The sequence below is a fragment of the Diceros bicornis genome, chromosome 24, assembly GCF_020826845.1.
Source record: "Diceros bicornis minor isolate mBicDic1 chromosome 24, mDicBic1.mat.cur, whole genome shotgun sequence".
NCBI lineage: Eukaryota > Metazoa > Chordata > Mammalia > Perissodactyla > Rhinocerotidae > Diceros > Diceros bicornis.
Genome location: NC_080763.1, coordinates 49,417,511 through 49,555,120, shown reverse-complemented (window position 1 = coordinate 49,555,120; position 137,610 = coordinate 49,417,511). Strand labels below are relative to the sequence as shown.

Genomic DNA, 137,610 nt, shown 5'->3' with positions numbered 1-137,610 from the left:
TGCTCGCGCTTTGCTCCCTGCCCAAGCCCGGCCGGCCGGGAAGCGCCAAGACAGGCTCCCTGGGCTCAGCAGCGCCCACCCCCGCCGGCAGCCACCTGGCCTGGTGCACCCCACCCCCCTGCGGACCAAGCCCGGCGGCCTCGCCTTCATCGCCCCCCCTAATCCCCGCCCCGAGCCAGCCAAGTCACCCATCTGGGGCCAGCCGGTCCCACCCCCGGCGTGCCAGGGATCCATGCCTGCGGTGGCCAGGAGGTGGGGCCGGCTGGCCCGCGGGCCCGCCCGTAGCGCCCGGCCTCACCAGGAATGCGCGCGGGGCCGGGGGCGGGCGCTGGAGCGATGCCGGGCGCCGGGCCCGCCGCGACACGCTCGGGGACGCCGCGCACAAAGGCGCATTCTGCCGCCGCCCCGCTCCGCCGGGTCCGGCCAGGGGGCCCCGTCCAGAAGCCCCCGCCCCCCCTGCCCCGGCAGTTGGTGGAGGGTTGAGGTCCCGTCCTCCTGCCCCACCCCCACCGCACCCCGCCTCCCACGCGGGCCACCTGCCCGGCGGCGCGCAGGCGCAGGCTTGTACGACGGCGACGCAGGAATCCGTGGCCGCCGCCCGCGCCCCGGCCGCTGAGCCGGGATGGGGTGCGCGGCCGCCTGGAAGGCCTGAGACTCTCCCTGGGCCTCGCCACATTGTGTCTTCGACATTGGGAGGAGGCTTTGCTCAGGAGTGCCTTTCTGCACCTCAGGGACCACGCTGTGACCCCTCCTCCAGGAAGCGGCCCGGCCTGCTCTCGTCCTCACGAGGCTTCTTCCTCCTCGCCTTTGTGTGCCGCCCCCAGGACCTGGCCTGGCCCCGCCCCTCTCCCATGTCCCCAGAGGGAGGCGCCCCATTGGGAAAGGACACCCCAGGTCTCAGGCAGTTGCGTGGCCAGACAGGGGTTGGGAAGGACTGACGGGCGGGGGAGTGTGCCCCACGTCAGGTGGGCAGGAGAGCAGCCCCCAGAGCCGTGTCTGAGAGCAGCCGCAGAGCCCCGGGACGGCGCTCGAAGGCTCCCCGAGGGCCAGGCGGCTGCGACTCAGAGCCCGCTTCCTCCCCGTCCTTCTTGAGTCCCTTCTCCTCGGCTGCGTGGGGCCACGCAGCTGAGGATGGAGCAAGTCCCGGTCGCAGAGCAGCTCTAAGCCCCACTGGCCTCTGGGGAGTTGGGGTGGGGGGCTAATTGCTGTAATTTCCATCTCGCAGATGAGAAAACCCAGGGGCGGAGCTGGCTGAGGTGGGGAGCAGAGCCGAGGCATCCCCTGGGTCCTCCTGCCTCTCAGAAGCTCCCATGAGACCCTCTGCCACCCCTCCCGCTGGGGACTTTGAGACTCTGCCCCCCAGAGCAGGCTCAGAGAGTGGCCCCTTGCCCCAGGGTCAGGGGTGCTCAGTGGCGCTTGAATACGGGGTAAGTGACCCAGTACACTGAGTGAGTGGGCACCTGTCGCGGCTGAGAGGCTATGGGGAGGGGGGCAGGAAACAAGCGCATTTAGGGGTACTTTGGATCTGCTGCGGCGCTGCAGCCAGCGCTGGCTCATTTGCAATCAAGGGTGAGGCCCAGGACATCCTGGGGTCCCTCCTGATGCCAGGTGGCCCAACGCCCTGACCAGCACCACGCCCCCCAGGGGTCTTAGGAAGGGTCAGCCGTGGTGAGGGGGCATGGGGGTGGACAGTAAGCAGGGCAAGGCCAGCTGGCAGAGAGGAGTCAGAGAGCAGCTGGGTCTTCAGACCCCCAGGCGGGTTGAGGGAGGGGAGGGGCTGGTGTTGCAGAGTCACAGGTTGGAGGTGGGGAGCAGACCTGGCCCTCCACCCAGCTAGCAGGAGGGGAGTCAGGCACTCGGGGGCACCCTGGGAGCTGGGTGGAGCGGGGGTGTGAGACTTGCCCCCGCCTGGGCCCCTGCTCCGGGCCTCCCCTGTGGCCTGGCTGGCAAGGCCTGGGCGTGCCCAGCTCCCTGGAGTTGGCAGGGATCAAAGGGCGGAAAGCCATCCCCCGCCCTCGCCCACTGAGACAGGAATCCGTGGCCCCGGGGGACGGAATCCACAGCCACATTCCGGGTGCCCTGGTTGCCACAAGGCAAGGGTGTGGCAGGGCTGGAGTGCTAGGATTGGCACCATGGAGCGTGGGAACCACGACGCTGCCAGTGTCTGGCCCCGCCTGTGGCCTTTACCCCTTCTGCGCGCCCTTGAGGGCCTCAGCGGAGCCAAAGGGGACTCCCCCAGGGGAAGTGCAGCCCTGACCCCCAACGTGCACTCTGGGCTGGCAGCCTGCCCAATCTGGGCTGACAGGGGCTGCGGAAGGGAGAGAGTATCGGTAGGCCGTCCCTGGTAGGGGTCGCGCTGAGCGACAGGATCCTGGCACTCAGATGTGCTCACACACGTGCACACACGCCTGTGGCAACTTGCTCTCCGGCGGGAAGGCAGCCTAGCCTTGCCCGGCCTGGCGGCGGCCCCAGAAGCTCCCAGGAGGGCCTGTCCCCTGCTGGCTGGAGCAGGGCTGAACTGCCCTGCAGACCCCCACCCCATGGGGGCAAGGCCACAGGCCTGCTGAGACAGTAGCCTTCAGAGGCACCCTGTGCTGGGTAGGGGTGGAGCCCTGCTCACCCTGGGCAGAGACCAGCCAGGCATGGGGTGAGCCAGGGCCCAGCGCTCTGTCCAGCAGTGGGCCCCGCCCAGCTATGGTAATGCCTTCCCACCCCCACTCTACAGGTGGGGAAACTGAGGCCCAGAGAGGTCAGGTGACTTTCCCAAAGTCACACAGCAAGGTGGAGGCAGCACAGCCGATTCGAGGTGGACTTGGAGAAACCTTGGAGACCCAGACCTTACACTCCCGAGAGCCAGGGTGGGTGGCAGCCCATTCTCTGGCCTGTTTCCTCACCTGGGAAGTGGGCTCACAGTGACCACTTGGCAGAGTTCTCAAGAAGCCCAGAAGGCCCCAGCCAGCTGTCAGTCTCTTCCGCCCCTAGTCCCCACTCCCAGCCCCAGATAAGGGTAGCTGACTCACCCTAATCCTGCATCTGGAGCAGGGTGCCCCCTGGTGGCCACCAGGGGTGAAGCCTGCCCTCTGTCCTTGGGTGACAGCACAGCCTTGACCAAGTGGGTGAGAAATGACCTGAAGAGGGAGAGAAGGGAGAGGGCAGGGCCCGGGGGAAGGCGCTGTGAGGCCACAGGGCAGAGGCGCTGCTGGGCTGGAGCCGCGTCCTTGGGGCTGGTCCATGCACGGAGGGCCTGGGGAGGCTGTGAACGTCGGGTTGGGAGCTTGGAGGGGATCCTGTGGGCAGCTGAAGGCCATTAGGGCCAACAGAACTGTCCCCTGGAGGATGACTGCGGGGGAAGCAGGGACTGTGGCAGGGTCCATATGTGAGAGGCCCCCGGCAGGCCCCAGGGGAGCTCAGATGTGGGGCGTGGTCACTCTGAGGCCTCTGGGCCGCCAGGCTGGGGGAAGGGGAGGTCCGCCCCTGAGGTCTTTGGGAGATGTGACACCCACCCCCCTTCAGACCCGAGTGCCAGGTCACCTCGGGAAGCCTCGCCCCACTTCTCCACCCTGGGGGACCCCAGTCAGTGCTTGTTGGAGACGTGAGTGAATGAATGGGGCTCTGATGAGTGAATGAACGAGGAGACTCACGTGGGGCTCCCAGCCCATCTCGGCTTTCCCTTTGCCCCAGCTGGGGGTCCAGCCACAGGCACTGAGGAATCTGGGGCAGGAGGGACGAGGCTGGAGGTGGGCAGGGCTGAGGGCTGGGCTAGGGTTCAGGCTGGGCAGGGGGCAACTCCTGTCTGGTTTCTGGACACAGGGCAAAGGGACAAGTCTTGGCTTATAGCCTCGTGGTCCCTGCTCCTCTGCTGCCACCACTGTGAGGGAGTGGGGTGCGGGGCTGGGGTGGGGGGGCTGAGGGACAGGGCAGGCACAGGAGGGGTCTGGGAAGCAGCCTTGGGCCCTGCTTGAGGAGGGGCACCCAGCTCTCCCATGCGCCCCAGGGCATCCCCAGCGTCCCCAGGGAGGGGGGTCCGTGCACCCTAGGACTTCTGGTTCCAGCTGTGCCAGTCCCCTGCAGGTCCCCCCCTCCCCAGCATGTCTGCCCAGCAGGGCTCTTCCTCCCTGAGACCAGTCAATCTGTGGCTTTTGCTGCGTGTCCCCCTCCCGCCATCAGGGCTGGGGGCTTCCTGCGGATGGCTGCCGTGGCTGGGCCCCCTTCCTGGGCTCTCTGGTCACCTGGGACCCCTTGGCCTGCAAGGTGAGCTGGGCTGAACATCTGTGCTGGGGGCGCAGGCCGGCCCTCCCCGGGAGGTGGGCTCCCTGCACTCCCCCCAGGCACCCAGAGGCAAAGTGTTCCTTGGTGAGGGGGCACCAGGGAGGGGGAGGCGGGCTGGGCAAACCTGGGGGAGGCCAACGTCCTCAGGGGCTGGCGTCTGAGACCCCTACCTGTTTACACAACTCCCCACCTGAGAAGCGGGACTGGCAAAAGTACACAAGTGTGCATGCACAGACACACACACACTCCTGTGGGCACACACACATACCGTGAGCACACACACGCTATGAGCACACACACAAGCACACACACACACTATGAGCACACACACACTCCTGTGGGCACATGTACACTGTGAGCACACACACTCCTGTGAGCACACACACACACTATGAGCACACACACACTCCTGTGGGCACACACACATGAGCACATGCACACACTATGAGCACACACACACTCCTGTGGGCACACACACACGAGCACATGCACAAAATGTGAGCACACACACCCACTCCTGTGGGTGCACACACACTGAGCACACACACTCCTTTGGGCACATACACACACTCCCGTGGGCACATGTACACTGTGAGCACACACACACGAGCACACGCACACACTATGAGCACACACACACTCCTGTGGGCACACACACACGAGCACATGCTCAAACTGTGAGCGCACACACACACTCCTGTGGGTGCACACACACTGAGCACACACACTCCTTTGGGCACACACACTATGAGTGCACACACACACTCCCGTGGGCACATGTACACTGTGAGCACACACTCCTGTGAGCACACACACACGAGCACACACACACACTATGAGCACACACACACTCCTGTGGGCACACGCACACGAGCACATGCACAAACTATGAGCGCACACACACTCCTGTAGGCGCACACACACTGAGCACACACACTCCTTTGGGCACACACACAATATGAGCACACATACACACTCCCGTGGACACATGTACACTGTGAGCACACACACACGAGCACACGCACACACTATGAGCACACACACACACTATGAGCATACACACACTCCTGTGGGCACACACACTGAGCACACACTCCTGTGAGCGCACACACATGAGCACACGCACACACTATGAGTGCACACACACACACTAAGCATGCACACTCCTGTGAGCACAGACACGTGCCCACTTGCATGAGCACACCTTCACACCAGCACACCTTCACACATGAAGGCACACAGGGCACACACTTACACGACACACACGCACTCACAGGCATGCACGTGTGTAAGTGCAGCCCCGAGGGAGGGGTTGGAGAGGTGGGCTCTATGGTGCGGTGTCCTCCGGCCTCAGTTTCCCTCCCGTGGTCGTTGTAACAAGCGCCCCCTGACTGAGCGTTTCCCAGACACTGCTCCAGACGCGCCCAGATAGCAACCGAATCCTCAGGAACCATCCTATGATGAAGTAACGGCCTTTGCACAGATGGGGAGACTGAGGCACGGACCATTTGGTAATGTGTCCCAGCTGCGGGAATTCAGGGGCAGGGCGCTGAGGCGGTTGTCGCGCGGCTGTGGGGTGAGGGGGCCCGGCCCAGAGGGTGGCCCTGGCGCACACCTGGGCGGGGGAGGGCTGGGCCGGCTCCGCGGGGAGGAGGTCGGTGCGCGCCCGCCCAGTCGGCGAGCCCGGCCTCCTCTCGCCTCCCTGGCTGGGGCCGGCCCAGGGCGGCGGGGTCGCCGGCTCCCCTGGGAATTCCAGGCGCGTGTGTCAGCGCTGGGCTTCCACCTCCCTAGCACGCTCCGGCCCAAATGGCGGTTGGCGCGGAGAGCTGCATTCCGGAGGGGGCAGGGGCGGCCCCGGGCCTAGGGCGGGGTTGGGGACTCGCCCCTGCACCCCCAGAGAGGCCCTTGCGGGAGCCTGTCTCCCCTCAACCCCCTCCCAGTCTCCGCGCCCCGAGGGCTCGCCCTGTCTCCGGGGCGAGGGCGGGGGAGGGCTCCGACTGGGGAAAGGGGCGTCCGGGAAGTGCCAGCCTGCGCCAGGAATCCTTACCACCTTGGGGGCAGGCCCTGCCCTGCCGGACAGATAGATGAGGGCCTGGGGCTCAGTGACCAACCCCAAGGTCACGAACGACCGCCTGTTTCTGTGTAACGCCCTAGTGGGTGGGGGGGCGGCATCTGGGGCTTGGGTGCGAATCCCAGTTGTGCCTCGATTTTCGCATCTGGAAAATGGGAACAATAGCGGTACCTACCTCACAGGATTACCGTGCAAATAAAAGAGAAGCCGGTGAACGTCGTTTTGTGCTGGGGACAGGGTCCTGCCTGGGAACACAGCCGCAGGCCCTCTCTGGCGCGCGGGCGTGCGGGGACGCCAGGACACCCTGTGCGGGCCGAGCCCTCCAGGGCCAGGCCTGAGATCGGAGTCGCGGGCCGGGGGCCGGCTCGCCCCGGCCGCCCTGGCTCGTTCGGGGGGTGCCTGAAGCCCCCTCCGGGCCGCACAGACGAGGTCTCCCCGCCCGCCCCAGGCCCGCCCGGGCGCTGCTTTGCCAGCGGCCTCAACAGGCCCCGGCGCGCCCGGGCCGCCGCGGGATGAGGGTGGGGGCGCGCCGCCGCCAGGCTGCCCCGACTGCCCCGAGCCTGCCCCGGCGGGCGGGGGCTGGGGCCGCGACGGGGGCGGGCCAGGAGGCTCCGGGACGGGGAGGTGGTGGCGGGGGAAACAAGGAGTCTCCAGGCCGAGGCAGGAGGATAGGAGGGTCTCGGGCAGGAGCGGGGGTGGGGAGTGGAGGGGGTAGGGAGGTGGGGGGGACGGGCCCGGCAGGAAGAGACGAGAAGCTCCGGCCGGGGCTGGAGGTGGGGGGGACCCGGGGACTCCGGGTCTAGATGCGGTGGGGGGAGGAAGAGAGGGAGCAGGGAATCTCCGGATCCGCAGTGGGGAAGGGGGCTCCGGGACCGCAGAGACCGCCGAACCCTCCTCTCCCGCGGGCGGACGCCGCGCCCCTCCCCGCACACCGCAGCGCCCCATGCCTGCTCGCCTGGGCGCAGCACGCCCATTTCCCTGCCGGGGAAACCAAGGCTCCAGGTCCGCAGTGCTCTGGAGCGGGGAGGGGATTTGTGGGCGAGGGAGCCGTCCCAGCGCACGAGGTGCCGAGGGTCCCCCCCCCCCCCCGATGAGGGCCTGGGAGAACGCTGGCAGCACTACGGGGAGAAGCGAGCCCTGAGTGTTCGCTGAGCCGGGGGTCTTGGAGCACCATCTCACCTTCCTCTGCTCTTCACCGTCCCCTCCCAGGCAGAGGTGCTAGGCTGAGACAGGGAGGCCCCCGCGCTCGCCCAGCCGGCCCGGAGCGAGCCCTGGAGGGAGGCCCGGCGGGAGCAGCGCCAGCCGCGGCCACTAGGTGGCAGGGCAGCGCCGGGACTGGCGGCCGCTGGGAGTAGGGGAGCTGAGCAGACCTGCCCTGCCGCTTCCCGGGAGCAGCCTGGTGGGATCACAAATGGGGACCAGGGCCCCTGACACCTCGCCTCATCTTGGAGTCCCGGTGCAAGAGGGGGACAGGGAGGCGGCTATTTTGGGGCATTAAGTGGAAAAAACTTGAGATCCTCCAGCTCTGCCTCAGTGAGGTGACCCTAAGCAACTTGGTCAGGCTCTCCGTGCCTTCGTTGCCCCTATGAAAATGGAGGGCCAGGAGAGGAGAATTCCCAGGCCGCTGGTCCTCCTTGTCCGGGGGAAAACAGGCTGTGGTGAAGCCGGGCCTCTCTGGACGGGAGAAGGGCTGACCCTGGCTGAGCTGGAGGGGAAGGTGGGCCCTGGGCTCAGCTGGGGGAGTGGCTGAGAGGGTCATTTGGAACCAGAGGCCCCTGACCTGAGCCTGGGGGCCATGTGGGTCAGGGCCCAGCCATGGGCGCCTGGGGCTGGGCAGTTGGGGTGGCGCATCTCCCATGGGGGCTTGGCCACTCCCAGATGCGGGCTCCACTGAGTGTGCTCAGACCTGCCCCGTCCCCAGCAGCTCTGACCAGGATGGCCTGGCTCGCCTGGTTGTGCCCCTGTCCCAGTCCCTGGGGCTTGGCAGGAGTGTGGGCCAGTCTCCCCACAGACAGGCACTTGGTCCCTGGGAGGGATGGGGATGGGGGGAGGCCTAGGGTGCGGTTGCTGAGGGCTCTGCATGTCCCTGTGCCAAGGGGAGCCGGGCTTAGAAGGAGCCGGAGAAGGGGCCTTCGGGGACAGACCTCCAGTGCGTGGGGCCAGCTTGAGCTGCCTTCCTGCCCACCGGGGAAACTGAGGCTGAGAGGCCCGCCTGGTCCTGGCCGGGCATCCTCCACCGCTGTGTGGTTCTGGGGCACTTCAGTCGCTTTGGAGAAGGGACCCCAGGAGACTTTCAGCCTGAGGGCGACTGGGGGAGTCTCTGAATCAAGAAAATTTCCGAATCTTTAATCCATTTTGAGTTATTTTTTGTGTATGGTGTAAGATAATGGTCTACTTTCATTCTTTTGCATCTGGCTGTCCAGTTTTCCCAACACCGTTTGTTGACGAGACTTTCCTTTCTCCATCATATGTTCTTGGCTCCCTTGTCGAAAACTAGCTGTCCATAGATGTGTGGGTTTATTTCTGGGCTCTCGATTCTGTTCCCTTGTCGAAAACTAGCTGTCCATAGATGTGTAGGTTTATTTCTGGGCTCTCGATTCTGTTCCGTTGATCTGTGTGTCTGTTTTGTGCCAGTACCATGCTGTTTTGGTTACTATGGCTTTGTAGTATATTTTGAAGTCAGGGATCGTGATGCCTCCAGCTTTGTTCTTTTTCTCAGGATTCCTTTGGCTATTTGCGGTGTTTTGTTGTTCCATGTAAATTTTAGGATTCTTTGTTCTATTTCTATGAAAAATGTTGTTGGGACTTTGATAGGGATTGCATGTAAGTCCTGAAACCATGAAACTTCTAGAAGAAAACACAGGCAGTACGCTCTTCAACATCAGTCTTAGCAACATATTGTTAAGCACCATGTCTGACCGGGCAAGAGAAACAATAGAAAAAATAAACAAATGGGACTACATCAAACTAAAAAGCTTCTGCACAGCAAAGGAAACCATCAACAAAACGAAAAGACAATCTAACAATGGGGAGAAGATATTTGCAAACCATGTATCTGATAAGGGGTTAATCTCCAAAGTATATAAAGAACTCATACATCTCAACAGCAAAAAAACTAAAAACCCAATTTTAAAATGGGCAAAAGACCTGAACAGACATTTCTCCAAAGAAGATATACAGATGGCCAACAGCCACGTGAAAAGATGTTCAACATCATTAACTATCAGGGAAATGCAAGTCCAAACTACAATATCACTTCACAGCTGTCAGAATGGCTATAATTAACAAGACAGGGAACAACATGTGTTGGAGAGGATGTGGAGAGAAGGGAACTCTCATACACTGCTGGTGGGAGTGCAAACTGGTGCAGCCACTATGGAAAACAGTATGGAGATTCCTCAAAAAATCAAGGATAGAACTACCATATGATCCAGCTATTCCACTGCTGGGTATTTATCCAAAGAACATGAAAACACCAATGCGTACAGATACCTGCACCCTGGTGTTCATTGCAGCGTTATTCACGATAGCCAAGACTTGGAAGCAACCTAAGTGCCCATCAAGGGACGAATGGATAAAGAAGATGTGGTATATATACACAATGGAATACTACTCAGCCATAAGAAACGATGAAATCCAGCCATTTGTGACAACATGGATGGACATTGAGGGTATTATGCAAAGTGAAATAAGTCAGAGGGAGAAGGTCAAATACCGTATGATCTCACTCATACGTAGAAGATAAAAACAACAACAAACAAACACAGAGAGACAGAGGTTGGATTGGTGGTCACCAGAGGGGAAGTGGGGAGGGAGGAGGGCAAAAGGGATGACTAGGCACATGTGTGTGGTGATGGGTTGTAATTAGTATTTGGGTGGTGAACATGACGTAGTCTATGCAGAAATAGAAGTATAATGATGTACATCTGAAATTTATACAATGTTATAAACCAGTGTTAGCACAATAAAAGAAAAGAGAAAAGATTTCCAGTAGTCGGGGAGACTGGCTCCTTAGTGGTTGGGTGTCTGGGGCGGGTGGGGGAGCCCAGTCCACAGCAGTGCCCCCCATCAAAGCGCAGCTGCAGTGCCAGCCTGAGGGCACTGCATCCAGAGTGGCCTCTCCCTCCAGTGGGCACTGCCGGCCTCCAGTCCGGGGCCCTCCCCCTCCCCAGATGCCCGCCCTCCCAGGGCCCAGCTCCGTGGAGGGAGGAGCAGGTCGGCCTGCACTCCCCTTGTCCAGCCGTCCAGCTGAGGCGTTGCCTGGAGTCCCGCCCTCTCTTGGAAGAAGCACAAGGTTGTCTAGTGGAGTGAGTGGGCTTTCCAGCTCCCGCTGCCAGCAGCAACGTCCCTCCTCTGTATGTGGGCACGGAACTGGGGGGCAGTGGAGAGGGGAAGGGCTGGGGGGTCCGGGTCCTGGACAGCGGCTAGTGCCAGCCCTGCTCTCCTCTCCTGCGGGCATTCTGGGGCTAGTCCAGGGCCAGGTGGGGACACGGGTGAGGGCAAGTGAGGCCCAGAGCATGGCGCGGTGTGGCAGCTGGGGTGATGCAGAGCATGAGAGGAGAGGCAGGCCTGTGTCCCCAGGAAGCCCCCAGCCTGCCCCTGGCCCCTCTGGGCCCTGCTGCCAGGGGAGGGCAGCGTGAGACACAGACGTCAGGTGACCCCAGACCTGGACTGAAACGGATGCTGGACCTCTGGAAGCCACCAGGTGTGGCTGCCCCAAGACCGTGGTTTAATAAGTGTGATCAGGGACAGATGGCGCCTGGGCCCAAGCCCAGCCTCAGGACCCGGCCCCTGGGCATCGTGTCACAGGGCAGGGTGGACACTGTCACGTCCTCCCCATCCTGAGGAACAAACCACCGCTTGATGGCAGAAAAAGTCATCACAGGCCCCTGTGTGGGGTGAAATGATGTTTATTATGGGGTAACTTAAACAGATGTGTCCAAACCCAGAATCCACGCTCCCTTCTGTGCCCAAGGCCTGCCCACCTGGCCCTCACCTGTCTACCTCACTCCCACCCCATGTCCCAGCCGTCAAGGCCTCTACCTTTCCTAAGCTCTTCCCTTCACTCACCCCGCAGGGCCTGGCGTCACGTCACCCTTGGAGGACCCTTTTCTGAGTCTGGGCGGTGAAGGGTTAACTCAGCAGGCCTGGGTGTCCACACCCTGCGCAGTCCAAAGAAAGGTTTGGTCCTTGCCTGGCTCCTAGGAGGCAACCTCTGAGCCCCTGGAGCCCAAGACCCCTGGCCAGAGCACATCGGGGGCCCTTGGGTCGTGGTGGGCAGAGAGCAGCAATCTGTGGCAGCCCAGGGATCCGGCCATCTGGTTTCTCTCCTTTGGTTTCCCACTTGCCAGGGCACAGGGCTTGGAAGCAGCACCCTCAGTTGGAGTCAGCCCCCCAAGATAAGAAGGTGGGGTTTGTAGGGAAGAGGTAAAGGGTGGAGTGGATGGATAAAGAGGGGGGTGGATGGGTGGATGGATAGATGGATGGATGAATGGAGGGAGGGCAGGAGAGAGGAATGGATGGATGGATGGATAGATGGATAAATGGATAGAGGGGTGGATAAATGGATAGAGAGGTGGGTAGATGGATAGAAGGAGGGAGGAAGGAATAGAGGGATGAATGGATGGGTGGATAGAGGGATGGATGGAAAGATGCATGAAAGAGCAAGTACAGTAAGTTGTTAACTGTAGAATGTAAGTGGTGGGTATATGAGGTTTCAGTGTACAATTCTTTTAACTGTGCCGTGTTTGGAAATCTAATCCAATGTTGGGGAAGTTGTTATAGGCAAGCACTGTGGCACGTACACACACACACACACACAGCTAAATAACTCATGAGCTGAAGAAGAGATCATAATAGAAACTTTAAAATACCTAGAAGTGAGTGACAATGAAAACGCTGCATAGCTGGACTTGTGGGGGCAGCAAAAGGGGTGCTCCAGGGAGATGGCTGCAGACACTTCCACTGGAAGAGAAGGCGGCCGAGTCCCATCTTAGGACGTTAGGCGCTGGCAGGGGTGGGGGAGGGACTGAGTGCAGGGGCTGGAGGGAATTTGGAGGGATGGGAAAGTTATCGGATGCATTTGTGGAAAGGCACCACTGTACACCCGAAGGGGCGACTGCACTGTGGGTGGGCTCTCCCTGACTTTAGTAAGTCAAGTAGAAAAAGGATGTTGGGGACGAAACCAGAATAAGCCCAAAGAAAGTTGGAAAACAGATAAAAATAAGATTGGAGCCCAATGAAATAAAACAAAAGTGCAGTAGAGAAGGTCAGTGAAGGCAACAGAGAGTTCTCCAAAAAAATTAACCAACCAATGAAACAGACCAACTTCTAGAAATAATAAAGAAAAAAAGGAAAGAAAAAACACAAATAAGATGAATCAAAGAGAAGATATAATTGCAGATTTAAAAGATAAAGAGAAGCCACAGATGGATGGATAGGAATATATATCAAATCATCTATCAGATAAGGGACTTGTATTCAGAATATGTAAAGAACTCGCAGAACTCAACAATAAAGAAGCAAATAACCCAATTTAAAAGTGGGCCAAAGATCTAAACACAGCACCGAGGAAGGTACCGCCCGGATGATGGCGAATAAGCGAGTGAAGAGATGCTCCCCATCATCCATCATTAGGCAAATGCAAATTAAAGCCACAGTGCGGCACCACTGCACACCCACTAGAATGGCTGAAAATAATTAAATGAATAAAATGGCGATACCATGTGCTGTCGACGATGTGAAGCATAAGGACTTCTAGTGGATCGCTGGTGAGAAGGCCACGGGGTGCAGCCGCTGCAGAGAAGAATTTGGTCGTTTCTCACCATCTGCTGACCTAAGAATTCCACTCCTTGGTATTTACTCAAGAGAAATGAAGATGGACGTTCGTGCAGAAGCCTTTACGTGAATCTATATAGCAGCTTTCTTTATAATCACCAAAACTGGAAAAAACCGGGTGTTCTTCAGCTGGGGAAAGATAGCAAACGGGCGTCCTTTGGGAAGTGGGAGACCATTCAGCCATACGAAGGACAGAGCTGTCGTGCGCACAGCGTGGACGAATCTCAAACACCTTTTCTGTGCGAAAGACACTGGATCCAAAAGGCTGTATAACTCCGTTTATATGATGCTCTGGAAAAGGCAAACCCGGAGATAGGGACAACAGATGAGTGGTTGCCCAGGGTTGGGGTGGGGGAGTATTGATCACAAAGGGGCAGCACGAGGGAATCTAGGGGCAATGGTGCTGGTCTGCCTCAGGACTGTGGTGGTGGGTACGCAACTGTGTGCCTTTGTCAAAACCATAGAACTGAACGTCACAGAGTGAGTTTTACTGTGTGTAAATTTAAAAGTTTGAAAATGCAAAAAAATCAATTCCAAAAAAGAGATAGTAAGAAAGTACTGTACGCAAGTGTATGTCAACATGTCTAAAAACGTAGATGAAATAGACAAATTATCAGAAAAATAGAGCAGGCCAGAAGAAATAAAAAGCTTAAGTAGTCCCATGACTAGCAAATCAATTGGAGCAACATTTAAAAGTCTTCCCACGCAGACCCTTGCGGCTGGAAGGACTCGGTTTGCAAGTGAAGACATGGAGGACGGTGCCCCAAAGCCAGAGCAGGGCCAGCTCTCCTGACCGTGTTTGACAGGCGGCGCTCGGCTCCACAGGTGGAGGGGAGCCCAGGAGAGCCGCGCCCCCGGGCCGGAGCTGGAACCCCTGGCTGCAGCTGGGGATGGAAGCCTGTCCACTGCCCCCCACGCTGGGGGTTCTGAGGCTCAGCCTGGGACCACAGACGGTTTGATCCCAGCCTGCTGTGACATCTGAAAGTGAGACAGGACCCTGAGGGGGCAGAAGGTGACAACCGCACTCAGACTTCTAGAATGGCCCCGTCGCCCGTCACTTCTCCCCACAGGAAAACCTCAGGGTGGACAACAGCACAGGAACCAGCGAGGGTCCCACGGCTCAGGGGGTGGCCCACAACCACCAACAATAAAGGAAGTTTGCAGTGGAGCCAGGGCGCCTTTCTGCAGAGTACGGTCCGGATATTAACTTCCCAGGCAGCGCTGGTGGTCTAGGGGTTAATATCCACTACAGATTCACTGTAGTCGCTATCAAGACCCCAACCACGTTTGTTGCAGAAACAGAAAAATCCATCCTCAAATTCATACGCAGTCTCCAGGGACCATGAATAGCCGAGGGAATGAACCCTCCTGGTTCCGGAGTGGGTGCCTCCCCATCGCCCTCCAGCCCAGCCAGCAGAGACCAAGGGAGAGGAAGCAAGGGGCGGGGGCAGGGCTGTGTGGGGGAAGGAAGCCAGACGGGGGAACAGAGACTGGGGGAGGCTTGACGCCAGGGTCCTGGCTCCCTACAGCCCCTGCTCATCCTCCCAGCCCTGCCTCTCCATCCCGAGGGACAGAAGGGCGGCTCTGCCCCGGGGGTCCCACCAGCACTGCTGAGCACATTGCAGATGCTGTCTCTCCACCTGGGGCCCGAGGGAGCCAAGCCCAGAGAAGCCAGGCAGCCTACCTGGGGTCACACAGCAGGAGGGTGGGCCCCAGGAATCCTGCGCACTGCCCGTGCTCCTCCTGGAGCCCCATGCCTGGGTTCCTGCGTGTGTGTCTGTGGGTGAATGTGTGCATGTGTATCTGTGCTTGCGCACATGTGTGTGAATGTTTATTTGTGTGTGTGTGTAAGTGTGAGTGTCGGTGTGTAAAGACCAGCCAGCCTTGATCTTGAGGGCGGTGAGGGGTGGTGGGAGGCGTGAGTGAGAATTGCGGCCGGTCCGAGTGGGTGTGGGGTTTGCCCTCTGCCCCAGAAGGAAGCCTCAGCCCAGAGCAGGTGAGGGGCAGAGGGTGTGGAGTCTGCAATTGCGGGGCAGGAAGTGGAAGCAGCTCCTGCCTCGAGGCCGGGATTTTCTGTGAGGCGGGAGGAGTGTCGTCTGCTTCCCAGAGGAGCCCGTCAGATCGGAGTGATGGAGATGGTTCCACACGCATACACACACACACATACACACACATGCATGCGCACACACATTCCCCCGGTCCTCCAGCTCCTGCCTGGACTCTCCCCAGCCCTGTGCACAACCTCTTCAGTCAGTCAGCCGCACCTCCACTTGCCTCTGGTCTGGCCCCATCTCACCATGGGTAGGTGACTGGGCAATGGCCTTGCTTGGCCTCTGAGGCCCTGGGACCCTCCAGACCCTCAGCCCCCAGAGTCTGCTCTGGGCACCCCTCCATGCCTCTCTGTGTCCCCCAGGTGTGCCGTGTACTTGGCAATGCCCAACTTCCCTGCCGCCTCCTCTCCCACCCGTATCCAGTGGGCCCATGCCCCAACCCCCTCCACCTTGCCTCTTCTCTGTATCCTGGCCCTGGGGTCTCAGGCCTGAACACTGCCCCAGCCTCCCCTCTGCCCTCTGGCCTCTGCCCTCACCCCGATACCCGCAGAGCAGCATGTGACGTGAGCTCACCAGCCTCGGAGACAGGCTGCACGGTCCCAGCCTCACACTCCCTGTCCCCTCTGCCCTGATGATGCCCTTCCCTGCTCAGCTGGCTCAGCTCAGGCCCAGGTCACTCCAGGATTGTGACCACACTCTCAGGGTGGTGCCACCTGCTGTGAGGGGCCCATCCTCCAGCTGTGGGCCCCTGGAGGGCCGAGTCCTCCCCACCCCCCAAACCTGCCCAGGGCAGTGCACACAGCAGGCGGACAGTAAGTGCGCACTTGGTTGAACTGATGGCCAGACCCAGCGGGGTTGTCTACTTCCCCCAGCCTGGCTGCCTCGGGCCCCACCCTGGGTGTTACCCAAACTGCTGGGAGCTGAGGTTGGCTGGAGCCCCAACACTCTGCCCCTCTGGTTGCAGAGGAAACCAGATTGTTTCCGGAGGAGCCGTGGGCTCAGACGTCTGCCCAGGTGTTTTTCTATGTAGGGCTGCTGTCTCCCTGGCGTCTGTCTGGGGTGGTGTCGTGGGTGGGGTGGGGAGGGGAACTTCACAGCAGCAGGCATGACAGCCCTATGGTGGTAGCAGAGGGTTACAGGTGGGGGGAGGACACAGGGTCCCAGACCCTGCTGGGTGGCTGAAGACTTGGTGGCACACTCCTGCCCCTGTGGAGCCCCAGTGCTGCGTCTCCGCCATCAGGCCCCGTGGACAGGCTGCCCCGGCTGTGGCTGCCGGCTTGGAGTCCGCAGCTTCGGGGCTTCCCCAAGGCCGGGGGCTAACGGGGGCTCAGGGGCAGCCCCTCTCGGCAGGGCCGTGCCCCTTTCACTGCTCGGCCTCCCAACTCTACCAGGCAGCCTGTGTCCCCGACCACCCTCCTCATGCGGGGCATCAGAGCAATTCCTAAAAGGAGGGCTGCTGCCAACCCTGTCCCGGCCGCCCACAGGCCACCAGGGCCCCTACCCCAACACCATGGACATTTGGGCCAGACAATGTTTTGTGGTGGGGAGGGGCTTCCCTGTGCACTTCGGGATGGTTAGCATCATCCCCAGTCTCCCCGACTTGATGCCAGTAGCACCCCACCCCAGTTATGAAACCCAAAAATGTCTCCCGAAAGGCTACATGTCCCCTTGGGGGTGAAATTGCCATGGCTGAAGACCACGGGGGTGGGGGTGAGGCCCTGTGGGGGGTCCTAGACAGGAGGAATCTGGCAGGAAGGGTTCGGTCCTCATTTCTGGTCTGCTGCTGACCTTCGACCCTGGACCATGTGAGAACTGGGAAGTGAGCTGGAGGAGGAGGCAGGCGCTCAGACCCAGGTTGGTGAGCGGCACTACCTGGCCGTGAGAGTCGCTCAAGGTGACCCTCCGTTTCTGTCTTGCCCCTCGGCTGGGCGCCTGGACACAGCTCCCAGGTGGCCAGGGAGGCACAGGAAGAGGGACGCCCACACCTGCTCTTCTGCTTTTCTCCTGGCTCATGGCTGACTCGCCCAGGAGAGCCTGCTGGACAGAAGGTGGTGCTGCCGTCCCTCAGGGGAGGGCTGGGGGCGGCCCTGGTCTTTGGGAGCCTTCTTGTGTCTAGGGACCTTTAGGGCAAAGCAAAGATTTCCTGAAGGCCGCTGAGAGTGGACGACAAGGGCCCAAGGGCCACCCTCCCGGGAGGAGCTGGGGAGCTGCAGGGTCTGAGCGGGGTCTGGGGGCCATGGTCCGGGAGAGCAGCAGGGCTGAGGGAGGGCAGGGGCCCCCTACTGGGGGGTGGAGGAGAATATCTACCCCTGCTTTGGGCCTGGCACACAGCAAGTGCTTAACAAAACAGCTGTTGACCAAAGAAGTGGTTGCCACATGGTCCCGTCCTGCCCCAGAGAGAGGCTGGCCTGCCTGGCTCCTCTCGGGGGCCTGGGAGCTGGCCCTGGATGGGGTGAGCGCCCTGCTGGCTCGCGGTCCCCGGTGGGGCCTGCGGAATACCGCAGGGACTGTCCCCCGGGGTCTGCTTGCCGAGGCTCCCTCCCTGGGGATGCCAGGGACAGCCCCGGGGAGGGGGAAGATGCGGGAGGCAAGTGGATGCGCCCTGGACAGAGGGCCCACAGGGGTGCATCCCTGACCGATGCCTGTTCCTCTTTGGACACATGCCTTCACCCCGGCCACTGTTCTTCACCTTCAATATCAATTTTGTGTTAATTTTAGACATAGCACCTAAGTTCTCCTCTTCTGTCTTCACGTATTAACTTCCTCTGGGCATCCTCAGACACACAGAAGTCCTCACTGCCGACGTCATCAAATTCACCAATTTTTTTTTTGTATCATTTGATGCTTTTGGAAAATTTTTAAGTCCTCTCTCCCAGGCTGCCAAGATATCCTGCACGTCTTCTATTAACTTCGGGGTTTGGCTGGTTCACACTCAGCTCATGGACCTGTGTAAAGCCCGCCTCTGTCCCACCCCGCAGCGAGGGGCCAGCGACCCCAGGGCTACTGATCCCCAGGTGTCCTCTGCCGTCTGCCTCGGCTCCCGCCTGCCCCAGGGACGGACAACCAGGACATGAAGGACTTCTCCTCTGATTTCTTCCAAAGCTCTCTGTTCTGCGTTCCCGTTAGCTCTATGAGCCCCTGAAGCTGGTTTTCTCATGTGGCTGGAGGAAGCCCCTGGTTATTTCCCAAATGCCTCACAATCCCAGTTTTGGTCTCTCTTCCATCTACCCAAGAATGGTTCTTAATGTGCAGGGGCTGGACTTAAGTGTAATCTTTTGAGAGCGGTTTCCCCCATGGGGTGTACGCCTAGGGGATGGGTGGGCTCAGGAATACCAAAGTAACCGAAGTGTAGCCCACTGCCCCTGGGGCTCACGGACTAAAGCGACAGACAGACAGAGGCGAGGGCCTGTCCCACCCGCAGGATTCGCTGTGGCAGTGACCCCGACTGCAGGTGTCTGGAACCCTCTGGGGCCTCCAAAAAACACTGCTGAACGTGGGTCCCCAAAATATCACCCAAACTGTTGCTTGATGCTTTCTACTGCAGAGCTGATGGGTCTTCCTGGAAATTCGGGAATGGACAATGAGGCTATTCTGTCCGTGGAGACAGTGTGTAGCAAGTCCTGCTGGGTTGATGGTTTCGATTCTCTACACGGATCCTGCTTCCAGAGGCTCAATGTGGTGGGGTTTCCATGGGGAGAAAGCCACCTTCCCACGAGCTGAATGCACCCTCTCCAGGGGGCCTCCTCCTCTCGTCCATCTTTCCCCCAGACTCCCTCTCCCAGCGTCTCTAGTCTCCCGGCTCCTCTCCTCCTCCCAGATCAACCCCCACTGGATCTTTTCCTCATTTGGGGGCAATTTCATTCCTGGGCCTGTCCAGTGTGCACCCCACCCACCTGTCTGGGACCTGCCCTGGCTAGGTCAGAGAAGCTGGCGACCGCGTGTGTCCGAGGCGACACACGCCCCCTGTACCCATATTCTTGCTTAGGAACAGCACCCGCCTCAGTGCTGAAATAAAAGACCACATTCCCCGGCTTCCCCTGCAGCCAGGTGTGGTCACAGGACCGCATTCCCGAGGAGACAGGACCAGAAGTATTGGGTGGAAATTCTGGGATGTCTCCTCAAAGGTGAGGGGCCCCACTGTCTGCAACTTCCTTCCTTCCTGACACCTGGAATGCATATGTGAAGGCTAGAGCTCAAGAAGCCATATTTGACTGTGAGATAAGGCACCTGATTGCCCAAGGCTGTGTAAGCTGCCAGGCCAGCCTCGAGAGAAACCCCTGTGTGTTCTGCGTGGTTCTCTGGGGTTTCTGGGGCCTGTCCTAGGCTGAATGAGGACATGCTCTAACTTGGTTGAAACCACAGCTCCTGATGCACAGGCAGGGTGTGCTCTGGTCAGAGGAACACGGGTCGGCAACGAGAGTTTCAGAATCACCGAGCCCTTGGGGTGACACTTCTCGAAAGCCCCGCTCCTCCCCCAGCCTCCTCTCTCTCAGGGCTGTTCTCTTTGAACTGCCCCGAAAGCCCCTTCCCTTGCTGGCGCCTGGGGAACTCCTGCCCTCTGATGAGGCCAGCGGAATCCCCTGGAAACCCCGGAGAGCCCCCGCCTTCCGCTCCCCCAGCCCCTGATTCAGCACCGCTGAGGCCCAAGGTAGGAAAAGCAGGGCCAGTGCCCTGCTCCATGCAGGGCGGGGAGGCACCTGGGGGTCAGGAAAGGCTGGAAGACTCGAAGGAGGAGAAAATGATCATCTAAGCAAACAGGATCAGGCTTCGTAGGAACAGACTGACACAAACACGAAGCAGGGCTCACTCTGGTGGGCAGCATTTGGAAATCGAGGGACAAAATTAACCATAATAACAAATCTAAAGAGACAAGCCATATAATCATCCCCACAGAGGCAGGGTGGATAATTTGCCCAATTTGGGACCATTTGAGTATCCTTAAGAATAATGACTATGGTGGATGGAAACACATTGAAGATATAAAATCCATGAGTCTTGCACATCCACGTTCACAGCAGCACTATTCACAATAGCCAAAAGGTGACAGCCACCCCAGTGTCCACTGACGGTGAATGAGTAGACGATATGTGGTAAATCCATACAAGGGAGTATTATTCAGTCTCAAAAAGGAAGGAAATTCTGACATCTGCTACGACATGGATGAACCTGGAGGACATCATGCTGAGTGAAATAAGCCAGACACAAAAGGATAATACTGTGTGATCCACTCATATGAGGTCCCCAGAGGAGTCAGATTCATAGAGAGAGAGAGTAGGATGATGGGTGCCAGGGGCTGGGGGAGGGGGAGTTAGTGTTTCATGGGGACAGAGTTTCAGTTTGAGAAGGTGAAAAGTTCTGGAGATGGATGGTGGTGGTGGCTGCACAACAATGTGAATGTGCTTAATGCCCCTGAACTGCACACTTAAAAGTGGTTAAAATGGTAAATTTTATGTTAAGTATAATTTAGCACAATAAAAAAATCTATGAGTCCTTAATGATATTCAGAGAAAGAGAGAGAGAGAGTCAAGTCCTCAGCTATGGCTGGACAAGACCACTGCCCCGCCGGTGGGGAAGAGGGTCATTTGCTCCCAGCTGAGGAGGGCACCCTCGTTCCACCCCAGCCCCCAGCTGATGGTGTGGAAGCATCGCACAGCTGGAAATTTACCACTCGGAAACCTAAGGGGATGGTTGACTTGGCGGGCTTATGGGTGAAGGAGAAGCTCCCAGGACAGGTGGCTGGGGTGCTGGAAGTGACGTACGTGTGTGCCCCCCGTCGATGATCTGCACCTTCAGAGAAGGGCCGTGAGCCTGCCGGTGTGTCGTCACATGCTCTACAGAGTTACAGTCACCAGACACGCTCAGCTGAACCCACCAGGGCTTTAGAACCAACTTCGAGTTACAGGTGGTGGAGGAGCGTGTTAAATGACACAGAAGGACCCAGCCAAGCAAATCCAGAGTGGGTGACATTTTATGAGACAGTCTAGTTAGGGTTAGGGTTAGGGTTAAACATCCTGGGCTGAAAGGGTGAGGCACTGCTTCCGATTGAAAGAGACTTAAGAGCCATGACGTCCGATCGCAATTCTCAGCCTCTGCTTGCACCCCAGTTTGAAGAACCCACTGGAAAACCCGTGGGGACCACTGGGAAGTTGGCAGGGGGAGGGTACAGTGGGCTGGTGGGAAGGGAGAATGGCTCTGGGTTGTGGGGGCATTTGGTTCTGGAGGTAAACACAGAAGTGTCTGGTGCTGAGTCCTGCGGTCTGCGCTCTGCTTAGACACATGGACACAGGAAGCCCATCTAGGAAAATCTTTACATCTGTTGCATCTGGTAGTGGTTACACAGATCTTCATCACTCTCCCTTCTCATTATAAAGCCTTTAGAAATCAGGAGGAGAGTGGATGCAAGGTGCTTGGATGTGCAAATTACCCTGGGCAGCTGCCCGGAGAGCCAGGAGCAGGACGGCAGGAGAGAGACGCCGCTGTCCACTCTTTTACAGCTCCTGAAATTTGAATCTGTGGGTACATGACCTGTTTACAGTGGTGGATCATTCTCCCCCGTCCTGAGATGATGAAAGCGAGAGTGCAGACAGGACACGTGAGGAAGCCCTTCCAGGTTTCTCGGGCACCTGCCCGGTGGAAGTTGGGGATGATGGAAGCATCTTCTTGAGGGGACCCCTCTTCTTGAGGGGACCCCGGGGACTTTGTCAAAAGGGGACTGTGGCAGGGGGCCGGCCCTGTGGCGTAGTGGTTAAGTGCGCGCTCCGCTGCTGGCAGCCCGGGTTTGGATCCTGGGCACGCACTGACGCACCGCTTGTCAGGCCATGCTGTGGCGGCGTCCTATATAAAGTGGAGGAAGATGGGCACAGATGTTAGCTCAGGACCAGTCTTCCTCAGCAAAAAGAGGATTGGCATGGATGTTAGCTCTGGGCTGATCTTCCTCACAAAACAAAACAAAACAAAACAAGGGGGACTGTGGGGTCCCCTGTCCTCCCAGCTGGAAAACACTCAGCCCTCAGGAAAAGGGCCCGAGGCCTTGCCGGGCAAGCTCACCTGGTTCTCCACCCCCGACTCAGCTGGTGCCCCTCAGCCCCTCTCCTCCCTGAAACCTCCTTCCCACACACCTCCTCGGCTGGTCAGGAGTTTGTGCGCGGGAAGAGGCAATAGTGCCCTGGGGGTGGGGGTGGGCAAATCTGCTGCCCCCCAGCTCACACCCCTCAGCCCCTGTCCCCCAGGAGCCCAGCCTTCCTTCCAAGACCCCGTGGAGGAGCCCAAGGGGAGGGTCCAGCTGACCTAACTGGAATCAGCTGCCATCCCCAGCCCAGCAGCCACGGCACAGAGGGTGACAACACAGAGATTGGATCTGTGCTTCACGCCTGGACCCATCATCGGAGGTGCAGGGGATCCCTAAGTGGGGGTGCAGAAGGCAGCATGGACAGCATGAAATGACAGCTGTCCTTCGCCATCCCTGGGGGCACCTGGCCAGCTTGCTTGACGTGGGCTCTGCCCTGCTGAGGCCTGACCTCCTCAGATCCCAGGGCCTCTGGAGGCCGCTGCCAAGGGACGTGGGTCTTGGGCCCGCCCAGAGCCTCAGTGCCACCGGCTACTGCTCATTCGGGAAGGGCTGTCTTGGGCTTGAGCCCCTGGGAGGCAGGTGACCCCTTGGGCGGTGGCCTGTGGTGGGCATCACAGCCCCCTCGGCAGCTGTTTCCAGAAGGCTGAGATGAGCCCTGTGCTCACACCCACATGTGCTCCTTGCCCAGCTTTCTAGGTTCTCGGCGGCCACCCACGCCACGCTGAGAAATCACCGTTCAGGGTGGAACTGAGAGGGAGCCCTGCAGGCTGGGCGGGCCGTGACCCAAACATCGCCCGGGGAAAGTCCAGAGTGGGGTGTGCCCTCCATGGGGCTCCCCGGCCCTGGACACGCCCAAGGGTGTGCTGCCTTGAATCCACCGCCATTTATGACGCCTGTGGCCGTGCTGTGCACGGATGCCCCAGAAATGCTGGCGGGCCCAGCCCTGCCCCATGCTGAAGAGCCAGGAGCAAGTCAGGCCTCGGTGGTGGGCGCAGGGCAGGGGCCCACACTGTGCCCTTTGTCTCACCCCGCAGCCCAGAACCAGCTGTGGGGCAGAGAGTGGTCTGGGGAGGCAGTGCCCTGTGTGTCTTGTGGTGTCTGTCTGGGGACACTAGGCGCCAGCAGCTCACGTCAGCGGGACCCACGTCCAGCCCGAGCCAGCTGAGAAGATCCTGAGCAAATGCAGGTGGCACGGCCTATCTCTGAGTGTTATCAGAGCGAGAGGAGAAGTGGGTCTGGTCCCGTTTCCTGCCGTCTGCCCCGAGGAAAGTGACGAGTCACCAGCGAGACAACGCTGCACCCAGGTTGGCCAACCCCGACGTTCGCTCTGTGTGCGGTCAGGGGAGTTTCCGAGAGAACGTACTGGGAGCCGGCGACTTCCTGAAAGCTCTCAGCTGGGCCTGCAGGGAGAGGAGCTTGGGGCACGCCCGCGCCAGGATGGCCTGAGTAAGTCACAGCTCCTCGTGCTGGGGAGCCGCTGGGGGAGCCCCTGACAGGTGGGGGTCTGAAAGCAAAGGTGATTTGTTGGTGTAGAGGTGGGGGCCTGGTGGAGGGTCTTACCCTGGGTTCCTTCACCGAGAGAACCCACGGGCACCGGTGCCCACAAACGTGTGGTGGGGCAGGAGGATTTGGGGGCAGAAGGACAAGGGCTCCTGTTACTCCTTTAGAGTCTCTTCTACCCTGAGATTTTCTTCTGCAAAGTCCCCACTCCTGGCTGCTGGTCCAGGGGGCCGGGAGTCAGGAGCTCAGGGGCAGGTTCGTCCCTGGCACGTCTCCTTGCCCTCTTCCCAGGCTCTCGGGAACTTCCCGGGTGCCATGTGGTTGTCGCTGATTCTCAAGGTGCTGGGCAGGGGGTGGGATCTAAAGCATCCGGCTCCCTTGCCCCCGGGGCTGCCTGGGCTGAGGGGCACGTGGGGCATGACGGGGTCTGGGCAGGGTCTCTGCTGGGTCACAGGCATGGTCCTGGGGCCGGACAGCTCTCAGGCCTCCTAGGACGGTGTCCGGCGCCGGGCCGGGCGTAGTGGATGTTCCACACGTCTGCCGTGTGTGGTGAGGGGTTGGCTGCTGAGGACGGGGGGGTCGGGCTGGACAGTTCTTTCAGGCGTCTCTGTGCACAGGACGGTGACAAGACGATGTTTAGATCCCCCAGGTGCAGGGGGAAGGGCAGAGACATCGTGGGCGATGCGGGGAGACACAAGCAAGAACTGGGTAGACACGGGGTGTCCAACCTCAGCAGCAGTCAGAGAAATGCAAATACGTTAGAAAAAAAAGTCTATCAAAGTGGAAGAAATAGAAATGGATTCCCTGTGTCAAGAGGGGATGAGACAGAGGCCCCCGTCCGCTTGGTGAGAGTGCACGTGTGTGTGTTGTTGGGGCTGGTAACTCAGTAGTTCCCCCCAAGTTTATCCTAAACCCAAAGACAGAAATGGAGTCAGAGATTTGGGTGTCAGGACGTGGGAGTGAAAGACTGGAAATAACCCAAAATGTCTGGCAACCGTGAAACGGTTACAGAAATGACAGCCAACCCACCAGACGGGCCATCCAGGCCGAGGAACCAGGTTTACAACAGATGTGTACTGGGATAGGGAACTGTCCTTAAAGATGGCAAGTGAAACAGAGTTAGACCTAGAGCGTGTGGGGGACACGCGAGGCTTCGTTGTCTGTGCTTCTGCGTCTGTTGGAAAAGTTCCTTAGTAAAAAATATATTTTAAAAGACTGCAAGGACATAATGCAAATACAGTAAGGGCTTATTTAAGTAACATTGTGCTGAAAATAAATGGCTAAGTAGCCGTAGGTGAGTGTGCTGGGGGTGGTGGCAGTGGCCCCAGGAGAGGTGGGCTGGAGTGGTGAGGAGCCGAGGGGACAGGCAGGGCTGGCCCGGGCAGGGAGGAAGGGAGGACGGGAGACCCAGAGCAGGCATGAGGGGCTTCTGGCCGACCCGGGCCTGCCCACCCCGTGGCCTTGTGGCTCTGGTCATTCGAGCAGCCTCACCTTGACCATCATGTCCAGACAAGCAGGACCGCTGTGGTGGGGCAGTGACCAGGCGCCCAGCCTGTTGTATTTCCCCCAGAGCACAGACCAAGGATGGAGACCCCCACGTCCAACAGGCCCAGGCTGGCATTGCGGGCATGGCGGGCTTGGCCCTTCCTCGAGGCCTGGGTCTGGAAGCAGCATGCCACTGAGTCAGGCCCTGCGTCTGCACTGGGGCTGTCCCATGGGGTCTGTCACTCTGCCTGTCCCACAGCGGAGACTGTCTTTCTGGGTCCCCAAAGGCGGGCCTGGCCATGGGGTGAAGAGAGGAAAGAGCGGGTTACGGTGAGCCTCCAAGAAGGGCACTGCTGGCACAGGAACCACCCCTCCGGGCCCCGGGCCTCCCTCCAACACGCAGCCCCCCGGAGGCCAAGAGGGGACCCAGGCCCACCTGACCCCAGCCTAAGGTGAGCCTGTACTTAGGGGTAGGCAGCCCACTCCACTGCACACGGGCACTCCATCCATTGCTGTCCCGGCCAGGCTGGACACTGGGGTCAGCACTCCCACTCCACACCCAGGGCTGGGCTGCCCTGTGTCCTAGTCTCTAACCCAGGATGACACGAGGACCCACTGAGGTCAGGTGGGCATGAGGCCCTGGGCCCCTATGGTCTCTCTCACCCCGAGGTGTGGGGGAGATACATGGGGAGTGTGGAGAGGAAGCAGAAAGCGGAGGCAGTGACGGTGGGGAGCAGGGGTCACCAGGTCTGGGAAGACCCTGGGAGGAGGCCCATGGGCTGAGACCTGAAGCCACGTGCCTGTCAGGCAGAGAGTGGCCTGGACAGAGCCTGGACAGGATGAGCTGAAGAGTGAAAGGCCAGGCGGCTGGAACGTGGGTCCAGGGAGTGGACAGAGGGGCGGGATCGGTGAGGGGTGTCAGGACGCCCCGGAGGGCTGTGAGCCACTCTCTCGGCCGCCCCAGCACCTGGCTGTTCCGGCCTGGGCCTCGTGCTGGGCCCACTGGTTCTTTCAACGTGGTGCCCCACCCCATCTGTCCAGCCAGAGTGTCAGCCCTTGACGGTCAAGGACGTGGCCCTGGATCTGGGGACACCAGCACCTTGCACCACACAGGCTGCACGGGGCGGGAGGGGCCGAGCATGCTGCCCCAGGACCCCCCACCTCACCCCTGGCTAGTCTGTGGTCCAGGAGTGCAAGCCTCTGGGGCCTCAGAGGGGCAGGCTGCGAAGGGCCACCCTGCCCGCAGGCCTCACCTCAGGAGGGGAGGGCGCATTTCCACCACTTCCTCTGGCTTTTGCCGAAGTTGCTTCTAGAGACACTGCCCCTCTGCTCCTGTCTACATCAGGGAAGAGCAGGCCGCGCAGCCCCCCAGGGAGGGCTCATCCTCTCAGCTTTCCAGAAAGCTCTGGGAGTGAATGTGAAGGCGGCTGACTCCCAGCAGCCCCTTCCTTGGGCAGCTTGGCCAGTTCTGATGAAGGAAACCTGGCCCTGATTGAGGGGCCCCTTGCCCCCAGGACTGCTTCCAGATGTGCTGCCATCCCAGTAGCTCCTCCCTTGGGGGCCCCAGTGCACGTGGCCACCTCACCAGCTGGACGCCCGCCCTCCCGGGACCCCTTAGTCAGGCTCACCCCTCCCTCACCCCCGGAGTCGGCTGGGTCTCCGTTTCGGGGGTCTGCATCTCTGGCTGGGCCACGGCCCCAGGGACCACACGGACCCCGCTGGGCCACGGCTGGGAGCGCCTTACACCAGCTCCTTAGAGGGCAGAGTCCTGCACGTGGCCTCCTGGGCCAGGCTGTGGACCTCCGTCCCGGGGGACCCCCTTCTCGACTTGCAAGGGGCTGACCTGAGACCGGGTGGCGGGGTGGGCGAGGCCCTGTGACCCTCCAGGCCCATCAAAATGTCAGCATCACTTGGAGACGGCATTTCCTGGTTCTTTCTTGCCTCAGCGTCTCACCTTTGCGGGTATGTTCTAGGTACTAGCTCAAAATTCTTGTTAAGTCAGTGAACTTTCTGAAGATTCAGGTAAACATCTTTGCTTCCTGTTTTTTCCAGCTGGTAGAAACACACTTGTAAAAGGAGGGCTGGAGGTGAGTCTGCGGGTGGCACGGCCAGCGCTCCCAGGAAGCCGATGCAGCCGCTGTCTCCCTCTGACCAGGTGGCGGGGGGTCGGGGGGGGGGAGGGCGGGATTGGAGGCAGTGTGGTAACCCCTCCGGGCCCAGCCTCCGTCCCTCCGTCTGCAGGACCCAGGGACCTGGGCCTGCCTTGCAGGGCAGAGCGGGACCCAGCGGCCCCTCAGGGCTCAGGGTGCGCTGTCCACCCCGTCTGAGGATGGATTTAGAGCGATCGCCACCCCCCAGACCCTTTCTGGCTGACCAGGGTGGAGCCTGTTCTAGGGGCACCTCTGGTTGGGGGAGGAAGCAGAGAGGTAAGGCATCCTGGATGCCACCCCAATCCACTGTGCCCTCAGGCCCGCCCACGCTCTGTGCGCCGAGGGCACCATGGGTGCTCCCCGACGGGTCCTGGCCCGTTCACATGGGATGTGCTGTCATGCTTTTAGGTCACATTCGCTTCACGTCTGGGGTAACTATTTCACCAGGAAAAATTCCTAGGTAGAATTTTACCAGATCAAAAGTCAAGCACATTGAAGGTTATTGGAAACATGTTGCAAAATTGTGCTCTGAAACATTTGTGCCAGTTTATGCTCCGTCTGTCTGCACGGTAAAGGGAACCCACTGCCTCACACTCTCATCTACACTGAGAATTGAAGTTCTGTGTTTTTGTCAACCTAGTAGGCAAAAAAAGACTATCATTTGGATGTTCGCATTTCTTTGATTATAAGTGCAGTTGAGCATTTTTCAGATTTTTAGGAGCTATTTCTATTTCTTCTGTGAATTATCTGAGCATTGCCTTTGACATTTCTTTCTTTTGTTGATTTGTGGGAGTTCTTTATATATTAAGGCTCTGCTGTTGTATCCCACAGGATAAGTACAAGACTTGGCGCATCATAAATGCTCGCTAACCATTTGTCAAATGACTTCATTTGTGATTTAATCTGATTTCCCTAAAGCAGTTTCAACGTGCTCTTTCTCCAGGTCATTTTAAACTCTCGGAGTAAACTTCTCAGTAGGACGGACAAGACTTAGAGGAGTGCTGGAGGGCTTACTGCAGAGCCGACTGAAACCGGAACCCCGCAGTATGCTAGGTGAGAGCCCCCACCCCACGCCTCCTTTGACTTTAGACATTTAGGAGGGAGCCCAGAAGAACTTTTCTATAGTGCACTTAGTCTCATAACAGGGATAATTACTTCAAAAATCAGCATGCAAAAATTGGTTTATCGAAATAAAAACTAACTCAGAAACAATAAAGCCAGAGGATCTCCATCAAGACACGGGGAAGCGCCCGTTTCTTACTCTTTGAAGTGTGGAAAAAACCCAGAATGGGACTGGGAGGAGACCCGCAGGCTCCGGGTGTCGTCTGGGCCTCGGGTCGCACCCGTCTCTTGTGACAGACCCAGTGTCGAGCTGGAGAGGCGTCACAGATGCCCCGTGGGAGCCTCCCCCTTCTCCAGAGGCTCCTCTGCCCCCACCCCAGGAAGGCTCTTCTTCCGGGAGCTCAGGGCCCCTTGTGTGCACTGGTGGGCGAGCGGGCAGGCTGTCACCGTGCACCCCGGGTTGGTCACCAGATTGGGCATGGAGGAGGGACTTGGCGTGGGAAGGTGAAGACCAGAGGCCAAGTGTCTCATCATGTGTGGCCCTGAGCAGGTGGTGTGGGCTTGAACTACACTAAGAGTCCAGCAACCACGCCACAGGAGTGGGCAGTGTTGGTGGGGCCATAGGGAGCAGGGAGGGGACCAGAGCCACTCTGTGGAGGCTGAGGGCTGGGAGGAGGCCTCACGTGTGCCTCCCCCTACTTTGGATTCCCTCACGCTCTGCCCCCAGAGTGTGTGACCATTCTTGAGGTGTGGCGAGATGGGGTCGGCACTGAGATGGAGACAGGGCAGTGCTGGGGCCAGGGAGTGGGGTAAGCTCCGTGGAGGCCTCGCACGGCGAGGAGGAAGAGCTGTCTAGGTGGAAGGAAAGCTCATGCAAAGACAGGGTGTCACCTCCCACCTGAGAACGGCCCACTGCGGCCTGGGGCTCCCCTCGCCCCCACCCCGGCCACTCGCTGCAGCCCCGTCTCTTGTGTGAAGAACTGACAACCAGATCTGGCCCACTCACTCATGCCTCTGCGCCTGGACCCCTCCATCATACAGGTAGGGGTGGCAGCACACCTCCCAGAGTGTGAGGAAGTTGGGGGACGCGGTGCAGAGAAATGAGCTGCATGACAACTGCACACACGTTAAGATGGCCACTATCAAAAAAACAAAATACCAAGTGTTGGTGAGGTTGTGGTGGGAATGGGAAATGGTGCAGCTGCTGTGGAAGACAGTATGGCAGTTCCTCAAAAGGTTAAAAATAGACTTACCATACGATCCAGCAATTCCACTTTCGGGTATGTGCCCAGAAGAACCGAAAGCAGGGTCTTGAAGAGACGTTTGTACACCATATTCACAGCAGCCAAGAGGTGGAAACAACCCCACTGTCCATTGACGGATGAAGGGATAAACAAGATGTGGTAACTCCCCACGACGGAATAGTATTCAGCCTTAAAAAGGAAGGAAATCCTGATACATGCTGCAACATGGATGAACCTTGAGGGCTTGATGCTGAGTGAAATAAACTAGTCACAAAACAGCATATACTGTGTGATTCCACTCATATGAGGTCCCTAGAGCAGTCAGATTCATAGAGACAGAAAGCAGAATGGTGGGTGCCATGGGCTGAGGGAGGGGGCTGGGGAGTTAGTGTTTCGTGGGGACAGAGTCTCAGTTTGGGAAGATGAAAAGTTCTGGAGATGGATGGTGGGGATGGCTGCACAACAATGTGAATGTGCTCAATGCCACTGAACTGGAAACTTAAAATAGTAAACTTTATATTATGTATATTTCACCAGAATAAAAAAATTTGGAAAAAAAATCGAGAGAAACGAGTGAGAGCGTGATAGGGCATCAGGATCCTGCTGCGGGGGCCAGGTGGCTCCGTTGCCCTGGGGACTGGCTATTTGATTCCTTCATGACGACTCTTCAGCTAAGGAAACAGCAGTGCTCTCCATCGCTGTCCCCCGTTTAATTCCACAACAAGTCGCCCTGCCCCGGGCGAGGCTGGTGACGGTGCCGTGGACATCGGCAGCTGGAATCCCTGGGAGACAGCACGCGAGGCCTTGGGAGCCCTGGACGGCTGGCTGGGACACCGAGGTGATGTCAGCATTTGGGACATGCCGAGTCTTCCTTGCTGGTCCATGTGGAGAAGTCAAGGGGTCATCACGCCCCAAATGTAAGTAACAAAAGTGCCTTCCAGGACTCAGGGGTCACCAGGCTGGAGAAGCAGTGGCCCCTTCAGTGCTGTCACTGAGGCCACAGCAGGCCTGTCCAGGCAGCTGTCCACTCCCCAGGCCAGAACATGGAGGTCTCCCTGCTGGTGGCTGCTGTGGCCAGGGAAGGCGTTGTGAGGCTCTGTTGGCAAATGGGCACTGAGGTTGCGGCTTTAGAAGCCTGGAGACTGGAGAAGAAAGGCTTCAATGTGCTCAAGCTGAGGTGGATCCCCCAGAAAACCATCTTCTAGAATCAGGGTAGAAAGGCATTTCGATGAACAAAAGCTGGGAGGATTTGTACCAACAGGCCCTTGTTCTCAGAATTTGTAAAGGATCCTCAGGGGAGGAAGAGCAGGACCTCAGGGAACCGGGGATGCAGGAAGGGAGCTCGAAAAAGACAGGCCGGCCCGTGGCGAGCTGTAAACTGGACTGGCTGGTGTGGAATCATAACTTCTGACGAGTGGGGTTAAAAACAAGCACAAAACCCCACACAACGGAAATGACTAGACCAGAGTCACACACAAGCGGATGAGGCCCAGGAGGATAACAGTTCTGAGGGTTCTCGAAAATTCAGGAGGGGGAAGGTTTTGGTTGACTTTAGACGCTATTAAATGTGCACATTAAAATTTCCAGGGTAATCTCTAAAAGATTAAAAATAGACTTAATAATTTCCAAATCAATGGTGGGGTGGGGGGGAAACAGAATTTAAAAAATGAACTCAATAAATCCAAAAGAAGATGTGTTAGTTTGCTCCGCCACTGTGACAAAGCACCATGGACCGGGTGGTTTAAACTGCAGACGTGGATTCTCTCCCAGCTCTGGAGGCTGCACATCAGATGTCAAGGCGTCCACAGGGTGGGCTCCTCTGAGGCCTTGAGGAAAGGACCTGTCCCAGGCCTCCCTCCTTGGCACGTGGACGGCCATCTCCTCCCTGTGTCCAAAGGCCCGCTTTTTATAAGGACACAGTCACACTGGATTAGGGCCCACCCTAGTGACGTCATTTTAACTCAATCACCTCTGTAAAGACCCCATCTCCAAAGAAGGTCACGTTCTGAGGTGCTGGGGGTCAGGACTCCAACGTGTCTTTTTTGGGGGCACACAATTCAGCCCATGACAGAAGGCAAAGGGGGAATAAAAACAAACAGAAAATGAGTACGAAATAGAAAACAAATCAAAATATATTAATAATATTATAAATACACACAAGAATGTTAAATTTTTAAATCCAACTGTAACCTTTTTATAAGTGTCACGTCTAAAACATAAGGATACAGATAGGTTGAAAGTAGAAGGTTGGAAAAAAATATACCAAATAGTCATCTAAAGAAAGCTGATATTTTTATATTAAATAATAGACAAAAGATTTTATGTTAAAACCATTATGAGAAATTATATTACTTTCCTATTGTTGTTGTAACAAATTATTACAAACTTAGAGGCTTAAAAACCTGCAAATTTGTTATCTTTATTGCTCTGGGGTTGAGAAGTGTGAAATAGGCTAAAATTGAGGTGTCGCAGGGCTTTGTTCCTTCTGGAGGCTCCAGGGAAGAATCCATTTCCTGCCTTTTCTGGCTTCTAGAGGTGTCCACATCCCTTGGCTCGTGGCCCCTTCCTCCATCTTCAGAGCTGCCAGTGGCTGGTCGAGTTGTTCACACATCCCGTCACTCCAATCTCCTTTCTTTCTGCTTCTACATCCAAGGACCCTGTGATTACATTGGGCCCACCCAGATAATCCATGATAACCTCCCTATTTTACTATTGTCAGCTGATTAACCAACTTTATTCTATCTGCAACCTTAATCCCCCTTTGCCATGTAACATGAATTGCACATAAGCCAGACAAACTACCACATTCACAGGTTCTGGGATTAGGAGGTGGACATCTTTGGGGGGCCATTATTCCACCTACCACAGAGATAAAGAGCACCATGACATAATGATACAGAGGTCAGGTCATTGGGAAAACAGAACCGTTTTAAATTCACATGCGCCGATTAACAATAGCTTCAAATATATAAAGCAAACCTTGAGAGAACTACAAGAAGGGGACAAATCCACCATCACAACAGGGGCTGTTAATCATCTTTCTCAGTAATTAATAGTTAAAAGAGGCACAAAAGAGATAAGACTACAGATTAGGATGAAGTTGTGCCCAGGCTGGGGAAGCGGGTGGGGGGCGAAGCATGGAAGCTGCTAGCAGAGGGTAGGGGCAGCACCTAATCCTAGACTCTGTTGAGAACATGCTCAGAAGAGCACTCACTCAGCAATGAGAGAGTAAACATTTTCAAGCAGACAAACAACGCTTCTGAGAAAGGACCTCAGCGAGTTGCAAGGACTCGGTACCGCACAGCCTGTGTTCTCTGTCTGTGACGCCACTGGGCTGGAGATCAATGATGTAAGGATCACTTTAAGAAACTCATTTGGAAATTTTTAAACACCTGGTGGGTCTAGTCTGGAGTTAGCATGAATCTTATCCTTTCTTAGCACCGTCAAGTCCCTTCCAGGTGGTTCCCAGCCATACCCGTCCTCATGCTTGTCTCTGTCCCGCAGGAAACACCACCCCAGTGACCCTGTCTCTGGGTGTGGCTCCCTCGAACTGCAGCGTGTCCTATGAAGAGAGCAGGGTATTCCTGGTGGTGGTGTACAGCGCGGTGTGCACGCTGGGCCTGCCGGCCAACTGCCTGACGGCGTGGCTGACGCTGCTGCATGTGCGGCAGGGCAACGTGCTGGCCGTCTACCTGTTCTGCCTGGCGCTCTGCGAGCTGCTCTACATTGGCACTCTGCCGCTCTGGATCATCTACATCCAGAACGAGCACCACTGGACCCTGGGCCCGTGGGCCTGCAAGGTCACTGCCTACATCTTCTTCTGCAACCTGTACATCAGCATCCTTTTCCTGTGCTGCATCTCCTGCGACCGCTTCATGGCGGTGGTGTACGCTCTGGAGAGCCGTGGCCACCGCCAGCAGAAGACGGCCATCCTCGTCTCCACGTGTGTCTTCATCCTCGTCGGGCTTGTTCACTACCCGGTGTTTCAAATGGAAGAGAAGGGCACCTGCTTTGAGACGCTCCCGATGACCAGCAGGATCGCTGGGTACCACTACTGGCGCTTCGCCGTCGGGTTCGCCATCCCTCTCGCCATCATCACCTTCACCAACCAGCGGATCTTTAGGAGCATCAAGCTAAGCGTGTCCCTGAGCGCCGCCCAGAAGGCCAAGGTGAAGCACTTGGCCATCGCGGTCGTGGTCATCTTCCTGGTCTGCTTCGCTCCCTACCACCTGGTGCTCCTAGTCAAAGCTGTCGCCTTTTCCTACTACAAAGGGGACGTGGCCTCCGTGTGTGCCTTTGAAGCCAGCCTGTACACGGTCTCCGTGGTGTTCCTCTGCCTGTCCACGGTGAACAGCGTGGCCGACCCCATCATCTACGTGCTGGCCACCCATTCACGGCAAGAAGTGTCCAGAATCCACAAGGAGTGGAAAAAGTGGCCCACAAAGACAGACGTCATGAAGCTCACATGTTCGAAGGACTCGGAGGAGGTGCAATTGCCCATGTCACTCGCAAATGGCCACATGTTCCCCAGGCCTGTCCGCCCACTAGGGTCACAGCTGGGCACCTGGGGCTCACTGTGCCCCCTGGAGACGCTGAACGAAGAGTCCTGCTGAGCCCAGTGCCCTGCAGGGCAGGACAGCCCGTGCGGGAGTCCAGGGGCCAGCAGCTTGGCTTCCCTTCCACTGAGCCGACCTGCCAGTGTCTGTGGCACTGGCCATGGAGCCCCTCTGGAAGACACGCCACCGATTTCTCATTCCCGGAGCCACACCCTCGGTGAGCCTCTGCCCTTCGGGGGGCCCAGCCCGCCAGGCTCTCCCACTGGGTGAAGAAGGTGGCAGCACCCCAGGGTAAGATGATTCTTCCAGGCTGCAGGGAGCCCGGGGAGCTCGTGGCAGGCAGGAGGGCCTCTTCATCCACGGCTTGTTCTGGCTGGATCACCTGGCTATTAGCAAACAGCAGGGCTGTTGGCAGAGGCCACGTGGTGCTGCCGGCAGCTGGCACATGCCGTGCACGGGGCGGGGGCCTGGTCGGCATCCATGGTAATGACTTCATTTTCTGTGCTTTTCTGCCAGTGGTGATTGGATGACGGTGATAGTAATCGTGGGGCCGTTGGGCTTCCGCCTCAGAATGTCCACACAAACCGTGCACCTTTGCGCAGTGCCCAATCACTGTGGGACCACCAGGACCTATGAGCGGGCAGGATCCCAGCCTCGAGGGCCCTCGGCTGGGGTTGGCGCTGTGCCGAGCAGGTCTGATGCCTTAGGCTGCCGCAGACCCCTCAGGGGGGCTGTGGGGCGGGGTGCCAGCTGCTCTGGCTCCAGCAGGGAAGTGGGGAGCCCCAGAAGCTCATGTCAGGAGTAGCTGTTGGCTGGCAATGCTGGCGGGCACCCCAGGAAAGGTGACACGGCTGCCCTCAAGGCTCAGAGACTGTGGAATTCCTTCTCATCAGGCCTTCTGGCTTCTTTATCGGGGGAGAGGCCGGCCGAGGGCTGGGACAGGGCGAATCAGGAGCAGGCAGGTGACAGCCCCTCGGCGCCTCCAGCCCCTCATCAACGTGGGCATGGAGCCCGGACAGAGCCTGGAACAGGGTCTGCCATGCGCCCGAGAGAAAGTGGGCGCCTGCAAACCGCACAGCTCGGAGTCAGAGCCTGGGTCTGCCCCTGACAAGCCTCATCTAGGCCAGGGCATGTCGCTGCCTCGGTTTCCCCATCTGTAACAAGGCCAATGACACCTACCTCACCGGGTCAGCATCGGGGGCTGACCCACTACCTCGCCTCAAGCACTTCACATACGCCCCCCCACCCCTCCAGCACAGCGCTGTGACCCAGCGAGCCCCACAGACCGCCCGCCACACAGAGGGGCCCCGGGACCCCCGAAGCACAGTGCAGGCGTGGGTTTTCTGTGGAAACTCTGCCAGGCCATTGTGCTGAATTATGTTCTCATTTCTGTACGGCAGCTGTTGATGCTCGTTCTTCACTGTGAGAGACATTGAGAGGATACATTTAGAAAATAAGTTTAAAAAAAAAGAAAATAAGTTTAAAAAAAAAAAGGCAAAGATACACGTCAGTCCCAACCTCCTTTTTAAATAAAATACTGTCATTTTCCCTTTCCGGGTAAACGTTTTCCTCCAGGGCTCTGTTGGAAGGCCAGGCCCATGGGAGGGGCGGGCACCTGGGCTCACAGGGATGGGCTGCGGCTTCTAGGAACAGTCTGGGATGCTCTGGGCTGGGGGAGGTTTCCACTGTGTTTTCTGTGTTGGTTTCTGGGGCTGCTGTAACTAATTACCACACACTGGGTGGCTTAAAACAAAAATTATTCTCTCTCAGTTCTGGGGGCTGAAAGTCGGAGAGCAAGGTGTGGGCGGCGCTGGTTCCCTCTGGGGCTCTGAGGGGGGTCTGCTCCAGGCCCCCCTCAGCTCCTGGCGCTGCCAGCAACCCCTGGCCTTCCCAGCTGGTGGCCATGTCACTGCCCTCTGCCTCGTCTTCACATGGCCTCCTCCTCCGCACGTCTCTGTGTCTCCTCTTCTGTCTCAAGGCCACATTCTGGGCTCCAGGGGCCATCTGGGCGCCCAGCGCTGGCACCGCTGGGTCCACGGGTGTCCTGACCCGACGTGCTCCGCCGTGCGCACCGCCTTCTGTCCTCTCTCCTCGGGGGAGCCCAGAGCCTTTCTCACTGTGACCAGGGGGTCAAGGCTGTCCACACTTAGGACCCAGCCATCCACCGTCCACGGCGCAGTGGAGGGACCGCTAGGGGCCCAGGTGGGAAGGGCCTGGCTCCGACCACGTGCAGGCTCCGTGCTGGACACAGGGGCACTCTGGGAGTGAGGCCAGCCCCGGGCTGAGCCCCCGGGGGGTAGGGGGTGGAGGGCACCAGGGACAGCTGGGGAGGCGGTGGGCAAGGGCTGGGCTAGGAGCCAGGGCCCGCCTTGGCTGGAGGCACAGCCTGCGTGAGTGCCGCCTTCCCACCACGCTCCTCTCCCTGGCGGTGGTGATGGTCCCGTCATGTCTGTATCTTCAGTCACTGACCACAGGCCGTTTGATTTTCCATCTGACTCACATTGCTCATGGAAAGTTCTCAGGTTAGTGGTGGGGTTCCCGAGGGCTGAGAGCTGACCAGACAGCCCGTGTGCGTGAGACCTTCACTCACTCACCCACCCACCCACTCCCTCACTCACTCACTCTGCTGCCCCCTCCACCCCCTCCACAAAGTGCTCCCTTTGGTGCCCTGAGGGAGGGAGCGAGGCAGGCACAGGGAGGTCCACCTGCTGTCCTGAGGTCCATGTAGGGAGGTATGGGGGAGCCCCGAGAGCCTATACCACCCTACACTCCCATGCTCTTTCCACACGTGTGTCCCCAGACTGGGATTCCAGGGGAGGGGCACCCTGCTATTGGTTCACTGCTGTATTCCCAGCCCCCCAGGCATGGCCTGCATCTGAGTAGGCCCCTCGTGGTTGGTCCCCAAGTCATGATGTGAGGGACAGATGGCCACACACCTGGTCCCCGCACCATGCTTCCAAAGAGCACCGTGTCAGTGGGAAGACCCCCCCAGGCTTCCCGGACATTCTCAGCTCTCACGTTTGTCCAAATATTTGAAGAGTTATCAACCAACCTAACAGACCATTCAGCCAGACACGCCCCAGCTTCCTGCCCCGACAGACAAACCTGCACGTCAGGTGCAGGATCAGGCCCCTGCTTCGCACCCCCTCTCTGCCTGGCACTGCGAGTGGCTGCGGCCACAGGTGTGCGCCCTGGGGGGACGCTTCAGGGGGTAGGCTCAGGGAGAGCCATGCAGGCCGGGGAGGTGAGCTCAGACAGGTCGGCTGGGAATTCTGGGGTCCCATCTGGAGCACAGCCCCAGGAGGGCGCACCCCCGCTCCAAAGCCTCCTGACCCCGTGGGAGGGACGTGCTGGGGAGGAAACGATCCCAGCTGCCTGGATGTGACTCCAAGACCGTCTGAAAGCCTGGACCTGTGAGGACAGCTCACTCTGGACGGTTATTTCACCGCCCGGAGCCTCCAATTTTTCGTCTGTAATTTGGGAATGGCCACAGTACCTGCCCGCAGGGCTGTTGGGGACAGTGAGATCACGTATGTCCCGTGTGCTCTGCCTGACACAGAGGGGGGCTCAACAGCAAGCTAGACAGACACCTTTATGCTCCAGGCCTGTGTATCCCATCACCACCCCTAGACAGCACCAGCCGTGGCCACCAGGGGGCAGTGCCGAGAGGGGAACAACGGGCCCAAGGGAGGCGGAGGTCACTCCCCTTCCTTACAGCACCCAGACCATGGCACTCTCGACCAGGGCACCCCTGAGCAGGTTCTATGGGAGGAAACTGCACGGGGCCACCCAGACAGGGCTGTGGAGCTGGGCCCTCCTTGGGGGCTGGCCGGCCCCGTGAGCCCCCTGAGCCCAAAGCCAGGTCTGAGGAGGAGAAGAGAAATTGTGAGCGGCCCTGTGCCTGGCGACACGTGACAGCCACCCTGTCAATGACAGTGACATTAGCCTGGCGCCTGGCCTCAGTGCAAATCCGGAGAAACCACAGGGAAAACGGTGGGCATCAGGGCTGGGCTCTGGGAGGGAGCGCCGAGGGGGTGAGCCTACAGGCCAGCAGGGTCCCCGGGGAGCCCACTCCAGGGACTGGAGGGCTGAGACCGGCAGGGCAGAGATGAGGCCCCTGGCAGGGCCAGGCCTATGGCCCGGTTCCTGGCGGTGGCAGTGGCAGCAGGGAGGCCCTCTTAGGAGGTGTCTAGGGCACAGCCACACACCTGCCACCAGCCACCCCAGACCAGGCCCCCGTGCAAACCTCCTTCAGAACTCGCCACCTCCACGCACACTAGATGGCTAGAATCATAGATTCAGATAATAAGTGTTGACAAGGGTGTGGAGAAATCGGAACCTCACACACTGCTGGTGGGAACGTAAGATAGTGCAGACACTCTGGAAAATAGTCTGGCAGTTTCTCAAATGATTAAACATGGAGTTACTGTGTGACCCAGCAATTCTACTCCTAGAGTCTACCCGGGAGAACTGAAAACATACGTCCACACGGAAACGTGTATACACATATTCACAGCAGCATTATGTATAACAGCCAAAAAGTGGAAACAACCCAAATGTCCACCAAGACATGAGTGGATAAACACAATGTGGTCTATCCATACAGCGGCATGTCTCTCAGCCATAGAAAGGAGTGAGATGCCCACACGCCGTAACGTGGACAGACCTTGAAAACATCACACTGAGTGAAAGGAGCCAGTCACCAGAAGCCATGTATCGTGTGACTCCATTTCTACGAGATGCCCAGAAGAGGGAAGTCTATAGAGACAGGAAGTAGATGCGCAGTTGCCCAGGGCTAAGGGGAGGGGGCAGTGGGGTCATAGCTACAGGGTCCGGGGTTCTTTCCGAGGTGACAGGTTCTAACGTTGACTGTGGCGATGGCTGAGTATATCTGTGAATCTACTAAAAACGCTGACTTGTGCTCTTTCAAAGGGTGAGTTGTATGTTCTGTGATTATATCTCAATAAAGCTATTTAAAAAATAAAGACACTTTGTACCCTCTCTTCCAGACTGCAGCCCCTAGGCCCTGAGGCATGGTCTGGGGCCACGACAGCTCAAAGGAGGGCGGGCTGTGAGACCTCGGCCCCATGGCCCCCATGCCTCCCACTCTGTGGCTCTGGGGTCGCACAGCCCCCCGGTGACACAAAGAGGCCCAGATGCACCCCTGTATGGTTTCAGGTGGCAGGGGGCAGGGCAGGAGGGCAGCTGAGGGTCCCTGTGGCTCTGCCCTCAGCCCTGCCAGGTCCGCTTCCCAGCACCTCACCCGGGTTGTCGGGTGGGAAGGTGAGCTTGGGCACCTGTTGTTTTTGCTGCTCAGGAAACATTCACCTTCCTCCATCATGATCACCCCTGACCTCCCTGGAAAGGACCAGCTCATCCGGCCCTGCCAGCCCCTCCACCCCTGGGTTCTGGCCCAGGGTGGGCTCTGATTGCTTCTCTAACTTCCGTCTGCATCATAATCACCTGGTGGACCTGTTAAAACACAGATGGATGGGACTCAGCCCCCGAGTTTCTGAGTCAGAGAATTTGCAACCATAATGAGTTCCCAGGAGATGCTGCTGCATGCCCACACCTCTGGTCTAAGCCAAATGCCATCAGAATGGCACATGTTCAATTCTGGCCAGTGAGAGGTGGGCCAGGACATTAGTTTGCCTCCTAGAGGAAAGGCTCTCTCTTTCCCTGCACCTGCTGCAAGACTGGGCACAAGGTCTGGAGCTGCTGCAGCCACTCTGACACTCTGCAGGCCAAGCCATCTAAGCAGGAAGCCCACACACAGGGGAGGGGCTTTGTGTCCTGCATCCTGCCCTTCCCACTCCTTGGCCTCTTCAGGTCAGGAGGACCCCAAGGGCATTGGCTGGGTGTCAAGCAGCTGATGGAGCAAGTAACTGAGATGGGAAACTTTGAGTGGGGCTAAGAGTTCTGCTTCAGATGTAAGTTTCAAGATGTCCACGAGATACGGAGAAGAGAAGTAAGGAGGAGCTGGGTGCACATGTCTGGAGCTCAGGGCGAGACAGGAGGGATGAATTTGGGTGACGGTGAACATGTGCGCGCAAACACAGACACACCGCTCTAAATCAGATAAGTCAGGATGTGGTCACAGGCTAACTAGCAGCGTTTTCTTTCCTAGTGGTTGTATTAGTTCTCTATCGCCACAAACGTGGTTTAAAACTACATCCAGTTTTAAAGTTTTTAGCTCGAAGTCAGTAGATCAGACGTCTGGCACGGCAGGATCAAGGACACGGCCGGCCGCCTTCTCATCGCAGCTCGGGACCCTTTCCAAGCACACTCCTGTTGGTGGCAGAATGCCACTTCTGTGGTTGTTGGACTGAGGTCCCGCGTCCTTGTGGCTGTCGGCTGGGGCTGCTCTCTGCTGTAGGGAGCACCCACCTTCCTTCTCACCGCGCCCTTCCATCCTCAAAAACCAGCAGCGGTGCCTCGAATCCTTCTCATGCTTGGAACTCTGTGACTTCCCCTTCCGCCACCAGCAGGAGAAAACTGCCCTCTTTCAAAGGTTCATGTGACCAGGTCAGGCCCTTACTCAGGTCGGCCTGCCATATAATACGGCATAGCCATGGAGCGACATCTCGCCATAGTCACGGGTTCCGGGATTCGTGCAGGAGTCTTGGGGGGCTGTTAGAATTCTGCCTGCCACAGTACTGCATGAAATAACGGCACATCTTACAATCGGGGCATCATCAGTTCTTCGGTGTGGGGTGGATGGTGCCTAATCCGTGGGGCTGGGTGAGGTCACCTGGGGGAGTGGGTGTAGACAGAGAAGTGGTTTGAGGACTGGGCCGTGGGGCCTCCCAACATCTGGAGGGGGGAGAGGAGGAGGAACCACCAAGGGCGCCAGAGGGGAGGGGGCCCAGGTGTGGGGAGCAGCAGCCAAGAGAAGGTGGGAAAGGCAATCCCTTGAGTCACCCCCAGAGGGCTGGAGGGCTGAGGGGTGGCACCATCCTTCGGGTTCAGTGAGCCCCAAGCCCTTGGTGGTCTCCAGAGGACAGGGGAGGGTCAGCAGCATTGGAGTGACTTCAGGAGGGTGAGCGAGCGAGGGCGAAGTTTGACACCAGGTGAGAAGAGGAAAGAGGGTGCTGGGAGACGAATGTTTGACCACAGGAGGGAGGGCATGGGGTGTCGGCTTGCAGAAGGGGGGATGACCCCCTGACGAGGGAGAGCAGAATGAGGTGGGGGGGCTGTGGAGCAGAGCTGAGTGGGCAAGAGGCGTGGAGTCTAGGGAGGTTCAGAGGAAAGCCACAGGCCGGGCACCAGGCCTGTGAGGAGCTGGCTCCAGGCCTCTGGGAGGCGGATAGTGATGGGCGCACGTGGGGCCTAGCAGTTACCGGTGCTCCGTGTGAGGGACCTGGGGCTCCTTTAACAAAATTGGATCCAAACCCTCCAAGGTCTGCTACCTACGTGGCCCACCTATGTCTGGTGGCACCTGTGGGTTCAGGCACCATGTGGCCCATGTGCAGCCCGAGGTTCCTGGAAGGAGGGGCTGTCATGGACATTTTGGGGTGCCAGCCCATGACCTGCCTGCCCCTGAGGCCGGGATGCACCCAGATGAGAGGGTCTTCCACCAGGTGGGGGCTGGCGGCACCAAAGACAGATGTCCGGCCCTGGCAGGCCATTTCTCTGGGCACTGAGAGGGTCTGGGCTGTTCACCTGGGCAGGAACCCCAAGAACCAGCGAGATCAGGGGCAGAGGTCTGCACAAGGAGGGAACAGCAAGGTTCGTGGCCAGAGAACCCACAGAGGAGAAGTGCGGGCTGAGACCTGGAGCCAGCCCACCTCAGAGACGGGCTGGGAGGGAGGGCCTGGGAGGACTTGAAAGGCCCAAGGACAGAATACATCCCTGTTCACCTGGGCTCCATGGCCCCTCACAGAACCTTCCCCACCTTCTCTTCCTGGCCCCGTGAGTTGGGTGGGTTTCTGTTACTGCAGCAGATCCAGCCTTATCCATTGTGATGGGGCCACTTTCCACGATTTTTTTTTTTGAGGAAGATTGGCCCTGCGCTAACATCTGTTGCCAATCTTTCTCTTTTTCCTTTTTCTCCCCAAAGCCGTAGTACATAGTTGTGTATCATAGTTGTACACTGTAGCTCTTCTATGTGGGATGTCGGCTCAGCATAGCTGGATCAGCAGTGAGTAGGTCCACACCCAGGATCTTAACCGGCAAACCCCGGGCTACTGAAGCAGACTTCAGTTTGCTGAAGCAAACTTAACCACTATGCCACCAGGCCAGCCCCTGCTTTCCGTGATTTAAATGGCAACAACTCTGCTGGTGACGTGGCTCTCGATAAAAATACCAAATGACATAAAGGAAAGTGTTTCTTAACATCATTCACTTTTTTCTATTTTTTGTAAACAGTACAGAGTACAAGTGAGCAAACTTCCAGGGTTCTGGCCACCTAAGGATGGTAAAAGTCACCAAAACAAATCACACATTTGTGTGTTACAATGTTCTAGGTGTTTAAATACAATCGTCGACATATCAAAGCGTTATTCTCAGCACGACCATAAAGGGGAGGAATACTATCCTCTACCCACTCTGGATCCTTCTGGCTGGGGTACGAATTAAATTAACATGAGACCGAATAGCAGGAGAAAATCAAACAAAGCTTTATAAGATGTATACATGGGAGAGACCCAGAAAAACTGGGTAACTTGACAAAATGGCAGAGGTTCTCACCTTAAATACTAGCTTCAGCTAAAGACAAAGGAGGATGTTGGGGGTGGGAGAGTCAGTTATGGGAGAGTACCAGAAAAGCACAGTAAACAAGAGTAAAGTTAATACGCAGATTTAAGTCCTTGCCTTCTGCACTGATAAAAGTTTCTAGAGATGAGGTCATCCCCCTCTTCTTCCTGGTTCAGAGAGGGAGATATATTTACCGATGATTTCCCTTACAAATGTAAATGTTTGGTAAACAGAACTTAGATAAGAATGGGCTTAGCAAGGACCCTCCCAGTCTATCCATACCCACAGTTATCTATGGTGATGGCCTACCCTGGGGACAGGTCTTCTATCTTAAATACTTTTAGGCAGTTAGTGGGGGGCGGGTGAGGTCAAAGTTTCTTTGAGAGTCTTCTGAGCCTTTATTGTCTGCAGCTCAAAATAATCCACATATGAGAGTGGCGCATCTTGGGGCGGCCTGCCCTGCACCCCATCAACCACATCCAAAGGATGGGGTAAGGAACCGGGATGGGTGAGGTAACTCTTCCAGCCTCTTTTACTTGGCAGCACATCCGTCCCCAGCCCCCGGTACCCCCCAAGAATGGCAGTCAGGAAGCAGGTCTGGGGAGGAGCTCGGGGAAGGTGATGGGGTCTCAGGGCTGGGGTCCCAGGAGGGTCCACACCAGCAGGTGGGCTCTCTGGGGCAGGGCCGCCATGCCTGGGCCTGAGGTTGTGCCCTATCACTGCCCACCCCACCCCACCAGCAGATCAGGGGCAGAGATGGACCCCCAGTGTGTGGGCCGGGAACACCAGTGATGTTGTTCCCAGGAGCAGAGGGGAGCGCCAGGCCAGGTGGGGGCCGTGGCTCCCGGTGCCCGGGATTAACCGGCCACATGCACACTCAGGTTACTCCTGGGTGAAGGGGCTCAGCTATGAGGCTGGAGACATAAATGCGTGTTTTTCTTTATTAAAGAAAAGACTTATGATCTTATAAAAGAAAAGATTTTGATGAGATAATACACACGCATGGTAAGTAATTCTAAAGGTACAAGACAGACGGTGAGGCATCCAGCCCAGCCTGGGCCCCCCCAGCCAGGGGACCACTAGAGAGCCCCTAGGGCCAGCTCCTGCAGACACTGCCTTAGATGTTTTATTAGCTTAGGTACTGAAGTAAAAATGCAGAATGCTCCCAAAGGGAGCCCACTGAACACACACTGAACAGCTCCACTCACCGGGGCCCCAGAAGATTCCCCATGCCTCCTGGCCACCCCTTCCACAGCACAGCTCCACCTGATTTGAGCTTTCCATCCTTGGAATCGGCGAGCACTCTGGAGTCTGGCTTCATTCCCCACACGCTGTGTTTGAGGGCCATCCATTCGCTGTGGGCAGCGAGGGCTTGCTTATTCTCGGGGCTGGCAGGGTGCCTGCCTGGTGCGTCTGTTCTCCTGTGGGGGCCTTTGGGTTGTTCCCAGTGTGGGGCTGTGACGGATAATCCTCCCATAAGCATTCTGGTACAAGTTTCCGTGAGCGTGGACGCAGTGCCTTCCGGCACATCCTGGCAGCAGCACTGCTGAGTCAGAGGCTGTGTGCGGGATCCTGCCACGAGGTTCTCCAAAGCCACCTCCGCTCACAGCTCTGCTGACCTTCTGCAAAATCTCCCAGGTCTCCTTGGCCCCTTGTGTTCCCATGTAAGTTTTAGAATCAACTCGTCAATTTCCATGGAAACAAGGTGGGGTATCAACTGGGACTGCATTGACTCTGAAGACAGTTTTGGAGCGAACTGGCATCTTTACAACAGTGGGTCTCCCACTCCGTGGACCTGGTTACAATCCATAGTCGTGATTTCTCTCCACAGTGATCTGCAGGTTTCTGTGTACAGCTCCTGCATGTTTGTTGTTAGATTTATCCCTGGTTGCTGACGTTTTGATGCTTTGCAAATGGTATCATTAAAAACTTTTTTTTAATTTTATAACGGTTTGTTACTTGTATATAGAAATATAATTGGTTTTCCTTACTGACTGTTTATCTGATGGTCATGCTTAATTCTTTATTAATTTGATCCATTTATCTGGAGATTTGCTATGGACTAAATTGTGTCCGTCTCAAATTCACATGTTGAAGCCCTAGCCCCCAATGTGACTGTCTCTGGAGATGGGGCTTTTAGGAGGTCATTAAGGTTAAATGAGGTCGTAAGGGTAGGGCCCTAATCTGATAGGATTGGTGGCTTTATAAGAAGAGGAAGAGATATCCATCTCTCTCTCTCATTCTCCCTCTCCACACACGCTTGGAGGAAAGGCCACATGAGGACAAAGCTGCTGTCTCACCAGAAACTGAACTTCGTCGGAACCTTGATCTTGGACTTTCCAGCTTCCAGAACTGTGAGAAATAAATTTCCATGGTCTCAGTCCCCCATCTGTGGTATTTTGTCACGGCAGCCTGAGCCAACTAAGACAAGATTCAAGATTCTTTGGATTTTCTATATTTGAAACCTTATCTTCTGGGAATACAGATTTTAGTTCTTCTTTGCAAATCCTTAGCCCTTTCTTTGTTTTTCTTGACTTCTCTGCCCTAGCCAGCCCCTCCAGCACAACTGGGTAGAAGCACTGGGAGCAGACATCTTCCTCTGGTTCCTGACCACAGGATGGAGCTCTCACGCTGTCACCGTGTAGCTGTTCCTTATAGTATTTCCTCCAGGTGTCTTGTGAGTACACTTTGTTCAGATTAAAGGAGTTCCCTTGTTGCATAGTGGAGAAATGAGCCTGCCCAAGGAGAGGTCTGGTCTTTGCCCCTGGGTCCTGGGAGGTGATCTCAAAACCCTTGGGATGTCCTGCCTGTGGGCAGTGTCTGTTTGCCAGGGGCCTGGGGCCACAGCACATAGTGTAAGATGTGATTTAGGGTGGGGGCCTTGGGTCATTTGGTGTGGAAGCCCCGTGCATGGACCCTCCTGGACCCTGCCCCAGGCACCTCTTCCTCTGGCTGACTTTAATGTGTATACTTTCATGGTGACAAACCATGACTGTGAGTATCACAGTTTTCAGCAAGTTTTCAGCGAATAATTCTAGAGAATTACTGAATCTGAGGGTGGTCTCGGTAATCCCCAAGCTTGCAATGGGTGTCAGAAGTGAGGGTGGTCTTGTAGACTGTTTCTAACTTTGCACTTGTATATCTAGTTTGCTAAGTATTTTATCATGAATGTGTGTTGAATTTTATGAGATGATTCTTCTCCAGCTCCTTGAGATCTTCAATTTGCTTTTTCTCCTTCATTTTGTTAATATAATAGATTATGTTGGTTGGTTTTGGAGCGTTAAATCAACCTTCCACTCCTGGAATAAACCTCACTTGGTTATGATGTATTCTCTTTTTTATATATCACTGGATTTGATTTGCTAATATTTTGTTTGGAATTTTAAAGTATGGTCATGAGAGAGATGAGCTTGTAATTTTTCTTTCTTGTCATTCTTTGCAAGTTTTAGCACCAAGGTTAAGTTGGCCCTTTAGAACAAGTTGGAAAGAGTTCCTTCTTTGTTATCTGGAAGGCTTTGTGTAAGATTGATGCTATTTCTTCCATTTGAGTCTCTCTTATAGATTTTAGTTTTCCTTGTAGAAATTAATAAAAGAAACCCTAACTAAATTAGAGTTGGGAAGGTCTGCAGGGGGAGCTCTCATGCTCTATCATACATCATCAATCACACCAAACAGGAAGAAACAGACACTTGCATCTGGGATAAGAAGTACAACTACTTTACTACTTAAGGAAGATTTCTCTCCCCACCTAGCAACAGCCCAGCCAATGAGAAACACCACAGCTCAGCCAATGAGAAATGCTGCAGCTCAGCCAATGAGAAGCCCTTGCCACCTTGAACTGTTACTTTTCCCCAATGGACTTTCCTTTGGAACAGCCCCTCCCTACTCTCCCCTTTTCTCTATAAAAGCAGCTCCCCTCCTTTGTTTGCTGGATTTGCATATGATTTGCTGTAGCTCCCACATCCGAAAATGCAATTCTTTCGTCTATTCCCAAATAAATTAATTTTGAGATAAAATAAAAAGCAAATTTGCTTTTAAGTTGACATTGTCATTAATTTTCTTGAATACAATGATTACTATTTTTAAAAATCTGATAACTCCAATATTGGAGTCACCCATGAGTCTATTTGTATTATCTGTTTTTTTTTCCCTTGTTTTTCTGCCATTTTTTGGTCTTGTGTCCTGGTGTGCCTGTTAATTTTTTATTTTATGCTAAACATTTTGGGTGAAAAAAAGTGGAGGCTCTGGAAGATATTACCTTACTCCAGAGAGTATTTTTGATCTTTGTCAGTCTGATAGCATAAAACGGCATCTAGTGTAGCTTTTTTTTTTTTTTTGTGAGGAAGATCAGCCCTGAGCTAACACCCAATGCTGATCCTCCTGGTTTTTTTGCCAAGGAAGATTGGCCTTGAGCTAACATCTGTGCCCATCTTCCTCTACTTTATATGGGACGCCGCCACAGCATGGTGTGACAAGTGGTGCGTTGGTGCGTGCGTGGGATCCAAACCTGTGAACCCCGGGCCGAGGAAGTGGAGTGTGCCCACTTAACGGCTTGAGCCACCAGGCCGGCCCTAGTGTAGCTTTAATTTGCATTGCTCTCATTCTGAGGCTGGGTGCCTTTTCACCAGTTTATAAACATTTTATTTCCTTTGTTCTGAACTGTGTGTTAATACCCTTTGCCAATTTTCTATTGGTTTGTTGATCTTGTTTTCATTCACAGGATGTCTGTGTATTAAGCAATTTAATCTTTTGTGTGGCATGTGGCTAGAGACAAAATTTTTCCCTATTCTTTCCTCTTCGTTTGACATGTATACCTTTTAAATTTGCGTGTAGCCACAGTGATCACAGACCATTGTCTTTCACCTGCAGTAACCAAATTGGACTTTCTACTGCCACCCTCCTCCCAAATCTATTCTCAAAAGTGATTCTTTTCAAGCCCAATTCAGGACCTGTTCCTCTTCAGCACAACCCTCCAGTGGTCTCCATCTCAGAGGAAGCCCAAGTCCCCCCACCCCCACCCTCCACTCAAACTTTCCAGGATCACAGATTTCTCACTCCATCAGGCTCTCTCTTGCCTCAAGGACTTGTCCCAGCCCGTCCCTCTGCCTGGAATTCTCTTCCTCCCTTCCTTATGGTGTGATGAATAAATGAAAAGCAATAAGAAATATTGGAGGTGTGAGGACGCCATTTGGTTTAAAACTAATTCAGCCTGACCTTGTTTTTCCAGAAAGGCCTGACGTGGCCTGTCGAGCATGCACTGTACATCTGCCCTAAACATTTACAGTGACCCATAGCCGAGAATGATGCCCTTAAAGATATCCTTCCCATATCAGCATTTCTTTGTAGATAAGCATTTCTACCCAGAAGCTGAGGATTCATTACTGACCTCCTGTGCTCATCTTGTGATCACTGACCCGCAGTGCTAGGAAAACATCTTGTGACTGTAGTAAAAGGTATATTGCCATCGTATTTGATGCATGTTCCTTGTTCCAAGACGATGCATAAGCACTCTGTACACCCCGCTTCTTCCGAGTGCTTTCTTCCTTGGGGAAGGTCATTCCCTGAAAGCTGGCTCATATAATAAACTCACCCCAATTTTGATTTGTAGATTGATTATGGATTATTTGTGTGGACAGGTGTCTTCTCAGAGGCCCCCTTATCCTAGAGGCCTGTATGAAAGGGTCCTCGCCCCACCTTGGCTTTTTCTAACAGCACTCAGCACTGTGGTTGGTGTATATGCATCTGGTATTTCCTCACCCCCCATCACGTGACAGGAGAGTGTTGGCACTTTACTTGGTTATCACTGCAGCTGTGGCCTGCAGTCGAGAGACAGTACTTGAATTAATAAATTCAGGATTTTGTATCCTATTTATGACCTTTTCCACCAAGAAATTTTTTTTTTTTTCTTTAAATCTCCCCTGCTTTCTACTTTTACGGTTTCACTTCATTTCCCGGTCCTCTTCCCCCTCGCCAAACCCCTTCCCCTAACTCCTCCCCCTCCCCTTCCTACAGCCCCTCCCAGTCCTCCTCCCCCTCCCCCATCTTCCCGGTCCTCTCCCTCCCACATTCCGCCGCCCCGCCCCCGAGTGGATCTGCGCAGGCGCACTAGGGCCGCGCGCGGAGACCTGGGAGCCAGCGGAGGCGGGGCGGTGGAGGGCGCGGGCCCCAACGGCCAACGCGGCCGCGCGGGAACACGCGCGCCAGGCCCCGCCCGCGGTTTGAACCGGAGGCCCCGCCCCCTGGCTCAGCCAATCAGAGGTCGGGGCGGCCGGCGCCATGGCGACCCTTTGTGGGCGGGGAGCGGCCCCGCCCCGGCCCGGCAGGCCCCGCCCCTCGATCCAGCTCCTCCCTCGGCGGCGGGCGCGGGCGCGGGCGCGGACGGCGGGCGGCCAGGTGAGCCTCCGGCCCGGGCGGCGGGCGGCCAGGTGAGCGTCTCGGCCCGGGCGGCGGGTGGCGGGCCTTGTGCGGCTGCGGGGCTGCCCCCAGGTCGCGTCCCCGTGCCGGCTGGCCGGGTTCCTCGGCCTCGGCGGGCCCGGGGAGTGCGCGCTGCCACGCGCGGGAGGCCCTCGGCCCCGGGCGGGGGAGGGTCGGGATGGGGGAGGCTGGGGGAGGCTGGGGGTGGGAGGAGGGGGCGCGACCCGGAGGACTGGCGTCCCCCGCCCGCACGACGAGCCATCCCCCACCTGGGAAGTGCCTCTCGTGCTGTCCTGCACCATTTTAATCAAAAAGTAACACCTCCTTCTTGGCTTTATCAAATTAGGGGCTCTTTTTAAGAGGAGAAACTCTTAAGATGGGTATTGGGCTGCTTGTGAAGTGATGGCTGCCGCAGGGAAGCCCCCGCACTGTCTTCTTCCCGTTGGCTTGGAGGAGGGCAGTGCAGGCTGCCCCTGCTCCTCGTGCACCTTTAGCGGTCGCTCCCGCCTGGTCCCCACGAAGACCCCCGTGGAGACCTGTGGGGACAGATCAGACAGTAGTGGAATGATGAACCCCACACACCAACTCAGATGCAGCAGTTCCAGTCGGCCTCTTGTCTGGCCGACTGGAATTTACAGCCCTGACCAGAGTGACCCATAGCTGCCCTGCGGCCTCACTCATCATCCGTGCTTCTGTCCATCCACCCACCTACCTGTCCATCCGGCCCTCCTTTCATCCGCCAGTCCACCCACAGATCGTGATCTGTCCTGGCCCTGTTTCTAGGTTTCCCTCGTAATCTGCCTTCCTTACAGAATGAGGAGTGGGTGGTGGATGTTAGCAATGGAAGGCTTGAATTTCATCTTAGGTCCTTTTAGCAAAACTAGGTTGGTAATATAACGCCTTCCAAAATGGCCCAGTCTGGGGCACCTTTCCCCCGAACCTTGGAGGGCAGAGTGGCCTCCCTGTGGCGGGCTGTGAGTGTTCAGTTTGAGTTCTCCTTTGTTTCTTGGTGTTAATTCTTGGGAAAGGACCCTTAAGGCTGTTTTGCGATGGTTTTCCTCCCCCGTAGTGCACTTGATGCGACTTCTCTTTCAGCTGGGCAGGGAGTGGCAGGGAGGGAGGGTGCCTGCCTTGGGTGGTCTGCAGTCTGGCCTCAGCTGCCTGGTCCATGGAGGCTGACGTCAGGGATGGGAGGAGGATGTGGGAAGAGGAGGGTTCCCAGACCCTGGGTGGCGGGTGAAGTGTCTCCCCCCGGGCTCCTTGTGCCTGCCCTGCTGCACTGTCAGATGGGGGCAGCGGTGCTATGACTAGGAAAAGTACCAGGAACTCCTTCCAGAAGTCAGAGGCAAGCTTAACTCTACCTTTACAAAAGCTTATTGTCCCCAAAATAGGATGACCAGGAAAAGAGCCTATGAGGTAACAGTTTGCTGGGCAATGCTGTGGTCCAAGTGGAGGGCTCCCTGGCTGGTCTCCTCTTCTGCTGGCCTGTGTGTTGCCAAAAGGACAGCGGGACTGAGTCGACCCTTCTTTTAAAAAGAGCCAAGGGAAAAATTGTTTACAGAATTAAGTTTAATGTCGTATAAACTTCCTGCATACAACTATTCCTTATTTTCAGGTTTTCCATGTTTTATAATTAAAGTTGAAATTCAGAATAAAAAGTCAGTTGTGACGTTTTTTCAGAAAGAGTGGCAGGTTTTATCTTGGAAGGAGGGCTGGAAAGTTTCCATCAGCTTGTTATTGGAACATGTTTCCTGGTGAAGAAAGTTTGTGTCTTTCGTTCCAAGTGATGGAAGTACCTAAAGTGAACTTTTTAGCAACAGCTTATGAAACATTTCAGGCAGTCGTGGAATGATGGACCCACACCCCAACTCACATGCAGCAGTTCCCAAAACGTTGCCAGGCTTTCTACATCTCCCGCTGTTTTTCTCTGATGAAGGATTTCAAAGCAAATCTGATGTGTGACAGAAACTGAAAGTGTTCGTGTTGATTTGCCTTAAAAGCCTGAGGATCACGAGAGCTCTTGGCAGTGGCTGAAGGTCTTGGTGATAGGTCATGTTAGAGGGGAGTCTGTACCAGGCCTCCTCCTGCTCAGAATCTGGGGATCTGCATTTTCCATCCGCCTCGCAGTGTGAGAGCTGCTGCAGGCAGGGCCACCCGGCCATGATGGGTGCGGGGTCCGGGCTGCTGTCCCCTTTGCCTTGGGGGTGCTCTGGGTTGGCGGGCACAGCGCCCCTCCCTGGCTCCACTGCCATGTGGAACCTCTCAGTCCTTCTGTCCCTCTTCTTCATTTTTCTCTGTTCTGTCAGTGCTTGGTCTGGAGAAGGCCTAAGGGCAGTGTGGGCATTGACTGAGGGGTAAACCCTGACGGCCCGGCTGTCGCCTTTGACGCTGGAGGGTCTCAAGCGGAACACGGTTAAACCTAAGAGTTGGTGAGATTTGAGCATTTCACCAGGTTAAACCTAGGAGTTGGTGAGATTTGAGCATTTCACTAGATATGCAGCAAGACCTGGCCCACTGCGGAGATAATGGAGATAATGGAGGTGAGTGATACCGAACATGTTTTTGTTCAGAACTTAGTGATGAGTCAGGCTCTGCAGTTAGTGGGGCCTTGTGTCACCCCGTGTTAGAAGAGTTAAGCACCCTCAGGCCACAGTCACACCGCCCATAGAGAGCTGTTCCCAGCCTCTGCCCTTCAGACGGGGTTATCTCTCAGGGTCTCTTTAGAACTGGACTCCGCGCTGACTTGGTCTCAGACACAAATGTCTGAGGAGGGTGGTCCTCGCAGGCCACCTCCTCCTGGGCTCAGCCCAACCTCTCTGAGCACGGGCTCTAGGCGATGGCATGTCGGCGGTGCGGTGGACGAACTGCCCTGGAGCTGTTCCTTTTTGTCATGATAGGTCTGCCAGCATTTTCTTGTGTTGACTGTAACAGAAATTAATGGTTGCTCAGGGTTTGGCACGTTGGAGAGGAGTACCTTAGGATGACTTTGAACGTGTATTTGTCCTGGCCCGCTGAATGCCGTCGGAGCACTGAGTGAGGTGCACGGGGGCTGTATCGTATCTAAGGTGGTTTTAGATTTAAAGTAGTGTGGTAGCCCCTCCACCCATCAACTTGTTTATTTATGTATTTCTGTTTCTAATCAAGGTATAATTTGATACAATAAGATGAACAGATAGTAGTAGTGCTGTTCAGTGAACTCTGACAGGTACATATCCTTGTGTAACCCATGTGTCTGTCTAGATGCAGTGCATTTCATGGTCCTGTAGAGAGTTCTCTCTGCTCCCTACTCCCCCATGGCAGCCATTCTGCTATTTTACAACTCAGGTTAGCTGTGCGTGTTCTAGAAGTTCCTATAAATCGAATCATACGGTGCCTGTTCTTGTTCTTGCTCATTGATTCAGCCTGGTGTTTTGAGATTCATCCATGTTGCATATGTGGTTGTTGTTTTTGTTGCTGAGTAGTGTTCCTTTGTCAGATACACCACGGTTGACCCCTTCAACTTGCTTATTTTAAATCTTAATCTGTTTACATGCAGGGTGGTGAAACAGGCTAATGGTGGACGCTGGGCAGAAGCGAGGGTGGTGGGCTCGGTGGGGTGCGGTGGGCGGAGGCGGTAGCTGGTGCTGGATCATTGGGAAAGCGGAGGGGGAGCTTACCAGCAAACGAGAAAGAATCAACGCAGAAGGAACTGGGGGAGGGTAAATAGGTCTTGCCTTCCTAGAAAGCAGCTTGGTAATGTGTGTCATGGGCCTTAAAAATGCTCCCACCCCCTGTCTTCAGAGAAGCTCTCAGAAATAAAGTGCTGGAAACACCAACGTGCCCAGAGTGAGACCTTGCATCCCGTACCTGGAAAGATGGGGTGCGGTGTAAAGGCTGTGGACAGGGGATCAGTACCACGTCCTGTGTTTACGCATTGGGATAAATGCGAGGCTGTCAGAAGTGATGGGAAACTTTATGTGACATGGAAAATGTTATAAGCAGGAAAAGCTGAACTTGCAGTGAGCTCTCAGATTCACAGAGAAGAAAGTGGTCAGGGGAGACACTGGAAGAACAAGCTTGTGCGATGCCTCCGAGCGGTTGGGGCTGCGGGGGATGGTTTGTGCTTGCTGATACTTTTCCCGATTCTCTACAGTGAGCTGCAGAGACAAAATGAGGCAACCCTGTGAGAAAGGCAAAGGCTGAATATTTGGAGCTACTGCAGCCAGGGGTCGTTATGGGAGCCTTTGTAGTGTTGTTACATGTACATGTGTTCATTGTTACTATGTGCATATAATATATCTGTACGCATGTCTATAACGTGTACGTGTAATACATATCATAATGTATATGTTGAAATGTTAAAATGTTTTCTATGCATAGAAAGCTTCTTTATAGGAACTGGGGGGACTCGGGGGCACCTGATGGGGGTCTGGGGAAGCGGGGTGTCCTGTGATTGCTTGGGGAACGCATTTGTCTTTCTCCCGTCAGTCTTAAGCTGAAAGTGGGGACAAACATTAGGGAAGCCGTCAGTTACTGATCAAGCCCTGGAGGTTTGGGGCGACCGTACTGAGTGGTTGTTCACTTCCTGGGCTGTCTCTGGAGATAGAGAGGTCTGACTCCCTGCAGGTCTGAGCACAGACAGCAGGCTGCTGCCCCGGCTGTGCCCACAATGAGGGGTCGGCATCCTGGGCTGTGGCTGCAGGTAAGGGGTCGGCGTCCTGGATGGATCTGGCCGTTGTCCTTGTGTATATTCAGTCTCTCAGAGCAAATATGAATAGGGGCGCTCTCTGGGCTGGCAGCGATGTGTGCCCAGGGCTGCTGACCGCCCAGGGCTGCTGACCACCCCGGGCTGTGGCCGGCACTGAATTCAGCCTCTGGTTCAAGGTTCTCCCGTGGGTTGACCACCATGAACTCCTGCCCCGGGCTTGCTAAGGACCCCTCAAGTGGGGGTTGGGTGCTCAGTGTAGCTTCTTGCGCAGTTGGAGTGGAAGCTGTGGGTCTCTGTCCTGCCCCACCAGCCCCTCGTGGCATTGCTGACCTCCCATAGAACCTCTCTGCGAGGACCCGAAATGCCTAGACCCGAGCTGTGTGGGGCCAGAGGGAAGGCAGCTCCGAGTTCTTCTGTTGGGAGCTAGGGCTTAATTATGTTATTCAAGCGAGTTTGGTTTGGGCCTTAAATTAAATCAGTTGTTAAGCAGAGTTAGAATTTTATATTTGGTTGAAAAGAGATACTAAATGCCAAGGGGTGAAGTGACTTGCCCCAGAGGAACTCTTGAAACTTCATTTTTTCCCCCAACACAGGGTGTCTTTTTACAGTTTGACATAATCTTATATTCTCAATATACTTAGCAGTTTTAAGCCAGTGACTTTTAAACAAGTGATTGGGGAGAAAAAATACTCTGTAAAAGTTAAATTTGCAGCCAAGACAAAAAATCCTTGAATCCTTTATGACCAGCGGTAATTGAAATTTTTTAAAGTGTTTTGGTGGTAAACTCTTTCCTTCATTTAAAAATAGTTGATAAGGGGCCGGCCCGGTGGCGCAAGCGGTTAAGTGCGCGCGCTCCGCTGCGGCGGCCCAGGGTTCGCTGGTTCGGATCCCAGGCGCGCACCGACGCACTGCTTGGTAAGCCATGCTGTGGCGGCGTCCCATATAAAGTGGAGGGAGATAGGCACCGATGTTAGCCCAGGGTCGTCTTCCTCAGCAAAAAAAGAGGAGGATTGGCGGATGTTAGCTCAGGGCTGATCTCCTCACAAAAAAAAAAAAAAAAAAAAAAAAAGAAAAATAGTTGATAAGCTGGTGTGTACAGGGTGTTATTATGATAAAAGTGGCAGTGGCTTGAGGGGCTGTTTTGATAAGTAAGACCTGTCTGCTGTTCTGGGGAAATTAGTCTTGTGGAGGGAATAAGCTGTGGTCACTTAGTTTTTTAAACGTTTTATTTTGAAATCATTACAGATCCACAGGAAGTTGCTAAGAAATGTCCTGGAGGTACACCCTTTCCCCCACCTCCCCAGTGTTGGCGCCTACATAAGATGCACAGCACAGTGTCCACACCAGGAAACTGGCTTCCGTGCAGCCACAGAGCTGATTGAGATGGTGTGTGCGTGTGCATGTGCGTGGTTCTGTGCAGTAGAGCACATGTAGAGCTTGGTGGACCCGCCTCTACAGTCCAGATGCAGAGCAGTTCCCTCACCCCAGAGGTCTCCCCGAGCTCGCCCTTTTAGGGCTGTGCCCACCCCGTTGCTGTCACTTGAAGGTGTCACGGAGATGGGAGTATACAGTGTGCAGCCTTTTGCGATTGGCCTTCTCACGCAGTGTGATTCCCTCGGGGTCCATCCAAGTGCGGCATCACCGGTCACTTCCACGCCGTGTGGTGCCGCAGCTGCACCAGCGTGTCAGCCACGCCCCGTTGAAGGGTGCTGTTTCCCGTTTGGGGCAGTTGTGAGGAGAGCTGCTGGGAACATTGTGCGTGTTTTTGATGAACATTGGTTTTCATTTCTCCAGGGTAAATGCCCAAGAGTCACTTAATTTTTTAAGATGTTACGTGCACAGGAGGAGAGATCTACGACATTGAAGGGAATTCAGAGGACAGGACATTCTTCTGTCTATTTAAGGATAGGGCTGGCAGGAGTGAGCCTCCAGAGGGGCTCCTGGGGACGGGTGGGCATGGCAGAACTGTCCCGTCCTTGCTCATGGGGCCCTGAGCTCGGACAGCACAGGTGCGCATCCCCCCTGCCCCGTCCTCGGGGAGCCCCTGGGCATGCTGTGGTGATAGGCCAGCAGCAGTCACAGGGTGCCACAGGATTGATATTTAAAAAAAGAAAATCCATGGGGCCGGCCCGGTGGCACAGCGGTTAAGTGCACGCGCTCTGCTTCAGCGGCTGGGGGTTCGAGGTTCGAGTCCCGGGCGCACCAACGCACCGCTTGTCAAGCCGTGCTGTGGCGGCATCCCATATAAAGTAGAGGAAGATGGGCTCGGATGTCAGCCCAGGGCCAATCTTCCTCAGCAAGAAGAGGAGGATTGGTATCGGATGTTAGCTCCGGTCTAGTCTTCCTCTCACACACACACACACAGAGTCCAGAAATTTGTGTATTTAGAAGATTCCAGTTCTCTTTATGAAGAACTCAAAGAAATTATTTGAGATAGAGATGTTTAGCTATCGTACAACCTTGGGAAGAGAGAACTTAGTGCATTACGGCTTAACTTTCTTCTGGAAAGGGTAGTCCACGATGAATGCCTGTGGGGTGGCAGACCCTGCCGGCCGGTTGTCCTGAGCCGGCTCCATGTCCTCCCAGCGCCCGGCAAGGTGGTGCAGGTAAGCAGCTGGAGCCCTGGCCCCGTCCTGCTCCACTTTTTAATTCCCCGAAGATCTCTCGACTTAGAATCTGTTCAGTGCCGGCCCCGTGGCTTAGCGGTTACGTGCACGCGCTCCGCTGCTGGCGGCCCAGGTTCGGATCCCGGGCGTGCACCGAGGCACCGCTTCTCCAGCCATGCTGAGGCCACATCCCACATACAGCAACTAGAAGGATGTGCAGCTGTGACACAACTATCTACTGGGGCTTTGGGGGGAAAGATAAATAAATAAATAAAATTAAAAAAAAAAAAAAAAGAATCTGTTCAAAAGAATAGCTTCCTCATACTTTTGCTTCTAAGTAGAGATAAGCGAACACGCTGTGTCGGGCCACGCACCCCAGAGCCTCCGTGGGTCTGGGTGAGGCCCAGGAATCTTTATATCCCCACCCACCTGCACCCCCACCCCTCACGATGCCACCTGGGTGAGCCGGGGCTGCCACAAGCCCTGGGGAGGACCCCGCCCCCTGCCCTGTGGCGGTTGGCATCCTTCGAGGGAAGAGGGAGTTGGGGGGTGAGGTGGCCCCGGAGACCCTGGTCGTGCGCTTGTGCCCAGTGGAGCGTGAGCACTGACAGGCGGAGAGCAGCCTGGCGGAGCAGAGCCCCGCACCTCGGATGGAGGGAACGTAGCTGCCGTGAGCTGTGCCGCCAGGCGGCCCCAGTGGCACTGTGAACTCGAGCTGGGAGCTCGAGGGGCCATGAGGGGCATGTGCCCTGTGTCTGCTCCCCCGCTGGCCTCTCGGCCTTGGGGCAGCTTTCCAGTGGGGCCGTCTGCACCATGTGGAAGTGCCCTCGTTGGTGAGGGCTTTGAGGGGGAAGGACCCGGCCCGGCTGACGCGCAGGGGTGCCTGTCAGTGGTAAGGACCCCACAGCCCATGGGTGTCAGGCGTCCCGCGGCCCCGTGGCCAGGGCGCCCTGGCACGCACTGTCCCATCTGCAGCCTCACTGAGGTGCGCTCATCCTGCTTCAGCCAGTCTCTTCCCTCACCTGCACGCATGCTGAGGATTTGGTGTAGAGTTTCCCGCCAGCCCTTTAAAGATAGATTCCTCCTGTGTTTAGTCTGGTTATCTTTTCTGATGGAGACAGTTGTGCTGCGGTTTAGAGATGTGTCGTCCGTAACAACCTTCACGGGTTCCAGGTGGCCGTGCTTGAATTAAAGACTCACGCACGGGAATGTGGCCATCCTGAGTCGCCCGCCTGTCCACCTCTCCCACGTCCCTGTCTGCCACAGGTCACTTCTGACAGTCGGGGACTGAATCGGGGGGCACTGTCTGCTGGGGACCCTGAAATGTGCTAAACGGCCTCTTCCTTGGTTTCCACAGGACACCATGTTTGCACGGGGGTTGAAGAGGAAGTGCGCGGATGGCGAGGAGGACGGGGAAGGAGCCCTGGCCGCCCTCCGGGCTGCGCCCTCCTACAGCCTGCAGCGGCAGTCGCTCCTGGACATGTCGCTGGTCAAGCTCCAGCTCTGCCACATGCTGGTCGAACCCAACCTCTGCCGCTCGGTCCTCATAGCCAACACAGTCCGGCAGATCCAGGAAGAGATGACCCAGGATGGGACTTGGCGGGTGACGGCGCCCCAGACGGTGGGGCGGGCGCCACTCGACCGCCTCGTCTCCACGGAGATCCTGTGTCGCTCAGCACGAGAGGCGGAGCCCCCTGGCCCTGGCTTGGGGGACGGCCACGCGCCAGACATGGTTTCTGAACTCTGCGTGGTCCCATCTGCACAGGCCCTGCAGAGCCCACAGAGCAGCGTTTGGGAAGTGGACAGCCCTCGAGAAAACAGAGGGAGCTTTCCGAAGTCGTTAGATCAGATATTTGAAACCCTGGATAGTAAAACTCCCGGTGCCGTGGAGGAGCTGTTTTCAGACGTGGACAGCTCCTACTATGACCTGGACGCCGTGCTGACGGGCATGGTGGGTGGCGCCAAGTCGGGCCACAGTGACACGCTCGATGCCTTGGCCTCTGCGCCCGCCCCGCCACCTAGCTCCAGCTGTAAGGACCTGGGTGAATTGGACCACGTGGTGGAGATCCTGGTGGAGACCTGAGCCGGCTGCGTGCCCACGACTGGGAGTGGCCGCATTAGAAGGCCCCTGAGAACACCCAGAGCGCCGGGGCTGGGAGTGCGCCTGCCCCCGCCACGGGGTCAGCCCTGGTTTGTCTGCGGGGAGGACAGTGTCCCACCTCCCCTCCCGCTTCCTCCCCGAGGGGGCCGGGCACTTTTCCTACAGGCTGGTCCTCCTCTGGCCGACCTCCTGCCAGCCCCGGGCCCTCGTCCCCCCTGTGTCCCGCTACAGCTCCATGGAGGGCACGCCGTCAGCTGCATCCAGCATCGTTTAACTTTAGATAGGTGACTTTTTTAAAATTAAGTTTTATACATTTTGGGCAATATTTTGTCTTAAGGTCTATTTTTTAAACTTTTTATACTTTTATCTCTAGATTTTTTCAGCTATTTTCTTAAAATTATATTTTTTCTATCAACATCTTCTGCTGCTACATTAGAAACGTTTATAACCTGAACAGCTGCAGTCGGTGTGTTCACTTTTACGGTATAAACGAGGACTCGCCTTTTGTACGACACGCGTCCCTGCACTCTGGGTCAGCGGGTGTGTCGCGATCTTCACTCCCACCGGTGCCTGAGCCTCCGTTGGCTCTGTTCAGGGAGAGCGCCGTTCAGCTCGAGCGCCTCACCCCGCGGCGCCTTCGTCCCTGGGTGTCGTCACAGATCTGCGTGCGAGCCGCGTCTCTGTTAGACGTAGCGCAGACTGGGGAGGGTTTTATTTATGCCTATTTATACGTGAGGGTCGTTGGAGACGCTGGTCAGCTATCTGGGGCAGTGCCTCCTGAGGATCTGACTCTCGGGCCCCTCAGGAGGCCCCGGCGCGTGCTGTAGACCCCCCTAGCCAGCCAGGCTGCTGGACCTGCCTTCGCCGGGCCAAGGCGCGAGGAGGCTGCCATGTGCCAGCCATGTTCAGGAAGGGTGCGTGTCTGTGTACTGCTCAATTGGAGGGTGCCCACGCTTAAACTGGTGCTGGGACAAGACTTTAAGATTAAATTTAAGAATTCTTTAATTCTTCAGAATTAAAGAAATCTGGACACATGTCCTTTATGCCCTTGATCTTGAGGGCAACTGATGGTGGGCTTGGCGGGGCACTGCCGTCTAAGAGGGCTTGGGGGTGCAGTGTGTGCACCCTGGGACCCTGCCTCGGGCGCCGAGACCACCCACGCCTCGAGATCTTATTTTCAGATTTACAAGTAAGACTGTCCTCTCCCCCACGCCCCCAACACTTTCCTGTTTCCTTAGAAAGGTTTGTTTCTTGTGCATATGACCGTTTCAATATCAGTGATGTACACCTCATTTTATTAAAAGTTATCCAACACAGTGGAAGTGTGTTATTAATTATCTTCCACGTCACGATCCTCGAGTGGATCTGTTTTCCTGTTCAGTTCAGCCGGCTCATCTGAGGCGCCTGTTGGAGGTAGGAGAGGAATTGCTCTTGGCGTGGGGAAGGGGACACGTTCATTTTTCCCGACACGCAGGCTTCAAGCGCCGCTCCCCCTCCCCTCGTTCAGCACCCATCCCCCGCCCAGCTCTTGTGGCGCCTACCCTTGGGGTCGGGCTCCAAGGGTCCCAGGAAGCTGCGGGTGAAATGTGGGGCATGGCTCTCAACAGCCACGATGGCTTCCTTCAGCTGTTGAAAGTATTTTGTGTTTTATAAGGAGTAAACCTAAAGCAGTATTTTGTGTCTTTATAGCATTCTATCTTTTTAAAATATTTTTTCTGTTTCAGTAGTAGCTGTGGTGTCTGTTCCGTCCTCCTTCAGAAGTATAGAACACTCAGAGAGCGTGAGCCCTGACGTGCCCAGCAGCAAGGAGCTGGGCGGGCCTGTGGGTTGGGCCTGCAGCTTCGGGGTCCCCACCACACTGACACTACTGAGCCCCCAGACTCATCCCTCCCTTGGCTCTTCTGGTTCTTTCCCAGCTGCCCATTCTCATTTTGGGGACCCTCTTGGGGTGCTGGTGGCCCGGATGTCCTGGGCAGGGCTGGCTGGTTCCCCGGGAAACACCTGAAGTTCCCCAGAGGGGAGCAGGGCTGGGTGACCAACTGCTGGCGAGGATTCCAATGTGGAGGTGCAGGACTCAGGCCCTCCACACTCCTGTGTGCACGTGGTCACGTGTTTGTAAACTTTGCAAAAGGAAAGTATGTAGGCCACAGCTGGCTAAAGCCGCTGTGGTCACCTCACCACCCCTCCTGTCCCCCTGGCTGGGATTTTCCAGGCTCTGGGTAAGGGAAGTCGGATTCGAGTGCAGGGGTCACCATTAGGTGTTTCCAGTTGCTTCTGAGCATGGCCAAGCTACTGCCAGCTCTCCGCAGCCAGGGAGGACTTTGGAACACACCTGTGACCCCCTGCACCCACTGTGCCCGCTATTCTGGCCTGTGGTGTGAGGAGCAGGCTAGGCACCACACTGCTGCACTGGGAGCGCGTGGTGGGAGCCGACAGCCAGCCTGTGAACTGAAGGCATTTCCGGGGTTCCCAGCCCTGACAGCCTCAGCGTTCACATGGCTTCACCCATGAGTTAAGTTCAAAGAACTCCTGAACCATCAGTAATCAACATACATTGAATTATCTTTCTGGATAGTAAGTGAATCTGTAAAATTATTGTCATGAGAAGGTGATGGAAAAGTTCAGTGGAGAAACACAGGAAAAAGTATCAAGATGTGTCAGGCAGCAAAGTGCTGTTATTTTTCTGGAGTTTGTGAAATTTATCGGTATTGCCTTTTTTTCTTTTTTGGTGAGGAATAATGGCCCTGAGCTAACATCCGTGCCCCATCTTCCTCTATTTTGTATATGGGATGCTGCCACAGCACGGCTTGATAAGCGGTGCATAGGTCCGTGCCCCGCATCTGAACCTGTGAACCCCGGGCAGCTGAAGCAGAGCGTTTGCACTTAACCACCACACCACTGGGCTGGCCCCAGTATTTCCTTTTTATAAGTCTTTGTTGTTTCTTTTCTCATTTTATTTTAACTTTCCTTTTTTGTGTCTAATTTTGTACTTGTAGCTTTGTATTCTTTTTTGGAAATAAGCCCCCAAATGTTACCAACTGCAGCCCCCTCACCCTGGCCCGCCCCTTCCTGGGTGTGGGCTGCCTGCTTGCTCCTCTGGTTCCCAAAGAAAGGCCGTGCCTTTGGCAGGTATGTCGATTTGCTGCTTAATGTTAGGAAAGTTGCAGGGGCCCTGGGGCACTGAGGGGGAGGCCCGAAGTCTGCCTCGGTCCAGATTCCAGCAGACAGGCTTCTATGAGGACTATTTCCAATGTTCAGAGGAGCATGAGCCCTGATGACACTGCCGGCGTGAACGGGGCTGGGTCTGGCCTCTCACCTTGCCTCTGCCATGTGCTTGCACACTTCTGCCTTGTGCATTTCCGTGTGCGCCTCTGTGCCAGCACGGAGGCTTTTTCACACGAGCACAGTGCTGTGCTCACACCAGCCTGCCTGCACCTGGCCGCATGCATGCCTCCCCCAGCAAAGCCAGGGCGGCCAGCAGCAACAGTCTCCCTTCCCACTGAGGCCAGCAAAGCTTTTTCGCACAGTGCAAAGAGAATGTGAGTAACTGAGGGACGCCGGGATCTGGGGGTGCTGTAGCTGCTGGCCGGGCCTCCAAGGGAGCAGATGGCTGGGCAGGGCAGCAGGGCGCCTCACCCGAGGAGGGGCTGCCCCTCTTGAGTCCACCATCCAGTGACGCGGAGCAGAGTGCAGGGCAGAGGCTGGAGCAGGGTGCTTCCTGCCGGTGAGCTGGAGGGGCCTGTCCCGGGAAGCTGGCCTCCAGAGGGCTGTCTAGTGCCACCCTCCTCTTCCAGTTTAGGGTGCTGGCCTGAGCACATGTCATGTGCCCGGAACAAGCCACCAAGCCCGAAACAAGCCACCCCGCCAGGGAGGGCAGGAGGACAAGGAGAGGAGCCTGGGTCTACGGTGGCACCGATGGGCTGCTGGGCACCCTGAGTCCGGGACCTGCAGCCTGATGCTCCCTCATGTTGGGGGTGCCTCTGGGCCCCATGTCCCAGGATCCACGGAAGCCAGGGCCAGGGGGGATCAAGGTCAGGGGCCTGGCCCAGGTCCTTCAGCCTCTGCCTGCCTGCCCGAAGCCCCGGCCCCATGGTGAGGAATGAGATGCGGATGACCTTCCCCTCCTGCCTGGCTGGCCCTGCTGTGGGGGCCCATCCAGTGGGGTAGGGGACGCTCCCTGGTGAGCCTTCGTTGGTGTGTATGTGCACATGTATGTATGTGTGTGCTTGTGTTCACGTGTGTGCATGTACGCACGTGTATGTGTGTAGCTGGGGGTGAGGCAGAGAGGGGATGACTGCCCCAGGGGGGTTGCTTTAGGGTTTTCCCTGTGTTGTGGACTGCCTGTTTGTACCCCCGCAATTCATATGGTGACGCCTAACCCCATATCATGGCATTAGGAGTGGGGCCCGTGGGAGGGGCCCTCATAGCGAGCTTAGTGCCCTTGTAAGAAGAGACCTGGGAGCTGGCTGCCCCCCTCTGCCCTGTGAGGACAGGAAGTGCCCCCACGGGCCACTGATCTTCCTGGACCCTGACCGGGGACTCGCGGCCTCCAGAACTGGGAGGAGTAAGTGTTACAGTGGCCTGAGCTGACCGAGCCACACTGTCACCCTGCCCATCTAGGGTCCTTGCTTGGTGCCGCCATCGCTGACCATCGAGTGCCGCTGACCATCGAGCCCCACTGTGGGACTCCTCACGGCCACCCGGTCCTGTCAGTTTTCAGGAGCCATCTCCACTCTGCACTGGGCTCAGAACCCGGGCCTCAGCCCCTGTGTCCTTCATCCCCCTGCGTTCACGCACGCGCTGATGCTCCGGTTCCCCACTGTCCCCTTAGTTTCCTTGTAACCTTGTAAATCCAGGCACCGCACGAGCACAGCGGGGCTGCTGTGACGGTTTACAGAAGCCCCCGGCCCCTGCTGCCCCGTCAGGTGTGGAGGGCCGCAGCCCCGGGCCGCCGGTCTGCATGGCGGGACCGCGTCGGGCAGGGTTCTTAGGCTTTGCCGTGAGGTACCCCGTGTCTGTCAACGTCGGGTTTGTGGGTCAGGACCCACACGAGCCCACGCCTCACGTCTGCCTGTCATCTCTGTGCATCAGCGCTGGGGACGCTGTCTCTCCCGTCCTCGTCCAGTGTCCATCTCGTGGGTTCTGCTCTGCTGTCCTTTCCTTTCTCCGCTTCCTTGGCTCTTTTTCTAGTACCGTAATAGGAAAGCCCAGGTAGCGGATTCTGCACTTTTCTTATTCACTAATACAAGCGCGTAAAGCTACTGACTTCCCTCTGAGCACCGCTTTGCCTGCTTCCTCCAAATTTAGATGTTGTGTTTTCATTATCATCAGTTTAAATAAGTATTAGCACCTGTGTCCTAGCTGACTGTCGTCCTCCCCACGTGGCTGGTTCTGGGGCTGGCAGACGCCCACAGCGGGGTCCCTGGGCATCTCGCATCTTGGCCTCCGTGGGGCCACTCGGACACTCCCTGTGGCTTGGAGGCATCAAAGAAGCCAGACTCTCACATGGGGCGGCCGACTTCTCTGCAGGCCTGTGTCTCTGAACCCAGCTCTGTGACGCTGAGACGTGGCTGATGGCCCAGTATGTGGCCACTGGGGGAGCGCTCCCTGTCCACGTGGGAAGAACGGGATGCTGCCGTGCGTGCTCTGCCCAGGCCACTTGGGTTGGGCTGGTTGCGCTCCAGTGCGTGCGTGCCTGCCCACCTGTGAGCGCCCATCATGTGTGTGGCTTCAAGTGACCACCCGCACAGGCACACACACAGCTGACTCTCCTCCTGTTTATCCTCCTGGGGTCAGGGAGGTTCTGGGATTGGGGAGAGTTCCCCTGTACTTCCTCACTACTCTCTCTGCTCTTGGGTCCTGCTCTGGCACTCCGGTACACCGTCTGACGCCGCCCCGCAGGTCGCGGACTCGTTCTGTTCTCCCTCCCTGCTGTTCTCTGTGTTGTGTGTGGATATTTTCTACTGACCAGTCTCCAAGGCCACTGGTCTGTTCCTCTGCTGTCTGGTCTGCTATGAAGCCCATCTAAATAATATTTATGTACAATGTTGTATTTTTCATTTCTAGCATTTCCATTTTGTTTTTTATAATTTCCGTGTTTCTGCTAAAATTTTCCATCTCCTCCCGTGTGTTGTCCACGTTTCCACTAGCTCCTCACCACGTCCTCCATAGTTATTTTAGTCTTTGACTCGCACCGTTTGGGCCATCTCTGGTTCCGCGTCTGTTGACTGCGGAGCACGTTTTGCTGCTTCCGCCTTGTCTGTGGTGTTTTACTGTGTGCCAGACACCGCATGAGAGAACAGAGAGATGGCAGTAGACGGTATTGATACTGTCGGGTTCCTGGAGCGAGAATGGGTCACCCTTACCTGCAGTGGGCTAGGTCTGGACTTGGTTGCAGCCTTCGTGAGCACCTCCCGTGTCTGGAGGGTGGTGTCCGAACTCCTGCCTCAGCAGGGCCTGGAGTCCAAGCGAAGCGGGCGAGATGCTGGAGGTCAGCCTGCATTTCACAGCCTGCCTGCCTTGTTTTTAGGTCACCGGGGGGTTCTTTTCACTCTCCATTCCAGGTCTTTCTGCCCTGCAGCCCCTTCCTCAGCCTTCGGAGGGCAGTCCCCCACCCTGTGAAGGCCTGACTGCCCCAGACAGCGCTCGCAGCTGCCTTGCGGATCCTCTAGAGTCGGCAGCAGAAACTCCAGTGTGCCCCCCAGCGGGGCTTTCTCTCGGCCCTCCGGCTACCACCTTCCGAGAGAGGCTGCCGCCTCCTTGGGGGCCCCAGGCACCCCGGGGGAATTTCTTTCAGTCTTCCCTCCTTACACCCAGCTCTGGGCATTCTATTCCGGGCCCCAGCGAAGACCAGAGCTGGCGGGTGGTCCGTACCTGCTGCTGGGCTCCAAGGTCCTAGAGTCTCCCCTCCCTCACCGCCATGGGGATGGGCAGCCATGGGCCTCTGCCTTTGCTTAGTGATTTCAGGTCTCTGTATCCTCAACTCTCTGATGATTTTAGACCACAGCTCTGTGCTGATTGGGCTTGTTCTGCTCAGGGTGAGAGGAACAGCCCCTTACAACTTGTACGTCTGAACCAGAGGTGACCAGTCGGCACTTACACGTGCAGGTCTCTGGTTCAAAAAGCTCCCCCACAAGCATACTGGCCAGACCTCAGGCCATGGAATCGGGGCCAGCCCTGGTGTGTGATGGATAGGGAGGGAGGGAGAGGGGCCGCGGATCCCGGCCTGGGGAACTGGGTGGGCGGCGGCACCCTTCACTGAAAGGGAAGCGGGACAAGCAGAGCCAGAGGGGCGCAGAGTGCACGCTGGCGACCCGCTGCACCCGGGACTCCTGGGAGAGCCGGGTGAGAGCCGGCCGCAGGGCTGGCTGGGGCAGGAGGGCGGCTGTGCGGACAGTGAAATGCCGGCGGCCACGCGCGGACTGGGTGGGAGGAGGCAGAGCGCAGGGCAGCATACTTTGGGTTGTCAAGTCTAACTTTAACCAAAGGTTGGGAAACTGTGGCAGGTCCCCGGGAGACCCCAGGTGGACGCTACCCTTTGACAGAAGCAGCTGGTAGAAAAGCAGTTTCCAAATTCCCACCTCTTTCTGGCTGAAAATGAAAATTAAGGCAGATTTTCCAAACATACGGCACCAAAAAAACCTGTCTCGCCCTTCACGAGCTTCCAGCCACGTATGGTGTGGCCCAGGCAAGTGGCCAAGGGTGCCGGGGTGCACAGAGACAGGTGACACCTGCCAGTCACCGTGTCCCCACTGTGCCACTATTCGGGTCTGACACCTGGGTTAATGGAGCTGGTGTCTGAGGCTGCCCCCGACTGTGGTCTCCCGGCCTCGAGTGTGGCCTTGGTGGGACAGCAACAGCCAGGGTCCCACATCATGTGTGCTGGACACTCTGCCAGCCTCGGACCCCCAGGCTTCCCCTGAGGGATGGTGGGGCAGGGTGGAGTGACAGGATTCCTGCACCCGTCCCCGCAGAGCGGATGAATCGGCAAGAACACAGGCTTATACGGCTCTTTTATTTCATAAAATTTTATAAAAGTCAGTGCCCACTGCTCGGCTCTGCCATCGGGAGGGGGTTTCCTCAGCCCGTAACCAGGGAGAGCTAGTGGGCCTCAGCCGAGGAGGGTATGCGGAGAGGACGCTGGGTGGGCACTGGGTAGGCGAGTGCTCAGAACAGCACACTCAGCCCCTCACGTGTGCCCTCAGCCCCTTGCACTGGAAACCAGTGGGGACGAGGTGTGACGGGGCGCACACAGCTGTCCCCAGTGACGGCCCCCACCTGAGCGAGGCCCCCAGGCAGTGCAGCACGGGAAACCAGGCCTGGGGTCCTCACAGGGTGCCCCCTTCTTGGTGAGGACGGGCTCTGCTGAAGGTCACAGCCTCCATCTGACCTGATGAGACCCCAAAACCGGCTGGTGGGTGCAGGACGGGTTTCCACAGTGCGTCCTGGGAAACTGACTCGGGATTTGGGAAACACCTCCACAAAACAGTTCTGGTTTCCAGTACCAAACCAAACCGGTAAGAAAATGTAAAATTCCTCAGAAAGATACAAAGAACTCCTGTTTTAGCAAACATCACTATTAAACAGTGTCATTTTTAGGTTACGTGGAGTGAAAATCTTTTTCCTTGGAACTGTGATGTGCTGCGCGTTTCCACGGAAGGGGGTCTTCAGAAACAGGCTGTATGTGATCAGGCTCCCCTGTCTGCCGCCGGGCGTCCCTGAGAGCTGACGGCAAAGGAAGGACGTGGTTAGCGAATGGCAATGCCAGCGGGCCGCCCGCCCCGCCCCTGGGTCCGGTGCTGAGTCTCTGTTGGGCGTTTCTCGTCTTCCCTCTAATCGCCTTAAACGCCTCATCCCGCAGTGTACGCAGTGTAACCAGAGCACAGAGCGCAGGGCTCCGTGACTTCTCCCGGAGCAAACGGCAGGACCATGCGTGGGGAGGGCCACCTGTGCATCCAGGGCCTGGGGCCACGTCGGGCCTCCTCGTCCCAAGTGATTCTATGACCTGGGCCTGTGGGTCCTGTTTCTTAGGTGGGGTCACACGGCCCTCATGCTGTGTGTCTAGCGCTCTTTGTGGAAGATGCCACCGCTCTTCACGCTCTCACCCTGCAGTGTCCGCTGTTTGACTAACTAAGAATTTCCACCTAAAAGCTCCTGGTAGGCATGTCCCCGAGCGGGCCACCGTGAATGATGTCACTGTGGACATTTCTATGTCTTGTTGCTCTAAAATGGCCTGGACCATTCATCTCTAGGAGTTTCTACCTCCTGCCCTGTGGCGTTTTCCAAAGGGCAGATGAATGCCGAGTGCTCCAGCACCCTGGAGATGGCCCTGTGCAGGCGGATGGCGAGGGCCCTCTCCTGTGCCCCATGGCGCCCGCCACCCGCCTGCTGGGCAGGCTGCTCACACCAACTTCCTGCTCCTGCTGAGGTCTCCCGCTCCCTCCGCCCCAGCCGCTGCCCCAGCTCCACACCAGCGCCCCGTCCCCTGCCAGCGGGCCACACGCAGCAGCCTGTACCTGCCCCTCCCCTCCACGCACTCTCCACACCAGAGACTGTCGAGGCAGACCCTCGTGGTGGACATACCACCCCCGGCCACTGCTGCCTTCTCCCTGGGGCTGGGGCCGGGCGCGGCGTGTACACGTGAACCCCACCGGTGCCCTGGGCTCCCGGGCCACACGTGCTGCCCCTCCAGGCCAGAGCACGAGCCGAGGGGGCTGGGCCTGGTCGTGGCGCTCCTCCTCACAATACCTGGTCTGAGGGTGGGCAGACCCCGTTCCAGGAAGCGGTTTCCTTGCCCTAATAAAAGGGGGCTGCAGAAAGAGGACCCTTTCCCCGCCCACCCCTTCTTCCTGCCTCGAGCCCCACCGTGACCAGGGGATGCCGGCAGCCATGGCAGGAACTTCAAACCACGGAGAAAAGCTGCCGGGCAGACCCTGAGGCTGCCCCCTCGGACCTGTGTCTCAGCCGCCTGGTCCTGCCCGCCCTCCCACCTCCCTGCAGCCCCTCCCCACCTCCCGCCAGTGCCCCGTACGCGCCCACCTCTGCATGCCCTGCCCTGCCCCCAGAGTGGATGGCAACTTTGTACTGCGGTGCAGTGACGCTCTGCCTGTCTGCCCTGGAGTGAAACGGTCACTTTTCACAAGTCCACAAGAATTAAAGAAAACAAGTTAGCGACTCAAACACGGAGACCCAGCAGCCAGCATGGTCTCCCCACGGCCTGTCCCCGGGGCAGCTCACCTTGGTCTGGATCAGGGCTCTGCAGTGGTGTAGACGGAAGCTGCGCACACCGAGTTCTTCAGGCTCCTTGAGGTCTGAGCCTTCCACAGCATGACCCTGGCCTCCAGGAAGGGTCTAAGGAGACAGACCACCGTCAGCCAGCGGAAAGGAAGATTAAAGGGTCGTCTTCTCTCCCGCTTTTCTGTTTTACCCCAGGTCCCTCCAGCACATCACACTGCACAGTGGCAACATGGGGGTGACTCGTGCACACTCAGGCCTGCCGTGGGCGGCCGGCCGGTCCCTGCTCTCCTGTCACCTGGCTCACGGCTGGCCTGTTCCTCGGGACTGCAGTGCCCCTCGACCTTCTCAATGGGAGTCTGTGCTGCCACCTCCAGCATGAGCCCCCTGGCCTGCCACGGCCTGGAGCTGCCCCTCCTCTGAGCTTCCCCCTTCCCTGTCCTCCCGGCTGCTTCCTTGCACGAAGACACAGCCAGGGTGGCCCTCACTGGGCCTCTCTGCTCCTTCCAGCCCCTCACTTCCTTCCTGGCCGGCTCAGTGTGGCCCCTTGGCCAACACGACCACCATTCCCGTGCCCCGTCTTCACTGGGGCCTGCTGGCCACCCCTTTTGTGTTTTCCGTGTTTGAAAATTTCCACATTACCTAAAAATGGAAAAAGGTCTTTGCCAACATGATTGCTGGAAGACAGCCTTCACTATAATTTGCATTTTCTTTGCTAACTTACGAGCCCGACTGCGTGTAAGTTGGTGTCTCAGTGAGACTTGTGTGCTGTGGCCTCTGGTCATGGGCTCAGGGACCCACCTCGTGGCTGACGCCACACCTCTACATGCGCCCGCCGCTCTGTGGCACCCATGATCCCCATGTCCCCGCAGAAGCCCCCGGCCCCCACGCCCACCACCGCCATCAGCACTTGTGGCACAGGCTCACCCTGCGGCCCCCAAGCAGAGGACACTCTGCCTGCCCCTGTGCCCTGGCAGACTTTCCCACCCTCCACGGGTCCTAAAGGGGAGCTCCCAGGTGGCCCCCGCCCTTCTGGCAGACAGTGTACTCATCGCATCCTCCTATGGCGCCTCCTGCACTGCGTGCCGAGGGCCGGGTGCACTTGGACGCCTGTCGGCCTGGCACAGGGCTGGTGCCTAATGCCAACAAACTGCCGGAGGCAGACAAGGCGCACCCCACCTCCCCCTTCCCGCACCCCTACCCTGCCAGAGTCGCCTTCGGAGAGTCAGCAGCTTTACCAGCTCAGGGGAAAGGGCAACAAGACCTCCACCCTCACCCAGGCAGATGGCTCTCTCAGTTGTGCCGTGGCCACAGGGCGGCTGGCAAAGTCGCTGTGAGGTCCAACCGCACCCCAGGAGCCCCGCCTCCACCTAAATCACTTCACCTTCTGAGCAGCATCTATTCCGAGAACGAGAAAGAAGTTTTCCTGGCAACGGGACTCGCTCCAGAGGCCTCGGGAAGCCAACGTGGTATCTGCACTCTGAAGAGCTCTCCAGAGTTTTCTAGATTCAGAACTGGAAAAGAGATGCATTAATTAAAAGGTAACCTAGAAAGCCTTTGGAATAGAAACAAAGAGGGCACCTGACCTGTAGAATTCTGCACACAGAGCCTTCTGCAGGAGCGTGGGCTGTGTCGTTCACCTGTTCATCGATCCGGTCAACGTCCCCCACCCTGCACACCCCGCAGCACTCCTCCCTTCTGCCCTGCTCATCACTCTCCTCACAGCACATCCCTGGTGCTGACTTATTTCCATTACTGAGTGTCTCCTCCAAGGGGCAGAAGCTCCGAGAGGCCAGACATTTCACTGGTCTCGTCCCCCAGTGATCGCAGGTGCTTAGAACCACGCTGGGTGCCATAGACTGAGATGCTCAGAGACTGGAAGGAGACTGAACATGCAGAGGAGTGAACAAACGAGTCAATGTCTATTATGCGCCATCATCATTGCTAAGCCCACCCTCTGGCAGGCAAGGCAATGCAGCGCACAGCCAACTCCAGTAGGACCGATGCGCCGTGCCCAAATCATTTCCCAATCAGCCTCGTGCCTCAGCACCCCAGAGTAATACTGACCTTCATCTCACGACAGCGTCCAGCCCTGCCCAGTCCCGACACTCAGGACCACCCATGCCTCTAGATGCCCCAGGCCCACACTGACACCAAAGGCCCGTCCGCCCACCCGCTGGCCTGGACCAGGCCTTGGGGAAGCACCACACCCACAGGGCACACCGGCCATCTGGGCAACATGGTCGCAGCCCTCTGGGCTCCAGGCCTCTTCCCCAGCCTCTGCTAGGGGTGCCCTGGGGCAGTCACTGGCTCAGACCCCAGCGGCGGCCCTGACTGCAGAGCTCTCTGACTAAGCTCAGCAGAGCGCAGAGGGACCTGGCAAGCCGGCTCACGCCAGCTTCACCTCCTCCCACTGGGGCCTCGAGCTCTTCACCCATCACACCCCCCAAATTAACCTTGTTTTCCTCTCAGTGCTCGTGCAAGGGTGTCTAGAGCATGGCCACCGGCAAACAACTGCGGTGGAAACTCCCTTAGGCAACTGGCCCCAGGGACCTGCAGCCTCGCAGGTGGCCCCAGGAGCCCAAGGGCGGGCTGACCCTGTGGGTTGAGAATGTCCTGCCAGGGCACTGGCGTGTTTTCTCTGTGGCCGAGTCCCCCAGGAGGTCCCTGTGCCCGTCGCCCAGCCCCAGCTCCGCACCCCAGCACTCACACTGAGACGTGAGGAACTGCCACCGCCAGGTCCACTTTGCTCCTGGTGAGCTTGCAGGAGGCGGGGTGCGGAGGGGGAGCCTGAACACGGCTCTGAGAGGAGGGGTCACGGCCAGAGCATCAACCTGTGCTGCCCTGTCCTTCCACGGGGGCCCTGCGACCCAAAGGTGGTGGGAAATTTTCTATAAAGGTAACAACAAATGGCCTCATGCGTCCACTTTATCAACCAAAAGGATCAATGCAGAGCTGCTGCAAGAAATCTTAGTTCCAATTTAAGTTCATTACCGCAATTTATGTACAGATGCAAGTCCAGGTTTTTCTTCACTGCTTATTTCTAAGAAATGGTCTAAGGTGAAAACATCTTCAGTTGCCTGCTTGACTGGTACTTCTTGAAAAGCAAACCTAAAAACGTTCTCGTAGCTGAGACTGGGCTGAAAAAAGAAAACACACCAAAGTTAGGAGAAATACACACGTCACGTCACCTTATTCCAAACACATAATTTTGCTACAAATGACATTTGTAAAGGATTGTTTCATTACTGCTACCATGACATGACATATTCCTTCCTCAGAATTACTGTGCTGTGCAACCCACGTGGAGGGAACCACAGGGCGTACAGGAAAAGTGGGATTAGGGCTCAAGAGTCATAAACTTTGTCAGTGACACATGAAAAAAAGACACAAACAAAAACATTAGCACGGTTCCCACGTGTTAACCGGCTGAGAGATCCCTCCATACTACAATAAATAAGGCATTTCTCAAAAAAAGATCTGAGGTTGGCAGGTTGTGAGTAAGCGTGAAGTCCTGGGAGGCGACTGTCTGAGGTTGGGCGGGCTCCTAACCCCAGGTGAGGGTGGGTGTGTAAACCCAGACGACGGGGGTGGCTGAGGTGTGCATGTGTGTGGTATAGGTACTCCCACGCACCTCGGCTCCACTGGGTGTGGTTTTCTGCATTCACCTCGTATTTCCTGCAAAGTTTGCATTCTGCTCAAATTGTTCCCTGATGTATCAGTCGTGTCGGGAGACAAGTCCTGTTTTCAAAACTAGCATTACAGCAGAGCTGAAGGTGAGGTCCAGGGAAACACTGGTTTAGAAAACAGTCCACCCCTAGAACGAGCAGAACCCTCTCTCGCCTCCCTTCTTCGCTTTTTTCGTTCTTAAGGTGTCTGGCGTAAACCATTGGGAGGAGATGGCCGAGAATGAGGAGCAACGGAAGGAAGAGGAGGACGAGAAAGAAGGATCAGAAGCTGTCACAGAAAAGGTCAACACCGCTGGTCAGGTGGGGAGGGGAGAGTTAGGGGCGAGGGAGACGAGGCTGGGCCCTTGGGGCCAGCGCCAGCGCCCGGTCATTACACGGACGCAACTGTGACTCTGGGGAGGTTTTCTAAATAAGTAGACTGACGATTCAGACAAAAATGCTCTTTCCCCACGTGCCCTGAACTGGGGCCAGGAAAGCACAGCTGGGTTGATGGAGAGGAGGCGGACTGGAGGCGGAAGGCTAAGGAAGGAAAGGGAGGCCGCTGTAGCCAGACCCAGGAAGAAGTGAGCACAGAGGGTGACCCAGCTCCACTTCCGCAGCCTCATTCCTTCTCTGGCTCAAGAGGACGAAGGCCAGGAGAGAAGCAGATCCCCTCCCTGGCCAGCCCACCAAAGCCTGAGGTCTGCAGGCCTTGCAGTGTATAAAACACTTCCTGTACAACATGGTGAAGATGAGAACTTCAGAAATACCTCAGAGGGTGAGGCGGCCGTTCCTGTCACCTGGGGTCCACTCTGGTGAAGCTGGCAAGAACGTCGCTCCTTTTGGGCAGAAGTGGTTCTCAGTGGCTTAGGTTCCATGGGCCTCTCCCGGAGTTCAGAGGGCTGAGAGAATTGTTCAGACTTGGCTGAAGATTCCCGAAAGCCTTCAAACTCCCCCCAGGCACTGCTGTGTTCCCCTGGGTCCAGACCACTGGTGGTGCAGGTAGAAAAGCCCTCACTGCGCCCAGAGATCCTGGCATCCCCATCCCACTCCACGTCATCACCACTCTGTGTCACCAATGCCTCACTTGCACCGCTGCCTTTAGAAGCGTGGTGGAGGGAAACATCGCCTGCTCCCTCTGAGAGGTCACTCAGAGACCCGCTGACAGCGGGCACCCGGCCAGGCGCTCCCCCCAGCTCCGGCTGGCCTTGCATGCTGGAGCCGCCAGGCCCGCATAGAAGCGACGGGAAGATGCTCAGGAGACATACACACTGCTGTGCTGGGGGTGGGGGCCGCCTGCTCGCCGCTGCCCAGTAGCTGCCCGTGGCTTCCTCGGGAGTGTGAATGGCCTGGTGTGGGTCCAGTGTCGCTGTGGAACGCACACAAACAACGTCCGCAGCCTGGTCACCCAAGGGAAGTGACCTGGCCGCTGACCAGCTTCCTCCTCCACGCTGACGACCAGTCCAGCACAGGGGTGTGTCCTGGAGACTAAGGTGCTGCGGGGTCGGATCGGCCTGGGAAGGTGGGCGCGCTGCGGGGTCCTGCCCGGGCCGGGTGGGCAGGGGTCCGGAGGCCCAGTCTGGCCAGACGCGGAGAGTCCGGGCGCCCGGGGAGGGCGGCGCCCAGAAGTCCCGACAGTGGGGTCGGGGTGGTCCCCTCGCGGGGCGGGCCGCACGGCAGCCCGGGCCGGGTCCGAGGCGGCGGCTGCGGCCCTCGAGAAAGGCCTGCGGCCTGCGGCTCCCGAGGGGCGGGCTGGGAGCGTTCGGGCCTGGGCGCCCAGCTGGGGTCCGCGCACACCTCCCCGCGCCGCCGCCTCCGCGCGGGCGCAGCCTGGGGCTCCGCGTCCTCTCGGCCCGCGCCTACTAGTTGCCCGGCAACGGCGCGCGCCAGCCTCACTTCCGGCGCTCGCTGTCGTGACGTCAGTGCGCCGGCGCCAGGGGGCGTGGCATCGCCGGGCCCCCGCCGCGCACATGCGCAGTCGAGGGCCGAGGGAGCAGCGGGCAAGCTGGCTGGGCGTGGGCGGGGCTCTTCCTCTGCGCCTCCCGGATGTGGCGTGAAGAGAGGCTCGTATTTGATTGTACGGGCCGTCGTGTCGCAGCCCCACGTGGAGCGGACACCCTGCGCTGCCCCCCGGCCGGGGATGCGCAGGTGCCGTGCTACCCCATCATCACACGCCAACCCACACGCGGCAGCTGCTGCTCTCCGCCCCGGCCGCCCTGCCTGCCCCCTGAATCCCCAGAACCTAGGCCTTCCTAACGTGTGGGCGGGTGAGGGTCCGCTGTCTGCGGGCAGGAGGAGGGGCGCCACCCCTTCCGTCGTAGTGCCCTGATTCTCGGCCTGGTCACCAGCCAGCCCCGAGGCAGAGCAGGGCCAGTCTGGGCCATGGACAACCAGCCCCTCCTGCTGCCACCTGCCCCAGAGCAAGGGGCACTCATGGGTCAGCCTTGCCCTTCTGCCAGCTCCCCTCCCGGCTTCCCGGCTCTCCTCTCAGGCTTTCCCTGTCTGCCCCCATCCCCAGTCTCATGAAATCAACCTCGGTGAGTGAGCTTGACTTCGCTCTCCCCAGACGCTGCCATCAGGCCCTGGGTGGAAGCCCCAATGCACACTCTGCCTGTCTACTTCCAAGCTCACGTTTCTCCACCGTGTGATCTCCTTGGGCCCTGTCCTGTTTGCATGAATCACCTGCCCTCTCCCTGGTCCTTCTCAGCCAAGCTACTGAAAATTTTAATTTTAAAAATTACCAGATGAGATCATTCTCTGAACCCTGGGCCACAGCTTTCTGTCCCTGCCCTGCTTCTTGAGGGACACGACGGCCAGCAATGCAGTGTGCGAGCAATGCAGACTGCCCAGAGCTGGGCAGACACTGGGGTGACTGCAGGAAGATGACCAGATGCCAGCTCTCTCCTGCCTTGATGTCACCTGGGGATAGTGTCAGCCCCAGGCGGCCCTGCTGTCCACCCACTGCTTGGACCCCATCATCCACTGTCCTTGCCATCCTCAAAGTCCTGGGAGCTGGAAAGGGGTAGGAGGAGTGTCGTCCTCATGTACAGGTGGGGAAACTGAGGCCCAGGCTCAAAGGCCTAAGTGAGAAGTGTTGCTGGGCTGGAACCAGCTCTTCCGACCCTCAGCCATTCCCCACACCCTGTCTGGACCTCGTGAAGAGTGAGGACGGCACTGTGACCTCAGGGTGCAGGATGAAATGACCCCACAAAACAGGCCCAAGGGTGGGCTGATCTGCATCACCTGGGGTGGTAGCTGAATCCCCCCAGAGATGTCCACATCCTGATCCCCAGAACCCGTGCATGTGGGGCCTTGCGAGGTAAAGGGACTTTACAGATGTGACTAAGTTAAAGCTGTTGAGATGGGGAGATGGTGCTGGGTTATGCCTCTGAGCCCAGTGTAATCACAAGGGTCCTTCAGGGGGAGGCAGGAGGGTCAGAGTCTGAGAGAAGATGGAAAGACGAAAGCAGAAATTAGAGCGATGCAGCGTCACAAGCCAAGGAGTGAAGGCGGCCTCTAGAAGCTGAAAAGGGCAAGAAGGATCTGCCCTGAAACCTCCAGAAGGAGCAAGCCCTGCTGACACCCGGGACTAAGAGAATAAATGTGTTGGTTTAAGCCACTGCCTTGTGGTTATTTGTTATAGCAGCCACGGGAAACTATTGTACCCTGGCGACCCCTGGCTACCCCACCAAGGAGGTGCTGCTTTGGGGGAGACAAGACTTAGAGGAGGCGGCAGAGGTGACCCCAACATTGGGTGCCCCGCCCTGGCTGCAGGAGGGGGTGGGGGCAGCCCAAGTAGCTGATGGTGGCCCCTGCTTCCTTGGGCCAGCATCTGGGTTAGACCAGGCAGGACATGGGGCATGAGCTGAGGGCCAAGCCTCCAGGTGACGAGCAGGGCAGGCGGCTGGTCAAGTTTAAAAGGCTTCACCTGCTGGGGTAGACTGGCCAGAGGAGACAGGTCCCTATTAAAGTAGGGGTGCAGGAGACACAAGCCATGAGTCCCCCAGGGCCTGTGGAGGGGGTGGGTGCAGTGTGGTCAGGAGAAAGAGCCCCTGTGGCCCTCCCAGGCTCCTCTCAGGGCACCTCAGTCCATCCCTGAGCTCCAGCCCTGCTGAATGGGGGTGAGGGGCAGCTTCTCCTCTGCCACCCAGCCCAGCCTCCCCTGTATCCCGGAAGTGACTGGCCTCCACTCCACCCTGAGCCCCACAGTATCCTGGTGCCTCCCAGCATCACCTGATGAGCGGTAGGGAGGGGTCCGCCACCCTGGGGAACACCTTCGTGTCCTGCTCCTCTAGGGTCCTTAGACCCAAGTCCTTGTGGTGAGTGAAGGAGGGCGCCAGGCCTGGAGCGGGCACTCAGCTTAGGGGGGAGTGAGGCAGTTAGGGACCCGGGGCCAGCAGACCTGGAGCCCTCCCCCACTGCCTCTGTGCAAGGGACTGGGTGGGAGGGCAGACAGCAGCTGAGGAGCTCCCAGCTGCCCCCACCACTCCGTTGTGCCCCTCCAGCTGGGCTGGGCTGGGGCAGGGACAACGACAGAGCTATTTTTGCTTATGCTGCCGTGGCTGCCGCGAGGAGGCATCAATCATTGATGCTCTGGGCATCCCTGCCTGCCTGGAGCGGGCGGAGAGCAGCCGGGGGGGGCGGGGCAGGGCCTGGGGAGATATGGCCATTAGCCATGGCTCCTCACTGTGGCCCCACCAGCGCCTTGCACTCCAGGCTCTGGTACCCAGGTACCCAGTCTCAGGAGGCTTTCGGGTAAGCCTGAGACCCCTGACCAGGGGGCCAGGGCCACGGCTGGGGTGTGGCCCCTGATGTCCCTGGCACAGTGGTCCTAGGGAGGAGGTCGAGCCTGTGTATGCCAATGGAAGAGAGCATGGGGCACCCCAGAACCACTGCAGGCCCCGCTGTGGGTGACACTCAGAGATGGTGTGGGGTCTTGTATGTGCCAGGGGTGGCTGTCAGTTGGGCCTATGTCTCCATGCTTCTGCAGGGCCAGCTATTCCTGAGCCATGCCCAGCTGCTGTGGCCTTCCCCAGTGGGGCATCTGTCCCCAGAGGGGGACATCAGGACAGGCTGGAGCCAGGCGTGACGATGGGAGCTCCTGGCAGTGCAGGGCTCTGAGGCAGGCGTGTGGCCAGGCTTCGGCTGGGAACAGGGATGGGCAGGGGACAGCACAGATGGGCTACACAGGTCCCACCCAGGTAGCTTTCTCCCCTGTCCTGGCCCTGGGGCCAGGCTGGGGCTTCCAAGGCCCCGCAGGTGGGAGAAGGGATGGGCGGGAGGAGGCAGGGGCCAGTCTGGCTGGTCCTGTGGGGTAAGGGCCAACTCGTGGGCAGTCTCCTTCTACATAGCTGCAGCTGACCACCTGTGGGACACACTGCCCGAGGGGCCAGGCCCTCCCAGAGATGAAATGGGGCCCACGGAGCCCCAGGGGGAGTGTGGGGGTGAGCACAGCAGGTGATGCCAGCTTTCTGCCTCAGCGCAGGCAGGAGAGGAGGGGGCAGCGCCTGGGGTGGGGAGGGTGGGGTCCCTGCCCACCCTCATCCTGAATCTGGGGCCTAGAGCCAGTGCTGAGTCAACTCCCCGGCTGCAGAGTGAGCAAGGCGCCAGCAGGACAGTGTAAGCCCACCCAGCGCTCACCAAGACCAAGGGCAAGAGTGGCCCCAAGGAGACTCCTTGCCCCAGCCTCCCCTCGCCTTGGCCAGCCAGAGGCCCCAGGGACCACTCAGCGGTGCGCGGCTCAGCTCCTTCTTCAGCAGCCATGGGAGATTCCTCCCCTCCTGGCCTCTGCTTAGGTGGGGCAGCCCCCTGGCCTCCCCACCCAGAGCTCCATCCTCTCCCTCCCCCCAGAGCTGATGGGAGCCACCACAGCCCTGTGTGCATCATGTCAGACAATCAGGATATGTCACATGGAGTGAGGCCACTTCATTGGGACAGGAGCCCAGGGTCACACACCCAATGGGGCTGGGGGACACAAAGTTGGGTCTCTGCCCTAAGGTTCCTGATTGCACAAAGCTAGCCCTTGTTCCCAGGCCCCCACAGCCAGACTCACACACACACACAGGATGGGCAGGCTGAGACCCCCGACAGACCCAGGCAGACGCTGGACACACCCAGGGACACAGAGAACTCTCCCTCCCTGTGCCCATGAGTGACTGGCTCCCTGACGGAGAGAGCAGGGCAGGTCCTCAGGGAGAGAGGTGAGCACAGGGTCTCTGCCCAACCCAAGAGAAGACATCAGGGCAGGAGAGGTGAGACCCATGCCCCAGTGTCCCCACCTGAAGGACAGGGCTGTGCCCGTGGTGCCATGGGCTCGAGGGGCGGGAGGCTGCCAGGGCCTCTTCCCGGCAGTGTTGTGTGTGTGTCTGACCCGCTGCTGGAAGGCTGCCCGGCTGCAGCCTGGCTAACGGGAACTGCCGAGCATGAGTCATCCCGCCGGGCAGCCTCACCTGGGCCCTGCCGGCTGTGTGCATCCCCAAGTGAAGCCCGGGAGTGGTGTGCACATGTGTGTGTCTGCATCCTGTTGTGGATGGGCACGTGGGCCTGAGTGGGTGCACGTGTGTGAGTATGTGTGTGCCTGGCTCTCAGTGCATGGGGACATATCCAAGTAGATCTGTGTCTGTGCATTGGTGTGTGCATGTGTCATCTTGTCTACGAGTGTGTGTTTGTGTCATGTGTGTCTATATGTGTGTGTGTGTCTGTGTCAAGTCTGTGTGGTACTCCTGTTGCAGCCTGGCCTCTTTCCGCCCCAGGAAAAGGTGTGTGTGTGTGTGTGCGCGCGTCGATTCGTCTGTCCCAGCACCACCAGCACCATCACAGGCAGAGCCCAGGAATGGTCCTCCTTGGCGGTGGCCATGCTTTCCTGGGTCTGTTCTGGCCCAGGCTCCCCACCCCCACGCCCAGAAGGATTCATACCCCTCAAGGTGCCCTTCCTCAAGTCTACAGCAGGCTGGGCATCAGCTAACTTCCTGAGGAAACAGAATTCTACTGGGCCTCCCCACTCCCTGCCCACTCCCCCAGACATGCCACCCTCTGCACAACACCCAAGCTAGAGCCCAGGGTGGCCCCCACCCATCCCCAACCCAGTCCTCACCAGGTCCCCTCTGCCAGCTTCCAGAACATCTCGGATCCTCCGTCTCCCTCCTCACATCACCCACCTGGACCAGCCCCCACCCTCTTGCAGGGCTCCTGACTTCCAGCAGTGCCCCCCAAGGACACTCCCTATCAACCCGGGTGGTGTCGTCTCAGCTCCCACCGCCCAGACTTGCTGCCCGCTGCCCCCTGCCCCCAGCCCCACTGGGCCGAACTTTCAGCCCCGAGAACCAGCGCCGGCTCCCTTATTCCCATCCTCTGCACACACACTACTCTGTTGCCTCTGTCCAGAACACTTCTCAAACTCCTGAGGTCCTAGCCTTCCAGGACCCCCCACCCCTACCCTACCGCTGCATCGTGCTACCCCGCAGAGCACACTTCCAGACCCGGAGCCCCCAGGGCAGGCCCAGGGAGGTCAGATCACAGGCCAGTTGCCTCCGTGGGCTCCGGCTGCCCCTACGGCCCCCCAGGGTGCCCCGCACCCCAGCTTGTGTCTAAAATGTCCGTCTCCGAACTGGGAGATAAGACTGTGGCGCGCGGGTCCAGTCGAGCCCGGGAGCTTTGGCGCGGTGTCTGGAAACCCCTCCCTGGCGAAGGTCCAAAGCCTATTCCTTGGGCCGGGAAAGGCCGGCTGGGGGCGCGGGGCGGGGCCAAGCTAGGGGCGGAGTTGGCCTGCAGCGGGGCCTGGGGCGGGGGTCGGACTAGAGTTGGGACCCGGGCGGGGTCTGGGGGCGGGGCCTGGGTGGACGGGGCGGGCCCCTAGTCTGGTGGGGGCGGGGCCTGGGCGGGCGGGGGCGGGGCCCGGCGGGCGGCAGCCAATGGGCTGAATGAGGCCGGGGGCGCCGCCCGCGCTCGCTCCGCAGTGGCGGGGGCCGGCTGGGCGGGCCGGGGCGGGGTCCGAGCGGCGGCGGGGTCGCGGGGCACCGGCTCTGTCCGCAGTCCGAGGCCGGCCGCCAGCCGCAGCGCAGGGCCGTGGAGGCAGAGCGCGGCGCCCGCCCGGCCCCGGGCCGCCCGCGCGCCGGAGCCGGGACCCGCGACTGGACGCGACGGGCCGCCACCGGCCCGCACCGCCCGGCCGCCGCGATGTGCGACTGCTTCCACATGGTGCTGCCCACCTGGCCCGGAGCCCCCGGCAGCGGTGCGCCTCCTCCCCGCCTGCAGCCCGCTCCCCTCGGGGCGGGTGGGCTCCGCGCGGGGGCGCAGTGCGGGCCGGGCTGCGGCGCCGGCCGGGGTGGGGCGCCTCGGGGACCGGCCCGCAGTCTCGCGCGCGTTTCTGCGCCTCGGGGGTTGCTCGGGTCTCTGCCTCCCTCCTCCTGCGTCTCGCCTTTTACCTGTCCCTCGGCCTGCACCCCCTCTCCGTCTCTGCTGCTCACTCTGTCGCTCCCGCTTCTGTCTCTCTCTCTCTGTCACTGTCCGCCTGCTGAAACCCTCTGGGACCTTGTCTTGTCCCTGGAGAGGGCCTCCTGGGGAGGGTCCCACTTGTGAGTGGGGTGTGAGGGTCGTGGGTCACCAGGTGGTGGGAACTGCCGTCTGGCCTGCTCTCTGACTTGTTTTGGGGGAGAGCAGCCTGGCTGGACCAGGAGTTAGGGCTATTGGCTTTGGCTCAGGACTGCCAGGCTAGGCTGGGCTGGGTCCACCGTGTGGCTACTGTGTGGCTGGGTCAATGGCTAGGTGGTGGCTGTGGCAGGGCTAGACCTAAGGTCTGGAGCTTGGCGAGGGGCCTGAGTGGGGTCAGAGCTCAGGCCACAGGGTCCCCCAGTGCTAGGTAAGGGAAGGTGGTGTTGCCCGGGGGCAGTACCCCTCCTTCTGCGCCTCTGGCCATGGAATGGGCACCAGGTGCTCTCTGTCTGTCTGTCATCTGTCTGTCCCTGCACTAGGACTGGTTCCAGGGCCTGCATGTCTCAGCATCTTGGAGGGCAGGGTGGGGCCGGGCAGGGCCACTCCTTGTAGCTCCCGGTCAGTAATGCGGCAGTCTGGCCACACCCAGGACACCTGGCCAGTAGCCGGCAAGGGGGACTGGGGCTGTGCTGCATTGGCGTGGGCGGGACCCCACTCCTTGGGGAAAATGAAGATTGATGATGATGATGGGGCTGCTGATACAGAGGAGGAGGGGAGCCCCTCAGCCTGGGTTCGCCCCTCCAGCTGCAGCAGGAGCCCCATGGCCCCTCCTGCTGCCCATTTGTCTAGTGAGCACTGAGGGCCAGCTGACCACCTGTTTGGTCCTCCCTCACCCAGATGGGAGCCCAAGATGCCTCGATTTTCCCTGGACAGATGGTGGGCGAATGATGGCCACTGTGGATTGGTGGGCCCCCGGTCCTCTGCTCCTGACTGTGGCTGGCCCTGGCCACATCACTGAGGACCTGCCACATCACAGGGAGAGGAGAGGGGGCCCAAAGGACATGGGGCCATTGCTCTGCCTCCAGCTTCCCACACTGGCCTCTTCCTCACTCCCTGGCCGCCCAGAGACTCCCAAGCTGCAGGGTCTGGGGGCCATCTCAGGCACCTCCTGCCCCGCAGACGCCTGTGCTGGGCGCCTCTCTTCAGCTGAGGCCCTTTTTCTCTGCTTTGACTTGGTGGTTCCCTGGCCTCTGGGGCATTCCCTCCTCTTGTCCAGTCTACAAAACCATTTGCTCTTAGGGAATGAGGTTAGTGGCTCTCATGGGGCATTGGTAGGAGACCTGCTGGATCAGAGCCCCTGGGGGTTCTAACATGCAGATTCCCAGGCCCTCCCCCACCCTTTGCAGGAGGCCAGGGAACATGCATTCCTGATAAGCGCCCCCCCGCCCCTCGCGATTTCACCCAGGCCTTTTCTGGCCGAAATTCCCTCCTAGCAGGCCAGAGATGGGCAGGCCCTCCCCAACCCTGGTCTTTCCATCCAGTCCAAATCTGTTCTCCGGGGCCAGCCATGCCAGGTCCTCTGAAGACCCCTCCCAGAGCTGTCTGCACCCCTGCCCTCGGCCCAGGGGAGAGGGAGCCATCTCTTGTCCAGCCTGCATGCAGAGGCTACCCCCTGGTGGCTGTGCTGGGAATATACCCGCACAGGGATCCACCCAGCCCCACTGCACCTGGCCAGTCCCAGCAGGCCCCACCTACCACCACTCCCCGCTACCGCCTTCCAGGCTGACCTCCCCCTAGTCCAGCAGCTCCACCTGGGTGCACCGCCCCCATGCAGGGCACCAACCACTTGACCCTGTGATGGGCCTCAGCTGTTACACCCCTTCCTATCCCAGGGGCAGCCAGTTTCTTCCTGAGGCAGAGCTGGGTAGCTAGACGGACAGGGAGCCCCCTACTCCGTGCCTGGGTCCCTGCGCGTGCAATCCCCTGGCTTGGCCTGGGGCCCCCGACCCCCACCCCAAGAAGCCCCCACTAGGTGCAGGGAGGCCCCAGGTGCAGTGATGCACCATGAGGGGGGGATCTGGGTGGTCTCTCTTCAGCAGGGGGCCGTGGCAGCACTGGGGCCTTTCCCCAGAACAGTGCAATTGGTGCGTCTTCTGCGCCAGGCTGGGGGCCTCTGCACGGCCCTGGGCTCAGGGCTGCGAGGAGCAGTGGGCTGCATCTCGCATCTGTGGACAGCAGTGACCATAGCCGCCCACGGCCGAGACTGGGCAGAGAGGTAGAGCTGTGTAGCCAGGGAGGCCAAGTGCCAGCCCTGGCGAGCCAGTCTCTGCACTGTCCACACTGGTGGCTTTCCCTGGGTTGTCCACATTGGCGGAGGGGTGCATCCCTATTTTGCAGATGCGGACACTGAGTCTCGGAGCAGTGAGGCAGAGCCCTGCACCAATGTGGAGCCTCTCTGGCCTCCGCAGGGGCCGGAGTGGCTGTGCCACACGCTTTGCACGGTGGTCTGACAGGTGCTGGCTCTGCCCTGCCCCACCAGGTGGGGGGCCCACAGGCAGGAGGGCTCTCGTGTGCTCTTCTTCAGCCTGGAAGTGTCCACGGCAGGAGTGGTCACCGAGGAGGCAGTGGAAGTCACCCTGTGCCGGGGTACTGACACTCCTGATACCTTAAGGAAGCAGATTCTCAAAGCCACCGCTGGTGATGGCATGTGTGTTCCTGACGGCACCCCCGCTGTTTTCCTGGTGGGGACACTGAAGCTGGACAGCCTGCTCCCGCCCCAAGGCCTCAGGACAGGGGGTGGGGTGGGGCCGAGGAGTGGATAGGAGGTCCAGTGCCCCAAAGCTGCCTCCCCTGTGCCCCGGAAGCGGTGTGCGCCCACTCCACCTGGGGCTTGTTGAGGCCGGGCCTGCAGCAGGAATGCCCCCGTGGCCTTCTCTCCTCTGGCCAAGCTCTTCCATCCTGGGCCCGGCTATGCGCTGCCTCTTTCAGGAAACCCCCTGGATTGTTGGGCCCACCCCTAGCTCTCCTTCAGACTCCGACCGTCTCGGCATCCTTTCTTCCATAACTGCCGTTTGCTGAAAGCCTCTGTTTCAGGTTCAGCCTGAGGCTGGCTTGCCTGGGGGTGGGAAACTGGGGGTGCCAGGAAGGAGAAGTGCAGGCGGGTTCCCTGCCACCCACTCCAGGGGTGAAAAGCCTGGATCTCCCAGCTGGGTCCTCTGCCTGGGTGGGGGCAAGAGGAGGCAGACCATAAGCTCAGGGGTAATGTGTGTGGGGGGTGCCTACCCACCCCTGGGACTTGGGAGGTCACACATCAGGGAGCAGGAGTTCACTATTGTCCATTCAGCAAAAGTGAGTCAGGCATGGTTTCTGCTATCACTGTAGCCTCGGGTGCACGGAGGAGTCAGGGAGGGCTTCCTGGAGGAAGGGCTACCTGATGGGGAGAGCAACGAGTAGGAGAGGCCTGGAGAGAGCATTGGCTGGGGAGCAGGGGTGGGGGGTAAAGGTGGAGAGGGGCAGAGGCCAGGCCGTTAGAAGGGAGGGCTGTGTCCCAAGGGAACTGGGGAGTCCCAAAGGGTTTCAGGGCAGTCCCCATGGGAAGGGGTGAAGCGAGGTGGGGAGGAGGTGGGAAATGGAGGAGGCTGAGGACTGAGAGGGGGAGGTGGGCAGGGCGAGCCCAGAGGGCTGAGTGTGGACAGGGAACCTCAGCTGGACACACTGAGAACCGGCTGTGCTCCCCTGACCTCCTCCCGCCCCACTCTAAGGGCAGCTGCCCCTTTGGCCGGGGGTTGGGTCACACCGTGAGCCTTCAGGGGTACCCTGCTTGCCCGCCTCTACCTCCAGGTTTCCTTTTGTTTTTCTTTTTTTGGAAGCTACAGGTGTCTGGAGCCAAAGATCTGCCTGCTGGGTAAATATTTAATAGTCAGAAGCACTTTCTAAAATGGAAAAATGGAGCTGGGCCCAGAAGCCCGAGGGGCTGGGGCAGGGCGGGAGGTGGCATTTCCACCCCCTGCCCACACCCCCTCCCACTGGCCACCTGGTTCCTGCCCTGTGGGGAGCCAGAGGGGGCCACGCTGACCCCAGTGTGTGTATGTGAGAGTGGGGGGCGGCGTTGGGCCCCCCTCTGCAGATAGCTTTTTGGGAGGGACTGGGGCAGGCACATCACGCCCAGGGGTGATGATGGGACTGTAGGCAGAGCTGCTGGCTCCCAGCCACCTCGCCAGCGGAGGCAGGCTGGTGACCTCTCGGGCTGGGCGGCTGTTCAAGGCAGGAGTCTTGGGAAGGGTCCTCGAGCTGCACTCCTGCCAGGACATAGCGTGGATGTTGGTGTCCATTGCCGAGAGGACAGCTGAGGCTCAGAAAGGAGTGGGCTGGGGACAGGACGCCTGGTGGGGTCCTCGTCTGGGCCCTGCCTCCCTGTCGGAGCAGTAGGATTGACCATCTTGCTCAGGCCCACTGTCCGCCGGAAGGGCTGCCCAGGCGCTGGCGGCTGGCCCTGCTTGGCCAGGTCAAGGCTCCTTTGTCTGGGGCTTGAGCCCCCAGTTGGCTGCCTGCCAGGGTCGGGGTCAGACCGTGGGCTGCCTGCATCCGGCTCTGGGTGCTCTGCCCCTTCCCGCACCTCCCCTCACCCTGGCGATCACCTTGTTTCCCAAGAGCTGCCAGCCTTGCTGGACCCCTCCTAGCGTGGGGAAGAGGATGGCCTCCTACGGGTGCCTGGCCGCGGGAGCCCTCAAGGGCGGCTCCCTTCCCAGCAGGCCTTGCTCCTGGGTGGCACCAGCACCCAAGGGCTCCTCCGTGACACATCCCCTGAGAATGCCACGCTCAGCCCCAGTCTCCTTGCCAGCTGGTTCACTATCAGCTGCCTTGGCCCTGCCTGGCCCCTGCCAGCAGCCGACTTCCCTTGGTGACTCTAGCAGGAGCCAGGGGGTCCAGGCAGCTTTGAGTGACCATTGCGCATGCAGTGGGCATCGGCGGGCACGTGCTTGTGAGCCTGGATCTTAGGACCCGTAGTATGGCAGCTCAGCAGATGCCCTGCCCTCTGCCCCTTCAGCTGGCCCAGCACCTGCCTGCCCACAGAACCTGGCCACATGGAGCCAGGGGTCTGGCAGGTGGGGTCCCTGGGGGCTGAGGCAGGTGGGCAGGGCCTTGCCCAGAGCCCTTACCTGCTGGGGAGCCCGGTATGCCCCCTGCGGGACTGCACGCCAGCCCAGGGGCAGGGTGAGCGGTGGCCCTCTGGCTCTTGCCCCTAGAAGGTCACAGTGGTCCTGACCCAGAGCCCTGTGCTTCCAGCCTGACTCTTTCCGTTCCTGCCCAGTGCTCCCGGCCGGCCAGCGTCTGCACTGTCCTGCCAGCAGTCAGCCTGGGAGCCACATGTGCACAGCACTGGCCAAGGGCTGCTGGCGCTGGCTGCCTCTGGGGAGAGAGTCCGGGGTCGGAGCTGCGAGGGCTCCGGGCAGAGCACACGCTGGGAGTCTGGAGAGGGCCTGTGGTGGGGGAGCAGAGCCTAGGATGTTGGGGAGGGGTGTGGCTGGAGGAGAGGCCCCAGCCTGCAGGCCACATGGCAGTGGGAGTCTGGTGGTGCACCTCCCTCTGGTGGCATGAGGTGGGGGCCCGATTAAGGCTATTGCAGTGGTCCAGGGCCAGGCAGCGGCAGGGGAGCCAGGGGAGGCGGTGGGGTTCAGGGGGATGGGGGCGTGGATCGACTGGTTTGGGGCACCCAGGCTGAGGAGAGAAGGCGGTGGGATGAGCCCCTTCCTGCCAGCATCCTCCCCCTCCTGCCAGCTAGCTCAGCCTCTGGGCTGTGCTGAGTCAGCCAGTGGGCCCTGCTCTGGGGGCGGTGACGGTCTGGTGGGGTGTCAGGCAGTAAACAAAGAGCTCCCAGGTGAGAGGTGTCTAGGCCATGGGGGTGGGTGGGGTCACAGCCAGCAGGCCTGGCCGGCTTTCCTGTCTCACTGTAAATAGAGTCGTTTGTGACCCGCTAAGTTATTAGACTGGGGGCCTGCCCAGGTCCTCTCACCCCGTTTGTCCCCCCGGAGCCCTGGGCTGGTGGGGGCCTTCTCCCTACCAGGGAGCCCTCCGAGTGGCCAGGGCCCTTCCCTTGCTGTTGCCCCACCTCAGGCCACTCCTGGCTTCTCGTGTCGGGGTTGGGGGCCCCCTCCCCAGCAGCTCCTTTCTGTGCCTGCTGCCCTCAGCTGCCCCAGGAGTCCCCAGCTCTGTGGCTGCCTTGCTGACCCTGGCCTGGTGTGGTGGCCACGTGGGTGCGGGCGGTCCCATCAATGCCCTCCCTGGGGCTGGGCCTGACTCCTCACCACCCTCGCACCCCAGGCTGGGCCTCTGAGCTGTGGAGGGCCTGCTCTGACCTGCTTGTGGAGTGCTGGTACCCACAGACAGGGGGCCGCCCCCTGAGGGGCGGTGGGGCACAGGCAGGGCAGCCCTGGGATCCTGCAGGAGATCTGCAGATAGTATAGCCAGTGCAGTCCTGCTGGGGACTGCCGGGATCCCAGAGCCCACAGGGGCCTGGAAAAGGAACCCGCATCCTCCTACCCACTCCGCGCCTGGGGCGGGGCTGAGGGTCCCGGGGGGGACTGTGGGGTGAGGTGATAGGAGGTGGCAGGCCAGGCAGTCGGAGCTCTGGGGAGCAGGTGGCTTGGGGTCTTTGGACTTGGGGACTCCTCAGCCACCACTTATATCCAAATGAGTGGGGTGGGGTTGTTAAAAATGCTGGTTCCAGGGCCCCACCACACCCAGCTCACCAATGTCCTGGGGCTTTGAGGAGTGGGGGCTGCTGAGTTTCCTCCCGGGTCAGGCTGCCCTCGAGGGGCACAGGCAAGTGGGCATTGGCTGAGGCCTCCTTCCGCAGGGTCACTGACCCACGGGTGGGCCGGGCCTGCCCTGCTTTGGCCTTGGTGGCCTTGTCTGCGGACAGGGCTGGCTGTGCCCTGGGCAGGGGTCTCAGCAGAGCCTGAGGTGAGGGGCCTTGTGGTGAAGCCCCAGGTGCCAGATGGAGCAGGAATCTGTGCCCATCTCAGGTCCCTCCTGGAAGGGCCCCGTCTGCCCCTCGGGCGTGCCCCCACTTCTCTGCACCCTGTACCCCAGGCCCGCCAGTTCCAAACCTCTGCTCTGGCACCTACTGGGAAACTGAGGCGCAGGGCCTTTGCGTAGCCTGCCAGAGGGTCCTGTCTGACATCGGAGTCTGTCTACCTGTCTGTCCACACAGCAGGACTGGACTGGACCGGACCGGATAGGGCAGGGCCGGTGGTAGTGACTCAGACATCCCCGTGCTGGGAGGGCGTTTCCTCCCTCAGTCAGCTGCTCACGCTGGGGGGGTTCTCTGGGGGAGGGGCAGGGTCCCCAGCTCCTTGAAGCTGAGGGGCAGGGGCCTGGGCCAGCCCGGGGCCTGTAAGGGGGCCACCCACTCACTCTGGTGGGGCCAGGGGGGCTTGGCAGGGCTCCCTGCCCCAGAAGGAAGCCTGAGGGCGGGCAATGGAGGGAGGGCCTGGGAGGGGCGGGACCAGGCAGGCAGCAGGAGGGAGCCGCCAGCTTGGGATCTTCACTTCTGGGCAAGTTGGGAGGACGTCGGCCTCGGTAAGCGGCTGCGCTGTCTTCTGTTCTTACCCCCGCACCCCTGCCCCCAGCCCCCTTCCCGGGTCCAGCCCTTGGCGCCTGCCCGGCTGACAACCCAGCGGGCCTGTGGGGGCCTGGCGTGGGGCTTCGGAGCAGGGGGCAGAGCTGGGCCAGGCATCTCCCTGACCCCTGCCCTGCCCCAGCCCCAGCTCCAGCTGATGCTGGAAGGGCAGGCGGGCCAGGTCACGGTGGCCGAGGGCACCAGCCCTCTTCAGTCCCAGGACAGGCAGATACCCAAGGCTGGACCATGTGGCCTGCAGGGGGGTCCTCAGATGTTGGCTTCTGTCCTTGTTTGGTGCACTGGGGTTCCTGGTGGGGCGTGGGAGGGAGGGTCAAGCAAGCCCAGGCCTGCTTACCTGCAGGTGCCAGGTGGGTGTGGGGACCCTGTCCCAGGGTCACACTGTGCCTGGCGTCTCCCCAGAGAGGCAAACAGGCTCGGGCCCACTTGGCCCGTCTGGGGTGAAAAGGAGCATGGGGCGGCTCCTTTTGGCTGCTGGTCCCCTTGGGGTTGGTGGGCTGGCATGCCTGCCCCAGGCCTCAGTTTCTCCAGGTGCAGAAGGAAATGCGCTGGGCCCACTTGCTGCCCCTCCCAGGCCCCCCCCACCCAGCACCCTCAGGCTGGGCGGGACTTGCCCCTTTCCAGGAGATCTGCCCTGCTCCCTCCCTCCTCTCCCCATCCACTCCCTGCACTAGCATTCGTTATGCACCTACTGTGTGCCGTTATGCACCTATTGTGTGCCAGGCTCTGAGTGCTTGGTGAGCAGTGTTCTGGGGACCAGGGACCAGGCAGTGGCCAGAAGCGATGGCAGGGCGGCTAGGCTCAGTCTGTGAGTTGGTGGAGGAAACAGCATGTAAAATGTGCAGAGTGGGGGAGAGAGCCTGGCCTTGGAGCGCTGCTCTGCTCAAAGATCTGGGACCCAGGCAGCAGCCTGAGGGCTGGGGGGCTGCAGAGGTTGAACAACCTGGCTTGGAGAGGCTCCAAGGCCAGGCTGACCGATGGGTGGCACCAGGGAGCTACAGAGGGGTGTGGCGGGAGAGGGTGATGTGTAAGACTCCTGGTTTCAGCTGGGGCTGCAGTGGGAGTGGCTGCGAGGTGGCTGAGGAGCCCTTGCCCCCAGGTCTAGGCGCACCCAGGTCTAGGGGGACTGAGGCTGGCTCCCCGGCCCTTCTGGAGCCTTTGAGGCAGAAGCAGGAGCCAGGGCCAGCCTCCCCATGCAGCAGTGTTATCTTGAGAAACATCGGGGAGAGCTGGGGAAGCCCTCGTGGCCTGCGGCTGTTGCTTAGGAAAGTCTAAAGGTCTCATGACGAGTCAGCCGAGCACTTTCCTCGTGAACTTCCAGGATAGGGTGAGGCTCGAGCGTCCATGTGCCCGTGTGGGCACTGGGCTCCAAGCCCCGAGGGCAGCGTCCTTAAAGGGTGAGCCTCCCTTGGGGGTCCCACTCCCATAGTTCCCTGGGCCAGCTGGTGGCCTCCCCCGGGACTGTGCACTGGTGCTCCAAGGAGGGTCCCAGGCCCAGACACACATGTCCACACACACCCCTGCATGTGAGCATGAAGACCCTGTGAGCAAATGCCCTCGCATGAGCTCTTGCGCACATGCACACGTAGGCATGCACTCAGGCCGCCATCTAGGGCCCCCTTTGCGGCCCTCTTCCCACCTCTTCCCATGGGTCCCCAGTCCCACCATTGCCCTGGTGACATGCAAACGCACCCACCATACCTCCATACCTCGTCCCATGTGGAGGCTGGAGCTGGGCCCCAGGGGCAGCCAGTTTGGATGCAAACTTGGGTTTTGTTTAAGCAAAATTGCCCCACCCATGTGTGACCCTACTCTGGGCCCTCCAAGAACTCCTACTTGGCTGGGGGCTAGTGAGAGAGTCCCCAACTCAGTCCAGAGCCCTGTGGGCAAGGTGAGTCTGGAGAAGTCATCCTGGGCAAATGCCCCCCTTCCTGCATCCCCCTTCACCTGCTCCCCTAGCCAGCAGAGCACCTCTCCGTGGCTCTGAACCCTCCCCAGACACACTTCCTGGAGGCCCCAACCCAGAATATTCCAGTTCTTGGGAGTGAGGCTTTTCTGCTGATGGCGAGCCCAGCCCCCACTCATCCCGTGGCCCCCAGGCCCTCCACCCTGGAGTGGTTAAGGCCTGACCTGGGGTCACTCCCCCGGGGTACCAGTTTGCATTGCAGGAGTGGGATGTTCCAGTGGTGTCTGAGGCCCAGGACAGGTTCGGGTTAGGAGCTGGACGGAGCGGGTTAGCAGCTAGGTTGCCGGGGCGGAGGAGGGGAAAGGGCATGTGGGGAGGCACCAGGTGCCAGCAGCCACACTTGCTGGGCCTGGCTTGGCATGTCACCTCCATGTCCTCTGTGAAGTGGGGCTTTATTATGATTGTCATTATTTGAGGTGACTCTGGGGCTGCCCTGCTTCAGAGGCTGTCTGGGGCCGGCGGGGTGCCAGGGCCAGGTCCAGCAGGCTGACAGGACGCCTCCCCTGCACTCAGAGCTGAGGTGAGGGCCCCTCAAGACCTGGGGCCTGGGAGGACGAAGCTCTGGGGGGTACTGGGGTGCCTGCTCTTTCCTCCCCAGGGGCGCAGGTCAAAGCTGGCAGGGCTGCTGCAGCCTTGCCCCACGGCAGGCAGGATTTCCTCCTTCCTGTCTGTGTGTCCCTGGGCCAGGCTCCTGCCAGCCCCGGGGTTCTGCCTTAAGGGGCGCAGAGGGACCCATAGCTTAAAACCACAGCCTGGCAACCTCCCAGCGGTGTGGCCTTGGGCTGGGCCGAGCTGGGCCTGCTGCCTCCCTGAGCCCTGAGCTTCATCCCTACCGTGGGCACAGGGCTCAGTGCCACCCAGGGGGTGGTTGTGAGGGTGGGACTGGCCTGCGTGGGCCCAGCAGGCAGGACGAGGCTCGCGGGCCAGCTGGAGCAGGGCTGGCTGCGCCTCTCTCCTCCCCTTGGGTTCCCAGCGCAGGGTGTGCCCCGGCTTCCCAGCTGTAAACACCTTTCCTCACCCTGCCCTCGACGCCCACGGGACCCCTGGAGCAGATTTGGGGGTGCAGCTCTTGATGCCCACGGGACTCCCCTGGAACAGACTTGCGGTGCAGCCCTCGATACCCACGGGACCCTGGAGCAGATTTGGGGGTGCAGCCCTCGACGCCCAGGAGACTTCCCTGGAGCAGATTTGGGGTGCAGCTTCTCAGGGCCGACCACGGGGCCTTCCCCCGCAGCGCGCCCCCCAGCACACGGCGCCCAGCCCGAGGCCCCGCCCGCCGGCCGGTCTGCACTCCCGGCCTGGCTCCCCTGATCCAGCAGCCGCCTTCCAGAGCCCTTCCCGGTCTGCGCGACCGCCGCCCCAGGGACCCGCCTGCCGGCCGGGAGGGGCGATGCGCTCCTGTTTTGCTGTCTGACTTGGCGGCGGCGGCGGCGGCGGCGGCGGGAGGAGCGGGCGGGTTTCTGGGCGTAACCCGGAGCTCCGCAGACCTCCCCACCCCCGTGCTGGGGCTGCCTGAGCCCCGCCCCCGACGGCGCAGGCCCCACCTCCAGGCCGGCAGGGACCCTCCGACGCCCCCCAGGCGGCCCCGGGTGGGGCGGGCGGGGAGGCAGCGCCGGGAGACCGGTCCCCGCGACGGCTGGGGGCGGGGGCGCCGCCGTGTCTGGACTCAGCCCCTGCCGTGTCCCTGCTCCACCTCCTGCGGAACGAGCCACCTCGGGCAAGTGGCCTCCCGTCTCCCAGCCTGTTTCCTCATTGCTTACCCACAGCGCACCCACTCTGGGGATCAGGGGTGAGGGTCTGGGCAGAACTGGAAGGGAAACTGAGGGCAGAGAGAGTGGAGTCAGCCGCCTCTGCCAAGCTCCCCCTTGGCTTCCGCGCAGGGGAGCAGTCTCCGCTCCCCGCCACGCCCTCTGGCAAGGCCCAGAGGCGGAGTCAAGAACTCTCTCTCCCCAGCTGGCGACGCCTTCCCGCCGCCGCCCCCTCCGCACCTCCCCCTCCTCAACCCCCCTCCACAGCGCAGCCCCTCAGGTTCTTCTGGGTGGGCAGAGCGGCCCTCAGACATGCTTGGGGAAATCAAGGCTCAGAGAGAGGTCAGGCTTGCTCATGGGCACACTGCAAATTGGCCAGAGCGTAGCAGGCAAACGGCACTTCTGCCAGGACCCGCTCCGTGGGGACAGGGACGCGCCCAATCCCGGTCAGGCCGAGTGCCCATCCCGTGGGCAGGGGCTCGCTCCCTCTGCGCTCCACGCTCTGCTGGCCTGGTGGGGCGGGAGTGGGCACTCGTGTCCCCTGGTCACCAGCAATGCGGTCACACGGGGGAGGGCCTCCAGAGCTGCTGAGAGATCAGTGCTTTCCTTTGAATATTTAGTACAGTTGGGGGGAGGCGGTTGGGTCTGCTTGTGGGAAGGTTTTAAATAAGGGATTTGATTGTTCAATCATTACAGAACTATTCAGATGGTCTTTCTCCCTGCGCCTGTTGGCGGGGTGTTTCTCTAGGAATATGTCCAATTCGTCTAAATTTTCAGATTTATTGGCATAAAGTTTATAATTGCCTCATGTCAATTTTATGTAGAATTTTAAAAATTTTTCTTGAAAAAGAGTATACATCCTAAGTATGTAGCTTGAGACATTTTCCCAAAGTGGACACACTGGTGTAGCCTCGTACCACAGCCAGGGGCCCTGCCTGGCTGGCTCTGCCCTCCCCAAAGGGGTGCTCACGGGAGCAGGGCTGTGCAATCCAAGCTCCGTGTGGTACAGCTCTGTGTGAGCTCTTGGCACAGCCAGCTCTGTCTCCACATTGTGTGTGTGAGATTCACCACATGCCGCAGAAGCAGTTCATTCATTTGCATTGCCATATAATATTCCGTTGGACAAATACCCACATTTTTTTTTCATTCTATTGTTGATGGACATTTTTTAAAAAATTTTTTATTTATTTATTTTTCCCCCAAAGCCCCAGTAGATAGTTGTATGTCATAGTTGCACATCCTTCTAGTTGCTGTATGTGGGACGCGGCCTCAGCATGGCCGGAGAAGCGGTGCGCTGGTGGGTGCCTGGGATCCGAACCCCGGGCCACCAGCAGCAGATCGCGTGCACTCAACCGCTAAGCCACGGGCCGGCCCTGTTGATGGACATTTGAGTCTTTCTGATTTCTGGGTTCTACGGTAGTGCTGAGGTGCACATTTTGGTACCTGTCTTTTGGGGACCATATGTGTTTCTGTTGCGTGTGGAGGGGGGACCACAGGGCGGGGCCGGAAGTGTTAGACTAGCAGACACTGCCAGGCTGTTTTCCAAAGTGACTGTCAGTTCCCCCCAGCACCTACAACGGGGGGAGTTGCAGTTGCCTCCCGTGCTCTACATGTTGCGGTGTGGCCAGCCTTGTTCATTTCAGCTGTCTCCTTGTTGTGTGATGACTATGGATGCTGAGCGCCTGTCCACAGGTTAATTGACCAGTTGGAGGTCTTCTTTTGTGAATTGTACTTCCAGAGTTTGCTTGCCCATTTTTCTGTTGGGTTATCTGTCTTTTTCTTTTGGTTTCCAGGAAGTCTTTGTACATTCTGGGTGGCAGCCCTTTGTTTGGTAAATGTATTGCAAATCTCTTTGCCCAATCCATGGCTTGACTTTTCACTCTCTGGGTGGTGTGTTTTGATGAACAGAAGCTCTTCATTTTAATGTAGACAGATTTATCAGTCATTTCCTTTAGGGCTAGTGCTTTTCGTGTCCCCAAAGTCATTCTGTTTTATCTTCTGGATGCTTTTTTGTTAAACCGTCAACTTTGGATCTACAATCCACATGAAATTGATAGTTTTTTGTGGCTGACGTATGAGTTGAGATTAATATTTTTCCATATGGATATCTAGTGGACCCAGCACCAGTTATTGAAAAGATCATCTATTTCCCTTAGCTTTATATCTGTGTCAGTCTGGTTCTGGGATCTTTGTGCCATTGGTTTTAATTTGCATTTTCCTATGGCTAAAGATGTTGACCCTCTTGTGCCTACTGGTACATATTCTTTTGTGAAGTGTCTGTCCAAATCTTTTACCCATTTTTGATTGATTTTTTTGACTTTTTCTATTGATTTGTAGGAATTCTTCTGGATGCAAGTCCTTTGTCAGATATATGCATTACCTTTTCATTGTCTTAAGAATGTCTTTCAAGACGAGGAGTATTTAATTATGATGAAATATAATTTATCACATTTCTTTTAGGACTCACACCTTTTGTATCCTGCTTAGGAAAACTTTGCCTCCGCCAAGGTGGCAAAGAATTTCTCCTATGTTTTCAACTTCTTGTAGAAGTTTTATAGTTTTAGGTTTTACATTTAGCCCTATGATTCATTTTGAGTTAATTTTTATATGTGATGTGAAGTAAGGGTTCAGGGTTTTATTTTTTTTTCCCAAATAAATATTCAGTTATCCCAGCACCATTGTTAAAAAGACTATTAATTTTCTATTGAAATAACTTGGCTGCTTTGTCAAAAATCAATTGACCATACAAAGTGTGGGACTCTTCCAGACTTTCTATTCTGTTCCATTGATCTTTATGTTTATACCATACTGCCTTGATTCCAGTGGGGCTCAGAGAAAATACCTAGTACAATTTAAATTATTTTAAATTTATTGAGACATTTTTAATGAACCAGCATATAGTTTGTCTTGGTGAATGTCCCGTATGCACTTAAAAGGAATGTGTATTCTGCTCTTGTCAGGCCGAGCAATCCCTAAGTATCAACTTGGTCTTCCCTGTTCTATTTCATGAGGCTGTCGACTAGGAGGGGAGTGTCAGTGTCTCCGACTGTGATTGTGGGTTTGTCTATTTGCCCTTGCAGTATTGCCAGTTTTCACTTCCATGTTTTTAACCTCTGTTCTTAGGTGTGTACAGACTTAGGTTTATTATGTTCTTTGATGAATTATCCCCTTTATCATTATGAAATGTTATGAGTAGTTTTTGCATGCTATATATTTTTCTTTCCTTTCACTTTTAACCCATCTGTATCTGTATATTTATGGTCCATTTCATGTAGATAGCATATAGTTGCGTCTTGCTTTTCTCTCTCTTCTGACAATCTCTACCTTTTGATTGGAATTTTAAGTCCCTTCATATTTAATGTAATTGTTGATATGGTTGGTTTAAATCCTACCGTCCTGTTAATTGCTTTCTATTTTGTCCCATCCGTTCTTTGCTCCTTTTTCCCTCTTTCCTTACCTTGTTTTAGCATTAATTAAATATATTTACACATATGTAACTGCTCAATAATATACGTAATACATATATATTTATATATTTTATACTATGTATACATTGTATATATTTGTATATACACAATAGATACACTTACATGTATTTATAGATAATGTATTGCTTTTACTATTTCATTTTCTTTCCATATTGGCTTATTAGCTATGCATTTTTTTAATGATTGCTTTATGGTTTATACTATGTACATTTTACTCATCACAGTAACCTTCAAATAGCATTATTCTACCTCGTGCACAATATAAGAACTTTACAGCAGAAACTGCCTTTACCACCAACCCCATCCTTCATGTAGTTGTCATATGCTTTACTTCTGCATATGTTAATTCTAGATTTTATTATTTTTATTTTATGCAGTTAGTTATCTTTTTCAGCTCTATTGAGGTATGATTTACATATCATAAAGCCCATGCATTGTAAATGTACAATTCAGTCGTTTTTAGTAACTTTATAGAGCTGTGCAACCACTACAATCCAGTTCTAGAACATTTCTATCACCTCCAAATTCTCTTGAGCCTGTTTACAGTCAGTGCCTTCTCCCACTCCTAGCCCTAGGCAATATTTCATTCATTCTGGTAAACTATAGAAATTCTGATTAAACATATCTCCTTTTTCCTCCCCCTCCTTTTTGCTATTATTGTCATATGTATATTACATCTATATATGTTATAGTCCCAAAATATGGCGTTAGAATTATTGCCCTATGCGAGGAGTTGACAGACTATGGGCTGTGCACTAAATGCAGCCTGTTGTTTGTTTTGTGAGTGAAGTTTGGTTGGAACGCAGCTTTGCTCATTCATTTCCGGGTGTCTGCAACTGCTTCTGTGCTGCACCTGGAGGGCCACATCAGGGATGGGATGGCCTGCAAGGCCTAAAATAGCTATTAAAAGCAAGAAATAGCAAGAAAAGTTTGCCAACCCTGCTGTATACAATCTTATGTCTTTTAAAGAAGTTAAGAGATGGAATGAGGAAAAGGATTTATTTATAGAGGTTTTTATAGTTGCCCACATTTTTACCATTTTCTCCATTCCTCATTTCTTTCTGTGGATTTGAGTTAGTATCTGGTGTCAGTTCCTTTAGCACTCCTTGTAAGGCAGATCTGCTAGCAATGAATTCTCCCAGACTTTGTTCATTTGCAAATGTCCTTATTTTGCCTTTATGTTGAAGGATCATTTGCTAGATATAGAATTTGGGTGACAACATTTCCCTCTCAGCAATTTGAGTATGTTGTTCCACTTTCTTCTAGCTTCCATGGTGTCAGATGTAAATTGTATTCTTGTGCCCTTATATGGGATGGGTCATTTTTCTCTTGCTGCTTCCAAAATTTTCTTTTTCTCTTACACATTTTGACTGTGATGTGTCTAGTCTGGATCTCTCTCTGTTTTCCTATCGGTGTTTGTGAGCTTCTTGGATCTGTAGGTTATCCTCAGCCTTTATTTCTTCAAATATTTTTCTGCCTCTTTCTCTTCCTCCTTTCCTTCTGAGACTTCTCTTACACGTATATTGGTATTCTTACTGTTGTCCCACAGATCTCTGAGGCTCTGTTCATTTTTCCTCTGTTCTTCAAATTGGTTAATTTCTATTAATCTACACGTTTTTCGTTTTTTTCTTCTGGTGTCTCAGATCTGCTCTTAAACCCCTCCAGTAGATTTTCAACTCCAGAATTTTCACTTGGCTTTTTTTATGATTTCTGTTTCTTTATGACATTCTCTCTTCATTGAGCCATTGTCATCATGTATTCCATTCATTCTTTAAACGTGGTTTCCTTTAGTTTTTTAAACAAATTTATAATAGTTGCTTTGAAGTCGGTGCTAAATCTAACCCCTGTGGATGTTCAAGACAGTGTCCGTTACTGCTTCGCTCTTCAGTGTGGATCATACATCCTGTGTCTTTGCAGGTCTTGTAAGTTTTTGTTGAATGTCGGATGTTCTAGGTTACACACTGGGGCAACTCTGGACTCTGATTCCCCCTCACAGTGACTACTGTTGTGTGTGTGTGTTTAGTAACTTTCTTGGACTAAATCAGTGAAGTCTCTCTCCTTTGTCTGAGCTCCCCTGGTGCTGGCTCACTGCCGTCTGACCTGATATCACCACCTCCCCGGCCCAGTGACTGTGGATCCTCCCCACCCCTGTGTGTGCACTCAGACCCAGTGTCCAGGATGGGGCTACACCACCTCCATGGTAGATGTCCCCTCCTGGGCCCCCACCCCCAGGTCCACCATCTGATCCCGCCACCTGCGTGGCTCCACTGACTCAGCCTCTCTCTCCACAGTGTCTGGCCGGCAGCTGCAGCCCGGGGAGCCAGATGCAGAGACCGAGGAGGACCACTCTGTAAGTGAACCCCAGGGAGGCCGCATGTTCCACTTATAGCCCCGCACCCATCCTTTCTGGGCCTGAGCAGAGCCCAAGTGGCTAAGGGTAACCTGATTCTCTTCTGCTAGGTGACTGAAGGGCCTGTGGACGAGACCGTTCGGCCACGGCCACAGGGGTCCTCACCTGTCTACGAATACGCCACTGAGGGTACTGGCTTCGGACCCCTGGTAAGCCTGCTGGACAGAGACCCCCAGGCTGAGGGAAGGCCCAGGCATGGGGCCTTCCTCCTCCCGCATCACCCTGTGTGGGCAACTCATACGTGTGTCTGAGCAGCCTTGCCGCCCTGCCCTGCTGCCCACTGGGCCATCCTTTCTGACCCCTCTGCACCACTTCCCCCAGGACCCCTCCCTGCAGTTGGCCAAGACACAGTCATGGTGGCGCACGTGTGTGTGCGTGTAGGGAACAGACCTCATGCTTCTGCGTGTAGCATGGCACAGGCTGTATGCGCACACATGCCATCTCTGGAAAGGAGACACAGACAGGGTCCCCACGGCCACCTCTGGAGAGGAGGACGAGGCGAGGGCCTTGGGGAAGACGTGTTTACTGACGGATGCGTTCTTGTCCTGCTTGTATTTCTTTCTTACCCTGCTCCACACAAAACCCCAGTTACCGTGGGGTTTCCCTGGGTGTGGCCCTGTCAGGAAGCACCGAGGCCCTGAGTCACCATCTCCCTGGAGGGCCTCAGCTCCCTCTGCCCACAGCTGTGCTCTGGGGGTTCTGGGCCCTTTGAGCTGGGCTCTCCTGGCCTCCCCGAGTCCCCCTGCCCCCTGGGCTGGGGCTGGTGTGTGACCCCTGTGTCTGTGGCTGCAGGAAGACACGCCGAGCAGGCAAGCCTCCTCAGGGAGGCGGAGATCCTGGTGGAAGCGAGATTCAGGGGACTCACGGACATTTTCCAGGATGAGCCATCCAGAGGTGGGTATGGCGGCAGCTGAGGGTCAGGGGAGTGACCCCTCCAAAGGGCTCCAGCCAGGGTGACCTGGGCCAAAACCAGAAGGAGGGGGGCAAGGAGGCTGGCAGTGAGCCACTGTGTCCTGTGCAAGGGCATGCTCGTCCCCCTCATCAGGCCTGTGGGAGTGGTGGGGAGGGGTTCCAGAGGGCTGGTCCAGGCTTCCACCAAGACCCCTCTACTCCTGTGATGAAGAGCCCGGACTCCTGGCCAGGTGGACCGAGATGCACAGACCTCAGTGTTCTCAGCTGTACAATGGGTAAGGCTGCTGCCTGCTGTGTACACAGGCCACAGAAGGTGCTAGATTCTGTGGGCACCCAGTGCAGTAGGTGCACTGCCTCCTGAGGCAGCCTGTTCTGTCATTGGCGGCCCCAGCAGTTCTAAAGCTCTGCCGGTCCCCGAGGCCCCCATCATCTCCAAGGTCAGACCAGCCACACTGTTTGCTGTACTTTCCTCGGCGTTTATGACCCTCCTTGGTTTGAGCACCAGCTGCCTGGTGTGCGATCAGTGCTTGGAACGAGTGTGAAGAGCAAACAGTGAGCCAACGGGAGAGGGTTTGGCCCCTGTGTGCAGAAGCCTCTCCTTTCTGCTCAGCGAGCTGCACTGGGCCTGGATGGGGGCCAAGACCAGGCTGCTCCTGGGTCCTGGCAGGTGGGGCGGGGACAAGAGGAGGCCCCTCCCACCTGAGGCTGCCTGCAGCTGGCTTCCTCCAAAGTTGGATACACCTGGCTGGGGGCCCTACCCTTGCCCTGTGTCACCTGGATGATGGACAGGACTCTGGGGTCCCCATCCTCAGGGGAGGCAGCCCCCAGCACTGATGCCCGTGATGGGACAAACACATGCTCACCACGGCCCTGACGTGCTTCTGCTCCAGTCCATGCAGGAGGCGACAGAAGTGACACTGAAGACCGAGGTGGAGGCTGGAGCCAGTGGCTACAGCGTCACCGGCGGTGGGGACCAGGGGATCTTTGTCAAGCAAGTGCTAAAGGATTCCTCGGCTGCCAAGCTCTTCAGCCTGAGAGAAGGTGCCATGATCGCCCCATTCCTGGGGTCCCCATGGTCCCTATCAGGGTGGGAGGTACCTGGAGGGGGATAGGGGCCACGCCTGGAGCTCAGGATGACCCCCTGAGACTGCTCAGCTGTGTCCAGGCTGGTGCCACTCATCGTGCTGGGTTTTCTCACCTGTGAAATGGGGTAGACCCCTTCCCACCCAGGGCTTGATGGAGGGAAGGGGCTGGGCAGCCCGGGCAGGTGTCCCTTTCTCCTTCCCACACCCCTGTAGACCCTTCCCTCACAGCGATGGTGAGGCCGGGGGAGCTAAGGCCCCAGGCCCACCTTGTCTTTCTCCAGGGGACCAGCTGCTCAGCGCAACCATATTCTTTGACGACATTAAATATGAAGATGCTCTCAAAATCCTCCAGTACTCAGAGCCGTACAAGGTTCAGTTCAAAATCAGACGGAAACTTCCTGCCAGAGAGGACGAGGCGTGGGCTTCTGGCGGTTTGCAGCGCGGCCCGCAGGGCAGTGAGAAGCAGGTCAGGCAGCTATGGGCAGCGAGGCTGGGCCTGCACCCCTGGGCCGAGGCTGGGAGGGGCTGACCCTCCCCTCTGTCCCTTGAGCCCAGGGCCTCAGACTTCTTACACTGGCACCAACAAGTTTACTCTCCCTGTTTCAGGACGAGGATGTCACTGATGGGTCCACAGAGACCCCCACGAAGACGCTGGAAGGAGGTGGAGACCAAGAGAGACTCATCTCAAAGCCCAGGGAGGGCAGAGGCAGGCGGCCCCAGAAGGAGCGGCTCTCCTGGCCCAAATTCCAAACAATAAAGAGCAAGCGTGGCCCAGGACCCCGAAGGTCACACAGCTCCTCTGAGGCCTATGAGCGGGGGGATGTGCCTGATGTGTCCCCCACGAGCACAGACACAGAGGCCCAGCTCCCAGCAGAGGAGCAGGAACAGAAGGCAGGGCCAGGTAGCCAGCGGAGGAGGAGGTTCCTGAACCTGAGATTCAGGGTGGGCTCAGGGAAGGGCCCGTCACCAGTGGGGCGACCGGGCAGAGGGGCCCGGGGTGAAGCAGTCCAGACTGGGGTCCTGGAGGAGACAAGACCTGGGGATGACAGACGAGAGGACATGGAGGCCGCTGCACACGTCAGGAGAGAGGACAGGACAGAAGAGGTAAAAGAGGGGGTTCCTGCTCTGAGCCCACAGTGGCCCACAGAGCCTGGCCGCCCCAGAGAGGGAGCCGTGGGGGAAGGGACGAGCATGGCACCCAGACACCCAAGGAAAACGAAGGAGGCACAGGTCCAGGAAGAGACAGTGCCTCAAGGGAAACTCGAGGCGGGTCCAGCCCTAGGACAGAATGGGGAGGCCCAGAGAGAAGGAGTACAGGGGCTGGAAATTGGCATTGCCAGGTTGTCTCTGAAAGACGTCGCAGAGGAAGACCAGACACAGAGCCGCCAACCAGAATTCCACGTCCGAATACCCAGTTTAAAGACACCCAAGTTTGGATTTTCCAAAGAAAAAGCGCTAGGGACAGAAGAAAGCACAATCACCATCCAGACAGGGCCCACGGAGCAGGAGGACACCCAGGGGGCCAGGCCAACCCCAGTGCCCCTGCCAGAACAGGAGAAACAAAAAGCAGAGGGGGACGCCGCTGGGCAGAGAGAAGAAGACACCAAGAGTGGGGACAAGGCTATGGAGGGAAAGATGAAAATGTTGAAATTCAAAATGCCCTCCTTCGGGTGGTCACCAGTGAAGCAGCCAAGGTCAGAGGCAGTGAAACCACCACAGGGAGCAGAGGAGGAAAAAGGAACTGGCATCACACTCATGAATGTGCGGACAGACGTGGGAGGCATAGATATGCAAGGAGAAGACAGAGAGAAACACAGGGCAGAGACACACCCACCAGAAATAAAAGGAGACAGTGAAGAGAGGAGGAGGATGGAAGGCATCGAATCCCAGGGAGACAAGGCGGTGGCCGCCAGAGACAGGAAGTTCAAAATGCCCAAGTTCAAGATGCCGTCCTTCAGCGTCTCGGCACCAAGCAAGTCCGCTGAGGCCACGGTGGACGTGTCCCTGCCCAAGGTACAGGCCGACATCAAGACCGGAGACCTCGGCACACAGCTCCCATCAGCCGAGTTGGAGGTCAAGACAGCTGAGGTGGGCGTGAAGCTCCCAGAGGGCAAAGTGCCTGAGGGACAGCTCCAGGAACCCACCGCTGGAGCCGGACTCAAAGGGCACCAGCCCAAGGTGCAGATCCCCAGCATCAAGAAGCCCAAGGGGGACATCAAGGCCCCCGAGGTGGACATCAAGGGCCCCAGCGTGGACCTGAAAGGCCTCCAGGGGAAGGTGAGTGCCCCCGGTGTGGAGGTGTCTCTGCCCAGCGTGGAGGTGGACGCCCAGGTGCCGGATGCTAAGCTGGAGGGCGACGTGTCCCTGGGAGACAAGGAGGTGGCCGCCAGAGACAGCAAGTTCAAAATGCCCAAGTTCAAGATGCCGTCCTTCAGCATCTCGGCACCAAGCAAGTCCGCTGAGGCCATGGTGGACGTGTCCCTGCCCAAGGTACAGGCCGACATCAAGACCGGAGACCTCGGCACACAGCTCCCATCAGCCGAGTTGGAGGTCAAGACAGCTGAGGTGGGCGTGAAGCTCCCGGAGGGCAAAGTGCCTGAGGGACAGCTCCAGGAACCCACCGCTGGAGCCGGACTCAAAGGGCACCAGCCCAAGGTGCAGATCCCCAGCATCAAGAAGCCCAAAGGGGACATCAAGGCCCCCCAGGTGGACATCAAGGGCCCCAGCGTGGACCTGAAAGGCCTCCAGGGGAAGGTGAGCGCCCCCGGTGTGGAGGTGTCTCTGCCCAGCATGGAGGTGGACGCCCAGGTGCCAGACGCTAAGCTGGAGGGTGACGTGTCCCTGGGAGACAAGGAGGTGGCCGCCAGAGACAGCAAGTTCAAAATGCCCAAGTTCAAGATGCCGTCCTTTGGCCTGTCAGCACCAAGCAAGTCCGTCGAGACCTCGGCAGACAGGTCCCAGCCAGAGGTACAGGCCGACATATCCCGGCCCTCCATTGAGGTGGACGTCAAGACCAGAGACCTCAGCATTGAGCTCCCATTGGCCGAGCTGAAGGTGAAGACAGTCCAGGTGGGCGGGAAGCTCCCAGAGGGCCAAGTCCCTGAGGGAGAGCTCCCAGAACCCACCACAGGAACCGGACTCAAAGGGCACCTGCCCAAGGTGCAGATGCCCAGCATTCAGTTGCCCAAGGTGGACATCAAGGCCCCCGAGGTGGACGTGAAAGGTGCCAAACTGGACCTGAAGGGCGCCAAAGCAGAGGTGACAGCATCCGGCGTGGAGGTGTCTCTGTCCAGCGTGGAGGTGGATGCCAAGGTGCCCGATGCCAAGCTCGAGGGCAGCGTCACCCCGGGAGACAAGGAGGTGGCCGCCAGAGACAGCAAGTTCACAATGCCCAAATTCAAGATGCCGTCCTTTGGCCTGTCAGCACCAAGCAAGTCTGTCGAGACCTCGGCAGACGTGTCCCTGCCAGAGGCACAGGCCGACATATCCCGGCCCTCCATTGAGGCGGACGTCAAGGCCGGAGACCTCAACATTGAGCTCCCATTGGCCGATCTGAAGGTCAAGACAGCCCAGGTGGGCGGGAAGCTCCCAGAGGGCCAAGTGACCGAGGGAGAGCTCCCGGAACCCGCCACAGGAACCGGACTCAAAGGGCACCTGCCCAAGGTGCAGATGCCCAGCATCCAGATGCCCAAGGTGGACATCAAGGCCCCCGAGGTGGACGTGAAGAGTGCCAAACTGGACCTGAAGGGCGCCAAGGCGGCGGTGACCGCCCCCAGCGTGGAGGTGTCTCTGCGCAGCGTGGAGGTGGATGCCAAGATGCTGGGCCCCAAGCTGGAGGGCGACGTGACCCTGGGGGACAAGGAGGTGGCCGCCAGAGACAGCAAGCTCAGAATGCCCAAGTTTAAGATGCCGTCCTTTGGCGTGTCGGCACCAGGGAAGTCCGTCGAGGCCTTGGCGGATGTGTCCCTGCCCAAGGTACAGGCTGACGTCAAGACCGGAGACCTCAGCGTTGAGCTCCGATTGGCCAAGCTGGAAGTCAAGACAGCCCAGGTGGACGTGGAGCTCCCGGAGAGCCAAGTGCCCAAGGGAGAGCTCCCAGAACCCTCTGCAGCCAGACTCAAAGGCCACCTGACTAAGGTGCTGATGCCCAGCATCAAGATGCCCAAGGTGGACATCAAGGCCCCCGAGGTGGACATCCAGGTCGCCAAACTGGACCTGGAGGGCGCCAAAGCAGAGGTGACAGCCCCCAGCGTGGAGGTGTCTCTGTCTAGCGTGGAGGTCGATGCCAAGGTGCCTGATGCCAAGCTCGAGGGCAGCGTCCCCCCGGGAGACAAGGAGGTGGCCGCCAGAGACAGCAAGTTCAAAATGCCCAAGTTCAAGATGCCGTCCTTCAGTGTGTCAGCTCCACGCAAGGATCGGGGAACATCCGTGGACGTGCCTGTGCCCAAGGTCGGAGGGGAGGTGACCCTGCCCTCTGTGGGAGGAGAGATCACAGCCCCAGAGGGCAGCGTCCAGCTATCATCTGCTGACATCCACCTGCCAGGGGCAGAGCTGGAGGTGGCCCTGCCTGAGGGAGAGGTGACAGTGGCCGAGCTGAAGGGGAAAGCAGAAGGGGCCAGGATCGAGGGCCACCTGCCGAAAGTGCAGATGCCCAGCGTCAAGATGCCCAAGGTGGACATCAAGGCCCCCCAGGTGGACATCAAGGGCCCCAGCATGGACCTGAAAGGCCTCCAAGGGGAGGTAAGCGCCTCCGGCGTGGAGGTGTCTCTGCCCAGCGTCGAGGTGGACGCCGAGATGCCAGGCGCCAAGCTGGAGGGCGACGTGTCCCTGGGAGACAAGGAGGTGGCTGCCAGAGACAGCAAGTTCAAAATGCCGAAGTTCAAGATGCCGTCTTTCGGCCAGTCGGCACCAAGCAAGTCTGTCGAGACCTCGGCGGATATGTCCCTGCCAGAGGTCCAGGCCGACATATCTCGGCCCTCCATTGAGGCGGACGTCAAGACCGGAGACCTCAGCGTTGAGCTCCCATTGGCTGAACTGAAGGTCAAGACAGCCCAGGTGGGCGGGAAGCTCCCAGAGGGCCAAGTGACCGAGGGAGAGCCTCCGGAACCCGCTGCAGGAACCGGACTCAAAGGGCACCTGCCCAAGGTGCAGATGCCCAGCATCCAGATGCCCAAGGTGGACATCATGGCCCCCGAGGTGGACGTGAAGGGCGCCAAACTGGACCTGAAGGGCGCCAAGGCGGAGGTGACCGCCCCCAGCGTGGAGGTGTCTCTGCGCAGCGTGGAGGTGGATGCCAAGATCCTGGGTGCCAAGCTGGAGGGTGATGTGACCCTGGGGGACAAGGAGGTGGCCGCCAGAGACAGCAAGCTCAGAATGCCCAAGTTCAAGATGCCGTCCTTCGGCGTGTTGGCGCCAGGCAAGTCCGTCGATGCCTTGGCGGACGTGTCCCTGCCCAAGGTACAGGCTGACGTCAAGACCAGAGACCTCAGCGTTGAGCTGCCATTGGCCGAGCTGGAGGTCAAGACAGCCCAGGTGGACGTGGAGCTCCCGGAGGGCCAAGTGCCCAAGCGAGAGCTCCCAGAACCCGCTGCAGCCAGACTCAAAGGCCACCTCACTAAGGTGCAGATGCCCAGCATCCAGATGCCCAAGGTGGACATCAAGGCCCCCGAGGTGGACATCCAGGTCGCCAAACTGGACCTGGAGGGCACCAAAGCAGAGGTGACGGCCCCCGGCGTGGGGGTGCCTCTGTCCAGCATGGAGGTGGATGCCAAGGTGCCCGGTGCCAAGCTCGAGGGCAGCGTCCCCCCGGGAGACAAGGAGGTGGCCGCCAGAGACAGCAAGTTCAAAATGCCCAAGTTCAAGATGCCGTCCTTCAGCGTGTCGGCCCCACGCAAGGATCTGGGAACATCTGTGGACGTGCCTGTGCCCAAGGTCGGAGGGGAGGCGACCCTGCACTCCGTAGGAGGAAAGATCACAGCCCCGGAGGGCAGCGTCCAGCTGTCATCTGCTGACATCCACCTGCCAGGGGCAGAGCTGGAGGTGGCCCTGCCTGAGGGAGAGGTGACAGTGGCCGAGCTGAAGGGGAAAGCAGAAGGGGCCAGGATCGAGGGCCACCTGCCAAAGGTGCAGATGCCCAGGGTCACGATGCCCAAGGTGGACGTCAAGGCCCCCCAGGTGGACGTCAAGGGCCCCAGCGTGGACCTGAAAAGCCTCCAGGGGGAGGTAAGCGCCCCCGGTGTGGAGGTGTCTCTGCCCAGTGTTGAGGTGGACGCCGAGGTGCCAGGCGCCAAGCTGGAGGGCGACGTGTCCCTGGGAGACAAGGAGGTGGCTGCCAGAGACAGCAAGTTCAAAATTCCGAAGTTCAAGATGCCGTCCTTCGGCCTGTCGGCACCAAGCAAGTCCGTCGAGGCCTCGGTGGATGTGTCCCTGGCAAAGGTGCAGGCCGACATATCCCGGCCCTCCATTGAGGCGGACGTCAAGACCGGAGACCTCAGCGTTGAGCTCCCATCGGCCGAGCTGGAGGTGAAGACAGCCCAGGTTGGCGGGAAGCTCCCGGAGGGCCAAGTGACTGAGGGAGAGCTCCCGGAACGCGCCGCAGCCGGACTCAAAGGCCACCTGCCCAAGGTGCCTATGCCCAGCATCAAGATGCCCAAGGTGGACATCAAGGCCCCCGAGGTGGACATCAAGGGTGCCAAACAGGACCTGAAGGACGCCAAAGTGGAAGTGACAGCCCCTGGCGTGGAGGTGTCTGTGCCCAGCTTAGAGGTGGACACGCAGGTGCCGGGCACTGAGCTTGAGGGCGACGTTTCCCTGGGAGACAAGGAGGTAGCCGCCAGAGACAGCAAGTTCAAAATGCCCAAGTTCAAGATGCCGTCCTTCGGCGTGTCTGCCCCACGCAAGCATCTGGGAACATCCGTGGACATGCCCATGCCCAAGGGCGGAGGGGAGGTGACCCTGCCCACTGTGGATGGAGATATCACAGCCCCGGAGGGGAGCGTCCAGCTGCCATCTGCTGATATCCACCTCCCAGGGGGAGAGCTGGAGGTGGCCGTGCCCGAGGGAGAGGAGTCGGTGGCTGAGCTGAAGTGCAAAGCAGAAGGGGCCGGGATCAAGGGCCACCTGCCAAAGGTGCAGATGCCCAGCGTCAAGATGCCCAAGGTGGACATCAAGGCCCCCAAGGAGGACATCAAGGGCCCCAGCGTGGACCTGAAAGGCCTCCAGGAGGAGGAGAGCGCCCCCGGCGTGGAGGTGTCTCTGCCCAGCATGGAGGTGGATGCCAAGATGCTGGGCACCAAGCTGGAGGGCGACGTGACCCTGGGGGACAAGGAGGTGGCCGCTAGAGACAGCAAGCTCAGAATGCCCAAGTTCAAGATGCCGTCCTTTGGCGTGTCGGTGCCAGGCAAGTCCGTCGCGTCCTTGGCGGATGTGTCCCTGCCCAAGGTACAGGCTGATGTCAAGACTGGAGACCTCAGCGTTGAGTTGCCATCGGCCGACCTGGAGGTCAAGACAGCCCAGGTGGGCGGGAAGCTCCCAGAGGGCCAAGTGACCGAGGGAGAGCTCCCAGAAGCTGCCGCAGGTGCCGGACTCAAAGGGCAAATGCCCAAGGTGCCGATGCCCAGCATCCAGATACCCAAGGTGGACATCAAGGCCCCCGAGGTGGACGTCAAAGGCGCCAAACTTGACCTGGAGGGCGCCACGGCAGAGGTTTCTGCCCCCAGCGTGGATGTGTCTCTGCACAGCATGGCGTTGGATGCCAAGATGCTAGGCTCCAAGCTGGAGGGCGACGTGACCCTGGGGGACAAGGAGGTGGCCGCCACAGACAGCAAGTTCACAATACCCAAGTTCAAGATGCCGTCCTTCGGCCTGTTGGCACCAAGCAAGTCCGTCGAGGCCTTGGCAGACGTGTCCCTTGCAAAGGCGCAGGCCGACATGTCCTGGCCCTCCATCGAGGCGGACGTCAAGACCGGAGACCTCAGCGTTGAGCTCCCATTAGCCGAGCTGGAGGTCAAGACAGCCCAGGTTGGCGGGAAGCTCCCGGAGGGCCAAGTGACCGAGGGAGAGCTCCCGGAACGCGCTGCAGCCGGACTCAAAGGCCACCTGCCCAAGGTGCAGATGCCCAGCATCAAGATGCCCAAGGTGCACGTCAAGGCCCCTGAGGTGGACCTCAAGGTCGCCAAACTGGACCTGAAGGGCGCCAAGGCGGAGGTGACCGCCCCCAGCGTGGAGGTGTCTCTGCGTAGTGTGGAGGTGGATGCCAAGATGCTGGGCACCAAGCTGGAGGGCGACGTGACCCTGGGGGACAAGGAGGTGGCCGCCAGAGACAGCAAGCTCAGAATGCCCAAGTTCAAGATGCCGTCCTTCGGCGTGTCGGCGCCAGGCAAGTCCGTCGAGTCCTTGGCGGACGTGTCTCTGCCCAAGGTACAGGCCGACGTCAAAACCGGAGACCTCACCATTGAGCTGCCATCGGCCAAGCTGGAGGTCAAGACAGCCCAGGTTGGCGGGGAGCGCCCGGAGGGCCAAGTGACCGAGGGAGAGCTCCCGGAACGAGCCGCCGCCGGGCTCAAAGGCCACCTGCCCAAGGTGCAGATGCCCCATATCACGATGCCCAAGGTGGACATCAAGGCCCCCGAGGTGGACATCAAGGGCACCAAACTGGACCTGAAGGGCACCAAAGTGGAAGTGACAGTCCCTGGTGTAGAGGTGTCTGTGCCCAGCTTAGAGGTGGACACGCAGGTGCCAGGTGCCAAACTTGAGGGCGCCGTGTCCCTGGGAGACAAGGAGGTAGCTGCCAGAGACAGCAAGTTGAAAATGCCCAAGTTCAAGATATCATCCTTCGGCGTGTCTGCCCCACGCAAGCATCTGGGAACATCCGTAGACGTGCCCATGCCCAAGGGTGGATGGGAGGTGACCATGCCTACTGTAGGTGGAGAGATCACAGCCCCGGAGGGGAGCGTCAAGCTGCCATCTGCTGATATCCACCTGCCAGGGGGTGAGCTGGAGGTGGCCGTGCCCGAGGAAGACGTGGCGGTGGCCAAACTGAAGGGCAAAGCAGAAGGGGCCAGGATCAAGGGCCACCTGCCAAAGGTGCAGATGCCCAGTGTGACGATGCCCAAGGTGGACATCAAGGCCCCCCAGATGGACATCAAGGGCCCCAGTGTGGACCTGAAAGGCCTCCAGGGGGAGGGGAGCGCCCCCGGTGTGGAGGTGTGTCCGCCCAGCGTGGAGGTGGACCTCCAGGTGCCGGGCGACAAGCTGGAGGGTGACGTGTCCCTGGGAGACAAGGAGGTGGCCGCCACAGACAAGAACTTCAAAATGCCCAAGTCCAAGATGCCGTCCTTCGGGCTGTCAGCGCCAAGCAAATCCGGTGAGGCATCAGCAGACGTGTCCCTGCCTTCCATCCAGGCTGATGTCAAGACCGGAGACCTCAGCGTTGAGCTCCCATCTGCCGAGCTGGAGGTCAAGACAGCCCAGGTGGGCGTGGAGCTCCCGGAGGGCCAAATGCCCGAGGGACAGCTCCAGGAACTCGGCACTGGAGCCGGAATCAAAGGGCACCAGCCCAAGGTGCAGATGCCCAGCATCAAGAAGCCCAAGGGGGACATCAAGGCCCCCCAGGTGGATATCAAGGGCACCAGCGTGGACCTGAAAGGCATCCAGGCGAAGGTGAGCACCCCCGGTGTGGAGGTGTCTCTGCCCAGCGTGGAGGTGGACGCCCAGGTGCCGGGCGCCAAGCTGGAGGGCGACGCGTCCCTGGGAGACAAGGAGATGGCTGCCACAGACAGCAAGTTCAAAATGCCCAAGTTCGAGATGCCATCCTTTGGGCTGTCGGCACCAAGGAAGTCCGTCGAGACCTCGGCAGACGTGTCCCTTCCAAAGGTCCAGGCTGACGTGTCCCGGCCCTCCATCGAGGCTGACGTCAAGACCGGAGACCTCAGCGTTGAGCTCCCATTGGCCAAGCTGGACGTCAAGACAGCCCAGGTTGGCGGGAAGCTCCCAGATGGCCAAGTGACGGAGGGAGAGCTCCCAGAACCCGCCACAGGAGCCGGACTCAAAGGGCACCTGCCCAAGGTGCAGATGCCCAGCATCAAGATGCCCAAGGTGGACATCAAGGCCCCCAAGGTGGACATCAAGGTCCCCAAACTGGACCTGCAGGGCGCCAAGGTGGAGGTGACCGCCCCCAGCGTGGAGGTGTCTCTGCAGAGCGTGGAGGTGGATGCCAAGATGCTGGGCACCAAGCTGGAGGGCGACGTGACCCCGGGGGACAAGGAGGTGGCCGCCAGAGACAGCAAGCTCAGAATGCCCAAGTTCAAGGTGCCGTCCTTCGGCGTGTCGGCGCCAGGCAAGTCTGTCGAGTCCTTGGCGGACGTGTCCCTGCCCAAGGTACAGGCTGACGTCAAGACTGGAGACCTCAGCGTTGAGCTGTCATCGGCCGAGCTGGAGGTCAAGTCGGCCCAGGTGGGCGGGAAGCTCCCAGAGGGCCAACTGACCGAGGGAGAGCTCCCAGAACCTGCCGCAGGAGCTGGACTCAAACGGCAAATGCCCAAGGTGCCGATGCCCAGCATCCAGATGCCCAAGGTGGACATAAAGGCCTCCGAGGTGGACGTCAAAGGCGCCAAACTTAACCTGGAGGGCGCCAAGGCAGAGGTGACCGCCCCCAGCGTGGAGGTGTCTCCACACAGCATGGAGGTGGATGCCAAGATGCTAGGCTCCAAGCTGGAGGGCGACGTGACCCTGGGGGACAAGGAGGTGGCCACCAGAGACAGCAAGTTCAAAATGCCCAAGTTCAAGATGCCGTCCTTCAGCGTGTCGGCCCCACGCAAGGATCTGGGAATATCCGTGGACGTGCCCATGCCCAAGGTCGGAGGGGAGGTGACCCTGCCCTCTGTGGGAGGAGAGATCACAGCCCCGGAGGGCAGCGTCCAGCTGTCATCTGCTGATATCCACCTGCCAGGGGCAGAGCTGGAGGTGGCCCTGCCCGAGGGAGAGGTGGCAGTGGCCGAGCTGAAGGGCAAAGCAGAAGGGGTCTGGATCGAGGGCCACCAGCCAAAGGTGCAAATGCCCAGCATCAAGACGCCCAAGGTGGACATCAAGGCCCCCCAGTTGGACATCAAGGGCCCCAGCGTGGACCAGAAAGGCCTCCAGGGAGAGGTGAGCGCCCCCGGCGTGGCGATGTCTCTGCCCAGTGTGGAGGTGGACGCTCAGGTGCCAGGCGCCAAGCTGGAGGGGGACCCGTCCCTGGGAGACAAGGATGTGGCTGCCAGAGACAGCAATTTCAAAATGCCCATGTTCACGATGCCATCCTTCGGCCTGTCGGCACCAAGCAAGTCCGTCGAGGCCTCGGAGGACGTTTCCCTGGCAAAGGTCCAGGCCGACATGTCCCTGCCCTCAATCCAGTCCGACGTCAAGACCGCAGACCTCATCCTTGAGCTCCCATCGGCCAAGCTGGAGGTCACAACAGCCCAGGGGGGCGGGAAGCTCCCAGAGGGCCAAGTGACCGAGGGAGAGCTCCCGGAAGGTACTGCAGCCGGACTCAAAGGGCACCTGCCCAAGATGCAGATGCCCAGCATCCAGATGCCCATGGTGGACATCAAGGCCCCCGAGGTGGACGTCAAGGGAGCCAAACTGGACCTGAAGGGCGCCAAAGCGGAGGTGAGCACCCCCGAGGTGGAGGTTTCTCTGCCCAGCGTGGACGTGGATGCCAAGGTGCCGGGCGCTAAGCTCGAAGGCGACGACACCCCTGGAGAAAAGGAGGTGGCCGCCAGAGACAGCAAATTCAAAATGCCCAAGTTCAAGATGCCCTCCTTCGGCGTGTCTGCCCCACGGAAGGATCTGGGAACATCAGTGGACGTGGCCGTGTCCAAGGTCGGAGGGGAGGCTACCCTGCCCTACATGGGAGGAGAGATCACAGCCCCGGAGAGCAGCGTCCAGCTGTCATCTGCTCATATCCACCTGCCAGGGACAGAACTTGAGGTGGCCCTGACCGAGGGGGAGGTGGCAGTGACCGAGCTGAAGGGGAAAGCAGAAGGGGCCAGGATCAAGGGCCACCTGCCAAAGGTGCAGATGCCCAGCATCAAGAAGCCTAAGGTGGACATCAAGGCCCCCCAGGTGGACATCAAGGGCCCCAGCGTCGACCTGAAAGGCCTCCAGGGGAAGGTGAGCACCCCCGGTGTGGAGGTGTCTCTGCCCAGCGTGGAGGTGGATGCCCAGGTGCCGGACACCAAACTGGAGGGCGATGTGTCCCTGGGAGACAAGGAGGTGGCCGCCGCAGACAGCAAGTTCAAAATGCCCAAGTTCAAGATGCCGTCCTTTGGGCTGTCGGCACCAAGCAGGTCCATCGAGACCTCGGCAGACGTGTCCCTGCCAAAGGTCCAGGCTTACATGTCCCGGCCCTCCATCGAAGCCGACGTCAAGACCGGAGACCTCAGTGTTGAGTTCCCATCGGCCGAGCTGGAGGTCAAGACAGCCCAGGTTGGCGGGAAGCTCCCAGAGGGCCAAGTGACCGAGGGAGAGCTCCCGGATCCAGCCGCTGGAGCCGGACTACAAGGGCACCTGCCCAAGGTGCAAATGCCCAGCATCAAGATGCCCAAAGTGGACATCAAGGCCCCCCAGGTGGACGTCAAGGGCGCCAAACTTGACCTGAAGGGCCCCAAAATGGAAGTGACAGCCCCCGGTGTGGGGGTGTCTGTGCCCAGCTTAGAGGTGGACACGCAGTTGCCGGGCGCCAAGTTTGAGGGTGACATGTCCCTGGGAGACAAGGAGGTAGCCGCAAGAGACAGCAAGTTCAAAATGCCCAAGTTCAAGATGCCGTCCTTCGGCGTGTCTGCCCCACGCAAGCATCTGGGAACATCCGTGGATGTGCCCATACCCAAGGTCGGAGAGGAGGGGACCCTGCCCTCTGTGGGTGGAGAGATCACAGCCCCGGACGGGATCGTCCAGGTGCCATCTGCTGATATCCACCTGCCAGGGGCAGAGCTGGAGGTGGCCCTGCCCGAGGGAGAGGTGGCAGTGGCCGAGCTGAAGGGCAAAGCAGAAGGGGCCCGGATCAAGGGCCACCTGCAAAAGGTGCAGATGCCCAGCGTCAAGATGCCCAAGGTGGACATCAAGGCCCCCCCAGTGGACATCAAAGGCCCCAGCGTGGACCTGAAAGGCCTCCAGGGGGAGGGGAGCGCCCCCTGTGTGCAGGTGTCTCTGCCCAGCGTGGAGGTGGACGCCCAGGTGCCGGGTGCCAAGCTGGAGGGCGACGTGTCCCTGGGAGACAAGGAGGTGGCCACCACAGACAGGAAGTTCAAAATGCCCAAGTCCAAGATGCCGTCCTTGGGGCTGTCGGCACCAAGCAAATCAGTCGAGGCATCAGCAGACGTGTCCCTGCCAAAGGTACAGGCTGACGTGTCCCTGCCCTCCATCCAGGCTGACGTCAAGACCGGAGACCTCAGCGTTGAGCTCCCATCTGCCGAGCTGGAGGTCAAGACAGCCCAGGTGGGCGTGGAGCTCCCGGAGGGCCAAGTCCCTGAGGGAGAGCTCCAGGAACTCACCACTGGAGCCGGACTCAAAGGGCACCAGCCCAAGGTGCAGATGCCCAGCATCAAGAAGCCCAAGGGGGACATCAAGGCCCCCCAGGTGGACATCAAGGGCGCCAGCGTGGACCTGAAAGGCCTCCAGGCGAAGATGAGCGCCCCCGGTGTGGAGGTGTCTCTGCCCAGCGTGGAGGTGGACGCCCAGGTGCCGGGCGCCGAGCTGGAGGGCGACGCGTCCCTGGGAGACAAGGAGATGGCCGGCACAGACAGCAAGTTCAAAATGCCCAAGTTCAAGATGCCGTCCTTTGGGCTGTCGGCACCAAGCAAGTCCGTCAAGACCTCGGCAGATGTGTCCCTTCCAAAGGTCCAGGCTGACGTGTCCCTGTCCTCCATCCAGGCTGACGTCAAGACCGGAGACCTCAGCGTTGAGCTCCCATCTGCCGAGCTGGAGGTCAAGACAGCCCAGGTGGGCGTGGAGCTCCCAGAGGGCCAAGTCCCTGAGGGAGAGCTCCAGGAACTCGCCACTGGAGCCGGAATCAAAGGGCACCAGCCCAAGGTGCAGATGCCCAGCATCAAGAAGCCCAAGGGGGACATCAAGGCCCCCCAGGTGGACATCAAGGGCGCCAGCGTGGACCTGAAAGGCCTCCAGGCGAAGGTGAGCGCCCCCGGTGTGGAGGTGTCTCTGCCCAGCGTGGAGGTGGATGCCCAGGTGCCGGGCGCCAAACTGGAGGGCGACGTGTCCCTGGGAGACAAGCAGGTGGCCGCAGACAGCAAGTTCAAAATGCCCAAGTTCAAGATGCCGTCCTTTGGGCTCTCGGCACCAAGCAAGTCCGTTGAGACCTCCGCAGACGTGTCTCTGCCAAAGGTCCAGGCTGACGTGTCCCGGCCCTCTATCGAAGCCGACGTCAAGACTGGAGACCTCAGTGTTGAGCTCCCATCGGCCGAGCTGGAGGTCAAGACAGCCCAGGTGGGCCGGAAGCTCCCGGAGGGCCAAGTGCCTGAGGGAGAGCTCCCGGAACCCGCCACTGGAGCCGGATTCAAAGGGCACCTGCCCAAGGTGCTGATGCCCAGCATCAAGATGCCCAAGGTGGACATCAAGGCCCCCCAGGTGGACATCAGAGGCGCCAAAGTGGACCTGAAGGGCAGCAAACGGGAGGTGACTGCCCCCAAAGTGGAGGTGTCTTTGCCCAGCGTGGAGATGGACACTCAGGTGCCGGGTGCCAAGCTCGAGGGCGACGTGTCCCTGGGAGATAAGGAGGTTGCCGCCAGAGACAGCAAGTTCAAAATGCCCAAGTTCAAGATGCCGTCCTTTGGCCTGTCGGCACCAGGCCAGCCCGTTGACACCTCGGCGGACGTGTCCCTGCCCAAGGTACAGGCCGACATCAAGACCGGAGACCTCACCATTGAGCTCCCATCTGCCGAGCTGGAGGTCAAGACAGCCCAGGTGGGCGTGAAGCTCCCGGAGGGCCAAGTACCCGAGGGAGAGCTCCAGGAATCCACCACTGGAGCTGGACTCAAAGGGCACCTGCCCAAGGTGCAGATGCCCAGCATCAAAATGCCCAAGGTGGACACCAAGGCCCCCCAGCTGGACATCAAGGGGCCCAAAATGGACGCGAAGAGCGCCCAAGTGGAGGTGAGCACCCCCGGGGTGGAGGTGTCTCTGCCCAGTGCGCAGGTGGACGCCGAGCTGCCAGATGCCAAGGTCGAGGGTGCCGTGTCCCTGGGAGACGAGGAGGTGGCCGCCAGAGACAGAAAGTTCAAAATGCCCAAGTTCAAGATGCCGTCCTTCGGCGTGTCGTCCTCAGGCAAGGATCTGGGAACATCCGCAGACGTGCTAGTGTGCAAGGTCGGAGGGAAGGCGACCCTGCCCTCCGTGGGAGGAGAGATCACAGACCCTGAGGGCAGCGTCCAGCTGTCATCTGCTGATATCCACCTGCCAGGGGGAGAGCTGGAGGTGGCCCTTCCTGAGGGAGAGGTGGCGGTGGCCGAGCTGAAGGGCAAAGCAGACGGGGCCAGGATCAAGGGCCACCTGCCAAAGGCGCAGATGCCCAGCATCAAGATGCCCAAGGTGGACATCAAGGCCCCCCAGGTGGACATCAAGGGCCCCAGCGTGGACCTGAAAGGCCTCCAGGGGGAGGGGAGCGCCCCCGGTGTGGAGGTGCCTCTGCGCAGCGTGGAGGTTGATGCCCAGGTGTCGGGCGCCAAGCTGGAGGGCAACGTGTCCCTGAGAGACAAGGAGGTGGCCGCTAGAGATAGCAAGTTCGGAATGCCTAAAGTCAGCATGTCCTTTTTCAGTCCGCCATCCAGTAGGGCTTATGTAATTCAGGGACATTTTGAAGATGCTGAGGTGACTGTTTCTTCAGGTGACTTGGGTCCTGACATCCCTGCAGGTGAACATAGTGTTTCCAAAGTCAGTGTTGATTCGAGCCTGTCACTTGGAAAAGGTGGAGAAAAAGGTAAACCCAAGAAAAGCCATTTCAAGTTTCCCAAAGTCTTCTCTCATCCTGAGAGAACGCTTGGAGGCGCTGTCGCACTGGATACAGAATCTGGGGTTCCTCTTCCCCAGAGTGTCTCGGCCACCCCCTCAGAGGTTGGTGGGGGCGGGTCATGTGGGGAGCCTTCCCTGCAGGTGCCCAGACTAGCCTGGCCTGGTTTTCCTTTAGCCAAGCTTGATCTCACTGGTCTTCAAATGGAAACCTCTACCCTCACTCCGTGCGAGGGCGTCACACTTACAAAATACCAGGTGACAGTCCCCCAAGCCGCCATCCCTGTGGAGCTGCCTCAGGAAACCCTTTCTGGGTCCCAGGTCGACGCTCACCTTCCCAGCACAGAAAGCTCTGCAGACCCCCCTCGTGGTGAGCGAGTTCCATTGTCCCAAACTGACCATCACCCTGGCCCAGTGGAACCCCTGTTTCCTGCATCTTATGGGCAGGTGAGTTTTCCTATATTTCATCGACCAAAGTTCGGGTTTTCAGTCCCAATGGCAGCAGAGGCTGAGGTGGAGCCCCGTGCTGCGGAGCACGCCCCTGCCCTGTCTCCTCCTAGCCCTGCGTGGGGACTGGACTCCTCGGCCAAGGAAGCCACTGTGTTCCCTATGCCAGGCACTCACCTGCCATCCACAGGTGTCTCCATGTCCAAGGGGCCAGAGGGACCCCAGGACACCATGGAGGCGCCAGCAATAGCCCCAGCTGAAGCCCCAGGTGAAGAAGCCGACCGTGAAGGCAAAAGCAGTTCTTTAAAAAGGCAGAAGTTCAAGCTTCCGTCCCTTAGGTGGTCCCCAAAGAAGGGGGCAGGGCCCAAAGGGGACCCTGGACATAGCCTGGAAGACGCCAAGCTCAGCGTAGCCGTAGGCGTGGGCCCGACGGGTGTCCCGCCCGAGGTACATGTTCCAGAAATGGAAGTGCACGTGGATGTGCCTCCTGGGAAGGACGGAGAGAAGGGAAGGGTCCAGACACCTTTTAAGGCTTCTAAGGGAGGGGCCGGCCTGCCACAAGGCGGCCCAGATCCCTCTCTCTCTAGTTCCCCCACAGAGGGTGACCCTCACGCCACAGTGAGGGCCAGCGGTGAGGGTGTTGGGGGCATTGGTGCAATGGTGGGCCCCCCAACAGAAGCCCCCCTCCAGCCATCCTGTAGGGCACCAGATGGCACGGCAGAAAGGCCAGAAGGGGACGCCGCCGCGGGAGAAGTGCAGACGGGATCGCAGGAGAGCTGGTTTAGAATGCCCGCGCTCCGCCTGCCCGTCTTCCGGCGCTCTGCCAAGGAGAAAAGTGGGGCTGGGGGCCCGGGGGCGCAGACACCCGCACCTGCTGCCAGCACGCCAGCACCAGCCACAGTCAAGAGTCAGGGGGCCCACGTTTCTGGGTCAGAAGTGGAGCCTACGACGTCCTTGCAGTCCCCAGAGGCAGACGCAGACACGACGGCTGCGGAGAGCGCGTCCTACGCAGATGTTCTAAGGCGAAATCTTGACGAGAAAGGCTTGAAGCTGCACCTCCCTCCTGACGGCTCGTCCACCGCTGAGCTTTCCACTCCAGAGGCCACGGGCCGTCCCACTGAAGGCTCCCTCCCCCTTCAGGTGCTCAGCGGTGGGAGACTGTCAGAAACCCAAGCTGCTCTGGGAGAAGCGGGCAAGACTCCTCTCCCTGGGCCAGCAGGACCTGCCGGAGAGGGAGAGAGAACAGAGGACCGGTCTTCCTGTCCCGAAGGCCCTCTGAAACTGAAGGCCTCAAGTACTGACATGCCATCTCAGGTTTCCGTGGTCACCATGGGTCAGCTCTGGGAAGACTCTGTGCTAACTGTCAAGTTCCCCAAGTTAGAGGTCCCGAGATTCTCCTTCCCCACGCGTAGCTCTGAGGCCGACGTTTTTGTCCCCACCGTGAGAGCGGTGCAGTGCTCTGAGAGCAGCCTCGACATCGCCCTGAGTCAGGAAAGCCCTGGAGTCTGGGGTGCGAGCATCCTGAAGACAGGCGCTGGGGTCCCTGGGGAGCAGCCTGTGGCCCTTGACCCCTCCTTGGAAGCTTCCCCCATTTCTAAGGTCAGAGTGCGCATTCAAGGTGCTCAGGTTGGGAGCCAAGAGGTCACCATCCACAGCAGGGTGACAGCAGAGTTTGCTGACCTCTCGGGACCTGAGGCTATTTCCACTCAGATTGTGCGGGAATCGGAGATCGCTGCGTCCGAGATCCAACCGCCGCCTTACGGATTTTCCTTGCTAAAGGGGAAGGGTCCAGAGCCCCCCACGCAGGCTGGGGTGCACACGCTAACTCAAGACTCTCAGCCGAGGGAGGATCTGCAAGAGGCTCCCCAACAAGTCGCCCCAGGAGCAGACCCCATTGCTGGAGACCTCCAGCCCGATACTGGAGAACCATTTGAAATCATCTCTTCCAGCGTCGGCGTGCCTGGACCACAAATGTGTACGTTTGAAGTTCACTCTGGCCACCAGTTTGCAGACAGCTGTTCCGACGAGGAGCCTGCGGAAATTCTCGAATTTCCCCCTGAAGATAGCCAAGAGGCAGCCGCAGATGAAGACAGGGCTCTGAACGAGAAGCCCGAAAGTAAAAGATCTTCTGGTCTGTTCAGGTTTTGGCTTCCAAATATCGGATTTTCTTCTTCCGTCGACGAGACCAGCGCCGAATCCAAAGGCGAAGTTCTGAAATCTGCCCCCGTCCAGACGCAGCCCGAGGCTCGGCCGGAGGCAGAAACGCCTGAAAAACAGGAGAAGGCGGGCTGGTTTCGATTTCCCAAATTAGGGTTCTCCTCGTCTCCTACCAAGAAAAGCAAAACCTCTAAGGATGAGGCAGGTCCGGCAGAGCAGAAAGTCCAGGAAGAAACAGTCACCTTTTTCGATGCCCGAGAAAGCTTCTCCCCCGAGGAGGAGGACGGCAGACTGGCAGAGGCTGCGGGCGCCGGGCCAGGCTCCGGAGCGATGGTGTCCTCGTCAGCAAGAACCGAGTTAATCCTGCTGGAGCAGGACAAAGAAGCCAGCGACGAATCCACACCCGGGCCCGCCACCAAATGAGTCACACTGGATGGTGTGACTTTTCGGCGGAGGACGTGTGCAAGCGAAGCTGGAGGCTGTGGCGGGCACGGGCACCCATCCTGACAGCGCGTCCCCCTCAGTTCACAGAACTGAGAACTAACAGAGATGCACGAGAACAACGTGCCACCGTCGCACATCCTCCAAAGCCCTCCAGAAAAGTGCCCAGGTCCTCCCGAGCTTTGGAAGTGGAGGGGCCTCCTGACTCCCCACAAGAGTCCACACACGCTCTGGTGCTCTCGAGGCGCTGCTGGAGAAAGGTCTTCATTTAATACGTTTCAAAAGACCTGCCCCAGTGCCCATGAGGACAGGCCTGTTTCTCTGAGCAAGGGGTTCTAACAGCCGCGGTGTGAGCAGTTTCCATATAACTCCTGTCCTGCTGCTGCTGCTTCCTGGCGAAGGTAGTTTCTGTGTTCCAGGCACAGTCCGGCGTGTTCCAGGAAGCCCCATTCCCTGCTCACTTGTTTACTCCTTTTGACTGTCTCGCCAAGGCAAGCTTTGTGATGCTTCGTGGACAATGCGTGCGTGCTGGGCAGAAGGGTGGTAGCCGATGGCTGCCTGGCAGCTGTGCCCCTGGCGGCTGTGGGCAGGGTGAGCCAGCAGAGGTCCCGACGTCCAGGAGTTGCCATGAGACGTCTGTGCGTGTCCCCTTGCCTGCTGGCCTCTGACTGTGCCTCTCTCGTGGGCACAGCTCCTGCATGGCCCCCGAGCCCCTTCCTGTGTACGCTGCAGCTGGACTGCGGATGGAACCTACTGGGCTGTTCCCTGGATGGGCAATAAAGGAAAATGGTGTCCACAGTACGGCTGCCGAGGGCTTGTGTTCTGGGGTGGAAACCCACCCCTGTCCTTGCATTCCTCCCAGGTGCTCCCCGTCCTAGTCTCTGCTCAGTTGCTCTAGGAGACAGCCAAGGTGAATCTTTGAGTGGTTGTCACTTACCTGTCTGTCCGTCCGGACCCTCCTCTGAGCCAGCAGCTGTGAGAGGCCAAGAGGGAGAAGGCACGGGCCCAGGAGTTTGCAGCGTGGCACGGGACACAGACACAACACTCCCAGCCCAGCTCGAAGGCGGCACAAGGACACGGTGCCATGGGCAGAGCCCGGAAGCGCAGAGAGAGAGGTCCTTGGCAGGGGCGGTTGGCTGGGTCCTAAGCCTGATAGGGCCCATCTCAGAAGCTTCCTGCACCACAGCGGCCCTCCTTCCGAGCAGCCCACGGGAAATAAACCCACCTGGGATAGTGGAACGAGGGTTGAGGGTTTTCCTGCAACCTCTCAGTGGTCAGATCTCCCCCCAGCTGCCCTCAGATGCCCCTCCCGGCGTTCTGAGGGGCAGGTGGAGCCTGGGCCACCTCCCTCCTGGCCCAGGCGGGCTCCTGGTGACATGCTCTTCCCTTGGAGAAGAGTGACTGCTCTCATGGCTGGGGTACAGGAGCAAGAGCTGGGCTGAGAGCCCCCACTGCTGCTCCCGAGGCTGGCCCCCTGCCACTGTGCTGCCCTGAGAGGGCCTGGAAGGGAGGTGGCCAGGGGGGGCAAGAATGCGGGCTGGGAAGGAGAGCCAGGGTTCTCTCCTGCCCCAGGGGCATCATGGGCAAGTCATGTCTTTCCCTGTGGCTGGCTGGGAAAGTCACCCAAGTTAGGGGCTGTGGAATCCTCTGGAAAGCGAGCTGACACAAGGCCCCCCCGGGTGGCTCATGAGTGAGGAAAGGAAAAGTCAGTGAGGTCTTTGTCCTGCAGTTAAGTGAGGCTGTCACACCCTCCCGAGCCAAGGGTCCCTGCCTCTCCCTGTATGCCAGACAGACATGGCCGTGCAGGAGTACGGGGAACACTGTGGTGGGGTCTGCCTGGCTCCGTGGGGTTTTCGTCCTTCCCTGCACCTGAAGTCAAGGCCTGAGATATTGGGGCCTTGGTGCTGGAGGCCGTAGAGGCAGTTGTCGCATCGCACAGGGAGCGGCTGAGCAGCACGACTGCCCCAGTCTCCCTGTGTGGCCTCACTTCTCTTGTGTATGAGCTATCTATGCTGTGTAACAATACCACTGCCAATTAGCTGCTGACAACAACACCCATTTAGGATCTCCCAGTTTCTGTGGATCAGGAGTCCAAGCACAGCATAGCTGAGTCCTCTGCTCAGGGTCCCACAAGGCTACAAGCACCGTGTCGGCGGGGCTGCGTCAACGCAAATAATCCATACTCAATCTATAAATCAAAATTGGAGTGAGTTTATTATGAGCGAGATCTGAGGACTAGGAGGGCAGGGCACCAAAGAAGTGGGGTGTACAGAATGGTTATATACCGTCTTGGAACAAAGAGCGTACATCACATATGACAGTAATGCTTCTTGTACTACTGTCACGAGATGCTTAGCTGGCACAGCAGGTCCGTGGTCAGCGGGTCAGTGGTCACAAAGTGAGCACAGCAGGTCGGTAATTAATCCTTAGTTTCTGGGAAGAGTTGCTTATCCTTAGAGAAATACCAATATGGGAGAGTTACATCCCTGTCTTTAGGGGCATCATTTTTGTCTTGGGGACGTAGTAAATGTTGAAAGCAGATGTACCATGCATGCTCAACAGGCCACGTCAGGCCCTTTTGGAAAAACAAGGTCAGGCCGAATTAGTTTTAACCCAAATGGCTTCCTCATGTACTCCAGTATGTCCTATTGCTTTTCATTTATTTATCAGGAGGGAGCCGCTTCCAAAACTCACATGGCCACTGGCAGCATTCAGTTCTTGCAGGCTGAGTGACCGAGGGCCTCTGTTTCTTGCTAACTGGGGCTTGAAGCCCCTCCCAGTGTCCTACCACACGGGCCTCTCTGGAGGACAGCTCACAGTTCAGGAGCTTCCTTCATCACAGCAGGCAAGGGACAGACTCCCAGCAAGACGCTGTTACAATCTTATGTCACATAATCACCTTCGTGTATTCCATTGGTTATAAGCAAGGACAGGTCTCTCCCACCCTCAAGGGGAGGGGATCCCCCAAGGGCAGGAGTCCAGGAGGCAGGATCATGGGGCCATTTTAGAGTCTGTCCGCCACACCCCAGAAGCCTCATCAAGCTGGGTCTCCTGTGGGGTCTGCTTTGGAGCAGGCCTGCAAGGTTGTGGCCACCAGTCCCAAAGTATGTGACACTGGCTGACGGCCACCGGGCAGCTGGCTGTGGACTTGATAGCTGTTGTCCCATCATGGCCTGGAGCATGGAGCCCTCCTGAACCATGGCTGACAGGCCTGGGGAGCAGGCTGAGTGCTCGAGACATATGCAGTTGTGGACCAAGAACCAGAGAGCAAACCCACACAAGCGGCCCTGGGGAGCAGAGCTGGTCTGGGACAGTGTCTGCTCCTGGGGGTAGCTGTGCAGTGCCTGGGCTGAGGACGGGAGCCGCAGGGAGCCGCCACGGCAGCCGCCAGGGCTTGGCTTGGTCAAGAGCAGCTCCCACACAGAGCAGCTCCCAGAGGCCCCGGATGCCCTGCAGGGCTGCACGGATCCTTGGCACCCTCTTCAGATCCTTGCAAGTCTGGGCAGGGAGGCAGGCTGGGCTTGGGCGATCTTCTCGGACAAGGATGCTGATGTCTAAGGCTCCAACACCACCTCTGCTAGCTCTCTCTGGGGCAGAGAGGACAAGGGGAGGGCAGGGAGGAGGCGCCCCAAGATGCGGGAGAGCAGGACCCTGGTGTCCACTCGCTTAGCTCTCCCAGCATCCAGTGTCCCTTGGACCACTGAGCCAGCCCCAAGCTCCAGCCTTAGGATGGCCTCGGGGGCTTCCTCCAGGGCAGGGGGACTCTGAAGCCTTGGTCAGAAACCAGGAGGCAAGAGAGGCCAGGGCGGGCTGAGACTGGCTTCTGATCCGTGCTCATAGCAGAAGGGCTGGCCCGAGTCGGCAGACCAGGATTCAGACCCTGTCTCTGCAGGGCAGGGGCCCAGGTGGCTCCCAGGACAGGGAGAGCTCCAGTGGGCTGCAGCCAAGTCCCCAGCCCAGCTTGGTGTCACCCTCCCCCCCAGCTCAAACTCAGGTCCTCTCCACTCTACAACACAGTCCTGGCCCCCTACACGCAAGGACTGCAACACATACTGGGCGCCACGAAGCACCCCGCCCCCAAAGTCCTGAGTCCCACCCCAGGCACCAGCCCCACCTCCACAGTCCTGAGTCCCACCCCAGGCACCAGCCCCACCCCCACAGTCCTGGTGCCCCCATAGGCACCAGCCTAACCCCCCACAGTCCTGGGTCCCCTTCCCCACTCCAGCCCCCCTCCGCAGTCCTGGGCCCCCCCACAGGCACTAGCCCCACCCCCACAGTCCTGGGCGTCCCTACAGGCACCAGCCTAACCCCCCACAGTCCTGGGTCCCCTTCTGCACTCCAGCCCCCCCCCACAGTCCTGGGCCCCCCAACAGGCACTAGCCCCACCCCCACAGTCCTGAGTGCCCCTGCAGGCACCAGCCTAACCCACCACAGTCCTGGGTCCCCCTCCCCACTCCAGTCCTACCCCCACAGTCCTGAGTCCCACCCCAGGCACCAGCCCCACCCCCACAGTCCTGGCCCCCCCACCCCCCCGCCACGCACTAGCCCCACCCCCACAGTCCTGGGCCTCCCCCACGCACCAGCCCCACCCCCACAGTCTTCGCCCCCCTCCCCCCAACAGGCACCAGCCTAACCCCCCACAGTCCTGGGCCCCCCCACAGGCACCCACCCCACCCCCACAGTCCTGGACCCCCCCACACACCAGCCCACCCTACAGTCCTGGGCCCCCCCATGCACCAGCCCCACCCCCACAGTCCTGGGCTCCCCCCACGCACCATCCCCACCCCCACAGTCTTGGCCACACACCCCCCACAGGCACCAGCCTAACCCCCCACAGTCCTGGGCCCCCCTACAGGCACCAGCCCCACTCCCACAGTCCTGGGCCCCACTCCAGCCCTCATCCCGGCAGTGCTGGGCCCTCTCTCACTCCACCCGTCTCCTGCCCCGTCCCAGTCACCCGGTTCCTGGGCATACCGGATTGGGCACTGGCAACTCAGTGGCTCCTACAGCCCAGCCTCACCAGGTGGCCACAGGCCCCTCGCAGGCTCTGGGGGACTGAACTCCAGCCTGGGGCAGAGGAGAAGAGGGCACAGCCAGGTGCTGGAGCCACACAGAGAGAGGGGAGGTACACACATATTCCAAAGGCCCCACTTGTGGGCCAGGATTGCGGCTCTGCAGGAGTCAGGGAGGGGCGTCCTGGAGGGCTCCCTGGAGGAAGTGGGGGTTTAAGAGGGGCTGGATTGGGAGAGCAGAGGGAGGGCAAACAGTTTGCCACCACCGGCTGTTGGGAGTCCTGACCCTGACCAGGGCTTGGGCGGGTGGAGCTGCTTGGAGTCCAGACTGGGGGACAGACAGGGAGGCCTGGTGGGGAGCAGGGTCCACGAAGAGCTGTGGGGCCCGGAGCCAGGAAGCGCTGGACCTCAGCCCTGCCACGTACAGTTCTGGCCCTGGGCGTGTCCGTCCAGGCGTATGGCGTAGGGGGAGTTCCAGTCTCGCTCAAACAGTCGCTGCAGCTGCTCCTGGACGGTGATCACCCCCCGCTGGGTGCTCAAGGGCCTCTGGCTGACCACCAGGCCCACACCCGAGGTGCTGCTGAAGTAGTCTTCTGACCAGTTGGAGGTGCCTTGGGGGGGCAGGAAAGAGACACTGGGTGACTGGGCTCCCCTGGGCCCCTCTGCAGCCTGGCCCCGACCTGTGGCCCCAGCCACAGCTTTGGTGCCCCGGGGGCACCGGCCCCTCTGCTGTCATCACACTCCAGCTGTGGCAGCCCCTCAGGTGCGGGAGGGCCGGCCAGCTCTTCACGTGTGGAACTCCACCCACGTCGCCCTAGGACACGTGTCCTGACTTGGGACTGCCCACCTGTCCCCGTGGAGCCAGGTGACAGCTGGCTGGTAGCCTGGTCCTCAGAACTCCGCTGGAGACCCTGACCTTCGTCAGCAGCCCCTCTGTCCAGAGGGGTCACGGGGGACTAAGTTTAGTGCCCCCTTCTGCACCCTGGCCTGGCCACTCCCTAGGGACACATCCCCCTTCTGCAGGTGGTGTGGCCTCTGTGTCACACCTACTCACTTGGCACCCCTCAAAGACTCAGGGGTCCTGAGCTGCCCAGGCTGGAGCCCACGGCCTGCAGACCCCCAGCTGCTCACCTATGTAGGCTGCCTTCTCCGTGACCATGAACTTGCTGTGGTTCACCCTGCTGAACGGGATGTTGGAGTGGTTCCTCACGGGCACGATGAAGACTTTCTTTGGGGAACAGAGAGGGAGCGTGTCCGGGAGGGGAGGAGGCCACCTTCCCTGGCCCGGCCCGGCCCGGCCCAGGGAGCGGGTCCTCACCACGTCCACTGAGACACCTTGCGGGTTGTTGAGGGCCTGCAGGGACCGCAAGAAAGGGAACATGTGGGGGTCTGTGTTGACCCAACAGCTGACCAGCAGGCGCACTTGCACGCCCCTGTTGAAGGCTGCCGCCCGCAGCGCGGTGTCCAGCGCTGGCCAGTACCTGGAGGAGGGGAGGGTCAGGGTCCTCGGCCAACTGGGCCCTGCCTGCGAGCCCTGGGTGAGCAGGGTCCTGGCAGGAAGCGGACTGCACCGGGAGCTGCCCACCAGCAGAGCAGGCCTACGCGTCCAGGGCCGCCTGGCTCCCACCCAGACCCACCTGGCGGGGTGTCTGAAGCGTGTGGTGGGGAAGTACTCCATCACCGAGGCGTAGATGAACTCGCGGGCTGCCCCTATCACCGCCAGCAGTGCATCCAGGTCCCGGGTGCGGCCGTGGGGGCAGAGGGAGGGCGGGGATGCCTGTGAGGGGAGAGAGGTCCCTGAGGGCACTGCTGCCCCTTCTGAGCCACTGGGTTCCTGGCCCTATGAGCCCACCGTGCACCCACCCTCCGGCGACGGAAATCAGGAGGAGGATGAGAGGTGTTGCTAGAGAGGTGGGGGGAGGAGAAGGAGGGTCTGAACAGGGACCTCGGGCTGGCTCTGAGTCGGGGTGGGGAGAGCGGGCATGCAGCCGGCCCTCCCTGGGCTTCGGGCTGGCCTGACTTCCCGGACAAAGACAGCTCTCTGTGTGCAGAAGGCTTCTGCACCTGCTCAGGGCGGGCCCCCACGTCTAGGGAGGCGTCCCTGGCTCTGACGCTAGAGCTCCGCTGTAGACCAGCCACTGGGCAGCTGGGGGCCTGCCCGCTCCTGCATCCCCGATGGAGGGGCGTCTGCTGTCAGTTTGACCAGCCCGCCCCTCGTCTTCCATCCTTCCCCGCAGAGTAACAAAATCGCTTGATGAACTGGTCCTACCCCACCCTCCCTGGTCCCCAGCTGGAGCCGCTTGACCCCACCCAGCTTGGAGACCCCCAAGGCCACAGGACACCCTGCCACCCCCCAGGCCGCCTGTCTCTCGTGGATGACAAAGACCGGCACCCTCTCCTGGAGCTGGGCTGCCGACGCCAGCCTGCCCCTCGCCCCGGGATCACGGCCCGGTCCATGGCACGGGCTCCTGGAGCCGGTGCCCCAGGGGGGTTGCAGGCCTGTGCTGTCTGCAGGGCAAGCCCAGGTGGAGTAGGGTTCCCTGTGGATCTGGCCAGCCAGAAGAGCAGCGGGCTGTGCCGGGCCTCCTCCGTCCCTCTTACTGAGAAGTAGGCGGTGGTGGGCACCCCGTCAAAGTGCTCCCGGAGGGGCCGGAAGTGGTTGATGTGGGACGAGAAGTTCCGTGGCCAGGATTTGGGGAGCACGGCCTTCGGCGCCCCCAGCACCCAGTAGGTCTGGAAGGTCTTCTCCAGGTCTCTGGCCAGGCGGCTGCAGTTGTAGATGATGGTGCCGAGCTCCTTCACCTGCAGGGAGGGGGCAGCACTGCCGGAGGAGGCCTCTATGGGGCTTGGAGGGCCCACTCCGGCCAGGGATGCAGGCAGGGCACAGCCCCCACTGGTGGCCAGTCCCTGTGGGTAGTGTGCTGGGGGAGCTACAGGGAGGTGCCCAGTGGGTCCCCATTTTCCTTGACCATTGTATTCCAACGATCAAGTCAGTACATTTTTATTACAAAAAAAATAGAAAATGCACAAAAGCACAAAGAAGAAAAGTCATTCTTCCCTTCACTGTCAAGGGACCACCACTGCTGCCATTTTTGCACCATCACTCTTTGATGGTTTTTAATGCATTGCTTTTTCCTAAAAGGGATCATGCTCTGCAGTCTGTAGGTTTCCCTGGATAAAGTGAGTCGAACATCATTCCACGTGGTTAAACGATGTTCCACAGCGTGAGTTCATGGCCCTGTAGAGTTACGTAACCTATTGGCCAGCCTCTGACTATCTCCACTCTGGTGATGTTACAGACGTGGCTGCACCACCCAGGGTTCCGTTGGGTGCCTGGCTGCGTGGGAGGTCAGGTGAAGCCCGGGGAATGGACGAGCCGCTCTCTGGGCTCTGGGACTCACCTGTGTCAGTGACCTCCAGTCCATGTTGGCACTGCCCAAGTAGACGTGCCGCCCATCCACGACCCAGAACTTGGAGTGCAGAACGCCCCCGGTGAGCTGCCACATGGGCACGTGTCGCACCTGGGCACCTGGCCGGGGTTCAGGACGACAGGGTGGATAACATCGTGGCGAGCCTAGCTCTCAGCTCTTTGCGGCGGGCTGACTCATTTATCCTCACGGTCCTACTAAGCTGATGCTATTATCGTCCCCATCTCACAGGTGGGAAAACGGAGCCATGGATGGCCCCAGATCCCCCCGGGCAGCCCGGCTCAGGAGCCTGCATTTGTCAGGATTGTGCCCACTGCCTCTTGCTCCCAGCTGAGTCTCCACCCAGCGGTCAAGGCGGCTGGGCTCAGCAGGGCCCCGAGGCCACGCTATGCTCTGCCTGTGGAAAATGACACTTCTGGCTCCTTGGAACCAGCCCCAGCCCCGGGTGAAGCCAACGTGAGGGAGCTCACAGCCCTGGGCTCCTGGTCTCCCAGAGTCCAGGGAAAGAAAGCACAGGGCGCCTTTCCCGGCCTCCCCCCCAGGCAGCTCCTCTGTCCTTGTCCCTGTCCCATGGCACCAGCAGGTCAGCCTACACTTGCCCCAGGGCAGCAGGGCCTAGGACGGGCAGGCTTCTACCTCGGGCTGCCAGGACCTGCAGGTCGGTGGAATTCTTGGCCAGTGTCGGGCTGCTGGTGGCCACAGCCAGGGAAATGTTTCTGTCCAGCAGCTGCTGCAGCTTCTGCAGAAGGGCCTCTCCCTGCAGGGCCAGGCCAGCGGTGAGTGATGACCCCCAGGCTGGCCCTCTGCCCCCTCCCACTAGGAAGGACCCAGACCTTCCCCAGGAGGCCACCCATGACTGCCCATAGCTTGGAGTCAGACAGATGTGTGGCCTGACTTGCTGTGTGCCCAGCACTGGGCTGGCCTGCAGCCTCAGAGTCAGGGGAGGGGCTGGGGCGCACCAGCTGGGAAGACGAGTCGTTGACCCCGATGTCAGGCCCTGTGAGGGACCAGTAGTAGGAGGCCACGTGGACGCTTTCCTGGGCAGCGTCCAGTAGCCGCAGCCAGGCCTGGGCCAGGGGCTGGGCTGCCGGGCTGCCGGCTGCAGACGGCAGGTCCTGGGGGATGCTTTCCACGAGGACAAGCCTGCGGAGGCAGTAAGGGGGGCCAGAGCGTGAGTGTAGGAGCCGCTAGCCTGCATCACAGCACCTGCTCCATCCTTGCTGGCCACGTGGCCCCGAGAGAGCCCAGGCCACGGGTGCAGGGAGGGGGCAGCAAACCAGAGGGGCAGGGCAGGCTGAGCCCAGCAAGTCCGCTGGGGGTGACACCCAGGAGCGACCAGAGAGGGGCCTGAGAGCAGGCCGACTGGGGGCCCAGGCCCCACCCTAATTCCGGGCGCTGCCCTTGAGGAGCTGTTGCCCCTGCAGGCTGGGCTGCCTGCTGGTGTGGAGGCCCTGGGGGCAGCCAGAGCTGACCCAGAGGGAAGGCGGGGAGCGCCCATCCTGGGGCGTGTGCAGGGCGGGTTCTTCCCTGGGGAGGCTCTCCGTTCCAGGACTCACAGAGCAGGGCACAGAGGCCTGGAGGGAGGCTGCGGCACAGGTGGGAGCAGCAGCCCCATCCCCGGGGGAGGAAGGGCTATGAAGGTGCCCACCTCGGCCCAGGGAGGACTGGGTTCACCGGCCTTCTCGAAGCCCCCAGGTGGCAGTCTGTGTTTGCTGCAAAGAGCACCCCAAGTCCGCCCCTTCCCCACCCCCACTCCAGCCCATGCCGTCCAAGGCCTCTCCCCATCCCCCCACCAGCTCTCCTGTCTCACTGCCCATCCTCCTGGGAACCGGCATCTTCCAGGAGGAGCTGGCGGACGGCAGTGCTTATCCCACTGGGGAGACCCGATGGTAGGAGACCCACCCGCCGCCCTGTAGACCCCAGGAGCAGACCCCTCACTCACTGGCATGAGTCCTTCTCCCATGGCCGCCGCCGCCGGGCCTCCCAGGGCGGGCGGGAGCCACAGCCCCGGGATCTGGTGGGCCCTTCCTTGGGGTGCACCTGGCCCCAGGTGGGCAGAGAGGATGCTGGCCACAGGAGGTAGGTGAGAGTTGCAGCGCCGAGCCACAGCAGGGCCAGCACTGCCAGCACCTGCAACTAGAGAAGGGTATCCCCTTGGGGTCCCTGGGGGTGTGGGCCTGCTCCACTTCCGGGTGGGCCATGAGGGCCCTCCGGTGCTGGACAGAGACTGTCCCCAGCTCCTAGGGAGGGCCAGTCTGCAGCTGGGGTGGGGCCGGGGCGAGCAAGGGGAGAGGAGGGTGGCGCCGAGCAGGGCCCAAGCCCGCTGTGCTGGGGTCGGGGGCCTGGGGCCCACTGTGGCCACGTGGTAATGGGATGTGTTCCCAGGTCCCCCCGAGACAGAGGCATGTGGGCAGGTGCTGAGCAGCCCATAGGTCGGGGTCCCCTGGTCCCCCGTGGCTGGTTTTGTCCTGTGGCTCTGGCCCAGGGGCCCTGTGAGGCTGCTGAGCCCTCTCTCATGGGCCCCCCAGTCCTACCGTGCTGGCGTCCCTGTCCTGTGGGCTATGGGATGGCGTGGTGCAAGGCCATGCAGAGGCCACCGATGCTTTCTGCAGAGGTCTCAGCACCTGCACAGGGTGACCTGGTGTCACCCACAGACCCGCCCAGAGTGGCCCCACAGAGCCCATTTGTGGGGCCTACAGACAGCTGTTCAAACCCCGGAGGCCTCCCCACTCCGGCCGAGGTTGTGCCCTCGTGTGAGGCTGGCCACTGGGCTCCACTCTGCTGCCCTCACCCAGGTGGCCCGGGCTGCGGGTGGTGGACCCTGGAGCTGGTACAGGCCCTCACCTTCAACGTGCGTGTGTATGTCCATCTGTGCGTGCGTATGTGTGCGTGCGCGTGTATGTGCATGCGTGTGCACGCATGCGTGTGCATGTACGTGTGTGCACACGTGCGCACTTGTTTGCACATGTGTATGCGTGCATAGGCTTATGTGTGCACGTGTGTGCATGTACTGTGTGTGAATGTGTGTGCACGTGTGGCCCACTCTGTGCCCGGGACGCATGTCAGGCTGTGTTTTCCCCTCTCTGTAGGTGTCTGGGTGTCGGAATCTCAGTTCCTCGTTTCAACCACAACAGCAGGGAGTCTGAGCCGTTTCTGCTTTCACTCTTGGCCCCCACAACACAGGCCTATAAACAGCGCTTCCCTTCCCTGGGCTGGACCCGTGTCCTGGCCCCACGGCAGCCCCCTCCTGGGAGCCGGGCAGCAGCCCTTGTCCTGGCTGGGAAGGTGCGGCACGGAGAGACCAGAGAGGGCCAGCGTGGGCTGAGTCTGGATCTTGTGTTGCTGTCGGGGTATCTCCCTCTGCAGCCAGCTGGGGATGGAGGACTTGTCCTGTCCTGTCAGAGCCATCATTCCCACAAAGAGCCAGAAGCCAGGCCTGCTGGGCCCCCACTGGAGTTGGGCCCCTCCCCAAAGTGGCCTCAAATGCCACCACGAGTGGGGTGCTCCCAAGTTCACTGTGCCCTCCCTGGGGTGCAGGGAAGGGCCTATGCGCAGCGACTGGGTCACCCTGGTCAGCCAACCTCTGAGACGTCCACGAGGGGCAGGAGCAGCCCTTCCTCCCAGCCTAGGTGGGGAAGGGGGCCTGGAGCCATGCCACGTGCCTTTGTGTGCACCAAGGCCAGGCACCGGGGCCCAGGAAGCCAGGCTGTCAGCACAGGCCCCGAGGGCCTTGAGGGTCAGACCAGGAGCAACCAGCTTGGTCGAGACCTCTGGGGTCCGTTCCGGGGCTGTCCTCCCAAGGGACCCCCTGCCTGCCTCAGCGTGGGGAGGAGGCAGCCACAGGAGGTGGGCCTGGGGGCTGTGTCTGCCCTGAGCCAGAACATTACAGGGTGGTGCGAACCCCGGAAACCAGAATGAGAGAGGGGGCCCAGGCAGGGTCCCCGAGGCCCAGTAGCCCTTCCAGCAGGGGAGTCCCCACAGAGGGGAGTCAGGGGCCTCTCCACCCCAGAGCTGAGCTCGGGCCCCGGAGGATGCTCTGCAACCTCCACCCCACAGAGGGGAGCTCGGCGCCTCAGGGAGCTGCCCTGTCCACCTGGCAGAGCCGAGCTCAGGGGCCTGGCCCCCCCAAGGAGGAGTCGGGGTCCTGTATCAGGGCTTCATAGTGAACAGGCTCACGAGACCCCCTTCACCAACTCTCAGGAGGGGCAACCATTGTGGAGTCCTGGGCTGGAGGCCGGGCGAAGGGGGCACCAGGACTTCTTCGGATGGGCTGCTCCCCGTGCTGCACCACATGGGAAAAGGGTCTCTGTCTCCCAAATGCCCCGGCAGGCAGGCAGGTCGGAGTGCAGCAGCCCTGCCCCTCACGCCCCCATCTGGGACTTGGAGCCCCTCCGAGGCACTTCCCAGGCCACCGATCCCCAGAATGCGTCATCTCCTCCTCTCAGCCATTGGGAACCACACTGGGACCCAGGGAGGTGGCCACCCAGGGTGGCTCTGGGCACCTGCAGACCTATTCACTCGCTGCAGCCCTGGGGACCCCCGTGTGTCTCTGGGGCCAGCTGTTGGGAGAGGATGGGGGCAGCTCCATGCCCCTCCAACCTGGTAGTGGGCAGCTGTGGGACCCTGCAGACATCAGAGGTCTAGGCTGAAGGTGCCAACTTCCTGCCCTGCAGGGCATGAGTGTAGCTGCCATCCCAGGCTGGGGCAGGGGGCCTGCTGTCAACGCTGGGAGACCCTGAGGCCCTGGTGGTCCTGGCTGCATGAGTTGGGGGAAGAACGGGCTGTCTGCAGGCCCAGCTGGAGGCTTTGCGACCCTCTGGGCCCAGGGTTGCTGGCAGCATAGGGCCACGGGGAGGAGGACCGCAGCCTCCTTCCCAGGGGCTCTCCCACCTGGCCGTGGACTCGTGGGCACTTACCTCCGGGGGTCCTGCCTTGGCCTTCATCTTGGCTCCAGACACAGACTGCAGGCCCTCACCTCTCTGGGTGGGTTCCAGCGACAGCCTCCACCCCACCCACCTGCCTCCTCTCTGCAGCCCGCTGCTTCCCCTTCTGGCCACTTCCTCTTAGTCCTGAGTACCTCCCTCCACACCCCCACAGACATCTGGAGCTGGGAGGGGCTGAGAACTTCCACCTCCAGAGAAAATCCCTTCCCCCACCCACCCCTCCACCTCCCAAGGAGGAAGCACTCCACACTCACAGGCCTGTGCATCAGGGTTGATGCCAGCCACAGGGACCCAGGGAACCATGGCATAAGCAAGGTTGTTTATTTCTCTCTCACACTAACCAGGGTGAGGGGCTGATGGGCTAGAGATAGTGTTGGCTCTGTAGCAATTGGGAGCCAGGTCCTTCCAGCTCTCAGCTCCCAATCCCTAGGGTTGACCAGCAACCTCATGGCCCCATAGTTGCTGCTGGAGCTCAGCCACCACCTCTGTGTTCCTAGTAGAGCACAAGGAGCATCCCAGAGGAGATATCCTGGAAGTCCCACAGGGCACTTTCACTTATGCCTCATGATTTAGAACTTGGTCACATGGTCTCATCTAGCTGCAAGGGAGGCTGAGAAATAGAGGAAGCTAGGACCTCCATCGGGAGAATGTAGGTGGGGCCACTCATCAGTCTGTCTGAAAACGCAGGCCTGGCTGTAGGTTGCCAGTGTCCGGCCCTGGTTCTCAGCAAGGGGCTCTGCCTCCTCCTCCCGGCTCTGAGTGGGGCTCCCTGAATGCAGGACCCTGTTGCCTCGCAGACAGGGACCTTTAGAATAGCCCTCACTTAGAGTGAGGTCTGGGTGTCTGCCCCAGCTCCCGCTTGTGAGGTCCTGTGCGGGTCCTGGGCTACAGGGGGACCTGTCCAGGGTGCTGACCGTAAGGTGACCGCCAGAGAAGAAGGCCCCTCACGTGGGTAGCAGTTCCGGGGGGCAGGAGGGAGTCCCAGGGCCGATGTGGGTGGGCCAGGAAGTGAATGGGGAAGACTCCCAGATCCCTCCACTCTCTTCCTGGACCCTCCGCCGCAACCTAGCCTGAGGGTCAGTCCTCATGTCCAGGCCACAGCGGGGCGGCCTCAGCTCCCTGGCTGGGTCGCTGGATGCCTAAGTGTGGCTGCCCCAGTTTTTTTCGGTGACAGGTACGCACATCTTCACTTTCCAGGATAAAGCCAGGTTGTCCTCTCAGAGTTCAGGGTTCCCACTGTTCGGCATCCTCCCCATCACGCGTCGGTGTCAGGCTTTTTCAGTGTGTCCGGCGGGTGGGTGTGAGCAGTGTCCGAAATGGCTCCGCGTGCACTTCCCTGGTTGTGAAGGAGGCTGCGGGTCCTCATCTGTCTGCGGTCACGTGGGACCCCTCTTCCAGGAAGTCCCGTTTCTGTCTTTTGCCAATTTTTATATTGAGTTGTTGACTTTTTCTTATGGATTTGGAGGGTTTACTTATATTTTCTGAATTGTCAGTTTTATGTGTAGCAACAGCTTCCCTCTTTGCTGCCTCATTTATCCTTTTCATTTTTAAAAAAATCTCAGACATGCAGAGAGCGGAGAGGAGAGCGTGATGAACGACTACAGGCTCCCCGCTCAGGTTTCACAGTTGTAAACATTTGTCGCATCTGCTTCCTCGTTGTTTTCACTAAGAAATTCCAAAATGAAGGAGGACGTGGATGACACCTCACTTTAAATACTTGAGTATGCATTTCTAAATAAATAAATTTCCTGCAAAATCACAACACAATTATCACCCCTGACAGAATCAATAATTCCTTACTTTTATCAAATTCATGTTTCATGTTTGTCTTAGTCTGTTTGGGCTGCTATAACAGAATACCATAGAGTGGACGGATTATAAACGACACGTTTATTTATCGAAGTTCTGGGGTGGGAGTCGGAGACCAAGGTGCCGGTGGAATCAGTGTCTGGCGGGGCCGGCTTCCCGGTTCACAGACGGCACCGTCTCACTGTGTCCTCAGAGGGCGGAAGGGGTGAGGGAGCTCTGTGGGGGTCCCTTTCATAAGGGCGCTGATCCCATTCGTGAGGCTCCACCCTCATCACCTAATCACCTCCCAAAGGCCCCACCTCCTAACACCGTCACCCTGGGGGTGAGGATTTAAAACATTAATTTTGAGGGACAGAAACATTCAGTCTATAACAATGTTCAAACTTTCCCAGTTGTCACCAAAATGTCTTTTACAGCTGGTTTGTCATTGTATCCAGCCGGGGTCCACACGTTGAGTTTGATCTTTGTGTCTCTTAAATCACTTTTCCCCCAAAACAACCTTCCCACGCCCCTCCCCATCACGGGGTCTCTGTCCTCTCTCCACAGTGCCGCTTGGACCCTGGCAGCAAGACGTACGGCTTGTTAGGCAGAGGGAAGGGTGTCATCCAGGGCTGCTGTGTGCAGAGTACACTGGAGTACAAGGAGTCCCACTGGATTCCAGCTTCCCCGCCATCAGTGATGCTACACCTGATGGTTCTAAAACTGTATTTTCTTCCTTGCCCCCAGCCAGCAGCCTGAGCGGCATACTGTGGTGCCTTGCAAATTTCCAGTTCCTCGTTACCTCGTGCCTAATGGACTTAGAACCATTGGGTTTCTAATATTATTGTTCCTTCTACATTTTTTTGGCTGCCAATCTTGTGTAAGGAAATTCCTATGGATATTTCCAAATCAAATGTAACTTTACAAGTTTCTTTTTTTTTTTTTTGCTGTTTTATTATTTCCCCCCAGTTTTAGTGAGATATAATTGGCATATAACATTGTATAAGTTTAAGTTGTACAATATAATGATTTGATATATGTGTATATTGCAAAATGATCACCACAATAAGTCTGGTTAACATCCATCACCTCACATAGTTACAATTTTTTTCCCCTTGTGATCAGAACTTTTAAGATCTACTCGCTTAGCAACTTGCAAATATTCAATACAGTATTGTTAACTGTAGTCCCCAGGCTGTACATTACACCCCTAGGACGTATTTATCGTGTAACTGGAAGTTTGTACCTTTTGACCCCTTCACCCACCCCCCCACCCCTGCCTCTGGCAATGGCTAATCCACACCTTGTCCTTGTGTTTAGATTCCATGTGAGTCCCAGAGCAAACTGGGTAGTGCAGCCACATTATCCTACATTTAGAAGTTTGTAAACATGGGATAAAATATTCCTTTTAATCTTGGTAGAGCATGTAAAGCTTCTTAGATTTTTGACCTCTTTGTGGGAAGATCATAAATTCGGTTTCCTTAATGATGATCGAATGATTCAGGCTTTCTGTTTCTCTGTGAGTCAAATTTGGCAAATAATATTTTTCTAGGAATGTGTCCATTTTGTTCAAAGTTTCAAGTTGTATTGACATAAGGTTAGTCATAATGTTATCTTACTATCTTATTATCTTTTACTCTCTGCTACGTCTGGAGTGATGTCCCCCTTTCTCGCGCCTCTTTGTCTTCCCCCCTTGGGAGATCTTGCCAGAATTTTGGCTATTTTATTTTCTTAAGAAATCAATCTTCATATTTTGGGGTTCTCTCTATTATTTTGTTTTTCATTTATTTCTGTTTTTAACCTTTATTACATCCATCTTCTACTTTCTGTGTATATTTCTGTTATTTTTCTACTTCCTCAAGTTGGATGCTCAACTCTTTAATTTTTAGCCGTTCTTCTTTACTAATATAAAGTGTTTAAGGAACACATTTTCTGCAGAATTCTGCTTTTGCTGCATCCCACAAAATTTCCTATGTGGCACTGTCATTATTTAGTTCTAAGTGTTTTGTATTTTTTACTATTTTGTTCTTTTACCCATGAATGATTTAGAAATCTGGTTTAAGACTTCCCCGTGTCTCAGAAAGCTCTTTCTTAGCTATTGATTTATAGTTTAATTGCATTCGGTTTAGAGAGCAAGGTCTATACAATACTAGATTTTTAACATTTGTTAAGACTTGCTTTACGTCCAAGTGGATGCACAGTTTTTGTAAATGTGCTTGAGAAGGACGTGAAGTCTCTAATTGTGATGATCTGGGATGTAGACAGGTCTTTAAATCCAGTTTGCTAATTATGCTGTCCAAATCTTATTTATTAGTATTTTGTCTGCTTGACCTAGGAATCGCTGAGAGAGTTGTGCTGAAATCCTGTGTGACGGTAGTTCTGTGAGTTTCTCCTTGTAGTTCTGTCGGTCTTTGCTCTCCCAGTTAAGGCCGTTGTTCAGATGTGTACACGTTGTCTCCTTATATCCTCAGACCTAAACACGTATCATTGGATACTGGCTCTCTCTTTCCCCAATAATGGTTTTTGTCTTAAAATCTATTTTGTCTGATGTTAATTTAGCTATACCAGCTTTCTCTTGATGAATATTTGCCTGGTTTTTTTTATATCCTTTTACTTTAAGCTGCTGTGTGTTCTTATATTTCAGACATGTGTCTTACAGGTGACATGGAGTTGGAGTTTTAAAAAAGTCATCTCATCCGACCATCTGTACATATTCCAGCTGAGTTTAGTCTATTAATGTTTACCGGGATTACTGATATATTTTTATTTATTTCTAATTCCTTATACTGGACTACTTGGCCCACATTTTACATTTCTTTTTTGTCTTTTCTTCTTGCCTTCTTTTAGATTGATTGACCCTTTTTCTTCTTCCATTTTCTCCTGTTGCTCCAATTATATTCTTTAGGTGATGGTGCTTTGTGATGGAAACTTCCAGTGCTCGCCCACACTACCTTCAGAGCAGGAGAGGGTTATCTTCCTGGCCATCCTGTGGCTCGTGTGACAGTCATGTGACGGGGTCTGAC

The 137,610-nt window shown here is 58.4% G+C and overlaps 5 protein-coding genes and 1 long non-coding RNA gene across 9 annotated transcripts; 4 read left to right on the top strand and 2 right to left on the bottom strand.

Annotated features, from left to right (window-relative positions):
- Positions 1–26,024: 26,024 nt before the first annotated feature.
- Positions 26,025–28,461, top strand: LOC131421155 (uncharacterized). Its single transcript, XR_009223775.1, has 3 exons — positions 26,025–27,244; positions 27,335–27,708; positions 28,376–28,461. It is a non-coding gene; the product is annotated as an uncharacterized LOC131421155 (long non-coding RNA).
- A 2,604-nt stretch (positions 28,462–31,065) lies between these two features.
- GPR132 (G protein-coupled receptor 132) lies at positions 31,066–35,843 on the top strand. The gene is made up of 2 exons (XM_058567917.1): positions 31,066–31,093; positions 33,243–35,843. Exons 1-2 carry the CDS (start codon positions 31,066–31,068, stop codon positions 34,349–34,351), a joined length of 1,137 nt encoding a protein of 378 aa, XP_058423900.1. The 3' UTR covers positions 34,352–35,843.
- Positions 35,844–49,356: 13,513 nt separating this feature from the next.
- On the top strand, positions 49,357–60,112 carry CDCA4 (cell division cycle associated 4). The gene is made up of 2 exons (XM_058567868.1): positions 49,357–49,413; positions 58,053–60,112. Exon 2 carries the CDS (start codon positions 58,059–58,061, stop codon positions 58,776–58,778), a length of 720 nt encoding a protein of 239 aa, XP_058423851.1. The 5' UTR covers positions 49,357–49,413; positions 58,053–58,058; the 3' UTR covers positions 58,779–60,112.
- A 6,679-nt stretch (positions 60,113–66,791) lies between these two features.
- On the bottom strand, positions 66,792–79,128 carry CLBA1 (clathrin binding box of aftiphilin containing 1). Its single transcript, XM_058567916.1, has 8 exons — positions 79,068–79,128; positions 76,931–77,039; positions 74,594–75,107; positions 73,468–74,556; positions 72,024–72,169; positions 70,414–70,543; positions 69,033–69,146; positions 66,792–67,520 (listed from the first exon to the last, which is right to left on the bottom strand). The coding sequence occupies exons 1-8, from the start codon at positions 79,126–79,128 to the stop codon at positions 67,359–67,361; spliced, it is 2,325 nt and encodes a 774-aa protein (XP_058423899.1). The 3' UTR covers positions 66,792–67,358.
- A 1,744-nt stretch (positions 79,129–80,872) lies between these two features.
- On the top strand, positions 80,873–120,659 carry AHNAK2 (AHNAK nucleoprotein 2). Its single transcript, XM_058567867.1, has 8 exons — positions 80,873–80,927; positions 98,260–98,318; positions 98,429–98,527; positions 99,171–99,272; positions 100,181–100,331; positions 100,657–100,841; positions 100,982–104,362; positions 104,837–120,659. Exons 1-8 carry the CDS (start codon positions 80,873–80,875, stop codon positions 119,396–119,398), a joined length of 18,594 nt encoding a protein of 6,197 aa, XP_058423850.1. The 3' UTR covers positions 119,399–120,659.
- A 3,556-nt stretch (positions 120,660–124,215) lies between these two features.
- On the bottom strand, positions 124,216–132,897 carry PLD4 (phospholipase D family member 4). Of its 4 annotated transcripts, none has more exons than XM_058567863.1 (11): positions 132,773–132,897; positions 130,391–130,480; positions 129,799–129,992; positions 128,816–128,999; positions 128,493–128,613; positions 127,830–127,957; positions 127,030–127,230; positions 126,066–126,205; positions 125,747–125,909; positions 125,560–125,656; positions 124,216–125,039 (listed from the first exon to the last, which is right to left on the bottom strand). In XM_058567863.1, exons 1-11 carry the CDS (start codon positions 132,797–132,799, stop codon positions 124,837–124,839), a joined length of 1,548 nt encoding a protein of 515 aa, XP_058423846.1. In that variant the 5' UTR covers positions 132,800–132,897; the 3' UTR covers positions 124,216–124,836. The 4 variants fall into 4 exon arrangements, with proteins under 4 accessions (XP_058423846.1, XP_058423847.1, XP_058423848.1 ...); XM_058567864.1 differs by having other exon boundaries at positions 129,799–129,986; XM_058567865.1 differs by lacking the exon at positions 130,391–130,480.
- Between the last annotated feature and the right edge of the window lie 4,713 nt (positions 132,898–137,610).

Coding starts and splice junctions, on each gene's coding strand:
- GPR132 (XM_058567917.1), top strand. CDS start 31,066: ATGCAGGAAGGGAGCTCGAAAAAGACAG. Junction 31,094..33,242: donor AGGGAGCTCGAAAAAGACAG/GCCGGCCCGTGG, acceptor TCTGTCCCGCAG/GAAACACCACCCCAGTGACC.
- CDCA4 (XM_058567868.1), top strand. CDS start 58,059: ATGTTTGCACGGGGGTTGAAGAGGAAGTGCGCGGATGGCGAGGAGGAC.
- CLBA1 (XM_058567916.1), bottom strand. CDS start 79,128: ATGACTCATGCTCGGCAGTTCCCGTTAGCCAGGCTGCAGCCGGGCAGC. Junction 75,108..76,930: donor CCCTCCCTACCGCTCATCAG/GTGATGCTGGGA, acceptor GCTCTGGGGCAG/GTGGCAGCAGGAGGGGCTGG. Junction 72,170..73,467: donor CGGCCGCCTCACCCTCTGAG/GTATTTCTGAAG, acceptor TTCTTTTTTCAG/CCCAGTCTCAGCTACGAGAA.
- AHNAK2 (XM_058567867.1), top strand. CDS start 80,873: ATGTGCGACTGCTTCCACATGGTGCTGCCCACCTGGCCCGGAGCCCCC. Junction 100,842..100,981: donor CGCAGGGCAGTGAGAAGCAG/GTCAGGCAGCTA, acceptor TCCCTGTTTCAG/GACGAGGATGTCACTGATGG. Junction 104,363..104,836: donor TGCCCAAGGTACAGGCTGAC/GTCAAGACCGGA, acceptor GTCGGAGGGGAG/GTGACCCTGCCCTCTGTGGG.
- PLD4 (XM_058567863.1), bottom strand. CDS start 132,799: ATGAAGGCCAAGGCAGGACCCCCGGAG. Junction 130,481..132,772: donor CCAAGGCAGGACCCCCGGAG/GTAAGTGCCCAC, acceptor CACCCTGTGCAG/GTGCTGAGACCTCTGCAGAA. Junction 127,958..128,492: donor GCAGGTCCTGGCAGCCCGAG/GTAGAAGCCTGC, acceptor AACCCCGGCCAG/GTGCCCAGGTGCGACACGTG.